The sequence below is a fragment of the Heterodontus francisci genome, chromosome 47, assembly GCF_036365525.1.
Source record: "Heterodontus francisci isolate sHetFra1 chromosome 47, sHetFra1.hap1, whole genome shotgun sequence".
Lineage (NCBI taxonomy): Eukaryota > Metazoa > Chordata > Chondrichthyes > Heterodontiformes > Heterodontidae > Heterodontus > Heterodontus francisci.
Window position 1 is genome coordinate 2,209,291 of NC_090417.1, and position 122,383 is coordinate 2,331,673.

Sequence of the window (122,383 nt, forward strand, 5' to 3'; positions counted from 1 at the left end):
TGCAGCCCCTCAGCATGGGCGGTGGCAGTCTGAGAGGCAGCAGCCAAGGGTTTGGCAGATTGGCAGTGGTCGGAGGACGAAAGCTGTCATCCTGAGAGAGGACAGCAACTTCGTACTCCAGGGAGTCTCTGTAATCTGTCGGAGGTCAGATTTCTGGACTGCTGTGACAACCTGAAAGCCTCTTTGGTCACTTCGAACACTGGTATCTGCAGCCATGAGGACAGCACTCTGAGTCTCCATGGCAGCACGTTGACCTTGCATGACTTCAGTCTGAGCTTCCACTGCAGCATTCAGACATTGGATGGCTTCTGCTTGTGCTGCAGTAGAAGCTGAGACATCGGCCCTCAATCACTGCATCATGGTTGTGCCTGCAAGTGTGCTAATGGAGTTGGTCACTACGTCCACGCTGGGCACGGTGGGTTCCAGGTTCAGCGCAAAGCCCTGTGCCACGTTGGTGCTAGACTCCTCCATGCTCTTTGACATTGCACCCAGGCTTTCTGGCAGGCCTGTCAATGTACCAAGCATCTTGTTGTGCATAGCCATTTGCTTACTTCTGTGCGCCACCCCTTGAAAGTTCTCTACAGCAGAACTGGTGTGCGACCTTTCCCTCTGGTCAGCTGGCACCTGCACTACCCTTGCCTCCTGTCTCACCACATGGAGATCCCACCTCTGTGCTGTGCTCGAAAGTGCATGCAGTGTCAGTGGCTGACCTGGTGGCTATGAGAGTGAAATCGAGTGACGGTGTTTCTTCATCATCATTGTCTTCTTGCTCTTCCTCCTTCTATTCCTCCACTGCTTGGCCAGGTGGCAGTTCTCGGGTATCTGAAAGGAGAAAGGCACAAGGGTGGGGTTGAGGGGGAAGGGACATTAACAACATCTGCAGCTTGTAATTCAGAAGAGATGGTGGGATGAGGGAGGAGTGGGGGTAGTAGGATGTGAGAAGGTGTATTCGCAAGCATGCCGTCATCTTCAATGCTTTCAGTCCTGCTGTGGGCCATGCCTGCAGGTATGACCCCTCCAAAGATGGCAAGGGTGGTGAGGGCATGCAGGCGGGCCTGTCCAAACCCACCCCACCACCCACCCGCCGGTTCGCTGCTGCTGCCTTCAGTTGGGCGTCACCTTGTCCTGCAAGAGGGAGGGAAGTGCGCCAGTGAATGTGGTGCAATATGTTTGGGTGATGTGCCCCTCATTGTCAATTGACCAATGTGCTTGCAAGTTAATGCTTTATTTTGAGTGCAGCCATATTGTGCACAGCAAGATCCCACAAATGTACTGAATGACTGAGCAGTGAATCTGTTCTTTATGGTGTTGATTAGAGGGGTGAACTTTGACCTAGAAAACTCCTGCTCTTTGACCAGTTACCGTGTAGTATAAACACCGTGCTGGAGTGTGTGATATGTAGTCGACTGCACAGTTAGTGTATTGTAAATAGCTTTCTGTCCAGTGGTAGGTGGTTTGTTAAATAATTAATACATTGTGTTTCTTCTACAGTATATTTGTGTGATTACTTCTGGTTACTGATCCTTCTGCCACTGAAAACTTGCTCCTTATTTACGCTATCAAAACATTCCGAGATTTTGAACACCTCTATTAGATATTGCCTTAATCTTCTCTGCTCTAGGAGAACAACCCCACCTTCTCTAGTCTCTCCACATAACTGTAGTCCTTCATCCCTGGTGCCATTTGAGTAAAGATCTCCTTTGCACTCTTTCCAAGGTGAATGTCTCAAAACTCCCAACCTGGCTCGATTACTGTATTGATGAGCAGCTAGAGAAGGCTGAGATTGCAGTGGACATGCCCTCATTCACTGCTAGGTCCTTTTCAACCTGTTGATATTCGCTGCCCTAACAGTTAAATAATTATTCCCGTGGCTGAATTGAGGGTGTCCACACCAGGGATCATCCTTCCTAAAGCGTGGTGCCCAGAATTGGACACAGTGCTCCAGCTGAGTCCAAAAGGGTGTGGGAAGGGTTGGATGGAGGGGGAACGGTGGGTGTGAAGAGGCTTGAGTTGGGGGTGTAGGTGAGGGAGTGGTTGGGTTGAGGGCTGGGCAGGAGGTGGGGTACAGGATTGGGATTCTCCCTCCTTTTTGGACAGTGCAGCGCTGTGACAGCTGAAGGCTCTGACCCTGATGGGCTCAGTGAACAGTCTAGTCCTGATCCCAGCTCAGTCTGTGCTGACTGGCCTGGCTGCTTCTCATTCCGTGCAGTTCCTCAGAGGCTTTCATAGTCTGTTTCCCCCAACAGCCAGTGAGGAAAATGATGAACACGCAGACACGAGGCCTTTGCTGAAGCTTTTATTGATCTGAATTTTAACGTGCAGCACAAGCGTTGCTCCGCTCTGTAATATTAGCTTGCATAGAAACACATAACACTAATTTTGCAACAGGCAGACAGATTCCCCCCCGAACACAGCTTGAATTTTTTTTTCATGCACAACAGAGCTGGTTAATGTGAAGTACTCAACAGACTGTTTGAAGCGAGACATTTTGCAAGTTTGTGAAAGCTGCCTGTCACTCTGCCGCCACAATACGGTGCACTGACTTTGACACTAAAGCATTGAACAGATTTCCCCGTCTTTACTGTACAGGCTGGAACTCCGCCGCACAGTCCCAGCCAGTAGGCAGCTTGGCTGCACTGAGGTCTTTGTGTTCGAGATTTAGGATGGGACCTGCGAATGGGTATTTAATTTTTGAAAAGAGGATATTCGGAAGTGATCGTTGAGCCTTGGTTTAATAATATTCAGGGAGGAGCTTCGGAATTAGGGTTGCGAACTCTGATTGGGCATTTTCCTTGTCACATGCTCTCCCGTTGCCTCGCCTCTCCCCCACCATTGGTCTATTCTCTCAGCACTCCGCCTTCCCAACGCGAATTGAGAAGCAAACCGACTGGATGATTCTCCACTTCAGTCAAGCAGCCTCTTCCCCATCACCCGTGTCTTTTTATAACTAACAAGAAAAAGTGTTCAAAGAACTTTTTTTTTCAAAAGCACCCTTTTTTTTTAATGTTCCAATGATTGATCTCCGGTTTTGATCACAGCAGTGCCCTGGAGAGCAGCCTTTGACAATCCTAGAGAGTTGGAAACCCTATTTGGAGCAGATACCACCTGACAGTTGGACAGCTTAAAAACTCCTGTCGTTCATTATTAAAATATTTCTGTGCCAAGCCAAGTAATTATCCAACCAACAACTTGGTCCCTTCACCGTGTTGAATTGAAGACTCATTGCACCGTCTGACTCTTTCCCTGGCATTTGAGCCCACTGAAATTCTTCTCTCCCTCAGTCTTCTCTCGCACTCGTCGCAGGCTTTTAAAAAGCATCATTGATTCCTGAGTTTCCTTATCATCTCACCTACTCTTCCCAACCTGGATCGCCGTTTCTGAATGATTATTATTTGTGGAGGAGATCATGTTTCAAAATTCCCATCCTTGTTTTCAAATCCCTCCATGGGCCTTCAACCCTCCCCATCTCTGTAACCTCCAGCCTTACAACCCTCCGAGATCTCTGCGCTCCTCCAATTCCAGCCTCTTCCGCCTCCTCCACTTAGTTCGCTCCACAATTGGCCGTGCCTTCAGCTGCTTGGGCCCTGAGCTCTGGAATTCCCTCCCTAACCCTCTCCGCCTTTCTAATTTGCTCTCCTTCTTTAAGATATCTCTTCGATTGAGACCTGTCTTAATGATAGAACGCTACAGCACAGAAGGAGACCATTTGGCCCATCGTAATGTCCCCTTCTTTGGTCCAGTGGTCATGTTTCAGGGTTGAGAATTAGGAACAGGCGGAGGCCATTCAGCCCCTCGAGCCTGCTGTGCCATTCAATGAGATCATGGCTGAGCTTCCCTCAACTCCATTTGCTCCATATCCCTCGATCTCTTGCGCAACAAAAATCTATGGACCCCAGTCTTGAAACCTCTAGTTGTTCCTGTGTATTCACAGCCTTTTGCAGCGTGAGATTTCCACATTTCTGTTTCACTTTTTGTGACAATTACTTCGAAACAGAACATCCATAAAAGGTGCTTCCAGTGTCTTTGATCAACATGAGGGAAAAGTGCCAGCAACGGAATAACCTTAAGCTGTTAGGGGAGGTGATAGAGTGTGTGTGTGGGGTGTGAGTGAGAAACACCAATTGTTATGTTTTTAAAAGCACACATGCATTCATATTTGGCTGCACACTCGCATATGCAGTTGCGCCAGTACAGACACAAATGCACACACATGCCTGTGCTGCATCAGAAACTGCTCACTGCAAACTGACCCCAGCTGCAGGCCGCTGCATGCTGCGCGAGTCCTGTCTGAAAAATAATGGCACTGCCCCTTTAAGAGAGAGATGGTCCCTTTAAGCAGACCAGAATGTTGCCAAAGAATTCCTAACTGGGGCGAAGAAGAATGTCAAGTTGCAAATCCTCCAGGATTGCCCTGGAGTCTCTATAAATTCAAGATTGCTCTCCTGGCATGCAAACCATGAGGAAAACCAGAGTGGCAGTTCATGAATTACGTGTGTTTGTTTTCATTTTCTTAGAATACTGTTATTATAAAAATATTGGAGCTGAGAAATAAGCTGTTCGACTGAGAGAGGCAGGAGGTCACCCGATGAATATGTCCAACCAGAGCTGGCGACGCCCCGAGGGAGATGAGAGTGAAAGTCCCATTGGCTGCCCATCAGGACCGGCTGGTGTAAGAGATGATTCAGATCTGGGCCCTGTTCACGGAGAGCAATGTATCAACCAGGGAGGGTGCTTGTTTCTTAAGACAGTCTCACTTGCACGTTTTTGTGGCTGGTGCTGTTCCTTGTGAACTGTGGGATTAAATCAGGTTCGTGGCGTGTTTGTCAGCCAAACCAGTGTGGCGGTGCTTGCTGCCATTGCTGAGGTACAATCAGGGGATGGTTGAAGGCTGGAGCAGTCTGGACATGACGGGACGTCTGCGATCACCGCCGAGAAGGCAGCCCCTCCAGTCCAGGTCCAATACATCTCAGTCTCCTGTTAAACTGGCATTGAAATGTTCCATATTACAATTAGAGATTGGTTGAGAAACAGGGAGGTTACTTTGTGCTTCAGGCGGGTAAAGTGTTCAGATGTGATTTCATTTGTGCTCACGTTTGATGTGTTAGTGGCTGAAAAGTACACTGTGAAAAGTACATACACAAAGAGCAGAAAGTAACGGGACACTGAAGCGAAAGAGTTCCCCCCGCCCCCCCCGATAGATAGGGGCTAGGTTCTGCTGTCGGTCGTGTGCTCTTTCCTGAACAGGCTTTCACCGTGCGAGAATCCAGGGGCACTTCAAGCGTTAATTGTGCTGCACAATCACTTTAAAACTAGTAATAAATAGACACAGCAGAGATGGGTCCTTGTATATCATGGGAGCATGTCCATTTGTGTTATATTAGCACCTTTTAGACAGAGAAATTTCAGGGCCCTCTCCATTACCCAATTGTCTCTGGGTGTTTGTTGGTGCTTTGACGTCTGTCATGTCCAATTGTCTAACTCCCATTTCCTCCTCTGGATGACAATGAACGAAAGTATATTTTGGGGGGAGCCCATCCTGTATTCTGAACCCCCTCCACACACCCTGTGCAGTATCTTGAAGGCTGCTTTTATTTTTTCACAGTGGATCTGATGCTGGCTTTTCCCCCACCCACCCCACCCCCCCCCCTCCCCACATTGTGCCCCCAACCGCCGCCTCCATTCTCTAACGCCCAACGCTGATGTTGCAGGTCTTGCAGCTCGGGTCTTTCTTGGCGTTGGCAGTGGAGAGACTCATGAGCTGGTGGCCACCAATCTCGCCGAGGGCGCCCTGCGCCAGGCTGAGCGGCTCGGTGTAGATCAATTCCAAGATGAGGTCCTGGGCATGGTGGAAGACCAGCTGCCCCTCGGGGCCCTCGGTGCAGGTCAGGAAGCGGTTGCAGGCGCTATCCAGCAAGGGGAGCCTCTCTCGGCAGAACAGGTCACCGGCAGAGCCCTTGGGCGCCAGCACCAGAATGACATAGTGGTAGGCCGTGTACATGCAGTAGAAGTCAGCAAAGTAGAGGTTGGTGCCGGGGTTGAAGAGCTGCTCGGCCTCCACCCGGAAGCGAAGCCGGCCGTAGGGGGAGTCCATCTGCGGCTCCCCGGTGTTGAACTCGGTGTTGCAGCTGAAGAAGATCCCGTGCAGTGTCCCGTTGACCGGCGAGCCGTGGCTGCCACTGCTGTCCTTTAGGTAGGGCTGCATGACCCCGTCATGGTGCGTCCTGCAACAGCAAGGGCTCAGGATGAGGCGACTACGTCCCCAGGTGCACATGCACAACCAAACAGCTACACAAAGAACGCGTACCGAGATCCAGAATGGATCCATCCACCCTCCCTCCTCTACACTGTCTCAGCCAAAACTCCAAGGGTAGGTACAGCACGGTTTAGATACAGAGTAAAGCTCCCTCTATGTTGCCCCATCAAACACTCCCAGGGCAGTTACATCATGGGGTTAGACACAGAGTAAAGCTCCATCTACACAGTCCCCATCAAAAAAAAACAGGGTTAGATACAGAGTAAAGCTCCATCTACATTGTCCCCATCAAAAAAAACGGGGTTAGATACAGACTAAAGCTCCCTCTTCACTGTCCCCATCAAAAAAAAACAGGGTTAGATACAGAGTAACGCTCCCTCTACACTGTCCCAATCAAAAAAAAACAGGGTTAGATACAGAGTAAAGCTCCCTCTACACTGTCCCCATCAAAAAAAAAACTGGGTTAGATACAGAGTAACGCACCCTCTACACTGTCCCCATCAAAGAAAAACAGAGTTAGATACAGAGTAAAGCTCCCGCTACACTTTCCCCATCAAAAAAAAACAGGGTTAGATACAGAGTAACGCTCCCTCTACACTGTCCCCATTAAAAAAAAAACAGGGTTAGATACAGAGTAAAGCTCCCTCTACACTGTCCCCATCAAAAAAAAACAGGGTTAGATACAGAGTAACGCTCCCTCTACACTGTCCCCATCAAAAAAAAACAGGGTTAGATACAGAGTAACGCTCCATCTACACTGTCCCCATCAAAAAAAAACAGGGTTAGATACCGAGTAAAGCTCCCTCTACACTGTCCCCATCAAAAAAAACAGGGTTAGTTACAGAGTAAAGCTCCCGCTACACTGTTCCCATCAAAAAAAAACAGGGTTAGATACAGAGTAAAGCTCCCTCTACACTGTCCCCATCAAAAAAAAAAACAGGGTTAGACACAGAGTAAAGCTCCCTCTTCACTGTCCCCATCAAAAAAAAACAGGGTTAGATACAGAGCAACGCTCCCTCTACACTGTCCCCATCAAAAAAAAACAGGGTTAGATACAGAGTAAAGCTCCCGCTACACTGTCCCCTTCAAAAAAAACCAGGGTTAGATACAGAGTAACGCTCCCTCTACACTGTCCCCATCAAAAAAAAACAGGGTTAGATACAGAGTAAAGCTCCCTCTACACTGTCCCCATCAAAAAAAAACAGGGTTAGATACAGAGTAACGCTCCCTCTACACTGTCCCCATCAAAAAAAAACAGGGTTAGATACAGAGTAAAGCTCCCTCTACACTGTCCCCATCAAAAAAAACAGGGTTAGTTACAGAGTAAAGCTCCCTCTTCACTGTCCCCATCAAAAAAAAACAGGGTTAGATACAGAGTAAAGCTCCATCTACATTGTCCCCATCAAAAAAAACGGGGTTAGATACAGAGCAACGCTCCCTCTACACTGTCCCCATCAAAAAAAAACAGGGTTAGATACAGAGTAAAGCTCCCGCTACACTGTCCCCTTCAAAAAAAACCAGGGTTAGATACAGAGTAACGCTCCCTCTACACTGTCCCCATCAAAAAAAAACAGGGTTAGATACAGAGTAAAGCTCCCTCTACACTGTCCCCATCAAAAAAAAACAGGGTTAGATACAGAGTAAAGCTCCCTCTACACTGTCCCCATCAAAAAAAACAGGGTTAGTTACAGAGTAAAGCTCCCTCTTCACTGTCCCCATCAAAAAAAAACAGGGTTAGATACAGAGTAAAGCTCCCTCTACACTGTCCCCATCAAAAAAAAACAGGGTTAGATACAGAGTAAAGCTCCCTCTACACTGTCCCCATCAAAAAAAACAGGGTTAGTTACAGAGTAAAGCTCCCTCTTCACTGTCCCCATCAAAAAAAAACAGGGTTAGATACAGAGTAAAGCTCCATCTACATTGTCCCCATCAAAAAAAACGGGGTTAGATACAGACTAAAGCTCCCTCTTCACTGTCCCCATCAAAAAAAAACAGGGTTAGATACAGAGTAAAGCTCCCTCTACACTGTTCCCATCAAAAAAAAACAGGGTTAGATACAGAGTAAAGCTCCCTCTACATTGTCCCATCAAACACTCCCAGGACAGGTACAGCACGGGGTTAGATACAGAGTAAAACTCTAGCAATGAGCATTCTTCGACATGCAAGCGACAGGCAGTTCGGAAGCTGACTCTATACTGCCCTTTCCTGGATTAGGATTTGATTGAGTTTACTTCAACATAACAACTTGCATTTATATATCACCTTTAACGTAGTAAAATGTCCCAAGATACTTCGCAGGAACATAATTAATCAGAATTTGACACTGAGCCATATAAGGAGGTATTAGGAAGATGTCGAAAAACTTGGTCGAAGAGGGAGGTTTTAAGAAGTAATTTAAAGGAGGAGAGAGGTAGAGAGACAGAAAGATTTAGGGAGGGAATTCCAAAACATTGGTCCGAGACAGCTGAAGGCACAGCCACCAATGGTGGAGCAATGGAAATCGGGATGCTTAAGAGGCCAGAATTAGATGTACAGTGACCTCGGAGGGTTGTGGGGCTGGAGTTGGTTGCAGAGATAGGGAGGGGCGAGGCGATGGAGGGATTTGAGTATGAGGATGAGAATTTTAGAATTGAGACATTGCTTAACCTGGAGCCAGCGTAGGTCAGCAAGCACGGGGTAATCGGTGAACAAGACTTAGTGTGAGTTAGGACATGGACAGCCACGTTTGGGTGACCTCAAGTTTACGGAGGGTGCAAATTGGGAGACTGGCCAGGAGAGTATTGGGATAGTCAGGTCTTGAGCAAGCAAAGACGTGAATGAGGGTTTCAGCAACAGATGGGTGGAGGCAGGCAATGTTAGAGAGATGGAAGGAGACAGTGGAGAGGCTCAGCTGTGCATCAAATAGGAATATGTAATAAATGTATTACCTTATGTGTTCGAAGTATTCCTTGTGCTGGTTCCGATAGAAGACAGGGAATCTCAGCATACGTCCAGCAATGACCTCTGCCTTTTCCAGTAACTGTTTCAAGTGGGCAGTGGAATAATCTGGGAAACACATTGACAGGCAGTCGCTACATCATTCGGATGCTGTATGTTCCCTTATTGCTGGCTGCCCGCTGCCTCATCTCTGTTATCTGCCTATATCCAAGGGGATCAGGTCCTGACTTATACCCAGACTTCACAGTCCTTACTGTTCAGTTCCTGATCGAGGGTTTGGGTACGACAGAGATGCAGCTTGCCCTGACTTCCTCCCCTCCACCTCAGGGATTCCTTGCAAATATTAACACACTTCCAGAGACGCCATGTAAGTATTCGCAGAGAGCTTCCAGGAGAGTGTTAATATTCACAGTATATTCCTGGGAGAGCGTTAATATTTACCAAATATCTCTCAGAGAGGGTCATTATTCATAGGAAATCTCTGGCAGCGTGTTAATATTCACAGGATATCTCTGGGAGAGCGTTAATATTTGCTGGATGTCTGGAACAGTGTTAATATTCACAAGACATTTCTGAGAGTGTTAATATTTACCGAATATCTCTCGTAGAGTGTTAGTATTCTCAGGATATCTCTGGGACAGCATTAATCTTCTCAGGATATCACTGAGCGAGTATAAACAGGTTCCACTCTGTCACTACAATAGGAAATGCAACATTAGGTAGGGAAAGGAACAGGTGACTTTGGACCTCTGGTTTCTAAAGCTCTCCACCACTGTGATTTTTCTTCATCTCATGCCTGCATCTGTTGTAGACTAATTGATGAGACTGATCACTAAGATCAGTAAATAACTCAATTATCGCTACCGCCATCAGGATGGCAGAAGACGAACGAGTTGGGACGCTGGACTTCTTTTGTTCAGCAATTCCTGAATGGGATTCGATCCTACCATCATAGGATGCCAGTCCGTGGGTGATTCCAGATGCTTACCTCCTGTGCAGAATTCCACCACCTCACTCCAGTCAGACACCAGGTATTCTCCATCGCTCTGCTTGACGGCAATCTGGACAGCGACACTGTACTCTGTGCGGGGGCTCAGGAACCAGTGTCCTCTCACTGTCATTGGGAGTGCCACAGCTTTCGCCACCAGCTTGGTAGGGACATCCTGAATAACCAAGAACATCAGAATGAGTTGCACTGATCTGGGTTGGATTAAGCCATGTGCGTAAAGCTTGCATTCTGTTTTGAATGACTGAGGAGATGTTGGCCTTTATCTCGAGGGGACTGGAATAGAAAGGGGTAGAAGTCATGTTTGTTCGGAGTCTTGGTTAGACCCCACCTAGTGTTTGAGGAGGAATGTCTTGTACTTGGAGTGCTGATCCACTATACTGATACTAGGGCTTAGAGGGATAAATTGTGAGGACAGGTTGCATAGGCTTGCATTCTCTTGAGTCTAGGAGATTGACGGGTGATCTAATCGAGCTGCTTATAATAATTAAAGGCATTGATAGGGAAGATAGAGAGAAATTATTTCCTCTGGTGAGGGGAGTCCAGAACAAGGGGGCAGGACCTTAAAATTGGAGCCAGACTGTTCAGGAGTGAAATCAGGAAGTACTTCTTCACACAAAGGGTCGTGGAAATCGGAAACTCTCTGCACCCACCACCCCCTCGCTCTCTAAAGACTTGTTGCTGGAGTTTTCAACAAAAAAAAAGGCTTACACAAATTCAATTGGCGTTCCTTACTTTCATCTTCAATGCTCCCCATGTATAAAATCCTGAATCCCATGTGTCATTGTCATGCACTCTCATCTTTGAAGATTGCACCGAGTCCCCAAGCTCACTCTGTCTTCTCCCTAGTTCAGGTCATATTTCTTTTCACTTGTGATCTCAGCAAATTGTGAAGCAATTTTATCTTGTTATATAGAATAACATTACCAGACACACCAGCCTGACCCAGCCTTGTTTAAATCAGGTGCAGGCGAAGATCCAGAAACTCTGTCACTGACCCGTGAAGGACTGTGTGCGTAGGTGTTGCAGATAGGAGACTTTGAATTGCAATTATGCTCAGCAGAGCATGTCTTACATTACAGCCCAGTTCCCCTTCCTGGAACTGCAGCTCCAGAGGGTAATGCTTTCTTCAGAGCTTCTCATTGTTGCTGTTTAAATGAGCACTCAGTTAGTTAACTCAGAGTGAGGAAGTGCTGGCTCTGCAGGAAAACAATGATAGACATGGGGGATAGTGTACATTTTTCAGTATGTGTTCAAAACAGCAAATGTTGACTGAAAGGCAAGGGAGCAAAATCACCAGGAATTTCAGCTGAAATTTCACGACTGTATCTGGCTCCCTCACACGATCACACTGCAGGTTTCCAATGGGAATGGAGGTTGATCACTTGACCGTAAAAGCAGTGAGAAACCCCAAGGGCCATTGATTTCTAGAACCGGTTGATCCAGTTGATTGATGCTAAGGACCCAAAAAATCTTGATTCTATGAAAGTGGAATCAGCTGATCGTGACTGTCATATACAGTACATAATTGATGTTTCTTCAGTATTTGTCTAGAGGATTCTTGCTCGGTGATTGCTCTGGATTTCAGTTGACCACTCTTGAACACCAAACAGCTGCTCTTTCCAGGTGGTGATTTTCACTGAATAGGGACAGAAGAGTCTCCAAGGTAACAAAGATGGGGTCATAAGCTGTAAGGCCAGTTGAACCCATGTTTCGCGCAGGACATCATTTTGGTAAAGGAGTTGAAGCCAACTCTAGGAACGATGGCCTGGAGGCTGACTGCCACTGATAATGCCTGCTAGCATGGCATTTTGGTGGCTGGCGCTTCAACTGACACCCTTTCCGAACAGAGCCCAACTGTTTGGGAGCAAACATGGCGTTGATGTCAACTTCAAGAGCTACTTAAAGGGAAACTCACCATTTCATGTTATGGATTTTTTTTTTTTCTTGTCGGTGCCTCTTATTTCAGGATTTCTGGCCAAGAGGATGGTGTGATGGTCAGTGACATAGGAGTGGTCAGGTGGGGAAGTGTAGAACAATGGTGATATGGGGCATGTGGTTTCAGCGGAACTGGAGTCGCAGTCGCTGGTCATGGACAGCCCATCTGGCGCTCACTCCCTTGTAAATCCAAAAAAAGTTCCAAACTTCTGCAATTATACTTAATACGGTACCTCCACTCAATCTGCAGGCATGTAAGAGAGCCAAATCACTTCACCTGAAAATAACATGATGATCCCTTTAAATAGCGCTAATCGGTGGGTGGTGTGGTGTGGGGTTCCTTGTGCAGCTGAGCGCATGTTCAGTGGCAAGTGTTTAAGAGAGGGCATAAACAAGACCTGCAAGGTCCAAAATGGCAGATCAGGTGCCAAATTAGCGTTAGACACTGATGTCACAATCTGCCCAATATGCATGCTTCCATCTGTGCTTTCGCCCTTACAGTCAGGGCGCACCACACCAGAAGTGGCAGGAAGCAGTTTGTCTCTTATTTTTCTAATTTCAGCTGAAGCAGTGCTACAGAGCTGAATTTTGCAGCGTTGGTCTCTCCTTTATCTGTCTGTCAGTCATTCTCTTCCTGTCTGTCTCCTTTTCTGTCTCTTTTTTTCCCCTGTCTCTCCTTTTTTCTCTCTCTCTCTCTCTCTCCCCCGCCCTCTCTGAATACCCATGATTGCAATTTTGGCAAACATTCATGAGCTCCTGGGTGTGAGGATATTCACTGTGAGGGAACTGCGAGCTGCTGGCTCTGTTGTTCTCCATAATACACAGTAATAAACTGAGGCTAGGTTCTGCCAGGAACTCAGCATTGGACGATGGTTGCCAAGGCAACGGTTGCGTGTTTTGCCATTTGCTGTTTAATTAGAATGCAGGTTGAGCCAAGAGAGGAAAGAAAAATGAGTTGTCAGAGATGAAAAGGCTTTGACATTCTTGAAAACTATAGCCTTCAATATTTTTCGCAAGCCAGGATATTAAAAAGATGCAGAGCACAGAGCTTTCAAATAAGAACAGTACAGGAAGTGTGACCCGCCAAACCTCTAGACCAGGGACAACAAGGGACGTGTGTACATTGTAACAGCACCACTCTTAGAGAAACCTCTATCAAACATCAATATACAGAAGTGAGATAATAGGCTGGAATCTAGTCAAGGGGTTTGGGTGGTTTATATACAGAATAACAGACACTTGGGAGTGAGTTACAGGCTGGAAGCTAATCGAGGGGTTTGCCTGGTTTATATACAGAATAACAGATACCTGGGAGTGAGTTACAGGCTGGAATCAAATCGAGGGGTTTGCCTTGTTTATATATAGAATAACGGTTACCTGGCAGTGAGTTACAGGCTGGAATCTAATCAAGGGGTTTGCCTTGTTTATATACAGAATAACAGATACCTGGGAGTGAGTTACAGACTGGAATCTAATCAAGGGGTTTGCCTTGTTTATATACAGAATAACAGATACCTGGGAGTGAGTTACAGACTGGAATCTAATCAAGGGGTTTGGGGGTTTATATATAGAATAACAGATACTTGGGAATGAGTTACAGGCTGGAATCTAATCAAGGGGTTTGGGGGTTTATATACAGAATAACAGATACCTGGGAGTGAGTTACAGGCTGGAATCTAATCGAGGGGTTTGGGTGGTTTATATATAGAATAACAGATACCTGGGAGTGAGTTACAGGCTGTAATCTAATCGAGGGGTTTGGGGGTTTATATATAGAATAACAGATACCTGGGAGTGAGTTACAGACTGGAATCTAATCGAGGGGTTTGCCTGGTTTATATACAGAATAACAGATACCTGGGTGTGAGTTACAGACTGGAATCTAATCGAGGGGTTTGGGAGTTTATATACAGAATAACAGATACCTGGGAGTGAGTTACAGGCTGGAATCTAATCGAGGGGTTTGGGGGTTTATATACAGAATAACAGGTACCTGGGAGTGAGTTACAGCTGGAATCTAATCGAGGGGTTTGGGTGGTTTATATATAGAATAACAGATACCTGGGAGTGAGTTACAGACTGGAATCTAATCGAGGGGTTTGCCTTGTTTATATACAGAATAACAGATACCTGGGAGTGAGTTACAGACTGGAATCTAATCAAGGGGTTTGCCTTGTTTATATACAGAATAACAGATACCTGGGAGTGAGTTACAGACTGGAATCTAATCAAGGGGTTTGGGGGTTTATATATAGAATAACAGATACTTGGGAATGAGTTACAGGCTGGAATCTAATCAAGGGGTTTGGGGGTTTATATACAGAATAACAGATACCTGGGAGTGAGTTACAGGCTGGAATCTAATCGAGGGGTTTGGGTGGTTTATATATAGAATAACAGATACCTGGGAGTGAGTTACAGGCTGGAATCTAATCAAGGGGTTTGGGTGGTTTATATACAGAATAACAGATACCTGGTAGTGAGTTACAGGCTGGAATCTAATCGAGGGGTTTGCCTGGTTTATATACAGAATAACAGATACCTGGGAGTGAGTTACAGACTGGAATCTAATCAAGGGGTTTGCCTTGTTTATATACAGAATAACAGATACCTGGGAGTGAGTTACAGACTGGAATCTAATCAAGGGGTTTGGGGGTTTATATATAGAATAACAGATACTTGGGAATGAGTTACAGGCTGGAATCTAATCAAGGGGTTTGGGGGTTTATATACAGAATAACAGATACCTGGGAGTGAGTTACAGGCTGGAATCTAATCGAGGGGTTTGGGTGGTTTATATATAGAATAACAGACACTTGGGAGTGAGTTACAGGCTGGAAGCTAATCGAGGGGTTTGCCTGGTTTATATACAGAATAACAGATACCTGGGAGTGAGTTACAGGCTGGAATCAAATCGAGGGGTTTGCCTTGTTTATATATAGAATAACGGTTACCTGGCAGTGAGTTACAGGCTGGAATCTAATCAAGGGGTTTGCCTTGTTTATATACAGAATAACAGATACCTGGGAGTGAGTTACAGACTGGAATCTAATCAAGGGGTTTGCCTTGTTTATATACAGAATAACAGATACCTGGGAGTGAGTTACAGACTGGAATCTAATCAAGGGGTTTGGGGGTTTATATATAGAATAACAGATACTTGGGAATGAGTTACAGGCTGGAATCTAATCAAGGGGTTTGGGGGTTTATATACAGAATAACAGATACCTGGGAGTGAGTTACAGGCTGGAATCTAATCGAGGGGTTTGGGTGGTTTATATATAGAATAACAGATACCTGGGAGTGAGTTACAGGCTGTAATCTAATCGAGGGGTTTGGGGGTTTATATATAGAATAACAGATACCTGGGAGTGAGTTACAGACTGGAATCTAATCGAGGGGTTTGCCTGGTTTATATACAGAATAACAGATACCTGGGTGTGAGTTACAGACTGGAATCTAATCGAGGGGTTTGGGAGTTTATATACAGAATAACAGATACCTGGGAGTGAGTTACAGGCTGGAATCTAATCGAGGGGTTTGGGGGTTTATATACAGAATAACAGGTACCTGGGAGTGAGTTACAGCTGGAATCTAATCGAGGGGTTTGGGTGGTTTATATATAGAATAACAGATACCTGGGAGTGAGTTACAGACTGGAATCTAATCGAGGGGTTTGCCTTGTTTATATACAGAATAACAGATACCTGGGAGTGAGTTACAGACTGGAATCTAATCAAGGGGTTTGCCTTGTTTATATACAGAATAACAGATACCTGGGAGTGAGTTACAGACTGGAATCTAATCAAGGGGTTTGGGGGTTTATATATAGAATAACAGATACTTGGGAATGAGTTACAGGCTGGAATCTAATCAAGGGGTTTGGGGGTTTATATACAGAATAACAGATACCTGGGAGTGAGTTACAGGCTGGAATCTAATCGAGGGGTTTGGGTGGTTTATATATAGAATAACAGATACCTGGGAGTGAGTTACAGGCTGGAATCTAATCAAGGGGTTTGGGTGGTTTATATACAGAATAACAGATACCTGGTAGTGAGTTACAGGCTGGAATCTAATCGAGGGGTTTGCCTGGTTTATATACAGAATAACAGATACCTGGGAGTGAGTTACAGACTGGAATCTAATCAAGGGGTTTGCCTTGTTTATATACAGAATAACAGATACCTGGGAGTGAGTTACAGACTGGAATCTAATCAAGGGGTTTGGGGGTTTATATATAGAATAACAGATACTTGGGAATGAGTTACAGGCTGGAATCTAATCAAGGGGTTTGGGGGTTTATATACAGAATAACAGATACCTGGGAGTGAGTTACAGGCTGGAATCTAATCGAGGGGTTTGGGTGGTTTATATATAGAATAACAGATACCTGGGAGTGAGTTACAGGCTGGAATCTAATCAAGGGGTTTGGGTGGTTTATATACAGAATAACAGATACCTGGTAGTGAGTTACAGGCTGGAATCTAATCGAGGGGTTTGCCTGGTTTATATACAGAATAACAGATACCTGGGAGTGAGTTACAGACTGGAATCTAATCGAGGGGTTTGTCTGGTTTATATATAGAATAACAGATACCTGGGAGTGAGTTACAGACTGGAATCTAATCGAGGGGTTTGCCTGGTTTATATACAGAATAACAGATACCTGGGAGTGAGTTACAGACTGGAATCTAATCGAGGGGTTTGGGAGTTTATATACAGAATAACAGATACCTGGGAGTGAGTTACAGGCTGGAATCTAATCGAGGGGTTTGGGGGTTTATATACAGAATAACAGGTACCTGGGAGTGAGTTACAGGCTGGAATCTAATCGAGGGGTTTGGGTGGTTTATATATAGAATAACAGATACCTGGGAGTGAGTTACAGGCTGGAATCTAATCGAGGGGTTTGCCTGGTTTATATACAGAATAACAGATACCTGGGAGTGAGTTACAGGCTGGAATCTAATCGAGGGGTTTGCCTGGTTTATATACAGAATAACAGATACCTGGGAGTGAGTGACAGACTGGAATCTAATCGAGGGGTTTGGGAGTTTATATACAGAATAACAGATACCTGGGAGTGAGTTACAGACTGGAATCTAATCGAGGGGTTTGCCTGGTTTATATACAGAATAACAGATACCTGGGAGTGAGTTACAGACTGGAATCTAATCGAGGGGTTTGGGAGTTTATATACAGAATAACAGATACCTGGGAGTGAGTTACAGGCTGGAATCTAATCGAGGGGTTTGGGGGTTTATATACAGAATAACAGATACCTGGGAGTGAGTTACAGACTGGAATCTAATCGAGGGGTATGGGGGTTTATATACAGAATAACAGATACCTGGGAGTGAGTTACAGGCTGGAATCTAATCGAGGGGTTTGCCTTGTTTATATACAGAATAACAGATACCTGGGAGTGAGTTACAGGCTGGAATCTAATCGAGGGGTTTGGGCGTTTATATACAGAATAACAGATACCTGGGAGTGAGTTACAGACTGGAATCTAATCGAGGGGTTTGGGCGTTTATATACAGAATAACAGATACCTGGGAGTGAGTTACAGACTGGAATCTAATCGAGGGGTTTGGGCGTTTATATACAGAATAACAGATACCTGGGAGTGAGTTACAGACTGGAATCTAATCGAGGGGTTTGGGCGTTTATATACAGAATAACAGATACCTGGGAGTGAGTTACAGACTGGAATCTAATCGAGGGGTTTGGGCGTTTATATACAGAATAACAGATACCTGGGAGTGAGTTACAGACTGGAATCTAATCGAGGGGTTTGGGCGTTTATATACAGAATAACAGATACCTGGGAGTGAGTTACAGGCTGGAATCTAATCGAGGGGGTTGTCTGGTTTATATACAGAATAACAGGTACCTGGGAGTGAGTTACAGGCTGGAATCTAATCGAGGGGTTTGCCTGGTTTATATACAGAATAACAGATACCTGGGAGTGAGTTACAGGCTGGAATCTAATCGAGGGGTTTGTCTGGTTTATATACAGAATAACAGATACCTGGGAGTGAGTTACAGACTGGAATCTAATCGAGGGGTTTGCCTGGTTTATATACAGAATAACAGATACCTGGGAGTGAGTTACAGGCTGGAATCTAATCGAGGGGTTTGCCTTGTTTATATACAGAATAACAGATACCTGGGAGTGAGTTACAGGCTGGAATCTAATCGAGGGGTTTGTCTGGTTTATATACAGAATAACAGATACCTGGGAGTGAGTTACAGACTGGAATCTAATCGAGGGGTTTGTCTGGTTTATATACAGAATAACAGATACCTGGGAGTGAGTTACAGGCTGGAATCAAATCGAGGGGTTTGTCTGGTTTATATACAGAATAACAGATACCTGGGAGTGAGTTACAGGCTGGAATCTAATCGAGGGGTTTGTCTGGTTTATATACAGAATAACAGATACCTGTGAGTGAGTTACAGGCTGGAATCTAATCGAGGGGTTTGTCTGGTTTATATACAGAATAACAGATACCTGGGAGTGAGTTACAGGCTGGAATCAAATCGAGGGGTTTGTCTGGTTTATATACAGAATAACAGATACCTGGGAGTGAGTTACAGACTGGAATCTAATCGAGGGGTTTGGGAGTTTATATACAGAATAACAGATACCTGGGAGTGAGTTACAGGCTGGAATCAAATCGAGGGGTTTGTCTGGTTTATATACAGAATAACAGATACCTGGGAGTGAGTTACAGGCTGGAATCTAATCGAGGGGTTTGTCTGGTTTATATACAGAATAACAGATACCTGTGAGTGAGTTACAGGCTGGAATCTAATCGAGGGGTTTGTCTGGTTTATATACAGAATAACAGATACCTGGGAGTGAGTTACAGACTGGAATCTAATCGAGGGGTTTGCCTGGTTTATATACAGAATAACAGGTACCTGGGAGTGAGTTACAGGCTGGAATCTAATCGAGGGGTTTGCCTTGTTTATATACAGAATAACAGATACCTGGGAGTGAGTTACAGGCTGGAATCTAATCGAGGGGTTTGGGCGTTTCTATACAGAATAACAGATACCTGGGAGTGAGTTACAGGCTGGAATCTAATCGAGGGGTTTGGGGGTTTATATACAGAATAACAGATACCTGGGAGTGAGTTACAGGCTGGAATCTAATCGAGGGGTTTGCCTGGTTTATATATAGAATAACAGATACCTGGGAGTGAGTTACAGACTGGAATCTAATCGAGGGGTTTGTCTGGTTTATATACAGAATAACAGATACCTGGGAGTGAGTTACAGACTGGAATCTAATCGAGGGGTTTGTCTGGTTTATATACAGAATAACAGATACCTGGGAGTGAGTTACAGGCTGGAATCTAATCGAGGGGTTTGGGAGTTTATATACAGAATAACAGATACCTGGGAGTGAGTTACAGACTGGAATCTAATCGAGGGGTTTGTCTGGTTTATATACAGAATAACAGATACCTGGGAGTGAGTTACAGACTGGAATCTAATCGAGGGGTTTGTCTGGTTTATATACAGAATAACAGATACCTGGGAGTGAGTTACAGACTGGAATCTAATCGACGGGTTTGGGCGTTTATATACAGAATAACAGATACCTGGGAGTGAGTTACAGACTGGAATCTAATCGAGGGGTTTGGGGGTTTATGTATAGAATAACAGATACCTGGGAGTGAGTTACAGGCTGGAATCTAATCGAGGGGTTTGTCTGGTTTATATACAGAATAACAGATACCTGGGAGTGAGTTACAGGCTGGAATCTAATCGAGGGGTTTGTCTGGTTTATATACAGAATAACAGATACCTGGGAGTGAGTTACAGGCTGGAATCTAATCGAGGGGTTTGCCTGGTTTATATATAGAATAACAGATACCTGGGAGTGAGTTACAGGCTGGAATCTAATCGAGGGGTTTGTCTGGTTTATATACAGAATAACAGATACCTGGGAGTGAGTTACAGACTGGAATCTAATCGAGGGGTTTGGGGGTTTATATACAGAATAACAGATACCTGGGAGTGAGTTACAGGCTGGAATCTAATCGAGGGGTTTGCCTGGTTTATATACAGAATAACAGATACCTGGGAGTGAGTTACAGACTGGAATCTAATCGAGGGGTTTGTCTGGTTTATATACAGAATAACAGATACCTGGGAGTGAGTTACAGGCTGGAATCTAATCGAGGGGTTTGTCTGGTTTATATACAGAATAACAGATACCTGGGAGTGTGTTACAGACTGGAATCTAATCGAGGGGTTTGTCTGGTTTATATACAGAATAACAGATACCTGGGAGTGAGTTACAGGCTGGAATCTAATCGAGGGGTTTGTCTGGTTTATATACAGAATAACAGATACCTGGGAGTGAGTTACAGGCTGGAATCTAATCGAGGGGTTTGTCTGGTTTATATACAGAATAACAGATACCTGGGAGTGAGTTACAGGCTGGAATCTAATCGAGGGGTTTGCCTTGTTTATATACAGAATAACAGATACCTGGGAGTGATTTACAGACTGGAATCTAATCGAGGGGTTTGCCTGGTTTATATACAGAATAACAGATACCTGGGAGTGAGTTACAGGATGGAATCTAATCGAGGGGTTTGGGGGTTTATATATAGAATAACAGATACCTGGGAGTGAGTTACAGACTGGAATCTAATCGAGGGGTTTGCCTTGTTTATATATAGAATAACAGATACCTGGGAGTGAGTTACAGGCTGGAATCTAATCGAGGGGTTTGCCTGGTTTATATACAGAATAACAGATACCTGGGAGTGAGTTACAGGCTGGAATCTAATCGAGGGGTTTGCCTTGTTTATATACAGAATAACAGATACCTGGGAGTGATTTACAGACTGGAATCTAATCGAGGGGTTTGCCTGGTTTATATACAGAATAACAGATACCTGGGAGTGAGTTACAGGATGGAATCTAATCGAGGGGTTTGCCTGGTTTATATACAGAATAACAGATACCTGGGAGTGAGTTACAGGCTGGAATCTAATCGAGGGGTTTGCCTTGTTTATATACAGAATAACAGATACCTGGGAGTGATTTACAGACTGGAATCTAATCGAGGGGTTTGCCTGGTTTATATACAGAATAACAGATACCTGGGAGTGAGTTACAGGCTGGAATCTAATCGAGGGGTTTGCCTGGTTTATATACAGAATAACAGATACCTGGGAGTGAGTTACAGACTGGAATCTAATCGAGGGGTTTGCCTGGTTTATATACAGAATAACAGATACCTGGGAGTGAGTTACAGGCTGGAATCTAATCGAGGGGTTTGCCTGGTTTATACATAGAATAACAGATACCTGGGAGTGAGTTACAGGCTGGAATCTAATCGAGGGGTTTGTCTGGTTTATATACAGAATAACAGATACCTGGGAGTGAGTTACAGACTGGAATCTAATCGAGGGGTTTGGGGGTTTATATACAGAATAACAGATACCTGGGAGTGAGTTACAGGCTGGAATCTAATCGAGGGGTTTGCCTGGTTTATATACAGAATAACAGATACCTGGGAGTGAGTTACAGGCTGGAATCTAATCGAGGGGTTTGTCTGGTTTATATACAGAATAACAGATACCTGGGAGTGAGTTACAGACTGGAATCTAATCGAGGGGTTTGGGGGTTTATATACAGAATAACAGATACCTGGGAGTGAGTTACAGGCTGGAATCTAATCGAGGGGTTTGCCTGGTTTATATACAGAATAACAGATACCTGGGAGTGAGTTACAGACTGGAATCTAATCGAGGGGTTTGTCTGGTTTATATACAGAATAACAGATACCTGGGAGTGAGTTACAGGCTGGAATCTAATCGAGGGGTTTGTCTGGTTTATATACAGAATAACAGATACCTGGGAGTGTGTTACAGACTGGAATCTAATCGAGGGGTTTGTCTGGTTTATATACAGAATAACAGATACCTGGGAGTGAGTTACAGGCTGGAATCTAATCGAGGGGTTTGTCTGGTTTATATACAGAATAACAGATACCTGGGAGTGAGTTACAGGCTGGAATCTAATCGAGGGGTTTGTCTGGTTTATATACAGAATAACAGATACCTGGGAGTGAGTTACAGGCTGGAATCTAATCGAGGGGTTTGCCTTGTTTATATACAGAATAACAGATACCTGGGAGTGATTTACAGACTGGAATCTAATCGAGGGGTTTGCCTGGTTTATATACAGAATAACAGATACCTGGGAGTGAGTTACAGGATGGAATCTAATCGAGGGGTTTGGGGGTTTATATATAGAATAACAGATACCTGGGAGTGAGTTACAGACTGGAATCTAATCGAGGGGTTTGCCTTGTTTATATATAGAATAACAGATACCTGGGAGTGAGTTACAGGCTGGAATCTAATCGAGGGGTTTGCCTGGTTTATATACAGAATAACAGATACCTGGGAGTGAGTTACAGGCTGGAATCTAATCGAGGGGTTTGCCTTGTTTATATACAGAATAACAGATACCTGGGAGTGATTTACAGACTGGAATCTAATCGAGGGGTTTGCCTGGTTTATATACAGAATAACAGATACCTGGGAGTGAGTTACAGGATGGAATCTAATCGAGGGGTTTGCCTGGTTTATATACAGAATAACAGATACCTGGGAGTGAGTTACAGGCTGGAATCTAATCGAGGGGTTTGTCTGGTTTATATACAGAATAACAGATACCTGGGAGTGAGTTACAGGCTGGAATCTAATCGAGGGGTTTGTCTGGTTTATATACAGAATAACAGATACCTGGGAGTGAGTTACAGGCTGGAATCTAATCGAGGGGTTTGCCTTGTTTATATACAGAATAACAGATACCTGGGAGTGATTTACAGACTGGAATCTAATCGAGGGGTTTGCCTGGTTTATATACAGAATAACAGATACCTGGGAGTGAGTTACAGGATGGAATCTAATCGAGGGGTTTGGGGGTTTATATATAGAATAACAGATACCTGGGAGTGAGTTACAGACTGGAATCTAATCGAGGGGTTTGCCTTGTTTATATATAGAATAACAGATACCTGGGAGTGAGTTACAGGCTGGAATCTAATCGAGGGGTTTGCCTGGTTTATATACAGAATAACAGATACCTGGGAGTGAGTTACAGGCTGGAATCTAATCGAGGGGTTTGCCTTGTTTATATACAGAATAACAGATACCTGGGAGTGATTTACAGACTGGAATCTAATCGAGGGGTTTGCCTGGTTTATATACAGAATAACAGATACCTGGGAGTGAGTTACAGGATGGAATCTAATCGAGGGGTTTGCCTGGTTTATATACAGAATAACAGATACCTGGGAGTGAGTTACAGGCTGGAATCTAATCGAGGGGTTTGCCTTGTTTATATACAGAATAACAGATACCTGGGAGTGATTTACAGACTGGAATCTAATCGAGGGGTTTGCCTGGTTTATATACAGAATAACAGATACCTGGGAGTGAGTTACAGGCTGGAATCTAATCGAGGGGTTTGCCTGGTTTATATACAGAATAACAGATACCTGGGAGTGAGTTACAGACTGGAATCTAATCGAGGGGTTTGCCTGGTTTATATACAGAATAACAGATACCTGGGAGTGAGTTACAGGCTGGAATCTAATCGAGGGGTTTGCCTGGTTTATATATAGAATAACAGATACCTGGGAGTGAGTTACAGGCTGGAATCTAATCGAGGGGTTTGTCTGGTTTATATACAGAATAACAGATACCTGGGAGTGAGTTACAGACTGGAATCTAATCGAGGGGTTTGGGGGTTTATATACAGAATAACAGATACCTGGGAGTGAGTTACAGGCTGGAATCTAATCGAGGGGTTTGCCTGGTTTATATACAGAATAACAGATACCTGGGAGTGAGTTACAGACTGGAATCTAATCGAGGGGTTTGTCTGGTTTATATACAGAATAACAGATACCTGGGAGTGAGTTACAGGCTGGAATCTAATCGAGGGGTTTGCCTGGTTTATATATAGAATAACAGATACCTGGGAGTGAGTTACAGGCTGGAATCTAATCGAGGGGTTTGTCTGGTTTATATACAGAATAACAGATACCTGGGAGTGAGTTACAGACTGGAATCTAATCGAGGGGTTTGGGGGTTTATATACAGAATAACAGATACCTGGGAGTGAGTTACAGGCTGGAATCTAATCGAGGGGTTTGCCTGGTTTATATACAGAATAACAGATACCTGGGAGTGAGTTACAGACTGGAATCTAATCGAGGGGTTTGTCTGGTTTATATACAGAATAACAGATACCTGGGAGTGAGTTACAGGCTGGAATCTAATCGAGGGGTTTGTCTGGTTTATATACAGAATAACAGATACCTGGGAGTGTGTTACAGACTGGAATCTAATCGAGGGGTTTGTCTGGTTTATATACAGAATAACAGATACCTGGGAGTGAGTTACAGGCTGGAATCTAATCGAGGGGTTTGTCTGGTTTATATACAGAATAACAGATACCTGGGAGTGAGTTACAGGCTGGAATCTAATCGAGGGGTTTGTCTGGTTTATATACAGAATAACAGATACCTGGGAGTGAGTTACAGGCTGGAATCTAATCGAGGGGTTTGCCTTGTTTATATACAGAATAACAGATACCTGGGAGTGATTTACAGACTGGAATCTAATCGAGGGGTTTGCCTGGTTTATATACAGAATAACAGATACCTGGGAGTGAGTTACAGGATGGAATCTAATCGAGGGGTTTGGGGGTTTATATATAGAATAACAGATACCTGGGAGTGAGTTACAGACTGGAATCTAATCGAGGGGTTTGCCTTGTTTATATATAGAATAACAGATACCTGGGAGTGAGTTACAGGCTGGAATCTAATCGAGGGGTTTGCCTGGTTTATATACAGAATAACAGATACCTGGGAGTGAGTTACAGGCTGGAATCTAATCGAGGGGTTTGCCTTGTTTATATACAGAATAACAGATACCTGGGAGTGATTTACAGACTGGAATCTAATCGAGGGGTTTGCCTGGTTTATATACAGAATAACAGATACCTGGGAGTGAGTTACAGGATGGAATCTAATCGAGGGGTTTGCCTGGTTTATATACAGAATAACAGATACCTGGGAGTGAGTTACAGGCTGGAATCTAATCGAGGGGTTTGCCTTGTTTATATACAGAATAACAGATACCTGGGAGTGATTTACAGACTGGAATCTAATCGAGGGGTTTGCCTGGTTTATATACAGAATAACAGATACCTGGGAGTGAGTTACAGGCTGGAATCTAATCGAGGGGTTTGCCTGGTTTATATACAGAATAACAGATACCTGGGAGTGAGTTACAGACTGGAATCTAATCGAGGGGTTTGCCTGGTTTATATACAGAATAACAGATACCTGGGAGTGAGTTACAGGCTGGAATCTAATCGAGGGGTTTGCCTGGTTTATATATAGAATAACAGATACCTGGGAGTGAGTTACAGGCTGGAATCTAATCGAGGGGTTTGTCTGGTTTATATACAGAATAACAGATACCTGGGAGTGAGTTACAGACTGGAATCTAATCGAGGGGTTTGGGGGTTTATATACAGAATAACAGATACCTGGGAGTGAGTTACAGGCTGGAATCTAATCGAGGGGTTTGCCTGGTTTATATACAGAATAACAGATACCTGGGAGTGAGTTACAGACTGGAATCTAATCGAGGGGTTTGTCTGGTTTATATACAGAATAACAGATACCTGGGAGTGAGTTACAGGCTGGAATCTAATCGAGGGGTTTGTCTGGTTTATATACAGAATAACAGATACCTGGGAGTGAGTTACAGACTGGAATCTAATCGAGGGGTTTGCCTGGTTTATATACAGAATAACAGATACCTGGGAGTGAGTTACAGACTGGAATCTAATCGAGGGGTTTGCCTGGTTTATATACAGAATAACAGATACCTGGGAGTGAGTTACAGGCTGGAATCTAATCGAGGGGTTTGTCTGGTTTATATACAGAATAACAGATACCTGGGAGTGAGTTACAGACTGGAATCTAATCGAGGGGTTTGCCTGGTTTATATACAGAATAACAGATACCTGGGAGTGAGTTACAGGCTGGAATCTAATCGAGGGGTTTGCCTGGTTTATGTACAGAATAACAGATACCTGGGAGTGAGTTACAGACTGGAATCTAATCGAGGGGTTTGGGGGTTTATATACAGAATAACAGATACCTGGGAGTGAGTTACAGGCTGGAATCAAATCGAGGGGTTTGCCTGGTTTATATATAGAATAACAGATACCTGGGAGTGAGTTACAGGCTGGAATCTAATCGAGGGGTTTGTCTGGTTTATATACAGAATAACAGATACCTGGGAGTGAGTTACAGACTGGAATCTAATCGAGGGGTTTGTCTGGTTTATATACAGAATAACAGATACCTGGGAGTGAGTTACAGACTGGAATCTAATCGAGGGGTTTGCCTGGTTTATATACAGAATAACAGATACCTGGGAGTGAGTTACAGGCTGGAATCTAATCGAGGGGTTTGCCTGGTTTATGTACAGAATAACAGATACCTGGGAGTGTGTTAAAGGATGGAATCTAATCGAGGGGTTTGGGGGTTTATATACAGAATAACAGATACCTGGGAGTGAGTTACAGGCTGGAATCTAATCGAGGGGTTTGCCTTGTTTATATACAGAATAACAGATACCTGGGAGTGAGTTACAGGCTGGAATCAAATCGAGGTGTTTGGGAGTTTATATACAGAATAACAGATACCTGGGAGTGAGTTACAGGCTGGAATCAAATCGAGGGGTTTGCCTGGTTTATGTACAGAATAACAGATACCTGGGAGTGAGTTAAAGGATGGAATCTAATCGAGGGGTTTGCCTGGTTTATATACAGAATAACAGATACCTGGGAGTGAGTTACAGACTGGAATCTAATCGAGGGGTTTGGGAGTTTATATACAGAATAACAGATACCTGGGAGTGAGTTACAGGCTGGAATCTAATCGAGGGGTTTGGGGGTTTATATACAGAATAACAGGTACCTGGGAGTGAGTTACAGGCTGGAATCTAATCGAGGGGTTTGGGTGGTTTATATATAGAATAACAGATACCTGGGAGTGAGTTACAGACTGGAATCTAATCGAGGGGTTTGGGAGTTTATATACAGAATAACAGATACCTGGGAGTGAGTTACAGGCTGGAATCTAATCGAGGGGTTTGGGGGTTTATATACAGAATAACAGGTACCTGGGAGTGAGTTACAGGCTGGAATCTAATCGAGGGGTTTGGGTGGTTTATATATAGAATAACAGATACCTGGGAGTGAGTTACAGACTGGAATCTAATCGAGGGGTTTGCCTGGTTTATATACAGAATAACAGATACCTGGGAGTGAGTTACAGACTGGAATCTAATCGAGGGGTTTGCCTGGTTTATATACAGAATAACAGATACCTGGGAGTGAGTTACAGACTGGAATCTAATCGAGGGGTTTGGGAGTTTATATACAGAATAACAGATACCTGGGAGTGAGTTACAGGCTGGAATCTAATCGAGGGGTTTGGGGGTTTATATACAGAATAACAGATACCTGGGAGTGAGTTACAGACTGGAATCTAATCGAGGGGTATGGGGGTTTATATATAGAATAACAGGTACCTGGGAGTGAGTTACAGACTGGAATCTAATCGAGGGGTTTGCCTTGTTTATATACAGAATAACAGATACCTGGGAGTGAGTTACAGGCTGGAATCTAATCGAGGGGTTTGGGCGTTTATATACAGAATAACAGATACCTGGGAGTGAGTTACAGACTGGAATCTAATCGAGGGGTTTGGGCGTTTATATACAGAATAACAGATACCTGGGAGTGAGTTACAGGCTGGAATCTAATCGAGGGGTTTGCCTTGTTTATATACAGAATAACAGATACCTGGGAGTGAGTTACAGGCTGGAATCAAATCGAGGTGTTTGGGAGTTTATATACAGAATAACAGATACCTGGGAGTGAGTTACAGGCTGGAATCAAATCGAGGGGTTTGCCTGGTTTATGTACAGAATAACAGATACCTGGGAGTGAGTTAAAGGATGGAATCTAATCGAGGGGTTTGCCTGGTTTATATACAGAATAACAGATACCTGGGAGTGAGTTACAGACTGGAATCTAATCGAGGGGTTTGGGAGTTTATATACAGAATAACAGATACCTGGGAGTGAGTTACAGGCTGGAATCTAATCGAGGGGTTTGGGGGTTTATATACAGAATAACAGGTACCTGGGAGTGAGTTACAGGCTGGAATCTAATCGAGGGGTTTGGGTGGTTTATATATAGAATAACAGATACCTGGGAGTGAGTTACAGACTGGAATCTAATCGAGGGGTTTGGGAGTTTATATACAGAATAACAGATACCTGGGAGTGAGTTACAGGCTGGAATCTAATCGAGGGGTTTGGGGGTTTATATACAGAATAACAGGTACCTGGGAGTGAGTTACAGGCTGGAATCTAATCGAGGGGTTTGGGTGGTTTATATATAGAATAACAGATACCTGGGAGTGAGTTACAGACTGGAATCTAATCGAGGGGTTTGCCTGGTTTATATACAGAATAACAGATACCTGGGAGTGAGTTACAGACTGGAATCTAATCGAGGGGTTTGCCTGGTTTATATACAGAATAACAGATACCTGGGAGTGAGTTACAGACTGGAATCTAATCGAGGGGTTTGGGAGTTTATATACAGAATAACAGATACCTGGGAGTGAGTTACAGGCTGGAATCTAATCGAGGGGTTTGGGGGTTTATATACAGAATAACAGATACCTGGGAGTGAGTTACAGACTGGAATCTAATCGAGGGGTATGGGGGTTTATATATAGAATAACAGGTACCTGGGAGTGAGTTACAGACTGGAATCTAATCGAGGGGTTTGCCTTGTTTATATACAGAATAACAGATACCTGGGAGTGAGTTACAGGCTGGAATCTAATCGAGGGGTTTGGGCGTTTATATACAGAATAACAGATACCTGGGAGTGAGTTACAGACTGGAATCTAATCGAGGGGTTTGGGCGTTTATATACAGAATAACAGATACCTGGGAGTGAGTTACAGACTGGAATCTAATCGAGGGGTTTGGGCGTTTATATACAGAATAACAGATACCTGGGAGTGAGTTACAGACTGGAATCTAATCGAGGGGTTTGGGCGTTTATATACAGAATAACAGATACCTGGGAGTGAGTTACAGGCTGGAATCTAATCGAGGGGTTTGTCTGGTTTATATACAGAATAACAGATACCTGGGAGTGAGTTACAGACTGGAATCTAATCGAGGGGTTTGGGCGTTTATATACAGAATAACAGATACCTGGGAGTGAGTTACAGACTGGAATCTAATCGAGGGGTTTGGGAGTTTATATACAGAATAACAGATACCTGGGAGTGAGTTACAGGCTGGAATCTAATCGAGGGGTTTGCCTTGTTTATATACAGAATAACAGATACCTGGGAGTGAGTTACAGGCTGGAATCTAATCGAGTGGTTTGGGCGTTTATATACAGAATAACAGATACCTGGGAGTGAGTTACAGACTGGAATCTAATCGAGGGGTTTGGGCGTTTATATACAGAATAACAGATACCTGGGAGTGAGTTACAGGCTGGAATCTAATCGAGGGGTTTGTCTGGTTTATATACAGAATAACAGATACCTGGGAGTGAGTTACAGACTGGAATCTAATCGAGGGGTTTGCCTTGTTTATATACAGAATAACAGATACCTGGGAGTGAGTTACAGGCTGGAATCTAATCGAGGGGTTTGCCTGGTTTATATACAGAATAACAGATACCTGGGAGTGATTTACAGGCTGGAATCTAATCGAGGGGTTTGTCTGGTTTATATACAGAATAACAGATACCTGGGAGTGAGTTACAGACTGGAATCTAATCGAGGGGTTTGCCTGGTTTATATACAGAATAACAGATACCTGGGAGTGAGTTACAGGCTGGAATCTAATCGAGGGGTGTGCCTGGTTTATGTACAGAATAACAGATACCTGGGAGTGAGTTACAGACTGGAATCTAATCGAGGGGTTTGGGGGTTTATATACAGAATAACAGATACCTGGGAGTGAGTTACAGGCTGGAATCAAATCGAGGGGTTTGCCTGGTTTATGTACAGAATAACAGATACCTGGGAGTGTGTTAAAGGATGGAATCTAATCGAGGGGTTTGCCTTGTTTATATACAGAATAACAGATACCTGGGAGTGAGTTACAGGCTGGAATCAAATCGAGGTGTTTGGGAGTTTATATACAGAATAACAGATACCTGGGAGTGAGTTACAGGCTGGAATCAAATCGAAGGGTTTGCCTGGTTTATGTACAGAATAACAGATACCTGGGAGTGAGTTAAAGGATGGAATCTAATCGAGGGGTTTGCCTGGTTTATGTACAGAATAACTGATACTTGGGAGTGAGTTACAGGATGGAATCTAATAGCTGGGTTTGCCTGGTTTATATGTAGAATAACAGGTACCTGGCAGTGAGTTACAGGCTGGAATCTAATCGAGGGGTTTGCCTGGTTTATAAAGAGAATAACAGATACCTGGGAGTGAGTTAAAGGCTGGAATCTAATCGAGGGGTTCAGGTGGTTTATATACAGAATAACAGATACCTGGGAGTGAGTTAAAGGCTGGAATCTAATCGAGGGGTTCAGGTGGTTTATATACAGAATAACAGATACCCGGGAGTGAGTTACGGGCTAGAATCTAATTGGCGGGTTTATATATGGAATAACAGATACCTTGGAGTGAGGTACAGGCTGGAATCTGGTCAAGGGGTTCAGGATGGGGATTTTATATATAGAATAACAGATACCTGGAAGTCAGTTAAAGGCTAGAATAGAATCTACTAACAGCTCATTCATCACCTGTGTGGAGCTGTTTCGAAAAAGAAATCCCATGTGAATTATGGATGATTATATAAGAAATCAATCTGTGTCAGTCAGACTCCCCCAGAGTGCAGATGATGGTCCCATTGCATGGGCTGAATAAGCTGCAAAGTGGGGGAATGCCAGCGTAATTAGACAGGAGCCGATGGCTTTAATTCCAAAACATTACACTAAGTAGTTTGTAATTGCATCAAAGTCCCTGCGGGCAGCTTCTGATTAACTGGGATTAAACGTTTTATAGCCCACACAATATGAACCCGAGCAAGAGGGAATGAGCCGCAAGAGCAGGAATCTCAGCGCTGCTCGAATCTCGGGAACCAACTTGTTTATATTCAGCAGTTGCAGCCTGAACTGGAGGAGACAGGGGCAAGCAATGCGGATAAATCTCCGTATCCCCACCCAGCTGTCTGTCCGCCTCAGGCTGCTGTACAATTCCCAGGAATGGGAATCTTGCACGACATGAGGCCGAGACTATAGTAACCCTATCTCTCCACTGGCCACGTGGCTGTCAGAGGGGCAGTAACAGTCTGCAGGTTTTTTTTTATTCGTTCATATGGGTGTCGCTGGCTAGGCCAGCATTTGTTGCCCATCCCAAATTGCCCTTGAGAAGGTGGTGGTGAGCTGCTTTTGAATCGCTGCAGTCCATGTGGGGTAAGGACACCAACAGTGCTGTTAGGAAGGGAGTTCAAGGATCTTGATCCAGCGGCAGTGAAGTGTTACGACCAGGTGAGAAAGAGGTCTCGGGTTCCCTTTCAGCCTTCACCTGGTCTTACTGTAACAGGGTTTAATTTTAAACACACCGTGTTTTTAGCTCCCCCTTGGTGAATCCTTGTTCACCGCTTTCCAATTATAAGGCAAAGAAACCAGCACATACCCAGACTTTATTAGGTTTAAAGAAGAAAGATCGAAATTTATTAAACTTAAACTCTAATTTAGTTAACGCCTATGGATGCACGACATGCACACGTGATTCATGCAAACAGATAGGGACAGAAAAGAGCAGAAGAAAAAATAAAGTGGAAAAGTTTGAGGCAGTCTCTGAAGAGGGTTTTTTGTTACGGTTCTTCGAGCTCACTAGAGTCCTTGATTGTAGGTAGATCTTGCTTTTCGTTGGGGCCCAGTATTCTTCTTAAAACTTGTTTGCTGTCGGAGACTTTTCTCTCTTGGGGTTCATGTGTCTTCAGTGGTTTTTGGAGTTCTGTGAGAAAGAGATGGGAGCAGACTGACAGGAGAGGAGGTCTGCTTGAGTCCAGGAGCGTTTTGCTTTCTGCAGGCTCTCAGTTCAAACTGCACAACCCAGAAAAAAACCCAGACTGCCAAGCAGGCTAGTCATGTGACCAACGGGTTCGACCACGTCTGTTTGTGGATTGTATTGGAGCGGGGAATACCTCCTTTGTTCCAAACACTGGCTGTTAATATGCAAAAATGTCTTTCCAGCCAGGGGCCTGGCAACCCCTTGTCGCAGGCCTTCCCTTCTTCCCAGCAACAATTTGAAATTTAATGTTCATGTGGTGAAATTAATGTGCCTCATTCGTGGCAAGTGGGGGCCTGCATGACAGAAGTCAGGATGGTGTGCGGCTTGGAGGGGAACTTGCAGATGGTGGTGTTCCCATGCAGCTGCTGCCCTTGTCCTTCTAGGTGGTAGAGGTCGTGGGTTTGGAAGGTGCTGTCTAAGGAGCCTTGGTGCTTTGCTGCAGTGCATCTTGTAGATGGTACACACTGCTGCCACTGTGCGTCAGTGGTGGAGGGAGTGAATGTTTGTGGATGGGGTGCAGCTCAAGCGGGCTTCTTTGTCCTGGATGGTGTCGAGCTTCTTGAGTGTTGTTGGAGCTGCACCCATCCAGGCAAGTGGAGAGTATTCCATCACACTCCTGACTTGTGCCTTGTAGATGGTGGACAGGCTTTGGGGAGTCAGGAGGTGAATTACTCGCTGCAGGATTTATAGCCTCTGACCTGCTGTTGTAGCCACAGTATTTATATGGCTACTCCAGTTCAGTTTCTGGTCAACTATACCGCCCCCCCCCCAGGATGTTGATAGTGGGGGAATTCAGCGATGGTAATGCCATTGAATGTCCAGGGGAGATGGTTAGATTCTCTCTTGTTGGAGATGGTCATTGCCTGGCACTTGTGTGGCACTAATGTTATTTGCCCTTATCAGCCCAAACCTGGATATTGTCCAGGTCTTGCTGCATTTCTACACAGACTGCTTCAGTATCTGAGGAGTCGCGAATGGTGCTGAACATTGTGCAATCATCAGCGAACATCCCCACTTCTGACTTTATGATGAAGGAAGGTCATTGATGAAGCAGCTGAAGATAGTTGGGCCTAGGACACAACCCTGCAGTGATGTCCTGGAGCTCAGATGATTGACCTCCAACAACCACAACCATCGTCCTTTGTGCTAGGTACCAGTGGAGAGTTTTCCCCGATTCCCATTGACTCCAGTTTTGCTCGGGCTCCTTGATGTCATACTCGATCAAATGCTGCCTTGATGTCAAGGGCAATCACTCTCACCTCACCTCTTGAGTTCAGCTCTTTTGTCCATGTTTGAACCAAGGCTGTAATGAGGCCAGGAGCTGAGTGGTGTTAATAACACACGCGGGAAGTGCGCCAGGGCACTCCGCACCTGTCTACGGTCTCTGTGAAATGGGAGCTTGCTTTTTCTCATCGTTTTGTTTCTGCACTTCTGCAGGTTTCTGCTTAAATCCTCTTGCTCTCCTGGGATGAGCGTGAATGGATGCTAAAAATTATGTGACGGAACTGGTGTTGTGGAGCCCGACCCAGCATGAGTCACCGCCTTCAGGGCAGCGGAACACTCGGCAGCGGGTGGGTGAGGTGGCAATCATAAGGTCCCCTCCCCACTACCTGGCTGAGTCATTGTAATGAGTAAAAGTCATTCTACCAATCCTTGAACCACCCTAGACTTGTAATAGAATGTCCACTCTCACCAGGGCAGTCTTCACTGCAACTAGGGTTTAGCAAAGATGTAGTGTTGGAACAAATGTGATTTGTACTCTCTCACTCTCACTCTCTATCTGTCTCTGTATGTCTCTGTCTCTCTCTCTCTCTCTCTTTCTCTTTCTCTCTCTCTCTATCCTCCTTTCTCTCTTTCACTTTTTCCCCCCTCTGCATCTCTCTTTGTGTGTGTGTGTGTCTCTCTCTCTCTCTCTATGTTTCTGTCTCTGTTTCTCTCGATCTCTGTCACTCTCTGCTTCTTTCCCCCTCTGTTTGTCTCTCTTTGTGTGTGTGTGTCTCTCTCTCTGCCTGTCTCTTTCTCCATGTCTCTGTCTCTCAATGTCGATGTCTCTGCTCCCTCAGTCTCTGTCATGCTCTCTCTGCCTGTCTCTTTATTTCTCTCTCTCTGTCTGTCCCTCTTATGCTTCTCTATGTCTCATTCTTTCTCACTGTCCCTCTCTGCCTCACTTTTTATTTCTCTCTGTTTGTCTCTGCTTCTCTCTTATGCTTCTCTCTGATTCTCTCTATCTTGTTCTCTCTGCCTCTCTTTGTTTCTCTCTCTGTCTGTCTCTCTGCTTCTCTTTTGCTTCTTTCTATCTCTCCCTCTCTCTGTCTTGTTCTCTCTCTGCCTCTCTGTTTTCTCTCTCTCGAACTTTCTCTCTCTCTCTCTTTCTCTTTCCCTCTGTCAGATGAGCTAATTCTGTCTCACTGAAGTCCTCTCTGGTATAGCTGTTGTTTTGGGAGTATTTTGAAACAAAGTTTCAATTGGAATTTGTTTCCTTGCATCAGTCAGAGATGGCTGTTAATATCTCTCAGCTGGCTTCTTGTCATCAATAAACTGTCAGCTGCAGCCACCTGGGTCAGTTAGAATCAATAACCTTATTCTTCTCGGATGTTGCCTTTGGTTACCTTGTATTCCATTAGTCAGGACAGTTTCTGTTTGGTTTTACCTTTTACTGTTGCTGATGTGGGAAATCAATCTTGCTCTCCTTAGCTCAGAAGGAATATCACAAGATCATAAGATAGTTGTGGATGAGAAAGGTCATTTAGCCATATGATCGGGGCTCTCTCTCAACACATTGAATTGGACTTTGCTGCAAGGAAACAATTTCCAACAGCAAGCTAAGCCAGCCAGGAACTGAAGCGCACCCTTTAATTTGAGGTATAACACACCCTGTGAGCTACCCATTTAGATAGGTGGTAATTATCTGTCAGACTGTTAGATTCAGGCTAAGACTAATAGTCGAGTTTATTTCCAGTTATGACAATTACATATAAGTGGATAGTGGAAAGCTGGGAATTGGATATCTTGGACTGTAGACTCATTATATCTCTGTCTCTGATGTTGCAGCAGGCTCAGTTAAAGATCACTTGACTGGATTGAGAATTGTGCCCAGTTTTGCAATACCCTGACAGGTAGTTATGCTCCAGTGCTGAAAAGGAAGGATTACACTCACCAAGGCTTCTTCAACAGCAGCTTCCAAACCCATGACCTTCACCACCAAGAAGAATGAACACAGCAGATGCATGGGAACACCGTCACCTCCAAGTCACATATCATTCCAACTTGGATATATATCGGCTGTTCCTGCATCGTTGCTGGGTCAAAATCCTGGAACTCCTTGCCTAACAACTCCTACCTACTGTGGGAGTACCTTCACCACACAGACTTCATCAGCATCTTCTCAAGGGGAAACTCGGAATGGGCAATAAATGCCAGCCCTGCTAATGATGCGCACATTCCCAGATTGAGTAAAACAAAAGGAAAATCTACCCTAGTGAAATTTGATTTGAACAGAGCAAGCAGACACGAGCCTATCAGATGTTCATTGGAATAAGAGCGATTTCAAGTCCCTTTGATTAACTTGAAAAGGCTGAACCCAAAGTTAAACATATTCAATAGCCCACAGAAAATAATTCGTTGTGCCATATATATCTATGTATTAAGCTGCCAACCTGGAACCCTGGAACAAGCTTACCCTGTGCTTGAATTTGTTGGAGTCCTTGTTTTCTTTCTTATTGAGGTCAACAAAGTAATGTGTGATGCGCTCCCTGTCCTTCACATCTGTGTCCCAGCAGATCTTGAAAGAGTCACAGGTAATGTTGGTAATTTTGATGTTGTGAGGTGTTGACAGCAGCTCCATTTTCAGTGCTGTTGGAGGAGAAAAGGAGAGCATTTCTTACACAGCAAGAGACAACTTCACCTTGAGCAACATTGCGGTGTGGCTGCTTGATCCTCGACACAGCTTGTGTGGTGGGGGGGGGGGGGTGCGCGGTGGTTGTGGGAAGTGAGATTTGCCAATAATTAACCATCAGCAACAACAACTTACATTTATATTGTGTCTTTAACACAGTAAAACACCCCAAGGTAATTTACCAAACAAAATTTGATACTAAGCCACCTGAAGAAATATTGGGACAGGGTTATTGGGCACCACAGTTATAGATGAGCTGAAGTTTATGAAGGGTGGAAGATGGGAAGCCAGCCAGGAGTGCATTGGAATAGTCAAGTCTAGAGGTAACAAAGGCATGGAAGAGTGTTTTAGCAGCAGATGAGCTGAGACAGGGGCAGAGTTGTGCAATGTTATGGAGGTGGGAATCGCAATATCTCAATACAGAAAGTGGGGCAGTGCCACAGAGCAATTGGGTGTGGATAGTACTCACAATCTCTTGTGATATCACCAGGAGGGATCAGTATTCAGACACAAAGGGACAGTTAGTGGACGAGTCATTACAAACCTCCTGCACAACTGTTAATAGAATATTAATAGTTCACAGCACAGAAAGAGGCCATTCAGCCCATCATGTTTTGCCAGCTCTTTACTGGAGCAATCTAAAACTAATCCCTCTGCCCCACACTCTTCCCCATCATCCTGTATCGTCCAAATTTATTTTTAAAAGATGCAATGGTCTCTTCCCTGGCCACTCCCTCTGGCAAAGCATTTTGCACTCACCAACTCTCAGCGTAAAGATGGTATGCTCAAGAGTTAGGAGATGGCATTTGCACCAAGGTGCCAGAGACTCAGTGGACAACATTGACTCATTTACTGCTCGGTACTCTCACCAAAGTAATAAAAAGGGGCACTCGTGTCTGCATAGCAGTTCAGTCGAGAGTTGTTGCTGATATGTGCTTTGTATTCTCAATTTGTCCCTGACAATCTGTGATCCTGCGAGACGCTGTTGAACAATGTTCATTGCTAGCCACCTCTCACATCAGAAAGGTTAGTGCTGCTTCAGTCTGTCATCTCTGACTGGGGAATCTGTTAATCTATTTAACTAACAAGCCACCCTCCTTTAACGCTGCTATCTGCTCCCACTAGATGTAGTCAATGCTTCCCTCCATTGTAAAACGTTTATTTATTTGCAGCTGCATTGGCTTTCTGTTCGATCACAGTGTCCAATACTGTAAGGAATGGCCTGCCTCTCCCAGGAGATAGAACCAACAGTCGAGAAAGCCCTCAACATGTGACACTTGTTTAAAATTCTTGCCCCCACCCCATACACAGAAATATCAAGTACAAATCGATGCAAGTATGGAACTAAGAAATGCATTCTACCTATCCGTCCTGCTCCTGCAGCCCGTGTGCAACCTCAGTCTGCCATGCACCCCTTTCATCCCCTGAAGTAATGGTCTGCAGGGATCTCCTTCCAAAATACTTCAGAATGCCCCTTCAATGTAAAATCCTGAATGGTCACCTTCCTGGTGTGACACTTGCACAATCCCAATTGTAATCAGAGATCCTGCCGAGTCTCAGACTGACTTGAAGTGTGCTCATGTAACATTGCTATTGATGTTTCTCAATATTGTACTAATGTTAGTCTTTGTTTGTTAAGTACGGAGTATGGTTCCATTTTCAAACGTTGAGCGCTGAACATTTGAACTGAGACTGACCCTACAGTGCTGGCCAGTTTTAATGTAAAGTAATCACTAACTCAGTGAAGGAGCTTAATGAAAGATTCTATACTGGTTCCTAAGTCTCATGGTAAGAATGACTGATAATGGATTCAAGGACAACAGTTATTCTTGTGAAGAGAAAGCATCTGGATGATTGCTATCTTTTTATTTGAAGTTCTGTAAAATTGGGGCATTAGCTGGCACTAGGTGGTACAGAATCAAATACACTCTCACAATTAAAGGTTTCACTTGGAAGTAGCAATTATATGTAACAAGAGTAAGATTATTAATGGATAATGAAGTAAGGGAGTTGCACTGATCTCGTTAGCCCAAAGATAAAAGAGCTTGTGGGTAAGGAAACCAGCTTACTAACTGAAGTTAATGTAAAAGTATATGTCCATTTAAATTCTCATGGTATGGAATTGTATTTTAATTTTTGGTATAATCTTGTAATGCAGAACTGGAGTGAAAGAAATTTATAAAAAGTGTCAGTTTGTCACGAGTATTTGGATTGGCCTGATACTGAGCTTGGAACTGTATTATGTTTGAGTTGGGTGTAGCTGTAAATGGTATCTTTTTAAGAGCATGTTGGAGTTTTTTGAGGATTTAACTAGCAGAATAGATAAGGAGGAACCAGTGGATGTGGTGTATTTGGATTTTCAGAAGGCTTTCGATAAGGTCCCACACAAAAGGTTCGTAAGCAAAATTAGAGCACGTGGGATTGAGGGTGATATACTGGTGTGGATTGAGTGGTCAACAGAGAGTAGGAATAAATGGGTCATTTTCAGGTCGGCTGTCAGTGATTAGTGGGGTACCACAAGGATCAGTGCTTGGGCCCCAGCTATTCACAATCTATATCAATGCTTTGGATGTGGGGACCAAAAGTAATATTTCCAAGTTTGCTGATGACACAAAACTAGGTGGAAATGTGAGTTGAGGAGAATGCAAAGAGGCTTCAAGGGGATTTAGACAGACTAAGTGAGTGGGCAAGAACATGGCAGATGGAATATCATGAGGAAAAATCTGAAGTTATCCACTTCAGTAGGAAAATTAGAAATGCTGAATATTTCTTAAATGGTGAGAGATTGGGAAGTGTTGATGACCAAAGGGACCTGGGTGTCCTTGTTCATGAGTCACTGAAAGCTAACATGTAGGTGCAGCAAGCAATTAGGAAGGCAAATGATATGTTGGCCTTTATTGCAAGAGGATTTGAGTACAGAGTAAAAAAGTCTTGCTGCAGTTGTATAGAGCCTTGGTGAGACTGCACCTCAGGTACTGTGTACAGTTTTTGTCACCTTACTTAAGGAAGAATATGCTTGAGTGCAACGAAGGTTCACCAGACTGATTCCTGGGATGGTGGGATTGTCCTATGAGGAGAGATTGAGACGACTGGGCCTTTATTCTCTGGAGTTTAGAAGAATGAGAGGTGATCTTATTCAAACATACAAAATTCTTACAGGGCTCGACATGGTCAATGCAGGAAGGATGTTTTCCCTGACTGGGGAGGTCGAGAAGCAGGAGACACAGTCTCCGAATAAAAGGTCAGTCATTCAGGACTGAGATGAGGAGGGATTTCTTGACTCAGAGGGTGGCGAATCTTTGGAATTCTCTACCCTAGACAGCTCAGTCATTGAGTATGTTCAAGACCGAGATTGATAGATTTCTAAATATTAAAGCTATCAAGGGATATGGGGATAGTGCAGGAAAATGGCATTGAGGTAGAAGATCAGCTAGTCAGCCAGATCTAGTTGAATGCTGGAGTAAGCTCGAGGTGCCAAATGGCCTACTCCTGCTCCTATTTCCGATGTGTTAGAGAAATCTCCAGGCCTGTTTGTGAAGAAGATACTGAGACTAGGATGCTTTGGTGGAGATTGTTTATTGCTTGTCACTGCCAGAGCTTACTTCTGCTCTCCAAACAACACCACCAGCCAATGCTGGCTGGCTCCTTTTTATATATACACACACACTCGAATACAATTAACTAATTAACACCCAACACCTGTTCACCCTATTATCTTGAACTACCAGATATTTATCATCCATTAATAGAACTTCAGACCCTACCACTATGTTCCTTTGTACCACAGTCCCCACCATTTGGGGGATAAAACTGCAGCATCATATGTCCACAAAGTAAAATGGTGGATTTTCTCCAGGTCTCCATCCCTACATCTTTGCAATTTGCCCTATTGCTCCATATTCTCCTTCGGACTTGATTTGCCTCTCCGATATATTGGAATAATTCAACAAGCATTGTGTGCCTTTGTTATAAAGTTAATCACTTCAAAGGTGACAATTTGTGAACTTTAAGACGACAAAGCCTCTCCCTCCCATTAATTTCATGGGGCTGTTGCAAGGACGGGGTGTGGGGTGTGGAGAGTGTTTTACAACTCGCGTGCTTTGGTGCCGTTCACGCATTTGTTGAAGCTTCTTGTGTATGAAACTGTTTAAATTTTCAAAAAGTGATGGCGCAGGCAGGTAGGGCCGTATCGTATGTGGGCCATGAGGTATGGGAAAGGATGAGACTCCTCAGCTATTGTGTTACGTAAGATCATAAGAAACAGGAGCAGGAGTAGACCATTCGGCCCATCGAGCCAGCTTCGCCATTCAATATGATCATGGCTGATCTTCTGCCTCAACACTTACCCGCCCACTCCCCATTTCCCTTGATTCCCTGAGAGACCAAAAATCTGCCTATCTCGGCCTTAAATAAACTCGAAGCTGGAGCATTCACAACCTTCTGGGGTAGAAAGATTCACAACCTTCTGAGTAAAGAAGTCTAAAATCATCGATCCCCTTATTCTAAGACTGTGCCCCCCCAAGTTCTAGACGATAGCATGTTTTTTACTTGTGATTTGATGTTTTATCTATTCCTCAAGATCAAGAAAGTTCTTGAAACATTGAGATCAAACATTTGTGGATTTATTTAGTGAACAAGCAAATGCAATACACTTCCCGCCACTTACATGGTCCCTGCTTAACACAGGCATCTGTCTATATCAGGCAAATAGCATTAACCATTACAGTCAATTACAGGCTGTATAGTTAACACCAGTGAGAAGCATCGATGATATATCCTTTGAAAGTTTTGCTTAACAAAAATCTAATGTCTCACTCTTGCTGGAACCAGTTGTACGCTTTCATCCACAGCCTCATAGGAAGAAAGCTTTACTATGTTTCCTGATTTCCCTCGTGAATGGCCTGTCTCCAATTTTAAGGTTATGTCCCCTTGTTCTTGAATTCGTCACCACAGAAATCGTTTCTATCTATCCTATCAAATTCTTTTAACATTTTAAACACCTCGATCAGATCAGTCTTCGGCACGCAAGGGAATACAAGCCTTATCTATCCTAGTCTCTCACTATTTCGAAAATACTGCCAATTTATCTATCTTGGGTGCAAGATGGATGACCTCACACTTGCCCACATTTGAACTCCATTTGCCCATTCACTTTGTCCATCTAAGTCCCTTTGCAACTTACTGTCCCTTCCAACTGAAAGTCACCCTGGCACCTGCAAAGCCAACATTCACCCACACTTCCTAAAGGGAACCCCGTGCCCTGCAGCAGTTGGCAGTTCTGGAGAAATGTGCTGTGTAATGAATATCTGCGGATGCTGCAATTTCCATCACTTTCACTGGTAATTCTTGGTAAAAGTGGAGCTTAAACGATAGCAATTACCTCCCCATTCTGAGTCAAGCATGAAATATCGACTCATCCAGCCGAGGTCAGGTTTCAGGGCCTCCTCTGCGATATCCTGCCGCTGCTTCCATTTTATTTGCAGCCCCTCGTTCCCGTACTGCACACTCAGACAGAGCACTGGGCTCCACATTAGGGTTTCGGCACGTGTAGAGAACCTGGACTTAATTGGGGGATTCTAGGCTCGCACCAATTACAAGCTGGGCCTGGCCTTTTTTTTAATTCATTTGCATGGGATGTGGGCATCGCTGGCAACATCAGCATTTGTTTCCCAACCCTAATTGCCCTTGAGAAGGTGGTGGTGAGTTGCCTTCTTGAACCGCTGCAGTCCATCTGGTGTCGGTACACCCACAGTGCTGTTAGGAAGGGAGTTCCAGGATTTTGATCCAGTGACAGTGAAGGAATGGTGATATAGTTCCAAGTCAGGATGGTGTGTGACTTGGAGGGGAACTTGCAGGTGTTGATGTTCCCATGCATCTACTGCCCTTGTTCTTCTAGGTGGTAGAAGTCGTGGGTTAGGAAGGTGCAGTCGAAGGAGCCTTGTGAGTTGCTGCAGTGCATCTTGTTTATGGTTCACACTGCTGCCACTGTGCACCAGTGGTGGAGGGAGTGACGTTTAAGGTGGTGTATGGAGTGCCGTTCAAGTGGGCTGCTTTGTCCTGGATGGTGTCGAGCTTCCTGAGTGCTTTTGGAGTTGCACCCATCCAGGCAAATGGAAAGTATTTCGCCACACTCCTGACTTGTGCCTTGTAGACGTTGGACAGGCTTTGGGGAGTCAGGAGGTAGGTTACTCACTTGAGAATTCCCAGCCTCTGACCTGCTCTTGTAGCCACAATATTTATGTGGCTGCTCCAGTTCAGTTTCTGGTCAGGATGTTGATGATGGGGGAATTCAGCAATGGTGATGCTGTTGAACGTCAAGGGGAAATGGTTAGATTCTCTCTTGTTGGAGATCGTCATTGCCTGGCACTTATGTGGGGCGAACATTACTTGCCACCTATCAGCTCAAGCCGGAATGTTGTCCAGGTCTTGCTGCAGACGGACATGGACTGCTTCAGTATTTGAGGAGTTGTGAATGGTACTGAACATTGTACAATCATCAGCGAACATCCCCACTTATGATGGAGGGAAGGTCATTGATGAAGCAGCTGAAGATGGTTGGGCCTGGGATACGACCCTGAGAAACTCGTGCAGCAATGTCCTGGGGGCTGAGATGATTGACCTCTAACAGCCACAACCATCTTCCTTTTTGCTACTTATGACTCCGACCAGCCTGACCATCAGCTCTGATTTGACTGCACCTCGACAGACACTGCACTGTTAAGCAGACGATCACCATCTTTGTGGAGGGTTGGTGGGTGGGAGTGAGGATGGGCAGGTGGGTGGGAGGGAGCAACAGGAGGGTAGTGAATGGGTCGGGGGTTGGTGGGAGGTCAGGAGGGTGGATTGAGGGACAGTGAATGGGAAGGGAGAGAGGGATGGAGGATGTGGGGGGGAGGGGGGTTTGGGAAAGTAGGGAGGTAGCAGATGGTGTGTTATTCCTGTCATGCGCCTGCACTGTTTTCGTGACCTCTTGATGTATTTTAAAGCAGATATATATTGCATCATTAGGTCAAGTGTTGAGAAAACTAATCTATTTCATTTTTTGTTGCTATGGCAACAATGCTTCTCGAAAAGGAAAGATCCTGATTATAAATGCACCTCTTACAAAGATCAGTACCAGTGAGGAAGGCAATTCAGCCCCTCGTTCATCTCCTTTTGAAAACGTGATACTGCTCCCTCCCCATCACAACATCTTACCGCTGTTTCTATTTTTATTCCGCGTGGTATTTTATAAATGTCCGAGGCCTCTCATTTGCCTCCTTTCGAGGCTGAAGCTCTTGAGTTTTTTTAGCCCTACCTCATAACTTCCCCTGGTGTGAGGGATCAATCTCATGATCCTTCTCTGTGCCACAAGCAGTGATTAGATGCTTCTCCCTCAATGTCTGTCTCCCAATGGACATGTCTGTGTGTGTATTCAATATATAATTCTCTCTCTCTCTGATTTGTGGTAAGCTATTTTCTGCCTGTGAAAATAAAGGGTCTGTATTTTACGAACATGAAATTGAGGACACAGAGCATCACCAGAGGAGGTGATCGCCTTCTATGCCAAGCAGAGTCCATTAAGTGCTCTCCCACATATACACACACACCCATGCTCACTCACTCACTCACTCAACTGCCTTCTAATTGTGGATTGCCCCAGGCTGTAACGTTGCTGCTCTGCTGGGTTGGATAATGCTGCCTGTCAGGCATTGGGAACACATACTTCAGCAGGGCTGTTGCAGACATGAACCCTCACTATGTTATCTGAGATAGGGCCTGCAGCACCTTTTACCTTTATCCTGTCGCACTCAGGGTTAGGGCGGGGGTGTGCGCAGGGGACAAGTTTCACTGTGTCCTGAGATCAAGGATTTTACAGAGTAAAGCCAACATGACTGCATCCCCGAAATCCCGGTATATCAGTGCACTCTCTCGGACGGAAGACCAACATTGATCTGTTCAAACTGTTGCCTGTGGTGATGGGTTCAGATATCAGAGGAGATATGAAAAAGCAAGAAAGGAAGTCAGGTTACAGAGGATTCTAACCATGAGACAAGTTACCAGAGAAGTTACCATGAGACAGACCGTGTAAATGGGGTAAAGAGACAATTACATGTGTTTCTTAAGAGAGGCAGGATTGAGGGGTATGAAGAGAAGGTGTGTACAGGAGGTGGTGGGGTATGTTGGGTCCCTGAGGAAAATGGTGGGTGGGTGGGATTGAAGGATATGGTGAGAAGATGAGTGGATGGATTGACGGATATGGGGAGAAGATGAGTGGGGGGATTGGGTGATATGGAGAGAAGATGAGGGCGGCGCAGTGGTTAGCACCGCAGCCTCACAGCTCCAGGGACCCGGGTTCGATTCCGGGTACTGCCTGTGTGGAGTTTGCAAGTTCTCCCTGTGTCTGCGTGGGTTTTCTCCGGGTGCTCCGGTTTCCTCCCACAAGCCAAAAAGACTTGCAGGTTGATAGGTAAATTGGCCATTATAAATTGTCACTAGTGTAGGTAGGTGGTAGGGAAGTGTAGGGACAGGTGGGGATGTTTGGTAGGAATATGGGATTAGTGTAGGATTAGTATAAATGGGTGGTTGATGTTCGGCACAGACTCGGTGGGCCGAAGGGCCTGTTTCAGTGCTGTATCTCTAAAAAAAAAGATGAGTGGGGGGATTGGGTGAATGGGGAGAAGATGAGTTGGGGGATATGGGGAGAAGGTGAGTGGGGGGTTTGGGGGATATAGGGAGAAGGTGGGTGGGAGATTGGGTGATATGGGGAGAAAGATGGTGGATGTATTGATGGATATGGGGGGCAGATGAGTGGGGGGGATTGGAGATATGGGGAGAAGGTGATTGGGGGATATAGGGAGAAGGTGGGTGGGAGATTGGGTGATATGGGGAGAAAGATGGTGGATGTATTGATGGATATGGGGGGCAGATGAGTGGGGGGGATTGGAGATATGGGGAGAAGGTGATTGGGGGATATAGGGAGAAGGTGGGTGGGAGATTGGGTGATATGGGGAGAAAGATGGTGGTTGGTTTGACGGATATGGGGGGATGATGAGTGGGGGGGATTGGAGATATGGGGAGAAGGTGGGTGGGGATTGGGGGATATGGGAAGAAGGGTGGGATTGGGGGATATGGGGGAAGGTGAGTGGGTGGGATTGAGGGATATGGGGCGAAGGTTTGAGGGATATGGGGAGAAGGTGGCTGGGTGTGATTCAGGGATAGGGGGAGAAGATGGGTTGGGATTGGGGAATATGGGGAGAGGTGGATGGGATTGATGGATATGGGGGGAAGGTGGGTCGGGATTGAGGAATATGGGGGAAGATGAGTGGGTGGGATTGAGGGATATGGGGAGAAGGTATGTGGGATTGAGGGATATGGGAAGAAGATATGGGATTGAGGGATGTGGGGAGAAGGTGGGTGGGTGTGATTCAGGGATAGGGGGAGAAGGTGGGTTGGGATTGGGGGATATGGGGAGAAGGGGGTGGGATTGATATGGGGAGAAGCTGGAAAGGGGGATTGAGGGATATGGGGAGAAGGTGAGTGGGATTGAGGGATATGGGAGAAGGTGGGTGGGGGTTGAGGGATATGGGGAGAAGGTATGTGGGATTGAGGGATATGGGAAGAAGATATGGGATTGAGGGATGTGGGGAGAAGGTGGGTGGGTGTGATTCAGGGATAGGGGGAGAAGGTGGGTTGGGATTGGGGGATATGGGGAGAAGGGGGTGGGATTGATATGGGGAGAAGCTGGAAAGGGGGATTGAGGGATATGGGGAGAAGGTGGGTGGGATTGAGGGATATGGGAGAAGGTGGGTGGGGGTTGAGGGATATGGGGAGAAGGTGGGTGGGGATTGGGTGATATGGGGAGAAGGTGGGTAGGTTCGAGGGATATGGGGGAAGGTGGGTGGCATCGAGGGATATGGGGAGAAGTTGGGTGGGTTCGAGGGATATGGGGGAAGGTGGGTGGGTTCGAGGGATATGGGGGAAGGTGGGTGGGGTCGAGGCATATGGGGGAAGGTGGGTGGGCTCGAAGCATATAATGGGGAAGGTGGGTGGGATCGAGAGATATGGGGGAAGGTGGGTGGGTTCGAGGGATATGGGGGAAGGTGGGAGGGATCGAGGGATATGGGGGAAGGTGGGTGGGGTCGAGGGATATGGGGGAAGGTGGGTGGGGGTCGAGGCATATGGGGGAAGGTGGGTGGGGTCGAAGCATATGGGGGAAGGTGGGTGGGGTCGAGGGATAGGGGGAGAAGGTGGGTGGGATCGAGGGATATGGGGGAAGGTGGGTGGGGTTGATGGATATGGGGGAAGGTGGGTGGGATCGAGGCATATGGGGGAAGGTAGGTGGGGTCGAGGCATATGGGGGAAGGTGGGTGGGGTCGAGGGATATGGGGAAGGTGGGTGGGATCGAGGCATATGGGGGAAGTTGGTGGGGTCGAGGCATATAACGGGGAAGGTGGGTGGGATCGAGGGATATGGGGGAAGGTGAGTGGGATCAAGGGACATGGGGGAAGGTGGGTGGGGTCGAGGGATATGGGGAGAAGGTGGGTGGGATCGAGGCATGGGGGGAAGGTGGGTGGGGTCGAGGGATATGGGGGAAGGTGGGTGGGGTCGAGGGATACGGGGAGAAGGTGGGTGGGATCGAGGGACATGGGGGAAGGTGGGTGGGATCGAGGAATATGGGGGAAGGTGGGTGGGGTTGAGGGATATGGGGAGAAGGTGGGTGGGGGTTGATAGATATGGGGAGAAGGTGGATGGGTTCGAGGCATATAGGGGAAGGTGGGTGGGATCGAGGGACATGGGGGAAGGTGAGTGGGATCGAGGCATTTGGGGGAAGGTGAGTGGGATCGAGGGACATGGGGAAAGGTGGGTGGGATCGAGGGACATGGGGGAAGGTGAGTGGGATCGAGGGATATGGGGAAAGGTGAGTGGGATCGAGGGACATGGGGGAAGGTGAGTGAGATCGAGGGACATGGGGAGAAGGTGGGTGGGGGTTGATAGATATGGAGAGAAGGTGGATAGGATCGAGGCATATAAGGGAAGGTGGGTGCGATCGAGGGACATGGGGGAAGGTGAGTGGGATCGAGGCACTTGGGGGAAGGTGGGTGGGATCGAGGCATATGGGGAAGGTGGGTGGGGTCGAGGGATATGGGGAGAAGGTGGGTGGGATCGAGGCATTTGGCGGAAGGTGAGTGGGATCGAGGGACATGGGGAAAGGTGGGTGGGATCGAGGGATATGGGGGAAGGTGAGTGGGGGTTGATAGATATGGGGAGAAGGTGGATGGGATCGAGGCATATAGGGGAAGGTGGGTGGGATCGAGGGATATGGGGGAAGGTGAGTGGGGGTTGATAGATATGGGGAGAAGGTGGATGGGATCGAGGCATATAGGGGAAGGTGGGTGGGATCGAGGGACATGGGAGAAGGTGAGTGGGATTGAGGCATTTGGGGGAAGGTGAGTGGGATCGAGGGACATGGGGAAAGGTGGGTGGGATTGAGGGATATGGGGGAAGGTGAGTGGGATCGAGGGAGATGGGGGAAGGTGAGTGGGATCGAGGGACATGGGGAAAGGTGGGTGGGGTCGAGGGATATGGGGAGAAGGTGGGTGGGGGTTGATAGATATGGGGAGAAGGTGGATGGGATCGAGGCATATAGGGGAAGGTGGGTGGGATCGAGGGATATGGGGGAAGGTGAGTGGGGGTTGATAGATATGGGGAGAAGGTGGATGGGATCGAGGCATATAGGGGAAGGTGGGTGGGATCGAGGGACATGGGAGAAGGTGAGTGGGATTGAGGCATTTGGGGGAAGGTGAGTGGGATCGAGGGACATGGGGGAAGGTGAGTGGGATCGAGGGACATGGGGAGAAGGTGGGTGGGGGTTGATAGATATGGGGAGAAGGTGGATGGGATCGAGGCATATAAGGGAAGGTGGGTGGGATCGAGGGACATGGGGGAAGGTGAGTGGGATCGAGGCATTTGGGGGAAGGTGGGTGGGATCGAGGCATATGGGGAAGGTGGGTGGGGTCGAGGGATATGGGGAGAAGGTGGTTGGGATCGAGGGATATGGGGGAAGGTGGGTGGGATCAAGGGACATGGGGGAAGGTGGGTGGGGTCGAGGGATATGGGGAGAAGGTGGGTGGGATCGAGGGACATGGGGGAAGGTGGGTGGGATCGAGGGATATGGGGGAAGGTGGGTGGGGTCGAGGGATATGGGGGAAGGTGGGTGGCATCGAGGGATATGGGGAGAAGTTGGGTGGGTTCGAGGGATATGGGGGAAGGTGGGTGGGTTCGAGGGATATGGGGGAAGGTGGGTGGGGTCGAGGGATATGGGGGAAGGTGGGTGGGGTCGAGGCATATGGGGGAAGGTGGGTGGGCTCGAAGCATATAATGGGGAAGGTGGGTGGGGTCGAGGGATATGGGGGAAGGTGGGTGGGGTCGAGGGATATGGGGAGAAGGTGGGTGGGATCGAGGGACATGGGGGAAGGTGGGTGGGATCGAGGGACATGGGGGAAGGTGGGTGGGGTCGAGGGATATGGGGGAAGGTGGGTGGGGTCGAGGGATATGGGGGAAGGTGAGTGGGATCGAGGGATATGGGGGAAGGTGAGTGGGGTCGAGGTATATGGGGAGAAGGTGGGTGGGATCGAGGCATATGGGGGAAGGTGGGTGGGGTCGAGGTATATGGGGAGAAGGTGGGTGGGATCGAGGCATATGGGGGAAGGTGGGTGGGGTCGAGGGATATGGGGAGAAGGTGGGTGGGGGTTGATAGATATGGGGAGAAGGTGGATGGGATCGAGGGACATGGGGGAAGGTGAGTGGGATCGAGGCATTTGGGGGAAGGTGGGTGGGATCGAGGCATATGGGGAAGGTGGGTGGGGTCGAGGGATATGGGGAGAAGGTGGGTGGGATCGAGGCATTTGGCGGAAGGTGAGTGGGATCGAGGGACATGGGGAAAGGTGGGTGGGATCGAGGGATATGGGGGAAGGTGAGTGGGGGTTGATAGATATGGGGAGAAGGTGGATGGGATCGAGGCATATAGGGGAAGGTGGGTGGGATCGAGGGACATGGGAGAAGGTGAGTGGGGGTTGATAGATATGGGGAGAAGGTGGATGGGATCGAGGCATATAGGGGAAGGTGGGTGGGATCGAGGGACATGGGAGAAGGTGAGTGGGATTGAGGCATTTGGGGGAAGGTGAGTGGGATCGAGGGACATGGGGGAAGGTGAGTGGGATCGAGGCATTTGGGGGAAGGTGGGTGGGATCGAGGCATATGGGGAAGGTGGGTGGGGTCGAGGGATATGGGGAGAAGGTGGTTGGGATCGAGGGATATGGGGGAAGGTGGGTGGGATCAAGGGACATGGGGGAAGGTGGGTGGGGTCGAGAGATATGGGGAGAAGGTGGATGGGATCGAGGGACATGGGGGAAGGTGGATGGGATCGAGGGACATGGGGGAAGGTGGGTGGGATCGAGGGATATGGGGGAAGGTGGGTGGGATCGAGGGATATGGGGGAAGGTGGGTGGCATCGAGGGATATGGGGAGAAGTTGGGTGGGTTCGAGGGATATGGGGGAAGGTGGGTGGGTTCGAGGGATATGGGGGAAGGTGGGTGGGGTCGAGGGATATGGGGGAAGGTGGGTGGGGTCGAGGCATATGGGGGAAGGTGGGTGGGCTCGAAGCATATAATGGGGAAGTTGGGTGGGGTCGAGGGATATGGGGGAAGGTGGGTGGGGTCGAGGGATATGGGGAGAAGGTGGGTGGGATCGAGGGACATGGGGGAAGGTGGGTGGGATCGAGGGACATGGGGGAAGGTGGGTGGGGTCGAGGGATATGGGGGAAGGTGGGTGGGGTCGAGGGATATGGGGGAAGGTGAGTGGGATCGAGGGATATGGGGGAAGGTGAGTGGGGTCGAGGTATATGGGGAGAAGGTGAGTGGGATCGAGGCATATGGGGGAAGGTGGGTGGGGTCGAGGGATATGGGGAGAAGGTGGGTGGGGATTGATAGATATGGGGAGAAGGTGGATGGGATCGAGGCATATAGGGGAAGGTGGGTGGGGGTTGATAGATATGGGGAGAAGGTGAGTGGGATCGAGGGATATGGGGGAAGGTGGGTGGGATCAAGGGATATGGGGAGAAGGTGGGTGGGATCGAGGGATATGGGGAGAAGGTGAGTGGGATCGAGGGGCATGGGGAGAAGGTGGGTGGGGGTTGATAGATATGGGGAGAAGGTGGGTGCGTTTAGCTTTCAAAAAGAGATGACCTTGGTTGCTTTTCCTGTTCCGACAATTTCTTAAAGAATGCAGAAACATGTTGAATTTTTGTTCGGTTTGAGGTATAAAAGATATTTATGGAGGTCAAGGTCCAGTTGGACAATGGCCTGGTTCGTTTGAATTCAGAAGATATGGGGAGAAAGTGGGTGCATTTAGCTTTCGAAAAGTCTGTCCTTACTCTTGATATTGTCATATGGGCTTAAAACGATGTAGTTTAGAAAAAAGGAATAAAACAACCTTTTATGCTAATAACAAATTTATATTCAAGCGCGTTTTGCCACTAAATGAAAGCATTTTAATAAATGACATTCCATCTATAATAATGATGAATGCAGCAGATTAAAGTGAGGAACATTCTGGAATATGTGCCAGCACGGTGTAATGGAAGCTGACAGCTGGAATAGTTAGTGCCATTTTATAGTCAATTCCTCACATTACAGTAACGTTAAAAGCTAGCTCGTGGATTTAATTGCAGCCACTTTATTATCAGGCTGTTAACTCTTTGCCATCCGCCCTGTGTTTATTGGGAGGATGAAGTCTCCTTGTTTGATCTGTTTGAGGCTAGTTACAATCCAACTAAAAACCGTGTGATCACAGCCCAAGCAGGACATTATTCACTGCTTTGGAGTCAAGGCTCCTCCTCCCCTCCCTTTGCCTCCTTTCTTAGCTTATGCCATATTAATTTTATAATCTGAGTCTTATTTTGATCACAACTGAACCTTGCTACTCCTTCCAGCACATCACTCACAATGGGCAGGACATCTGACTAGGGAGGGCAGACACGCGGAGCGACACTCGAAGGCCTTTTCTGTGTTCACTTGATGTGCAAACGCATGCACTTTGCCCAGAATGGTTACTGGGGAGCGATCAGGAGCAGGAAACTGCCAGATTGCACCCTCCCACCCCAATCTTAGGGGCACTGCTACCAAATATCAAAAAGCTTTGCACAAACCCAAGACGTTTCCTGGTCTACGTGATTCAGTATCACACCAGGAATTGCATGAACCCACTGAGCAAAAGAAACCTGTTTAGTCCGGGTAATAAATACCGTAGGCGAGGTTAAATTTCACATGCCAGTATGAACACATGCCCCTCGCTGCTATTCTCTGCCCTTAAGAAGGTGGTGGTGAGCCACCTTGAACCTCTGCAGTCCATGTGTTGAAGGTACAGTGCGGTTAGGAAGGAAGAAACACAGAACCATGCCTTACAGGAAGGAGGCCATGGAGGGATTTGAACATAAGGATGAGAATTTTAAATTTGAGGCTTTGTCGGGCCGTGAGCAAATGTAGGCCAGAAAGTACAAGATGCACTGCAACAACTCACCAAGGCTCCCTCGACAGCGCCTTCCAAACCCACGACCTCTCCCATCTAGATGGACAAGGGCAGCAGACGCACAGGAACACCACCACCTGCAAGTTCCCCTCCAAGCCACACACCATCCTGACTTGGAACTATATTGCCGTTATTCGCTGTCGCTGGGTCAAAATCCTGGAACTCCCTTCTGTTGGTGTAGCTACCCCGCATGGACTGCAGTGGTTCAAGAAGGCTGCTCACCACCACCTTCTCAAGGGTGATTTGGGATGGGCAATAAATGCTGGCCTAGCCAGCGACGCCCACACCCCGTGAATAGATAAAAGCAAAAAAGTAAGAAGAGTGTGTTTTAAGTTGAACATCTCGGTTATGTTGGGCCTTGTGTCTATTCTGTCTCTGAGGTCAGGTAGCTCCTTACCTCTGACACTACCTGCTCCCCTCGCGAGTTCTGCACCCGTTGTTAGGTGTAGTAGCTTAGCAGCGATGGTGGAAGGGACAGCATTGGAGGCAAAACCTAGCAATCATCAAAAAATAATTGGATTTTGAGAAGGATATTATATCAAGGAGGCAGCATCAATAGGCCATTCGAAGCAACTGGTCGATGCTGATGTTTATGTTCCACACGTGCCTCCTCCCTTATCTCTTCATCTCACCTGACCAGCTTATCCTGCTATTCCTTCCCCCCCCTCATTTTTCTATCCAGCCTCCCCTTAAATGCATCTATGCTATTCACCTCAACCATTGCCTGTGGTAGCGAGTTCCACATTTTTACCCGTCTCTGGATAACAAAGTTTCTCTTGAATTCCCTATTGAATTTATTAGCGACCAGCTTATATTCATAGCCCCTAGTTTTGGTTTCCCCCCCACAACAGGAAACGTCTTTACGTTCCCCCCCTATCAAACCCCTTCATAATCTTCAAGACTGCTGTCAGTTCACCTCTCAGCCAGAGAAAAGAGCCCAAGAGAATCTTTCTGAATGGATGAATGAAGGTGGGGCTGAATTGCTCTACACTCTATGTATAATAAGACTTTTCCTCCCCGTCATCTTTCTCCTTGTGCCTCCTGTATGGATGGCAGTCACCGATTAGTCCTCGCAGGGTCCTGACTCAACTTTGACCTCCGAGGAGTAGAGAGTTTGACCCCGTGTCCCTCCATTCTACGGTGCTGAGCTATCTTGAGCCATTCGTTTATCTCCTGGAGCTATCCATACCACTGCTGCCATTGTGCATGTTTTACGTGGCACCTACAACTCGTAGCCTGTTACACTGACCCTGTTGTTATGTGTGTTCATACGACAATAGTATTACACATTATGAATCAGAGTGTTGATAGTGGGGAGGAGGGGGCAGTTATTATGTTACCACAATCGCCCCTCAGTGAGAGGTTTTTCAATAGGAAGCTGTGTTCAATTGCTTTAGATAGATTGACATAATGAGTTGAGAACAAAGCATGTGGGATCCTGGGCTTTATAAATAGAGGCATAGAGTCCAATAGCAAGGAAGTAATGCAAAACCTTTATAAAACACTGCTTAGGCCTCAGCCAGAGTATTACAGACCACACTTTAGGAAGTATGCCAAGGCCTTAGAGAGGGAGCACTGGAGATTTACTAGAATGGTACCAGGGATTAAAGACTTCACTTATGTGGGGAGACAGGAGAAGCTGGGGTGTTCTCCTTGGAGCAGAGAAGGTTATGGGGAGATTAAATGGAGGTGCTAAAAATTGGGAAGGGATTTGATAGAGTCGATATGGAGAAGCTGTTTCCAGTGGCAAGATGGTCAGTAGTTAAAAGACACAGATTTATCATAATTGGCAAAAAAAAGCCAGGGGCAAAAGGAAAAGTTTTTGTTTTGCACAGTGAGCTGCTGTGATCTGGAATGCACGGGCCGAAAGGGCGGTGGAAGCAGATTCTATAGTAACTTTCAAAAGGGAATTGGATAAATCCTTGAGAAGGAAAGATTTGCAGGGCGAGGTGGATAAAGCAGGGGAGTGGGACTAATTCAAAGAGCCGGCACAGGAACGATGGGCTGAATGGGCTCCTCTGTGCTGTATGATTGTGTAATACCGAGAGTGCTACACTGTTGCAGAGACACCACCACCTGCCTACCTGTTTGGGCATGACTTATCTGAAGGTGGGGTTTCCAGTCTGTCACCGTCACACTCAGACGCCATTGGCTCAGCCAAGAATGCCAATCATTCTTCTTGTGAAGTTTGCCAGGATTGGTACTTGCTCTGAATGTTTCTCATCTCCTTGGATCAGCGTGAAATGATGTGGAACTACTTAGCAGGAGCATTTGTGTGTAGCATTTGTTCCTCCATTTCAGTGTACAGGCTGCTGCCAGGAGCTCAATTTAGGTACTGATTGTGTAAGATTGAGGGAGCCAGACAGCTTTCCATTTCAGAAGGAGCAGTTCTAGAAGACTGGAACAGAAAGGCTCATTGCCTCTCCACCCTTATAATCCTGACGCCTTACTGGATCTCTCAATCCCTCCTCTCTCCAAAGGCCTGACCTGCACCTCTTGAATCCACAAATACTAAGAGCATAAAGCTGGGAGCAAGGAAAGGCCATTCAGCCCATCAAGCCTGCTGCACCCATAGTCCGTGACTGATTATTCTGCCGTGGTCCCCCAGCCAGAAATAGAGAAAAGGAACAGAAAAATGGGGAGAGGATAAGGATGAGATAAGAACTCATTCAAGGCATTAGGCGATTCTCCGGGGGATTGGTAATGGATAGAGCTGTCATGATCAAGCATGTTTCTGTTATTGGTGAGGCCTTGGGTAAAACTGGCACTTTGGTACCTTGGACTTGTCCAGTGCTGACAACTGTCCTGGTGGATAGTGATGAAATCAGGTAGCACAGAGCTGAGATTTACTAGTTGCACTGAGGTTTGTTTGAACTGGCAATCTGCTTGACTGTGGATTCGCTAATATCGGTCCCCTGATGGCGTGTTGTGCAGTCTGGGTTTCTCATTGGTGCCACATTGAAGTAAAAGAGGAAACCAGTTCCCTGCTGAATTCAGTTCTTAAGAAAATCGAGTTTTAAAAGTGCTATGACTAGTCATTCCAGCTGTGAGGGATTCTGCAGGATATAATCTTTGGCCTGGGTCCAATATTGGATGGCAATCACTGGTAAAGCAGCCCCATTCAGTCAAAACTTTAGTCACTCAAAGGAACAAGAGAATTTCCTTTGTGTTCGGGGACATGTATATGGGAGCTTGTTGAGAACCATGTTTATAGTTGTAGAGTTTGTAGGTAGAATGTTGGTGTTCGTAGACTAGGAGAGGGGTTGTTCATTGGACAATAAAATTACTGAGTATACAACTTCATTTACTAAAAAGGCGCAATGGCAGTGAAGTGAGGAACAGCAAAATACAGTTATTTATAAAAGTATGAAGCATAGAGCACAAAAGCAAGAAGGTTATGATAAACCTGTATAAAACACTGGTTCAGCCTCAACTGGAGTATTGTGTCTAATTGTAAGCACTGCACTTTAGGAAGGATGTGAAGGTGTTAGAGAGGGTACAGAAAAGATTCACCAGTACGATTCCAGTGCTGAGGGACTTCAGTTACGTGGGTTGACTGGAGAAGCTGGGGCTGTTCTCCTGAGAGAAGAGAAAGTCGAGAGGAGGTTTGATTGAGGTGTTCAAAATCATGAGATGTCTGGACAGAGCAGATGGAAATTTTTCTTACTGGCAGGAGGATCGTGAACCAGAAGGCACCGATGTAAGTTGGATGGCAAAAGAACCAAAGGCAACATGAGAATACATGGTTTACGTAGCGAGTGGTTAGGATGTGGAATGCACTGCCTGAGAGTGTGGTGGAGGCAGATTCAATTGTGGCTTTGTAAAGCGAATTGGATAAATGCCTGAAGCTAAAAAAAATGTGCAGGGTTTCAGGGAGTGGGACTATCTGAATTGCTTTTGCAGAGAGGTGGCATGGACTCTGAGTCAAATGGCCTCCTTCGTGCTGTAACCATTCTATGATACTATGAAACGTTAAAGGGTTATGCTCTTGAATGTGAGGAGATTCAAGGAAAATCCAACTCGACTTATTACTGGAAAACTTTAAAACACCTCATGGATCATTCATTATCTCTTGTAACTATCAAAGGTTTAAAATTGCGACTGACCCCCTTTGGATTAATGTTGTTTTTCTTGGATTTAATGCATTGTTCCATTGAAGCTGCCCATTGAGTCTCAGCCATTCTGCTCACAACAACATTGGAATTGCTGGACAAGGTAAGACCAAGTCTTGTTGCACAATGCAACAACAGTGGCTGTTGACTAATTACCACTGTGTTACTTTATGCTAAATATCAAACCTAAATATAATTACAGCCCCAGCTCCTTAAACTGATAGGTGCAGCCAGTAGGGTAATGAGAAGGGAAGATCGCCAGTTTAATTGCGAGACCAGCGACTCGCGTGACGTCCCGAGGGTGTGGAATCTAATCCTGACATCCAGTACAGGTTGGGCAGAATTGGCATTTCCCCTTTGTCTTGATCTGAGGTGAGAGTGGGTGTTTGGATCTGCTTCGTGTCTCAGTTTTCCTGAAGAGTGGGTATTGGCGATACGTGAGGGAGAGAGGTGCAGTCGAATTGCATTGAAATGAGTGCTGCAGCGGTCTCTAACACTCAAATGAAGCGTTCATATACAGCTAGTGTATATTTTATATATATATATAAAGGGGCAGCACAGGTTGCCAAGCTCAAAACCAGATGGAGAGCAGGAGAAGGGAGAGCATCACAGAGCACAGGATGGAGAGGGTGTGTCAGTGGGTGGGATGGTGGATGAGAGAAGGTGGGTTACGGAGTGTCTTAAGTCAGGAGAGCTGAGGCCCAGCCCCAGGACAGTGGCCTTGGCTCCACGGGAGAGGAACCTGCCCCCTCAGGGTAACAGTACACCTGCTCCCCTCCGCACCCACCCCCATCAGTCAGTGCCCCTGTTAGTGCCAAGAGTCTGCCAGCTGAAGCCAGGCCTTCAAGGCCCAGAGCTGCTCAAGGTCATCAAGGTGCTCACAATAGAAGCTCAGCAGCCCCAAGCTGCAGCCACTGGGGAAACTATTTCCGAGGAGCCTGAGGATAGGGAAACAAGCACATTCTTTCAAAGAGGCAGGTATGATGGGCTGAATGTCCTCCTCCTGTGCTGTCTTATTCAATGATTCTAAAAGACAGGCAATGAGGTTGCACAGGGGTGAATTGCAGTAGTTTGTTCACTGTTCGATACAGACGGAATTGAGATTAGAAAGCTTGAGAACAAATGACACCCCGAGAGGCCCTACACCCAGCAGGCTGCCCTCCAACAGGGTAACTTCAGGAACACACCTGCCCTGCTCAGAGCCCACTGTTCACCAAGCTGTGACACTGGAAAGCTGCACTACTACAGGGCTAACAGCAGCCTCCAAAACCAACACTCGTTGGGAACGCCACTCCATTCCCCGGTGGGCAAGGGCCACCCAACCACTGTAAGTTGGCAGCCTGCCCCAAAGAACCACAGGATACTGGTGTGGGAAATGGGACAACAGCACAATACAAGGACATTTTTCATTTAGAATGTGGAATGCACAATCGGAAGAAGCTTTTGAGGCCAAGTCAATCAAAGCATTTAAAAGAAAGATTTGAAGAGGAAAATTATTAAAAACTGTGAGGAAGGAGCAAGAAAGCTGATTAATATAGATCGTTGCAGTGAGACCAGTAAAAAAAGACATCCTTCTGCACTCGAATTCCATGGATCTATGATATAGAATGGTTTGAGGCATATTGTTCAGGTAGAGTCGAGGGAGCTTTACTCTGTATCTACCCCATGCTGTACCTGCCCTGGGAGTGTTTGATGGGGACAGTGTAGAGGAATCTTATATCTAACCCTTGCTGTACCTTTCTTATTATTCAATCATGCATTGATGTCCTGGATCTGAGATGATTGGTTTCCAACAATCAACTCATCTTCCGTTGTGTTAGATATGACTCCAGTCACGGGAGACTTTTTCCACCCGATTCCCATTGACTTCAATTTTACTAGAGTTCCTCCATGCCACATTTGGTCAGATGCTGATGTTAAGTGCAGTCACTCACCTCTGGAATTCAGCCCTTTTGTCCATGTTTGGACCAAGGCTGTAATGGGGTCTGGAGCCGAGTGGCCCTGGTGAAACCCAAACTGAGCATCAGTAAGCAGGTTTTTGTCGACTAAGTGCTGCTTGATAGCACTGTTAGAAATATAGAAAATAGGAGTAGGAGTAGGCCATTCGGCCCTTCGAGCCTGCTCCACCATTCATTATGATCATGGCTGATCATCCAACTCAGTAACCTGTTGCCACTTTCTTCCCGTATCCTTTGATCCTTTTCGCCCCAAGAGCTATATCTAACTCCTTCTTGAAAACATACAATGTTTTGGCCTCAACTGCTTTCTGTGGTAGCGAATTCCACAGGCTCACCACTCTTTGGTGAAGAAATTTCTCCTCATCTCAGTCCTGAAAGGTTTACCCTGTATCCTTAGACTATGACCCCTGGTTCTGGACTCCCCCACCATCGGGAACATCCTTCCTGCATCTACCCTGTCAAGTCCTGTTAGAATTTTATCGGTTTCTATGAGAACCCCCCTCACTCTTCTGAACTCCAGCGAATATAATTCTAACCGACTCAATCTCTCCTCATACGTCAGTCCCACCATCCCAGGAATCAGTCTGGTAAACCTTCGTTGCACTCCCTCTCTAGCAAGAACATCCTTCCTCAGATAAAGAGACCAAAACGGCACACAATATTCCAGGTGTGGCCTCACCAAGGCCCTGTATAATTGCAGCAAGACCCTGCTCCTGTACTCGAATCCTTTCGCTATGAAGGCCAACATACCATTTGCCTTTTTTACCGCCTGTTGCACCTGCATGCTTACCTTCAGCGACTGGTGTACGAGTACACCCAAGTCTCTCTGCATATTCCCCTCTCTCAGTTTATAGCCATTCAGATAATAATCTGCCTTCCTGTTTTTGCTTCCAAAGTGGATAACCTCACATTTATCCACTGTTGATGATGCCTTCCATCACTTTGCTGATGATTGGGAGTAGACTGACAGGCCAGATTGGATTTGTCCTGCTTTTTGTGGACAGGACATAGCTGGGCAGTATTGCACTTTGTTGGATAGATGCCAGTGTTGTAGCTGTACTGGAAGAGCTTGGCTAGAGGTGTAGCTAGTTATGGAGTGCAATTCTTCAGCACTACAGCCGAGATGTTGTCAGGGCCCACAGCCTTTGCTGTATACAGTGTGATCAGCTGTTTCTTGATATTACATGGAGTGAATCAAATTGGCTGGAGCCTGGCACCCCTTTGTCTTTTGCATTGACGTGCTGGGCTCCACCATCATTGAGGATGGGGACATCGATGGAGCCGCCTCCTTCTGTTAGTTACTTAATTGTCCACCACCATTGACGAGTGCGTATGGCAGGACTGCGGAACTTTAAGCTGATCTGTTGGTTGTGGGCCCACTTAGTTCTGTCTATAGCATGGGAATGTTTGCTCTAACCCGTGTATCGAATCCTTGCTCTATGTGTCCTGACATTATTCACATTGATGGCACAAAAATTCACCGAGATAATGTCATTTTTAAACATCCACATACATTTATGAGATGTCGATCATTCTCCAATAAACACATTTACTCTGTCAGTGACTAACACTTCAATGTTCACCCACACATGACTCACTGCAGTGAGCTTTTATAAAAGAATAATTCATCCAGACTCATGTCAAATAGGTATCGTTTTGGGACTAACCTTTAGTGCCCATTAGAAACTGCCGATTAAAATGGCTATTGGTTATATAAAATCACAGGGACTAAGGATGGAGCTGACCGTTTCAAACCACTGCACAGATGAGGCAAAGAGAACACCATCTCTCTGATGTGAGCTTTGTTAATGACTGTGTTCTTAATGGTGTAGGCATCTGCTCTTTGACGCAATCTGATCTGGACAATCATTCCACTGAATTCACTAACGTTGGCCTCACCCCTCCCTATCTCTGTAACTCCTTCAGCCGTACACTCCCCTGAGATCTCTGCACTCCTCCAATTCTGGCCTCCTGCTCACCTCTGACTTCTATTGCTCCACCATTGGCGACCATACCTTCAGCTGCCTAGGCTCTAAGCTCTAGAATTCCCTGTCTAAACCTCTCTACCTCTCCCTTCTCCTTTAAGACACTGTTTAAACCCTAAGAACCTTAGACATAGGAGCAGGAGTCGGGCATACGACCCCTCGAGCCTGCTCCGCCATTCAATAAGATCACGGCTGAACTCTACATCAACTCTACCTTCCCGCACTATGCCCACTACCCTTCATTCCCTTCCCTGTCTATTGATCCCAATTTTGAATATACTCGTTGACTGCGCATCCGAAACCCTTTGGGGTCGAGAATTCCAAAGATTCACAAACATCTGAGGAAAGGAATTTCTCCTCATCTCAGTCCTAAATAATCAATCCTTTACCCTGAGGCTATGGTCCCTAGTGCTAGACGCTCCTGTGGGGCACATTAATAGGTTAACAGCAAGTTGTTGTTGTTGGAGGGACACGTTGGTGAAGAAAACATACTGTATAAAGACAGACCTATACCTCAGCAGACACGCATGCACCCTGGGACTTAGTTTTTCTTATTCTCACTCCATCAGCTCAAATAACGTAGTAAATGCATTCTCTCACCTGCAGCCTAGCTGAGCTGGATAGCAGACTCTTTTCCTGTAGGCGGAGGAGAGTGGGATGATGTTGCTGCTTTCTCGAGATGATCGCTGCTCTGTACAGGGCTGTTGCCCACAGCAGAGAGAGAGAGAGAGCGAGAGCAGAGTGAGATGTGTTCAGTAATCCAGTCATGTACAGATCTGCACAAACCCAGTGTTATCAGGAGGGCGCAGGCATGCTAGGTTTCACCACAGTGCAGCTGCAGGGCACACAGGGCTCTGACTCACCAGCCAATCCGCCAGGACCTGGCAAAGTAGCAGCTGATGGTACAATAGCAAGGCTTCCCCCGACTCCGAACACAGGCCCTCCATAAGAAGGCCGCGATTGAGTCAGCAGAAAGCTTTCTGACACTACTCCACAAAATGATGCAAGTGCACAGCAGGTCTGATAGAATCACACCGAAGGAGGCCATTTGGCCCACTCGTGCCCCTGCCAGCTCGTTGGAAAGAGCTACCCAATTGGCCGCACTCCCCCTGCTCTTTTCCCATTGCCCTGCAAAATGATTCTTTTTGGGGGAGATATACTCCAATTCCCCTGAGAGAAGTCAGCTTTGCAGTTGTTTGAAGGGTTCTGACAGACCTACTGTGCAATTCAAAAGTCTCTTGCTCTGATTCACGGGTCTCCAAAATCGCAGTTTGTCTTGTTTTTAATCTTTAAGTCGTTTCTAATTCCCTGTGTCACCTCGAGGGACAATGGGGAAACTTCAGATTTCTATGAAAGACTGCACATATTCATTAAAAGAACCAGATTGGAACTGATAACGGGAAACAAAATGTCTTTTTTAAGGTACCTTCTCTTCATTCTGACTTGAAAAGGTCGAGTGTTGCAAATGGAGAGGAAGTCACCAGACATAATTGGTTATAAAAGTTAACAGAAATTGGCTTATAAGGTCCATTAGAACCTTGTGACAATGCACTCATCATAGTTCGAATACTGGGCATAGTTCTGGCCTCCAGATGTTAAAAAATGGGTCTTGAGGCCCATGGAGAAGTTACAACACAGATTTACCAAGATGATATTGGAAAAGACTGAACAGGATAAGGCTCTTTTCTCAAGAAAAGAGAAGTCTAAGGGGTGACTTAATAGAGGCTTTTCTGGTTATGAAAGGGTTTATACGGTAGATATAGAGAAGACTGTTTCTATTTGTGACGAGCCCAAAACTATGGGTCATAAATATAAGATAGAGGCTAATACGTCAAACCAGGAATTCAGGATAAACTCCTTTATCCGCAGAATGATTAGAATGAGGAACGTACCACCACATGGCATAGTTGAGGGGAGCATGCCCTCAGTACTGTCCCTCCAACAGTGCGGCACTCCCTCAGTACTGTCCCTCTAACAGTGCGGCACTCCCTCAGTACTGTCCCTCCAACAGTGCGGCACTCCCTCAGTACTGTTCCTCTGACAGTGCAGCGCTCCCTTAGTACTGTTCCTCCATCAGTGCAGCACTCCCCCAGTCCTGTCCCTCCGACAGTGCAGCTCTCCCCCAGTACTGCCCCTCCGACAGTGCAGTGCTTCCTCAGTGCTGACCCTCTGATAGTACGGTGCTCCCTCAGTACTGACCCCTCCATCAGTGCAGCACTCCCCCAGTACTGTCCCTCCGACAGTGCAGCTCTCCCCCAGTACTGCCCCTCCGACAGTGCAGTGCTTCCTCAGTGCTGACCCTCTGATAGTACGGCACTCCCTCAGTACTGACCCCTCCAACAGTGCAGCGCTCCCTCAGTACTGCGATCCAACAGTGCAGCAATCCCTCAGTACTGTCCCTCCGACAGTGCAGCACTCCCTCAGTACTGCGCACTGACAGCGCAGCACTCCCTCCGTACTACTCTTGAGTGTCAGCCCAGATTTTGTGCTCAAATTTTGTGAGTGAGACTTGAGTGGACAACCTCCTGTCTCTGAGGCAGTGAGCCACAACGGATCCCTGACATAGAGCAAACCAAAATGAGCAAACAGTTCACACTGTGCATACATCCCATTGGGAAACTCTGAAGTGTCAACCATTGTTCTGTGGTTTACACTCTTGTTCCTGAGTTTGTGGGTCTAAGCTCCACTCCACAAAATCTCAGCTGACACTCCAGTGCAGTATGGGGGGAGTGCTGCACTGTCGGAAGTGCCGTCTTTCCGCTGCGATGTTAAACCAAGGGCCCTCTCGGGTAGATGTAAAAGATCCCATGATTGCTATGTTGAAGAAGAGCTGGGGAATTCTCCCCAGTGCCCTGAATAATATTTATCCCTCAACCAACATCGCTAAGACAGATGATCCAGTCATTGTCACCTTGCCGTTTGTGGGAGCTTGCTGTACGAAAATTGGCTGCTGTGTTTCTTACATTACAACAATGACTACGCTTCAAAAAGTACTTCATTCGCTGTAAAGAACTTTGGGATGCAGAGATGCTGAAAGGCGCGATATAAATGCAAGTTCCTTCTTTCTCCGTCCTGGTGACCACATTAACAATGGTACTCTCAGGCAGTGCGTCTTTCATTCAGATTTAGGCAGGAACCATCCATCACTATTCTCCACCCGAGAGACCAAATATAAGCGCACAATTAGATCGATGTCTTTGAACCACAGGCACATCATTCATTCACACAGCCCTGGCTAGTTTAATTCCATAGTAAACAGTGCTGACAGTTCCACTCATGCAACATGCCAGTATTAACCCACTTCTCCATCCATACTTCTCAATTGCTTCTCCTCTTTCTATTTTAACTCCCCATCCACCACCACCCCTGGTGCCAGGCAGTGAGTGAAGCCAGCTGGTTTGCTGCCAGACCCTCCCATTGATGCTGCTCCATGGCCAGGGCACTGGGTTGCTGTTCGAGGCGTGAAGTGAGTCTCTCTGATCAATCACTCGCTTTCTGTTCAGCTCTTCCCGGTTGATTGCTCCGTCAAGGTTGAGTCTCGATGGCCACTGTCATTCATTACAGCTTCACTGATTTATCTCCCCCTGTTTCCTTTACCCTCCTTTGTGACTCAGTTCTTTTTTGAATCGCAAGCACCTGGAAGCTCCTGGACAGGACCATTATTGCCGTTTGGAGGTGGCTGCAGCTCCCATCGAAGTCAATGGGCTGAGTTACTCTTCTCCCCAATCCCAAGTAACCTCAACCTGCAACACAGGTCTCCTGGGGTCTTTGGCGCTAAAACATAGCACACTAACTATCTTTCGACTGGGCACTTTACAGCCTTCTGGTCTCCGCATTGAGTTTGACAATTTTAGATCACAATCTCTGCCCCCATTTTATTTTGTGTTTCTTTGCTGGTTTGGTTTTCTTCCTCTCATTTCTTTGTTATTTCCTTTACTTTATGTTCAGATGGCAGCTATTGAGGATTACGCCATTCACACCTCCTCTAGACACACATTTTGTTTCTTTACTTGCCCCATTACAAACACATTGCGGCACAGTGGCGCAGTGGTTAGCACCGCAGCCTCACAGCTCCAGGGACCCGGGTTCGATTCCGGGTACTGCCTGTGTGGAGTTTGCAAGTTCTCCCTGTGTCTGCGTGGGTTTCCTCCGGGTGCTCCGGTTTCCTCCCACAAGCCAAAAAGACTTGCAGGTTGATAGGTAAATTGGCCATTATAAATTGTCACTAGTATAGGTAGGTGGTAGGGAAATATAGGGACAGGTGGGGATGTTTGGTAGGAATATGGGATTAGTGTAGGATTAGTATAAATGGGTGGTTGATGTTCGGCACAGACTCGGTGGGCCGAAGGGCCTGTTTCAGTGCTGTATCTCTAATCAAAACTCCCTTTGGTCTTGCACCATGAAACCTTTCGTCATTTCATCTCTCCTGCCCTCCACCCTATCACTGACATTCATTTTTGTGCATCTTCCCCCACCCCACATTTCTAACTTTTCCCAGTCCTGATGAAAGGTCACTGACCTGAAACGTTAACTCTGTTTCTCTCTCCACAGATGCTGAGTATTTCCAGTGTTTTCTGTTTTTGTTGTACGCTAACCAGCACTTGTTTAAAACTGTGGCCGAGGCAATAATTGGCGACAGGTTTAACTGGGACTCGAAGCTGTAGTTTTTCAGAGATGAATGTGACGTTATAACTGGGAGTGCCATTAATGTGAATTCTAAACCCTGTTCCCCCTTCTAAGGGCTGTTGTGGTTTTGAAGGGGCCACTCAAGTGCCATAAAGAGAGGCGAAATGTCTCATTGATGGCTACTTGTCAAGTTGTCCGTCGAGGCTGTCACCAGAGTCAGGTTTATGAAGGTCATTTTAGCTCCTTGAACATGTGCAAATGTTGCACAATTGTGCATGTCCTGGAGCTGACCCAGGGCCAGGGGGCTTCCTGAGGTTCTTGAGCAACCAGCAAAATGGAAGCCTCCCGTCAGAGTTTTCTCAAGGCGAGATGTCGGAGTGGGTCCAGGGTTCGACCAGCTTACTCCCTGCCTCCTGTACTGGGAGTTAACCCATTTGGCGTAACACATGATGCTGATTTCCTTAAGAATTTTTGGATATCGTAATTTGGGACGTGTGGCAAGTGTAGCGTGCTAGGGAATTTGGACTACGGTTCCCAGAGCTCCCCACCATTCAGGTGATTGCTTCACCTCGTGTCTGGGTCTGTTGTAGGCGAATTAATAGATATTGATTTCTATGATTAGTCAACAACCCCATTATCGTCGTATCTCGTGACTGCCAGGATGGTAGAAGGCAAACTAGATGAACCATGGTCTTTCTTCGTCCAGCAATTCCTCCCTTCATGCTGAAGTTCTAAGTGATGGATTAAGTGACTGGAGCTGAGACTCTCCGAGGGTGGAGAGTGTTTGAAAAGCAGTGGTTGTAGTGTATCACTGATCTGACACTGGGAAAGACAGAATGCACCTGCCAGCCTGGCTGGAATTGCCAGGAGAAAGCTCTGCTTCTTGGCCAGTATATTTTTAATCCTGTTGAGAGCGTGGGCAAGAGGCCCAGATTTCTCGAAGCATTAAGAGACTGTGGAGTAAATCATAAATGGCCCCGGAGGCTAACAAACCTAAGCAGCTCCACACAACACAGTTGTGTACCTAAACTGACAAATTCATATGTACACATTTGTTGAAGTACCTCCCTCCCCCTTTAGTTGTTCTCATTACACTCCTGCCAATCTATGATTGAGAGGGGCAGGGAAAAGATTCCCCATTCCCCCATCTCGCCAGCCCTCCGAGTGCGGTTGGAACTAACTTTTGGGAGGGGTGCGAGAATGGTGTGGGTTGAGTTGTTCTCTGATTTCCCTTCCTGCTCTGTGGAGACGGGACCGTGTCTGTGCTCAGTGATTGACATCATGGAGGCAGGTGGAAGATTGGGAGCTTGCCACAGAATGAACTCTGAGTGTGAGACAGAAACTGGGCTGTCACTTCGAGAGGCCAGGGAAAACAGCCGAGGAAGGGAAGATCTTAGAAAAGTGTTCTGAACGTGTTGAGAGAGAAACCCCAGCTAAGATCAGCTAACGCAGCAGAAGCATTAATGCTAAGAGATTAGAAAGTGCAGATGTACAAAGGGACCTTGGTGTCCTCATCAGTGAGTCACTGAAAGCTAACATGCAGGTGCAGCAGGCAGTTAAGAAGACTAATAGTATGCTAGCCTTTATCGCAAGAGGATTTGAGTACAGGAGTAGTGAAGTCTTGCTTCAATTGTATCGAACCTTGGTTAGACCGCACCTGGAGTACTGTGTGCAGTTTTGGTTCCCTTACCTTAGGAAGGATATTACCATAGAGGGAGTGCAACGAAAGTTCACCAGACTTGTTCCCGGGATGGCGGGACTGTCCTATAAAGAAAGAGTGGGGAAACTGGGCCTGTATTCTCGATAGAGTTTCGAAGAATGAGAGGTGATCTCATTGAAACCTACAAAATACTTAAAGGGATAGACAGGGTAGATGCAGGTAAGATGTTTCTCCTGGTTGGAGAGTCTATAACCAGGGGACATAATTTCAAAATAAGGGGGAAGCCACTTGGGACAGAGATGAGAAGTAATTTCTTTACTCAGAGGGTTGTGAATCTTTGGAATTCTCTACCCCAGAGGGCTGTGGAAGCTCAGTCCTTGAGTATGTTTAAAGCAGAGATTGACAAATTTCTAAATACAAACAACATAAGGGGATATGAGGATAGTGTGGGGAAAAAGGCATTGAAGTGGATGATCAGCCATGATCGTATTGAATGGCGGCGCAGGCTCGATGGGCTGAATGGCCTAGTCCTGCTCCTATGTTCCCAAGCATGGATTGAGCTGGGCCCTTGCCGGTCTGGAAGCATCTGTACTACAAGAGCCACTGACCTTTTTGAAGACAGGGATTAAAACTAACAGCAGAGACTGGTTGCTTCTGTGATGTGTGAGTTCCTGGCAGGAGACTCCCTGACGGAGAGTGTAAATTCACAGCAAGCTTGTAAGGAGTGAGAGAACAGTTCTGAGCCAGTATCCAGCCCCTGTGTTGCCCAACAAGGATGGTGTTTTTTTTAAATGACCCGTCCCTTGTTGCGCAAAGAGCAATGCATGAGGAACTATTTTGGGGGGGTCTGGAACAATACAAGGGGGAAACGCAGAGAGGGACGGAGCAGGAGTGGCAGCGAGGAGCGATGACCTGCACTTTTGATGTGATTCTGGTGGCATGAGAAAACTGAGTGCGTTCAGGGAACTTGCACTCTCCACCCAAACACATAAACTGCTTACAACAGGAGTGATGAAACGTAGCTCAGCTCTGGTGGAGACTGCTACATTTTTAATCTGCAGTAGCTGGACCCCTTGGGATCGTGCAGACTGTACATGGAGATAATTTGATCATTAATTTCACACGCACTTACGAGACTCATGATCATTTAATGTTCCTTTTCCGCGGATTGTTAAGTTCAGCAAGGTGAGAAGTGGTGTATAGATATAAATTGCATTTAGATAATGCCTTATCACATACTCTGTAGAACGGAGTCGCACATTCAATAAGGTCCAATGACTGTTGCAGACAGATGATTGGGCAGTTACCGTTGGGTATTGTTTGAGGGGGAATGTTGCCATGACATCAGGAGAACTCCCTACTCTTTAAATAGTGTCTTGGTGTCTTTAACATTCATAGCACCGGGCAGATGGGACTTGGTTTAATGTCTTATCTGAACGGTAGCACCAATGACAGTGCGTACTCCCTCAGTACATGTACTTAAATCCCGGAGCAGGGCTTGACCCGCCACCTACTGGCTCACAGGCAGGACCACTACCCGTGACGGAAACTGACAGTCGTGTTACCTTCTGTCAGCATCAAGCATTTTCAAATCATATCGAAGAGCAAAGGTGCCTCAAGCCCGAACCTCAATCTCGGAACAGTATCTCACCTGCACTAGTATGTTTTCCATTGTTCTTGCCCCTCCTAGTCAGATTACTAAATTATTGATAAAGTGCAACTCATTTTCTGCTTTCTGCTCACACACACTAGGTTGTGAACAGCTCAAATCATACAGAACTCTCAACTGTTGGAGAGGAGAAACTTTTGGCCACATCAAATACTGTTGTGCTTCACTCTCCTCTGCCAAACCAAACACTACTGCAGGAACATCATGGAGAGCAAAGATAACCCACAGCTTCTTACCTTCACTACCAACCCTCTCCTTAAACCCCCTCCCCTCCCCTCCCCATCCCTTCCGCTCCTCCCCCATCCCTCGCTCACTTCTCACAACAACAGTGAGCTGCTCCTTGTCCACTTGCCCCCTTTCCCATTGCTCACCATGCCAACCTTCCACAAGCTCCCCCCCCCACCCCCTTGCCCTCGCCCTGAAGCTGTATCTTTCTCTAGTTTCTCCCCTATCTCTCCTCATTCCCTCTCTGACTTCATCTGGGCCATGAGACTCACCCTCTCTCTTAACCCTATCCATAATAAAACTGTTGACCATCCAGATTCCCCTCCTGGCATCCATGCCAGCTGATATTGTCAACAGTTCCCTCTCCCCAGGTATTGTGCCCCTCCCTTTCAAACCAGTGCCAACTCAAAGAAGCCAGCCTCTACCCCCTCACTCCTTGCAAACTACCACTCCATCTTCAACCGCCCTTTCCTTGCTAAGATTCTTGAATGTGCTGTTGTCTCTCACATGATGGTCCATCTTTTACGCAACTGCATGTGTGAAGGTTTCTGTCCCTGCCACAATACTAAAACCAGCCTAATCACAGATGGCATCCTCTTTAACTGTGACTGTGGTACATTTTCCCTCTCTGGCCCCTGCAATTGCTCTGTTGACTTTGATGTAGTTGACCAGCCCATCCTGCAAAGCCTCCAGACTCTTGTCTGGGATTGCCCTCGCTTGGCTCCATTCTTGCCTGTCCTCACATGGAAGAAGGAAGCTCAGACAAAGCAAGAGATAGAGAAAGAGTGGGAAAGGAGTGAATCAGCTGCTGGGAATGTGGGGGAGCATGGATAAGGTGCCAGGGTTGTGGGAGGAAATTAATTATATTCTAGTGTTGCAGCAGTGAGTTTTGCAAAGATGAAAGGAAGCACGTGTAGGTGAGAGTGAGCAGGTGCCAAGCACTTGAGAATGCGAGGGAAGAGAATGCAGCAGCTGTAGTCCTGATCACAGTGAGCACAAAAACAACAAAAGAGAACACAACAACAGGGAAAGGGGAAACTAGAGAAGGCAAAAGGGTTCATGATAGTTCACCATGGCATACACTTGGAAAGGTGGCACTGCTAAGTGGCATTGCTCGCCACTGGTTGTAATAACATAACCCAACGATAAATGAGAAATACTCAACAAACCTTTCCCTCCCATGCACCAGGTACTATCTGTTCTATCATGACCTTTACCCCAACACACAAAATCCCCTGAGAGAACATTCTACTCATGTGTTCCTCTATCTCGCCCCACCCAATACTTCAGCGATAAAGCTTCAGAATACCACCCAGTATTTACACTTGTGTGTTAGATGGGGCTCAGTGGGCAGCACTCTCATCTCTGACTCCAAAGTCCCATTCCAGGATTTGAGCACCAAGACCTAGGCTGACACTAGAGTGGAGTACCAAGGGAGTGCAGCAGTGTCAGAGGGGCTGTCTTTTAAATGACTGAGGCCCTATCTGCCCTTGCAGGTGGACATAAAAAAATCCCACGACACTATTCTGAAGAAGAGTTATCCCCGGTGTCCTGGCCAATATTTCTTCCTCATTCAACATCACCAGATCATCTGGTCATAATCACAGTGCTGTTTGTGGGAGCTTGCTGTGTGCAAATTGACTGCTGTGTTTCCTGCATTACAACAGTGATTACCCTTCAAAAGTACTTCATTGGCTGTAAAGTGTCTTGGGGTATCTTCTGATCATGAGAGGTCTTACAGCAATGAAAGTTCTTTCTTTTATCCTACTGTATATCTCCTTCACCGGTTGCCTATTCTTGACCAGCTCGGGTTCAATCATGTTGTATAAGTCGTCTGACCATCTCTCTCTGTCTTGGTCCCTCTATCAATAGTGACAACACCTCAAAGATATTCCATTGGCTGTAAAGTGCTTTGGAACTTCCTGAGCTCATGAAAAGAGCGATATGAATATATTTCCTTTCCCTCTTTCTCTCTGCATGGCGTTCCTCTTTTCAACCATTAATGACCTTTTGAAGGCAGGAGCTTGAAGCTACCGGCCAAGTGTGACTTGCGGAACAATCGATCCAGAGTTACCATCACCTGTTCCAATTTCGAGATGAATGCTTTTCAAATTCATTCAACCTTGCTTATAACAGCATCACTTTGATGGATGTTGTCAGTGAGTGATTAGCATCTGCACCTAAGTCTTTTTCCAGCTTCCTTTGTGGACATGTTTCACGGCGTATCCACATTTCTGGAGCATTTGAGCTATGAGGACTGATGAAATAGGTTGGGATTCTTTTCTTTGGAACAGAGAAGGCTGAGGGAGATTTCACTGAAGTGTCTAAAACTATGAGGGGCCTAGATAGAATGAGTAGGAAGGACTTATTTCCCTTATCAGAGAGGTCAATAACCAGGGGGCATAGATTTCAAGTAATTGGTAGATGGATTCGGCGGGAGTTGAGGAGGACTTTTTTCACCCAGAGAGTGGTGGGGATCAAGAACTCACTGCCTGAAAGGGTGGTAGAGGCAAAAACCCTCACCGTATCTAAAAAATACTTGGATATGCACTTTAAGTGCCGTAACCTGCAGGGCTAGGGGCTAAGAGCCAAAAAGTGGGATTAGGCAGGATAGCTCTTTTTGGGCCAGCACAGACACAATGGGCTGAATGGCCATTTCTATGATTCAATTATTCTATGGTCTCCTTTCCCAATACCTATAACCTCGCACGAATCCACATTAAAAACCCAGTTGCCAGTACGTCGCCTAGGTTCCTCGACTTGTGCAGCTCCCAGACTAACAAGGCCTCAGTGTAACATGGCTTCGAACTGATTTGGCTGCCGTGTTTCCCGCATTGCAGCAGTGCCTACACTTCAAAAAGTAGGTCATTGACTGTAAAGCGCTTTGGGAAGTCCTGAGGTTGTGAATAGCGCTATACAAATGCAAGTACAGTCACCCTGGAAAATGTTTGAATGAGAACTTCCACTGATGTGAGCAGAGTGTGTGTTTTGTGACGGTAATGTTTGGAGGCAGTCCTAATTATTCTTATTATTTCATCTGAAAGAAATGTAATCGCCCACAGTTCATTCAGCAATGAAAGAAAGGATATATTGATCACTTGGCCCACACAATGTCAATTCACAGGGTCTGATCATTAGATTGTGATAATGTTTCATCAGAGTCACTTTCTGCAAAGGTTAAATCCTACACTGCTGATTAAATAATTACAGTGCCCTTGAAATAGGAGCAAGTGATCTGAGCAGAACTCTTGAAGTCAAAACCAAGGGCTTCACCACGGGCCACCCCACTCCCTGTAGACTTCAACAGCTTTAAATGACAGTACAAAACACCAAACACTTCTACTAACTCAGCAGCAGCCAGTAGAAATCAATCAGCAACAAACTTGAAAGCAGCCTGCAAAGTACCGAGCAGGCCTTGTTCTGGGTTCAATCAATACGTTATACCGCCCACTTGCACAATGACAAAATCTTACAGGGAACATTGCTCCCTGAGAGTGATTGATGATCCATTGGTGGAGCAGGGAGGGGCATTTCTGCTACTGAATGCATGTCCTGCTCTGCAAGGTTAAAGGAGGGCATTGAGGTTGAAAATGGCACCGCCAGGATCAAATCAGCATAACACACAGACTGACGGCACGATCTGCTACTCTGCATACGTCCGCCGTCTCCTAGCCCTGGCACTACTAGCTGACCCAAAGTGGCACCCGGCATAGCCCATACTGGAAGTGTGTGCATGGAGCACAGATGCCACTTTGGATGCGAAATGGCACCCATCGCGCCAAATATATGGGCGCTGGGGAGCCAACCTTTGCAGCCAAACAGTCGAATTGTGATTGGGTCTTTTTCTATGACTATTTCAGTCAAATTAAAATAATATTTTTTGACACAAAAGGCTGTTGCAACTCCACGAGCACAGAACGAGAAGGGATTTTGTTTTTTTGACCGTTTGATGTTTATGGTCATTTGCAAATTCTGAGGCTTGCTCTTGGACGGGCTAATAGCAGATGGTGCAGCTAAATGATTTGGAGGGGTGTGGTCAGGTGACTGGATAAATACTGCTCTTAACGCTGACTCATAATACTAAATTATTCTGCGACACCCTCGCAGGTTAGCTCACACTGAACTCTTCATTAAATCACTGCACTTCATTTGGAAAACAGCTGCACATATTGACCAATCTATGAAACATGACTGGTCTCACCCAGAACATCCTGGAGAAATACTTTTATCCTTGCTCTTCAAATAGTCTTGAGAGGGGCGTTCGCGCGGGCGTCCCACGTAAGCGTGAACTGGTCACAATGTCACCCAGTCTGACTGGCTAATGTGACGGCCATTTCCCAAATCTGGACCATTCAAATGCATTCACGCATCACTCATCAATAAGCTGCAAGAGGGGCCAAGCGGAAGCGTTGTTTAAAGGGCCAGGCATCCAACATGCACGGAAGGTAATTTTGAAGAACTGGTATTGCAATGTGTCTGAAAGTGCACTGGAGTGTTTTTGGAGGTGTGGTGGATTTGGCAGTAGGTAGAGGAGTAGGTGACTCATCCACACAAAGGCTGCAGCAGTTATGAGGGCTGCAGTTGCAGTGTCTCTGGATCTGCAGCACAGCAGGGAGATGGAACAGAGACTGGGGAGAGGGCAAGTTCCTTCATGGTCCTTGGCAGTGATGGGAGGTGGCTGGTAGGCCAGCCAATGCACCCTGCCTATTGGCGCTCTCCTGTATGCCTCCCAGCCGAGGTCCTCATCTGACTCCTCCATAGCCAAACCCGACTGCAACCTCAGCCTCCAGTGAGCTGGCACACAATCCCTGGCCTGCCTGCAGCCCACTCTTGCCCGTTGATTCACCACATGCTGATCCCAACTCTGCATTAGCCTTTAATGTATGTACAGTGCCAGTATCGGAGCTGGTGGCTGTGTGTTAGATCAAGTGACGGGACCTCTTCATCATTGCTGTGCTGTCGCTCTCTCTTCCTCCTCCTGGGGTGGGGCAGGCAGGAGTTCTGGGGTCTGAAAACAGAAAATCAGAAGGGGAAAGTTGGGGTGAAGGAAGCAGACTGGGATGGAAAGCTAGAGGTCCTTGGTGACACCATTTGCAGCTTGCACGTCATGCCAAATAGCGGGGATTTGAGAAGGGGCATAAGGCAGGAAGACACCATCATCCTGAATGTTCTCAGCGACGCCAGCTCTGATTCTGCCAGCCTCGTGATATGGAGAACCATCTCCTCCTTGGGGCTCAGGATCAAGATCAAGCATTCAGCTGCAAGAGGGGCCCAGAATGAGCATTGACCCCTGCCGATTCTGTTCTGCTTTTTCTATCCTGTGCCACCTTGCCCTACAAGAGAGAGGGAATAATCTCAGTGATTGGATGATGTGCCTGCCATTGCTGATTAGCTGGAGGTATGTGGAGGCTGCAAGAAGTAGGGGTGATGCTGGCAGAATTGGTATGTGTGTACAGATGAGGTGGCACATCTGGGTGTTATGCATGAGTTCCAAGTGCTAGGGAGTGCTGCAAGGGGGTGGTGGTGCATTGAGCAGCATGAGATGCTGATGGTGTGGTGGGTAGGAGATGTCATGTGAAGGTGAATGGACTGACCTTGACCGCCTGGGTGAGGTCATTAAATTTCTGGGTTGGTGGCGCTGCTGCCAGGTCTTCGGGTCCAGAATCCAGGAATTGGCCTCCCTGGCCACCTGCTCCCAATCCCTTCTGTGGGTGGTCCTTGAGGGCCTCCTGGCCTTCCATGGAGCCATGGCATCTCTCCTTCTTCCTGCCTCTACCACTAAGGCCTGCAGCGCCATACCCTGGAGCCCCGTCTCTGCCCTGGCATTCCATTTTCCATAGAATTGCAGCAATAGTATTCAGCAGCTGTCTTGTCTCATTCAGTGCAGCTTCCCTTTAAGAGGGACAGACTACTTTAAGAGCAGAAGGCTGGCTGCCCTGCATGCTATCAGCAAACGCTGCTCATCTCCCTGCTGAGCACAGAGGCAGCCAGCAGTGCAGCAGACGCTCGGCCCTATGCTGCAATTATGTAAATGAGGTGGCAGCACCAAGTTTGCCCTTCCCTACCTCTACCAAAACAAAAGTGGGCAGGTCACAAACTGTGTCTGAATAACAGTGCAAACCAATTTTTAGCTCAAGATGTTTAATGCATTACAGATAAAGCGAGATAAATAGTAGAGTAATTATCCCAACTTGCACCAACTCATGTTCACCCATCACTCCAGTGACCTACATTCATTCCTGGCCCGCCAACACCTCATTTTTAAAATTTTCATTCTTATTTTCAATTCTCTCGATGGCTTCATCCCTCTCTATCTCTGTAACCCCCTCCAGCCCTAACCCTCCAAGGTATCTGCGTTCCTCCAATTCAGGCCTCTTGGGCATCCCAATTTTCATCACTCCACTCTTGGTGGTCATGCCTTCAGCTGCCTTGGCCCTAAATTCTGGAATTCTCTCCCTAAACCTCTCTACCTCTCTCTGCTCCTTTAAGATGTTCCTTAAAACTTACCTCTGTAACCAAGCTTTTGGTCACCTTTTCTAATATCTCTTTATGTGGCTCAGCGTCAGATTTTGTTTGATGACGCTCCTGTGAAGCACCTTGGGATGTTTTTCTGTTAAAGTTGCTATATAAATGCAAGTTGCTGTCAAGTCAAATATTTACATAAAAATAAGAATGGATATTTTTTTAATGGAATTACTTTTGCCTATTATGTTTTGCCTTCTAAATCACATTTCTCCTGAAAATTACACGGTCTCCCTCTGTGTTCAATGCAATGGCAAAGATCCCATTTTTAAAATGAGCATATATTTAATTGATTATTTTCTGTCCTTTTTGACTCTGTCCAGGTACTGCATCAACCACTGACCTTACATTAAATACATGCTGCTGATCCCAACCATCCCCTGACGAGTCTCATGCAGATGTATGGAAAGCACTGGGAGCTGCCTGAGATAATGTGCTCCCCGTTAACATTGCTTAATGTGGCAGATTGTCAGAGGTATAATCGCAGAATTAGCAAACAATGAGCAGTGCTCCCCCCGAGCTTCACAATTAAACGTAGACACTAGAATTTAAATCTATAACAGACACTCAAAGCTCAGATATTTTCAAGATTTTGAAAGGTGTTGAAAGAGTAGATAGAGAGAAAAATTATTTCCTCTGGCGGGTGGGTCAATAACCAGAGGTCAGAGATTCAAAAGCATTGGTATAAGACCTAAAGGGGAAATGAGAGAAATATTTTCACTTGGAGTTGTCGGGATCTGGAATATTCAACCTGTAATGATGGTGGAAGCTTATTCCATAACTAATTTTAAAAGGGAGTTGGACAGGTACTTGAGAGATGAGGAAGTTGCAGGGTTAAAGACAAAAAGCGGGGATCTGGCTCTTTCAAAACAGCCAGCACAGATATGATGGGACAAATGGCCTCCTTCTACTCTGTAAGTTTCTGTATACACATCAGGTATCCTCAAAGCAGATAAATTTGCTGCGTTCCCATGGCAATCTTAGAGACATAATGATACCTAAAATGAGGTTGGACACATGTCATAAGAGATAGGGCACGCTCCGCAATTGTTTAATTTTGTGTTTCTGTGTTTCATTTGTTATCTACATGATGCTGATCAAATTTAAGGATGTTAGTGCAAGGGAATAGAAGACTTCTTACTTCATTGCTAAACAATTCATTGCTAAAAATAAATTTAATTTATCTGTGGGGGCATGAAGAATTAACAATATATATTTTTTCAAACACTCCAAGGCTATACAGCACATATTACATACAGAGTAAAGCTCCCTCTACGCTGTCCCATCAAACACTCCAAAGGCAGGTACAGCACAGGGGTTAGATACAGAGTAAAGCTCCCTCTACACTGTCCCCATCAAACACTCCCAGGGTAGGTACAGCATGGGGTAGATATAAAGTGAAGCTCCCTCAGTAAAGAAAAACACAATTAGATGCAGAATGAAGCTCCCTCTAATTTCACCCAAGTATGTGGTTCAGCCCTAACTTCAGTCTGCACCAGTCCTCCATTCTCCGCTCCCAACACGAGCTATCTGGTGGTCAGTCAGAATAAATATGCCGATTTCATGCTGGTTAAGAGGAAACTATGTTCTGCGTCTAGGCCAGTAAACAATGCGACGAGATTTCCACAAACCCATTTCACATAGGAGCCCAACAGTCGGCAGCCAGATGAGAATCTCATCCAGTTAACCTGTCCTGGAATGGTCTTTATTTTAACTGTGTAATTCGCTTCTAACTTAGTGTTTCCTGAAAATCATTGACGCCAAACATCTTTCAATGAGGAAGAATGAGCAGATTATTCCAATTTTGCCACCACTTCTATGTTTTACATAGTATGCTTTACAAGCTTAAATGAAGTGACACTGTGAGACCTGTCATCTGCAAACTACTGTTGAAGTGAAAATAAACAAAACGTCAACCATCTCGAAGGCCAGGGGCAGCAGGCGCATGAGAATACCACCAGCTCCAAGTACAACTCCAAGTCATACACCTTTCTGGTTTGGAAATATATTACCGTTCCTTTATTGTCGCTGGGTGAAAATCCTGGAACTCCCTCCCTAACAGCACTGTGGGTGCAGCTGCACCACATGGACTGCAGCAGTTTAAGAAGGCAGCTCACCACCAACTTCTCGAGGACAATAAATGCTGGCCTGGCCAGCGATGCTCACATCATGAATGAATAAACCAATAACTCCAGAGACTTTAGCACATAACCTGGGCTGAAGCACCAGCGCAGTAGTGAGGAAGCTCTGCAAGGGCAGAGGTGCTGTCTTTCAGGTAAAAGATCCCACAGCAGTATTTGAAGAACGATAGGGGAGTTTTCCCCGGTGACCTGGCCAACATTTATCCTTTGACCGACACCTAAAAATAGAGATTATCTGGCCGTTGCAGTTGGTGGGAGCTTGCTGGGTGCAAATTGGCAGCCTACATTATAACACTGACAACACTTCAGTATTACTTAATTGGCTGTAAAGTGCTTTGGGTTGTCCTGAGGTCCTGAAAGTTGTTACATAAATGCAAATCTTTCTTTCTCTGTTCAATGCTCAGCCGCACTCCCGCAATATCAAATTGTTGTTACTGACTGACTGGAGAGTGATATTGGGCATGGCCTGGGAACATATTTTATGCTCATCCACCTGAGTAGAGAATGCTCCGAGCTCTGTAGAGACTGCAAGCGTGAGTGCCTTTGGTGTGATTATGGCTTCTTGCCTGTGTCAATTTCAGTTAGATGTTGCAGACTTTGAAAGCTCTTCAAAGTCCGCATCCTCTCCATCGCTGCTGACTTACATCTCCGCAACATGGGCTTCATTCCTCCTTCATCACCCACTGCTGCTGAAAACATTCTCGGTGCTTTGTCTCCTCGAAACACAATATATCCAACATGCTCTTGGTTGAACTTCCCTCCTCCAACCTCTACACACCTCAACTATTTCAAAAGTCAGGTGTATCCTGTCCTGCCTCTCCACAGCTCCCATCCTTCCAGTCCCTCAATGCACTGCACTTAAGATCCTCTATTCACCTTCAAATCTGTCCATGACCTCACCCCAAACCATCTCTGCAACCTCATCCAGCCTTCCCTTATTTTTGATTCTGCATGGGATGTAAGTGTCGCTGGCCAGGCCAGCATTATTGCCCATCCCTAATTACCCTTGAGAAGATGGTGGTGAGCTGCCTTCTTGAACCGCTGCAGTCCATGTGGTGTAGGTACACCAACAGTGCTGTTCGGAAGGGGGTTCCAGGATTTTGAAATAGCAACAGTGAAGGAAAGACGATGTAGTTCCAAGTTCCAAGTCAGGATGGTGTGTGGCTTAGAAGGGAACTTGCAGGTGGTGGTGTTCCCATGCATCTGCTGCCCTCGTCCTTCTAGATGGTAGCGGTCACAGGTTTTGGAAGGTGCTGTCGAAGGATGCTTGATGAGTTGCTGCCGTGCATCTTGTAGATGGTACACACTGCTACCACTGTGCACTTGTGGTGAAGGGAGTGAATGTTGAAGGTGGCGGATGGGGCGCCAATCAAGCGGGCTGCTTTGTCCTGGGTGGTGTTGGCTTGAGTGTTGTTGGAGCTGCACTCGTGCAGGCAAATGGAGAGTATTCCATCACACTCCTGACTGGTGCCTTGTAGATGATGGCAATTCCCAGCTTCTGACCTGCTCTTGTAGCCACAGTATTTATGCGGCTGGTCCAGTTCAGTTTCTGGTCAATGGTCACCCCCAGGATGTTGATGGTGAGGGTTTTAGCAATGGTAATGCCATTGAATGTCAAGGGGAGATGGTTAGATTCTCTCTTGTTGGAGATGGCCATTGCCTGGCACTTTTGTGGCACGAATGTTACTTGCCATTTATCAGCCCAAGTCTGGATATTGTCCAGGTCTTGCTGATCCTGGACATGGGTGGCTTCAGTATCTGAGGACTCGCGAATGGTGGTGAACACTGTGCAAATCATCAGTGAACACCGCTGCTTCTGACCTTATGGTGGAGTGTAGGTCATTGAAGAAGTAGCTGAAGATGATTGGGCCTAGGACATTGCCCTGAGGAACTCCTTTAGCGACATCCCCCACATTCCCCCACTCTTCACAAACCAACTCTGCCCCTTTAGTGTTTCGTCCCCTTCCTTTGACCCATCTTTGGAACCTTCAGCTGCCTTGACCGTACTCTTTGGGACTTCATCCCTAAATCTCTCTTCCTCTCTACTGCTCTTTCCTTCTTTAAAAACCCTTCTTAAAATGTGGCATTTTGATCAGTCTCTAAGACACTATCCTAACTTATGGGTGTTGCTGTCTGCTTCGTTATTCTTTTTATCTCTTCTCTCCGCTCTGAGAAACCTTGGGGTATTTTCTATGTTAAAGGCACCATAACAATGGATGTTCTTGTTCTGTCTCCAGCCCAGTTCTCCAATGCCCAGATAGAAAACAGTCCAGAAAAAAACAGTTTATTTTTGTCAGGATGAATGCTGTTAGTGACTTCCACATCCCACACTGGGGTTCCCATAGTAACAGAAAAACCATGACAGTCAGAAAAGTACTCTGGTCCTTTCCAATAACATTTGCCATGAGAATAGAACGTGGGTAGTGTGGAGAGAGGCAGTGGTGAGTGAAAGGGCAAAGTCAGACTCAAATTTCAATTTATGCTGACGACCATCTGATTCAACATGTTCCAGAGAGTGGGAAGTGAGGTGAATGTCCTGTACAGTGCTTCATTCAACCATTTTATTATCACAAACAGAGATCTGCTTTAATCTGACTGCGGATGAATCTAAGCTGAAAAAAAGGGGCAAACTTCACCCATATCGGTGTGTTAAACCGTTCAACTGGTAGAGCTTGTGTAACCCAAAATGTGTGCCTGTATGAATGTTAGTGTGTGTCTGTACCAGAGTGTGTTAGTGTGTGTATCAGAGTGTTTTAATGCATGTGTTAGAATGTATGTGTTAAGTGTGTGTACCTGTGTGTGTGTTAATGTCTGTTTCAGAGTGGTACCTTGTTTGTTTATCAGAGTATGGTAACATGTATGTGTTAACGTGCCATGTTAACACGTGTATGCATGTGCGTGTGTGTGTGGATGACTGACGCAGCAACTAGGCAACTAGTGTCGATCCGAGAGCATTCTTACAGTCACGTGTCATTCTTTTCAATATGAAATATTCTACCAGCTACAAATATGGTAGCCTCTATCTCAATCTCCTATCTGCCAATCTTCCTGAAGATTTGCCCCTTCCCTCTTTGTTTCGATGGGGGTCCGGGGTGGGGGGCGCGATGGTGGGTAGAACAGTTCCACAGGGAATTTTGTCTCATCCTAGTGACCTCTCTATGAACTTGAGCCCAGTCAGCCGAAGGCAGATTATTCCACTTTTGGCAGCGTCACCCAACATCCACAATATGTGTGCTTTCCAGTAGAGTCACTGGAGTGTGATCAGGTATGGCTGACTCGACCCTTCTCACTCCCTACCATAGGCGTTGCTGAGGCTAACTGTGGTGCCCATGCTGCGAGGCCAGCTCTGATCGGCTAACTCTGTTCGAGATGGTTTACCAATACACAGACCGACGCCTTGACCCACTAAACTATTGAGGGGATGCTGCTGCAAGATTAACAGCCCAGGGCACTAATGGAAGTGAAGGTGAGAACATATGACGCAGACTGTGAAACTGGACACTCCCATGGCTGCACACTTAGCAGATCCCACAACTGGAGAGATGAATGGGGCAGGGCCTTTGGCCGCTGCAAGGGACTACTTAACTTAAGAAGCTAACCTATGTCAGGCAGACTGGGATGCCCGTCCCTTCTCCCTGCTGTGTGTAATGTTCCCCAGAAGGAAGGGTTTGGACAGTCTCCATCTGGTAAGTAATTGGCACTGTCCATCGAATTGAGAGAGGCTGGTGGAGAGATTAGAAACATGGCACCAAGGCACAGAGGGGAAACCATCTACTGAGGTTGGGGTTTGTTGGAGCAGAGCTTTCTGCTCTCTCTTGATAATTCTTTCAGATTCACACTCGAATGGAGCCAGGCTGAGTGGGGGACGGGTCACACTGGGCGAGTGTGGATCCCAGGGTACTGAGAGCCCTCCGGGCTGCGCTGACCATGGTGCTGAATTGGTAAAACCACCCTCTCTCCAGTCAGCACCAGGAGCTGAACACATACATGGGGCAAAGGACGGTGCCTATCGCCTTGTCGCACATCTGTTTATCTTGCTGTATTTGTATGCTGTGTATGGGATTTCCCCATTTCCATGCACTTCCCGGTTTAACATGAATCGCTCGCTGTCTGGACAGAAGTATTCTCCGTGTGTCTGTCTGTATTGCAGATGGACCTTCCCCTTCCCCTCCCCAATACCCCGCAAGTCTCCCCCTCCGCCTAAAGAAACTGGGCGGAAGACACTGAGTGTCACATTACATAACAACCCTGCCCCCCCCACCCCCCCCCCGCCAGACAGCCTCCCGACCCTGGAATGAATGCAACCTAAAGGAGATTCGAGAGTGCGACCTACCTGGAACTGTGGCTTCTCAAGTCCTCGGGCGGAAGAGATGGACCAGATCTGGGAGATTTTCAGCGTAGCGTCTGACGTTAAGTTGCAAATCGGGATGGAATTTTGGGGAGGAGGTTGTGTGTGAGGGGCGGGGGGTGGGGTGGGGGGGGTTTGCAATGGTTGAGTTTATTCCAGCTGCATCTTCTCCCTTCGCCTCAGACGCTGGTCTGTTCTCGGTGGAGCTGCCTCCCAGCAACAGCTGATCTTACGTCAAATGGCTGCATAATCGACACTCGTTCTGTCTCTGGAGAATCTTTAACAGTCCAGGTACACACCCCCATTAAAAGCGACACTCCATTCCCAGCCTCTGCATATTTATGTATATTGCAGGCTGCGTGCACTAAACAAAGAGTTAATTCATTAGAGCTGCTTTCACAGACAGTTGCGGAAAAAGTGACAATACTAAAAGGTGTAAGGAATGATTTCATTTATAAATCGTTTTGCTGCATGCATGTAGAATGGACACAGCGCAGAAGGAGGCCATTCGGCCCGTCGTGTCCGTGCCGGCTCTCTGGAACAGCAACTCACCTAGTCCTCCCTCCATTTCCTCGGGGCCCTGCAAATTTTCTGCTTCAGATAATTATCCAACTCTCTTTTGAAAGCTCGATTGAATCTGCCTCCACCATACTCTCAGGCAGTACATTTCAGACCCTGCCACACGCTGGGGTTAAAAAGGCTTTTCCTTATGCCGCCCCTAGTTCATTTGCCAATCACTTTACATCAGTGCCCTCTACCCCTAAGGCAATGGGTACAGTTTCTGTCTGGACCTCTCATGATTTTGAACACCTCTATAAAATCTCCTCTCAACCTTCTCTAAGGCTACCAGTCCCAGTTTCTCCAACCTATCATGTAACTGAAGTCTCTCAACCCAGGAACCATTCTCTTAAATCTTTTTTGCACCTTCTCCAATGCCTTCGCATCCTTCCTAAAGTGCGGAGCCCGGAATTGGACATAATACTCCAGGTGAGGCCAAATCAGTGTCTAATTTCCTTGCTTTTGTGCTCCATGCCTCTATTTATAAAGCCCAGGACCCCGAATGCCTTATTAACCACTTTCACAACCTTCCCTGCCACCTTCAATGATAGAGGTCTTTAAAGATTAGGAAGTGCATTGATATGTCTGACTTGGAGAAACTGTTTTCACTTGCGGCTGAGATCATGAAGGGGGATGGGAGGGGTGCAGCATGAATGTAAGATAGCTACTAGCAGATCAAATAAAGAGTTTAGGAGGAGTTTCTCTATGCAGGGAGTGTTGAGAATGTGGAACTCGCTGCCACATGACGTGGTGAAGCAGAGTTAAATGAGGCATTGAAGAGGAGGCTTGATGTTTACATGAGAGAGAATGGACTGGAGGAATATGAGGCAAGGTGGGAAGAAGTAACTATAGTGGGAGGAGGTTTAGATGGAGTTAAAACGCCTGCATAGACCAGTTGAGCCAAACGGTCTGTTTCTGTGCTGCAGATTCGATGTGTTGCTGTGGGCAACCACTATGTAACATGGACAAGTACTATTTCAGCAGTGACGCCAGGCTCACAAGAAGGAATCTATTTTCCCTGAAAATTGCATATTTAGGGCAACCAGTAGATCTCCTTCACATGCCACCTCCCGCTCCCCCACCTAAAATCTAATACATTGGGACCCACTAAAGTCACTCCATTGAAAACTCAGCCCTTGCACATTCCTCCACCATGAGGGAAATCAGGTACAAGAAAAGGGGAGAAAGGACGCTGCCTAATACTTAACAAGGGCTTGTAATGAAGCAAGGCTAACACCACTCTTAAAGAGACATTGTACCGAAATGAAAAAATAGGAATAAACCTTTGGGCTTCTCCAAGTCATATTCCAGGACAGTGATTGACAGGTGTGTTTTTAATTTGTTTTTTGTCAGCCTCCCCACCCTCCTGAAAGTGTTGATTCATTGCTGAGTACAGTTCCATGGCCACACCTAGTATTCGAGTATCTCATCCGTTGTCATTCTTTATAATTCAGCTCACTCCATGACCACTGAATCCCGATCATGTCCTTCCTTCTGCCCAAATATGCACTCTCAAGCAGCGATAACAATGAGGATTGGGATTGCAGGCTGACTTTTCCTCTCCTCAATTACAGAGCCCAAAGCACACATTCTCCTTCCAGAATAATAAAAGAAAATCGACAAGGCTAATGGAATGTTAACTTTTATGATGAAAAGGCTAGATTGTAAAAGGGAGGACTTTTTGTTCTGGGTATACAAAGCTGTGGTGAGAATCCATCTCCAGTACTGTTTACAGTTCTGAGCAGTGCATCAGATTCACCAGAATGTTACCGGGGCTCCGAGGGTTAAATTATGAGGAGAAAGATTACATAAACTAGGCTTTTATTCCCAGGAATATAGATGGTTTAAGGGGTGATTTGATTGAGGTTTTTAGAATTGTGCAAGGAATTGATCGAGTAGGTAGAGAGAAACTTTTCCGCTGGTGGGGTTGTCTAGGAGACATAACCATAAAATCAAAGCCAGGCCATTCAAGAGAGAAGTTAGGAAACAATTCTTCTCACAAAGGGTGGTAGAAGTGTGGAACTCTTACAAAAAGAAGTAGTTCAATCAATAAATATAATTTTGAGATCGCTAGATTTTGGGTAGACAATGATATTGAGCAAAGGCAGACGATTGGAGTTAAATACATACCAGCCATGATCTCACTGAATGGCAGAACAGGCTCAAGGGGCTGAATGGCCTCATCCTATTCCTATTTTCCTCCCTTGGAGATCAACTGACTCAACATAGAATTGGAACCTGGGAGGTTCCCAATCTGAATTGCTCAATAGTACATAGAATGGCGCAGTGACTATGTGAGGAGCAGCAGTGATCATCTTACCAAAGACTGATGGTTGCAAGCTGTTTTGAGTGACAGCAGTGCTGACAGATCAAATGCCAATCTTTATTACGCATGCCTGGGTTACACTCACTGACTGGTTTATAGTTAAATGTTCCTGCCCTACAATTACAAGTTGCTCATGCATTCATCTCCACCCCCCCTCATTTAGAGTATATTTCGTTGCATTATTATATTAGTTTCCAGCTTCCACTGGTGCCTCTGCTTATTTTAGCATTCTGCCTCGCTCTCTGAGAATGTGCCCCTCTTTGAAACAGATGGTCGTCTCTCTCTTTATTTGTATTTCTTCCTTTTTCCTCTATTAGTCACAAATTATGAATCATTTGGAGTGCATGTCATGTGAAAAAGTGACATGATTGAAAGCATCACAAAAGCCCGGAATGTGAAGGGGAGTCGACTATTTAGAGGACAGGCGCTGTTTAGCAAACTCACCATTGGGAGCTGCTGGAAAAGGGCACAGCCTACTGTTTTGGGACATAAGTGCGGGAGGAGCTACACTCAGAAGGAGAGATTGTGTTGTCTCCAGCTGGACTCCATGGTCAGTGAGCAGGCGATCTGGCTGAATTTCCTAGCCAGAAAAGATTATCCTCCCTTCCTCGCATAGTCAAATAGCCCACAGATTCCAACATTAAGAGTGGCCACTTGGGCGAGGAGCCAAAGATTACCTTCTGTACAGGGAACTATACCTCAGCAACACTCAAAGCCTCTGGGAGAATATTGCAAAGAAACAAAGATACAGACATGATGGTCCAAATGGACTCCATCCGTGCTGTAAATTGTCTATGCTTTTAATGAAAAGCAATTTTTGATGGCATGGTAAGAACGTTCTAAAGATGTGTTCAGAACCTCAGTAAAAATGTTAATATGTGGAATGTGGTAACTTTTAGGGAAGGTTCCCATTGTGCGTTAAGTGTAACAAAATGATAAGCCTCTTCTTTATAAATGGGTAAACGTTTTTGTTGCACAGAACATGTGACAGTAAAACAAAATACCATTAGTGGTGTAGTTTGAACATTGGTTCAGGCCTGAATTGTGTTGCCAAGAGCATCTTAGTTTTTTTTTTCATTATTCATGGAATATTCATGGCAAGGCCAGCATTTTATTGCTGTAATTACCCTTGACTAATTCACTTGCTGGGCCATTTCAGAGGGCAGTTAAAGAGTCAACCCTGTTACTGTAGGCCTGGACTCATTCATACATGGCCAGACCAGGTAGGGATGGCAGATTTCCTTCCCTCAAGGAATTAGTGAACCAGATGTGTTTTTATGACAATCCAATTATTAACATGGTCACCATTACTAATACAAGCTTTTTATTCCAGATTTATTTAATTTACTAAATTGAAAGTTCCCCAGCTGCCAGAGTGGGATTGGAGTTCATATCTCTAGATAACTCGTACAGTAGTAACCACTATGTTACTGTGCCCTCTGACCAGCTTGATTTCAGTCCAGCCTAACCTGACCTACTTTGATCTTGCTTCTTTCATATGCTCCGTGCAGATGGATCTGTAAATTTGACTCATTTAAGTATGATTTTGTGCATTTATCAGATTTGATCTCTCACATTGATATTGGCAGTTCTGGATGTTCTGTGATTGTCGCCAGTTAGGAATTGTTGCTGACGTGTGATATATTTTTCATTACTTGCTCTGATTTGCATGTCATAAGTTTAATTTCATTATAAAAATATTAATATTTAAAGTTAACACTGCCCTACATTCCACCGGTGACTACATTTCAAAAAGCATTGGCTGCAAAGTGCTTTGAGACATCCAGAGATTGTGAAAGGCACTGTCGAAATTCTTTCTTTCAGAGATCTGAGGTATGTGGGAGTCTCACCTCGAAGCACTTGAACTCTCCGTATCTGTGAAACTGAAGTGTGATTCTAATAACAAACACAGTGTTACAGCCACATGGTGAGGGGTGTGGGTGGTTCGCACTGTTCAACTCCCATCTGACCCCAGCAAGTGTTTTTGTTTTAGGGTTTAACCCCTCTGTTTTTGCGACAGGTTTTCTTGTAGGTTTCAAACAGAAGATTCATTGATTCAGCGATATGCTTTATCCTGAAATTGTCACAACCGCATCCACACACAAGAGACAGAGAGGAAAAGGGGTATGTAGTTGTTAAGTGAGATAGGATTTCGGGGCTCACGTTAAACCTGTTGAATTCTCTTGGAGGTCTCGTTCTCGTTGGTTGCAGGCCTGAGGTGTTTGTAGATTTCTCTCTTGGTTGAAAGTTCAGTTTGAAGACAGAGGATCACTTTCAATTCACTGCTGCACAAGTTGGAAATGTACAATTTACAGCAGGGAACCCTCCTTCTTGGCTTGTTGGATCTTTTCCCAGTTCTTAGCTGGACAAGCTTTTGGTGATGCTTCTTTCTGGGTTCTCCCTCTCTCTCTCTCTCTCTCTTCAGGGAGCTACCTTTAAAGCTAAAAGTTTATCACATCTTGCCTCTGCTGGGAGACAGTGATTTTCTTCCCTGTGGTGACCGATAATGGCCCAGGATGCAGCTGCTTCACACCTTCTTTGTTTCAGAAGAACCCATTCAATACAAAAATGTCTCTTGATGGGTTCAGGATGGATGTAATTGATACCCCTTGGTTTTGAATGTATTCTTTTGTCTTTGCCAGAAAGTTTGAATATACAAAGCCAGGTCTTTTACTCTTTGGCGGCCTTGTATCAGGACATAGTGTGCACTTCTAAAAAGAAAAGTCCATTTTTTATAACCCTTCAGGGTGAATTCTGTCATTTCAATTGCTGCACTTTCGCGTGAGCATGACAACAGGTACACCAGCCATCCTTGACTGTCAGGTCGCACCGATGCATTTGTGCACTCCTTGGCTGCAGTAGCTGAACCCTCTAATGATCCTAGATATAGAGCTAACATCAGACCATCACGGATGGATAACCACTGAAGACAGATAAGCAATTCACCCACTTCCCATGTCCCAGGGATCTCCTGATAGATTACTGGGCATTCAATGCCTCTCACAGCAGCATGTCAAGTATAAAATATATACATTACCCTATTTAACTATCTAGCCATGGGGGGAACTGGTGGTTTGGTTGGTCAGACACTGGTCTTTAGATCCAGCCTACACCGATGAGATTACATTCTTTTCTGCTTGTTGCCTCGTAAGAGTTTGGGCATTCTCAGGGCAACTGCTAATTGGTATAGTCCACAGGTACAGTTGAAACTGCGACTCAGCAATGATGGTGGAGCAGTAGAAACTTGTACTTCTGTAATGCTGTTCAGGGAATGTAATTAATACAGCGTGGGCAGTGAATGGAACACTAGCATGCCGTACCAAATCTCTTGCCTTCGTTGGGATACTCGCACACAAAGCTGTACATTATTTATAATCTTGTGCTTTCCTTTTTGAAATTGTGCATGCTTTAATCATGCTGGTAATTCACAGCTTATTGGAAAGGAAGGGACAGCACTTGCAAATGATGCAGCCAGGTGGAATGGAAAGTGAAAAGGAAAAAGACAGAGTTGAGAGAAGCACAGAAAAAACCATTGCCATCAACTATCTCCTGCCAGTTGGGATGGATGCAACTCACCACTTCTGACCATTATGTTTCGGTTGAGTCCCTGTGTTTTTTTTCTGCTGCCTGATGAAAATCTCACTCCTTGGATCTGTCTGATGTTGACTGCTCGAGACAATACACACACATTGATTCTGGAGTTGGCCAACAGTGGACTGGAACAGAAACAGGAATGCACCAGGAGCTTCAGATTTACAGGTTGTGGCAGTCACTGAGTAAATGAGAAACACTCACCAAACAGGTCCAGTGATTAAGGGGCCATGTTAAGAGAAAGTTGTCAGGAGCTGAAGATGGATTGTGGCAGCCAGTGGTGCCAATGTACAAGACCAAGAAAACAATCTTATTGATGAATATAACATGATTCAAAAAGTGATAGCGAAGGGTAACCGATTGGATCAGGCAATGATGAAACTATAGCCAGTGATACATTATGTAGCTATTTGCTGTCAGTCTGGTCTAGAAGTCCAGAAATATTTCAGTGTGTGATGTTAGCTGAAGATATTACATGCACGGTCTAGGCTCACCGGTGAAAAATAGCCACTTGGAAGATGTACTGGAGAGCACCCAGTGTATATGAAACTCTCTCCAAGCAAAGAACTAATGCCTCCATAAGGGAAGCTTGGCGGAAAAGAAGAGGTTAACATTTATATGACAGGTCTGTGAATCACTCCACATAAGGAACAAATTCAATGCAGTCATCAGCATTTCATTAAAATGTGAAGTTGCTGGGTGAAAATTTCACACAGTGCTCACTTGTAGAATGATGCAGCACCGAAGGAGGCCATTCGGCCCATCTTGCCTGTGAAACCTTGAAGTGTGGAAAGAATGCAGTGATACAACTTTCAGTTCTGCCCTTCCAAACTTGGGCTGTAGTTGGCGAGAGTATGTGAGCTGGGATGAAGTACTGGAGGGGACTGGCAGTCTACTGGCAAAGGGGCTGCCGAATGTATAACCTTGGGGGAGCGACAAAGACAACCATCACATGCAGTCAGGTCTGGTGCAGCCGATGGTCAGTCACAGTGCCTAACCTTTCCCCAACCACACTAACATGACACAAACTGCAAATGACATTACACCTGGAATCAACAAATCTCCCAAACAAATACCACCTCATATTTGTTAACAGTATCCAGATATGAAAGCCCTCCTACAGTAGCACTTGCATTGGAAGTAGTTAATTACTATGATAATTTGGTGTCCACACATTATGTGCATTTGTTTATAAAGGTGCATTGACTCTACAATTATTCACAATCTGTTCTTTTTGGCTGGATGCTGGTAATTTAAATTAAATAAATATAAATAATTTCTGGTCTTAGGAACAAAATCATTGCAGGATAATAGTCAGAGGAATTCGTCCTCACTTGCCATTGTCCTCATGCTATCTGTGTGTGTGAGTGTGTATGGAAAGCCTGTTGCTACTGAAAATCTCTGGGAGCCTCCATTACAATGTACTTAAACTGTGAAACACATTTCTTGAATCCCACTCGAAGTCTTGCTCAGAACTCCAGGTGTAAAAACTAACTATAGCTGCAAAAGCAGACTAAAGAAATCACTTACATAATAATAATAATAATATTAATTATTAAAGAAATCACTTTTTCACTCTACCATTACCATTAAGCCAGGAGACCAACCCCGGTTCAATGAAGAATGCAGGAGGGTATGCCAGGAGCAGCACCAGGCATACCTCAAAATGAGGTGTCAACCTGGTGAAACTACAACCCAGGATTCATTGCGTGCCAAACTGTGTAAGCAGCATGCGATAGACAGAGCTAAGTGATCCCATAACCAACAGATCAGATCTAAGCTCTGCAGTCCTGCCACATCCAGTCGTGAATGGAGGTGGGCAATTAAACAACTAACTGGAGGAGGTGGCTTCACAAATATTCCCATCCTCAATGATGTGGGAGCCCAGTACATCTGTGCAAAAGATAAGGCTGAAGCATTTGCAACAATCTTCAGCCAGAAGCGCCGAGTTGATGATCCATCTCGGCCTCCTCCTGAAGTCCCCAGCATCACAGGTGCCAGTTTTCAGCCAATTCGATTCACTCCGCGTGATATCAAGAAATGACTGAAGTTACTGGATACTGCAAAGGCTATGGGCACTGACAATATTCTGGCAATAGTACTGAAGACCTGTGCTCCAGAATTAGCCAGGCCCCTAGCCAAGCTGTTCCAGTACAGCTACAGCACTGGCATCTACCCGGCAATGTGGAAAATTGCCCAAGTATGTCCTGTACACAAAAAGCAGAACAAGTCCAACCCGGCCATTTACTGCCCCATCAGTCTACTCTCAATCATCAGTAAAGTGATGGAAGGTGTCATCAACAGTGCTATCAAGAGGCACTGACGCTCAGTTTGGGTTCCGCCAGGGCCACTCAGCTCCTGACCTCATTACAGCCTTGGTTCAAACATGGACAAAACAGCTGAACTCAAGAGGTGAGGTGAGAGTGACTGCCCTTAGAACCATAGAAAAGGTACAGCACAGAAGGAGGCCATTCAGCCCATCATGTCCGCGCCGGCCTAATCAACTAGCTTCCCAAACTAATCCCACCTTCTAGCACCTGGTCCATAGCCCTGCAGGTTACAGGTACATGTTCAGGTACCTTTTAAAAGAATTGAGGGTCTCTGCCTCCACCACCATTCCTGGCAGTGAATTCCAGACACCCACCACCCTCTGGGTGAAAATGTTTCCCCTCATGTCTCTCCAATCCTTTTACCAAATCACCTTAAATCTGTGTCCCCTTGTAACTGACCTCCCTGCCAGGGGAAACAGGTCCTTCCTGTCTACTCTATCTAGGTCCCTTATAATGTTGTACAGCCTCCTCAGTTCCAGGGAAAACAACCCTAGCCGATCTAATCTTTCCTCATAGCTGCAACTTTCAAGCCCTGGCAACATTCTTGTAAATCTCTTCTGTACTCTCTCCAGAGCAATTATATCCTTTCTGTAATGTGGTGACCAGAACTGTACGCAGTACACCAGCTGCGGCCTAACCAGCCTTTCATACAGTTCCAGCATCACATCCCTGCTTTTGTATTCTATACCTTGGTCAATAAAGGAAAGCATTCCATATGCCTTCTTCACCACTCTATCTACCTGTCCTGCCATCTTCAGGGACCTGTGGACATGCACTCCAAGATCTCTCACTTCTTCTACACCTCTCAATATCCTCCTGTTTATTGTGTATTCCCTCACTTTATTTACCCTCGCCAAATGCATTACCTCACACTTCTCTGGATTGAATTCCATTTGTCACTTTTCCACTCAATTGATATCATTCTGGAGTCCACGGCTTCCTCCTCACTATTCACTACACGGCCAATTTTTGTGTCATCAGCAAATTTCCCAATCATGCCTCCCACATTTCAGTCCAAATCATTAATATATACCACAACCAGCAAGGGACCCAACACTGAGCCCCGTGGAATGCCATTCAAAGCAGCTTTCCATTTGCAAAAACATCTGTAGACCACTACCCTTTGTTTCCTGTCCCTGAGCCGATTCTGGATCCAACCTGCCACCTTCCCCTGTATCCAATGGGCTTTCATTTCACTGCTTCTTCTCCATTTTTAGCGGTCTTGGGCAAGAGATTCCCATGAATTGTTGGAGATGTCACATTTTTTCCGGGAGGCTTTAAGGACATCCTGGTAGTGTTTCCTGTACCCTCCTGGTAACCTCTTGCAGTGACGGAGCTTGGAGTAGAAAGCTTATTTTGGGAGTCTTGTGTCAGGCATGCGGACAATGTGTTCCTCCCAACGTAACTGACTAGCCATGATCAGTGTCTCAATACTGGAGGTGCTAGCCTGAGAGTGGAGACTGATATCGGAGCGCCTGTCCTGCCGTTGAATTTGCAGAATCTTGCAGAGGCACCGCTGGTGATAGCTCTCCAGGGCTCTGAGATATCTGCTGTCCAGTGTCCCATGTTTCTGATGTATACGGGAGGACAGGTAACACTGCGGCCATGTAGACTATGAGCTTGGTGCCAGGTTTGAGGTCTTTGTCATCAAATTCTCTTTTCCTCAGACGACCGAAGGCTGGGCTGGCACACTGGAGACGATGCTGAGTTTCATCGTCGATGTCTGCCCTTGATGAGAGGAGGCTCCCAAGGTATAAGAACATAAGAATGTAAGAAATAGGAGCAGGAGTAGGCCATTCAGCCCTCAAGCCTGCCCCGCTATTCAATATGATCATGGCTGATCTGCCCCAGACCTCAACTCCTCTTTCATGCCAGCTCCTCATAGCCCTCAACTCCCCGATATTTCAAAAATCTATCTCCCTCCTCTTTAAATACTTTCAGTGATCTAGCCTCCACAACTCTCGGGGGTAGAGAATTCCAGAAATTCACTACCCTCTGAGAGAAGAAATTCCTTTGCATCTCAGTTTTAAATGAGTGTCCCCTTATTCTGTAACTCTGTCACCAAGTTCGAGATTCCCCCACTAGTGGAAACATCTTCTCAACATCTACCCTGTCAAGCTCCCTCAGAATCTTGTACGTTTCAATAAGATCACCCCTAAACCCTCTAAACTCTAATGAATAAAGGCCTACCCTGTTTTGCCGTTCTTGATAAGTCAACCCCTTCATCCCAGGAATCAGCCCAGTGAATCTCTTTTGAACTGCTTCCAAAGCCAGTATATTCTTTGAGATGGCTTGGCCATGTGTGCCGCATGGAAGATGGCAGGATCCCCAAGGACACATTGTACAGCGAGCTCGTCACTGGTACCAGACCCACCGGCCGTCCATGGCTCCGCTTTAAAGACGTCTGCAAACGCGACATGAAGTCCTGTGGCATTGATCACAATTCGTGGGAGTCAGCTGCCAGCAATCGTCAGAGCTGGCTGTCAACCATAAAGGCGGGGCTAAAGCGTGGCGAGTTGAAGAGACTTAGCAGTTGGCAGGAAAAAAGACAGAAGCGCAAGGAGAGAGCCAACTGTGTAACAGCCCCGACAACCAATTTTATCTGCAGCACCTGTGCAAGAGTCTGTCACTCTAGAATTGGCCTTTATAGCCACTCCAGGCGCTGCTCCACAAACCACTGACCACCTCCAGGCGCTTACCCATTGTCTCTCGAGACAAGGAGGTCAAAGAAGAAGAAGAAGATTGCAACCAATATATTAAGTAATGGATTGATCAATGAAAGAATAGAACAGAATGGTGGCAGCTAAGTCTGAAGGGGCTTTTGATTGTTTAATGTGTTCATAATAAATCTCACCCAACTTTACAAATAATCATATTAATAAAACTCACTCCTCTTCATTGACAGATACGATTGCAGTGGTGGCTGAATTATTAACACCCAGGGAAAGATAAGAATCTGAGTGATGGTTGTGCGGCTGCATTTAACCTGTAAAGAGAACTGCAACTAAAAGTGTGACAGGTATCAATATTAAGTCACATTGTTAAAGTAACATGGCTGAGTCCTGTTGCAGTGAGAACAGGCCCCCTTGATCAAATTGGCAACACTCTCCTTACTTCTTATCCGCTGTCAGGCGCCATATTAGTGCAGGGCAACAACGGCCTCTGCGCATGTGCACATGATGTGACAAAGTTTTGCCCCGCATTAAGATGGCGACTGATAACGGCCGGGACCGAGTTTGAAGGTGGCGTGCCGAGAGAGACCGACAGAGAGGCGGGAATAATTCGCCAGGGTGGGACCCGAGGATAACGTGAGTTCGCTACAGTGGGCCAAGGAGCAGGCCGGAGGATCAGCGCCTGTCTCCAGGTAACTGCGGCCCAGCGCGACTGGGGGGTTGTGTAGCCCGAGGGGTTCAGGCCTGGCAAGGAACTGGTCTTATCGTTAACCCTGAAACATCCCCCATGCGAATAACACTGTGTTAAACAAAACATTAAGCCCCAGCTCCTCGGTCTAGGGTAGGCTTTTTCCAGCTCTGCAGTTTTTCATGTTCCTAAGGTGCAGGTGTCTGGGCGGAGGGCATTCACCCCAGTATCACCCTCCCCCTTCGTTTACCCCCAATAACACCCCCTTTCAGTTACCCCCCCCGTCTCACCCCCTTTCACTTACCCCCCCGTCTCACCCCCTTTCACTTACCCCCCCGTCTCACCCCCTTTCACTTACCCCCCCGTCTCACCCCCTTTCACTTACCCCCCCGTCTCACCCCCTTTCAATTACCCCCCCGTCTCACCCCCTTTCAATTACCCCCCCGTCTCACCCCCTTTCAATTACCCCCCCGTCTCACCCCCTTTCAATTACCCCCCCGTCTCACCCCCTTTCAATTACCCCCCCGTCTCACCCCCTTTCAATTACCCCCCCGTCTCACCCCCTTTCAATTACCCCCCCGTCTCACCCCCTTTCAATTACCCCCCCGTCTCACCCCCTTTCAATTACCCCCCCGTCTCACCCCCTTTCAATTACCCCCCCGTCTCACCCCCCTTTCAATTACCCCCCCGTCTCGCCCCCTTTCAATTACCCCCCCGTCTCGCCCCCTTTCAATTACCCCCCCGTCTCGCCCCCTTTCAATTACCCCCCCGTCTCGCCCCCTTTCAATTACCCCCCCCGTCTCACCCCCTTTCAATTACCCCCCCGTCTCACCCCCTTTCAATTACCCCCCCGTCTCACCCCCTTTCAATTACCCCCCCGTCTCACCCCCTTTCAATTACCCCCCCGTCTCACCCCCTTTCAATTACCCCCCCGTCTCACCCCCTTTCAATTACCCCCCCGTCTAACCCCCCTTTCAATTACCCCCCCGTCTCGCCCCCTTTCAATTACCCCCCCGTCTCGCCCCCTTTCAATTACCCCCCGTCTCGCCCCCTTTCAATTACCCCCCGTCTCGCCCCCTTTCAATTACCCCCCCGTCTCGCCCCCTTTCAATTACCCCCCCGTCTCGCCCCCTTTCAGTTACCCCCCCCGTCTCGCCCCCTTTCAGTTACCCCCCCGTCTCGCCCCCTTTCAGTTACCCCCCCCGTCTCGCCCCCTTTCAGTTACCCCCCCGTCTCGCCCCCTTTCAGTTACCCCCCCGTCTCGCCCCCTTTCAGTTACCCCCCCGTCTCACCCCCTTTCAGTTACCCCCCCGTCTCACCCCCTTTCAGTTACCCCCCCGTCTCACCCCCTTTCAGTTACCCCCCCGTCTCACCCCCTTTCAGTTACCCCCCCGTCTCACCCCCTTTCAGTTACCCCCCCGTCTCACCCCCTTTCAGTTACCCCCCCGTCTCACCCCCTTTCAGTTACCCCCCCGTCTCACCCCCTTTCAGTTACCCCCCCCGTCTCACCCCCTTTCAGTTACCCCCCCCGTCTCACCCCCTTTCAGTTACCCCCCCCCGTCTCACCCCCTTTCAGTTACCCCCCCCCGTCTCACCCCCTTTCAGTTACCCCCCCCCGTCTCACCCCCTTTCAGTTACCCCCCCCCGTCTCACCCCCTTTCAGTTACCCCCCCCCCGTCTCACCCCCTTTCAGTTACCCCCCCCCCGTCTCACCCCCTTTCAGTTACCCCCCCCCGTCTCACCCCCTTTCAGTTACCCCCCCCGTCTCACCCCCTTTCAGTTACCCCCCCCCGTCTCATCCTCTCCCCCCCGTCTCACCCTCTCCCCCCCGTCTCTTCCTCTCCCCCCCGTCTCTTCCTCTCCCCCCCGTCTCACCCTCTCCCCCCCGTCTCACCCTCTCCCCCCCGTCTCACCCTCTCCCCCCCGTCTCACCCTCTCCCCCCCGTCTCACCCTCTCCCCCCCGTCTCACCCTCTCCCCCCCGTCTCTTCCTCTCCCCCCCGTCTCTTCCTCTCCCCCCCGTCTCTTCCTCTCCCCCCCGTCTCTTCCTCTCCCCCCCGTCTCTTCCTCTCCCCCCCGTCTCTTCCTCTCCCCCCCGTCTCTTCCTCTCCCCCCCGTCTCTTCCTCTCCCCCCCGTCTCTTCCTCTCCCCCCCGTCTCTTCCTCTCCCCCCCGTCTCTTCCTCTCCCCCCCGTCTCTTCCTCTCCCCCCCGTCTCTTCCTCTCCCCCCCGTCTCTTCCTCTCCCCCCCGTCTCTTCCTCTCCCCCCCGTCTCTTCCTCTCCCCCCCGTCTCTTCCTCTCCCCCCCGTCTCTTCCTCTCCCCCCCGTCTCTTCCTCTCCCCCCCGTCTCTTCCTCTCCCCCCCGTCTCTTCCTCTCCCCCCCGTCTCTTCCTCTCCCCCCCGTCTCTTCCTCTCCCCCCCGTCTCTTCCTCTCCCCCCCGTCTCTTCCTCTCCCCCCCGTCTCTTCCTCTCCCCCCCGTCTCTTCCTCTCCCCCCCGTCTCTTCCTCTCCCCCCCGTCTCTTCCTCTCCCCCCCGTCTCTTCCTCTCCCCCCCGTCTCTTCCTCTCCCCCCCGTCTCTTCCTCTCCCCCCCGTCTCTTCCTCTCCCCCCCGTCTCTTCCTCTCCCCCCCGTCTCTTCCTCTCCCCCCCGTCTCTTCCTCTCCCCCCCGTCTCTTCCTCTCCCCCCCGTCTCTTCCTCTCCCCCCCGTCTCTTCCTCTCCCCCCCGTCTCTTCCTCTCCCCCCCGTCTCTTCCTCTCCCCCCCGTCTCTTCCTCTCCCCCCCGTCTCTTCCTCTCCCCCCCGTCTCTTCCTCTCCCCCCCGTCTCTTCCTCTCCCCCCCGTCTCTTCCTCTCCCCCCCGTCTCTTCCTCTCCCCCCCGTCTCTTCCTCTCCCCCCCGTCTCTTCCTCTCCCCCCCGTCTCTTCCTCTCCCCCCCGTCTCTTCCTCTCCCCCCCGTCTCTTCCTCTCCCCCCCGTCTCTTCCTCTCCCCCCCGTCTCTTCCTCTCCCCCCCGTCTCTTCCTCTCCCCCCCGTCTCTTCCTCTCCCCCCCGTCTCTTCCTCTCCCCCCCGTCTCTTCCTCTCCCCCCCGTCTCTTCCTCTCCCCCCCGTCTCTTCCTCTCCCCCCCGTCTCTTCCTCTCCCCCCCGTCTCTTCCTCTCCCCCCCGTCTCTTCCTCTCCCCCCCGTCTCTTCCTCTCCCCCCCGTCTCTTCCTCTCCCCCCCGTCTCTTCCTCTCCCCCCCGTCTCTTCCTCTCCCCCCCGTCTCTTCCTCTCCCCCCCGTCTCTTCCTCTCCCCCCCGTCTCTTCCTCTCCCCCCCGTCTCTTCCTCTCCCCCCCGTCTCTTCCTCTCCCCCCCGTCTCTTCCTCTCCCCCCCGTCTCTTCCTCTCCCCCCCGTCTCTTCCTCTCCCCCCCGTCTCTTCCTCTCCCCCCCGTCTCTTCCTCTCCCCCCCGTCTCTTCCTCTCCCCCCCGTCTCTTCCTCTCCCCCCCGTCTCTTCCTCTCCCCCCCGTCTCTTCCTCTCCCCCCCGTCTCTTCCTCTCCCCCCCGTCTCTTCCTCTCCCCCCCGTCTCTTCCTCTCCCCCCCGTCTCTTCCTCTCCCCCCCGTCTCTTCCTCTCCCCCCCGTCTCTTCCTCTCCCCCCCGTCTCTTCCTCTCCCCCCCGTCTCTTCCTCTCCCCCCCGTCTCTTCCTCTCCCCCCCGTCTCTTCCTCTCCCCCCCGTCTCTTCCTCTCCCCCCCGTCTCTTCCTCTCCCCCCCGTCTCTTCCTCTCCCCCCCGTCTCTTCCTCTCCCCCCCGTCTCTTCCTCTCCCCCCCGTCTCTTCCTCTCCCCCCCGTCTCTTCCTCTCCCCCCCGTCTCTTCCTCTCCCCCCCGTCTCTTCCTCTCCCCCCCGTCTCTTCCTCTCCCCCCCGTCTCTTCCTCTCCCCCCCGTCTCTTCCTCTCCCCCCCGTCTCTTCCTCTCCCCCCCGTCTCTTCCTCTCCCCCCCGTCTCTTCCTCTCCCCCCCGTCTCTTCCTCTCCCCCCCGTCTCTTCCTCTCCCCCCCGTCTCTTCCTCTCCCCCCCGTCTCTTCCTCTCCCCCCCGTCTCTTCCTCTCCCCCCCGTCTCTTCCTCTCCCCCCCGTCTCTTCCTCTCCCCCCCGTCTCTTCCTCTCCCCCCCGTCTCTTCCTCTCCCCCCCGTCTCTTCCTCTCCCCCCCGTCTCTTCCTCTCCCCCCCGTCTCTTCCTCTCCCCCCCGTCTCTTCCTCTCCCCCCCGTCTCTTCCTCTCCCCCCCGTCTCTTCCTCTCCCCCCCGTCTCTTCCTCTCCCCCCCGTCTCTTCCTCTCCCCCCCGTCTCTTCCTCTCCCCCCCGTCTCTTCCTCTCCCCCCCGTCTCTTCCTCTCCCCCCCGTCTCTTCCTCTCCCCCCCGTCTCTTCCTCTCCCCCCCGTCTCTTCCTCTCCCCCCCGTCTCTTCCTCTCCCCCCCGTCTCTTCCTCTCCCCCCCGTCTCTTCCTCTCCCCCCCGTCTCTTCCTCTCCCCCCCGTCTCTTCCTCTCCCCCCCGTCTCTTCCTCTCCCCCCCGTCTCTTCCTCTCCCCCCCGTCTCTTCCTCTCCCCCCCGTCTCTTCCTCTCCCCCCCGTCTCTTCCTCTCCCCCCCGTCTCTTCCTCTCCCCCCCGTCTCTTCCTCTCCCCCCCGTCTCTTCCTCTCCCCCCCGTCTCTTCCTCTCCCCCCCGTCTCTTCCTCTCCCCCCCGTCTCTTCCTCTCCCCCCCGTCTCTTCCTCTCCCCCCCGTCTCTTCCTCTCCCCCCCCCCCCCCTCTTCCTCTCCCCCCCCCCCTCTTCCTCTCCCCCCCCGTCTCTTCCTCTCCCCCCCGTCTCTTCCTCTCCCCCCCCGTCTCTTCCTCTCCCCCCCCGTCTCTTCCTCTCCCCCCCCGTCTCTTCCTCTCCCCCCCCGTCTCTTCCTCTCCCCCCCGTCTCTTCCTCTCCCCCCCCCCCCCCTCTTCCTCTCCCCCCCCCCCCCCTCTTCCTCTCCCCCCCGTCTCTTCCTCTCCCCCCCCCCGTCTCTTCCTCTCCCCCCCCCCGTCTCTTCCTCTCCCCCCCCCCCCTCTTCCTCTCCCCCCCCCCCCTCTTCCTCTCCCCCCCCCTCTTCCTCTCCCCCCCCCCCCTCTTCCTCTCCCCCCCCCCCTCTTCCTCTCCCCCCCCCCCCTCTTCCTCTCCCCCCCCTCTTCCTCTCCCCCCCCTCTTCCTCTCCCCCCCCTCTTCCTCTCCCCCCCCCCTCTTCCTCTCCCCCCCCCTCTTCCTCTCCCCCCCCCCCTCTTCCTCTCCCCCCCCCCCCTCTTCCTCTCCCCCCCCCCCCCTCTTCCTCTCCCCCCCCCCCCTCTTCCTCTCCCCCCCCCCCTCTTCCTCTCCCCCCCCCCCCTCTTCCTCTTCCCCCCCCCCCCTCTTCCTCTTCCCCCCCCCCCTCTTCCTCTTCCCCCCCCCCCCTCTTCCTCTTCCCCCCCCCCCCTCTTCCTCTCCCCCCCGTCTCTTCCTCTCCCCCCGTCTCTTCCTCTCCCCCCCCCCCCTTCCTCTCCCCCCCCCCCTTCCTCTCCCCCCCCCCTCTTCCTCTTCCCCCCCCCTCTTCCTCTTCCCCCCCCCTCTTCCTCTCCCCCCCGTCTCTTCCTCTTCCCCCCCGTCTCTTCCTCTTCCCCCCCGTCTCTTCCTCTTCCCCCCCGTCTCTTCCTCTCCCCCCCCCCCTCTTCCTCTCCCCCCCCCCCCCTCTTCCTCTCCCCCCCCCCCTCTTCCTCTCCCCCCCCCCTCTTCCTCTCCCCCCCCCCCTCTTCCTCTCCCCCCCCCCCTCTTCCTCTCCCCCCCCCCTCTTCCTCTCCCCCCCCCCCCCTTCCTCTCCCCCCCCCCCCCTTCCTCTCCCCCCCCCCCCTCTTCCTCTCCCCCCCCCCCTCTTCCTCTCCCCCCCCCCCTCTTCCTCTCCCCCCCCCCCTCTTCCTCTCCCCCCCCCCCCTTCCTCTCCCCCCCCCCCCCTCTTCCTCTCCCCCCCCCCCCCTCTTCCTCTCCCCCCCCCCCCTCTTCCTCTCTCCCCCCCCCCCTCTTCCTCTCCCCCCCCCCCCCTCTTCCTCTCCCCCCCCCCCCCTCTTCCTCTCCCCCCCCCCCCCTCTTCCTCTCCCCCCCCCCCCCCTCTTCCTCTCCCCCCCCCCCCCTCTTCCTCTCCCCCCCCCCCCTCTTCCTCTCCCCCCCCCCCCCTTCCTCTCCCCCCCCCCCCTCTTCCTCTCCCCCCCCCCCCCCTCTTCCTCTCCCCCCCCCCCTCTTCCTCCTCTCCCCCCCCTCCCCCTCTCTCTCTCCCGTGTCCTGCCTTCGTTTGTAACAAGCTGAGTTTTTACGGGTGTCTCTGGCCATATGAAGAAAGACAGACAATAATAGGTGCTCTGGTTCACCCAGCCTGTGTGTCTCAATTGCATTAGTTTGTGCCTCACAGTTTCTTAACTCCCCATCCCATTGGAAACCATGTGATCTCCTGGGAGAGGTGCAAAGATAGGTTTAAACCCAGGCCATTTTGGGAAAATTTAAATCTGGGAAATTCCCCTTTGACCCTCTTTGGGTGATCAAAGCGAGTCTTGGAGATCACTCTGCTCCTGATAATTCTCAGTAGTTCCTACCTTTTTAACCAGGGGATCTCTGCCACAGCCACAAACAGGTCCAGCTCTCACTTGAAGGAATTCAGCAAATTGGTGTTCACTGCTGGGGCCTGCAGCCTGTTGCAGAGATCCACTGTTCTCTGGGGAGAAACCACCCCGATATCTTCCGAAATCTAGCCTTGTTCAACTTCAGCATGTGGCCCCCTGGTCCTCTCTAACCTATTTAATTAGAACAAACTCTCTACACAAGCACAATCCATTCCCTTCACCATCTTATAAACCTTGATCAAATCATCCCAAAGTCTATGCTTTTCCAAAATGTAGAGTCCCTGATCTTGGATCTGCCTGCCGGACAATTCTAAAATGGAGAGTAGGTATTACAAGGTCAAAGCAGATAGAATCTGTCTTCCATCCTGCTGGAATCCCCGAAACAGTCCTGCTGGTGTCCAGGAGGCTATGAACTATCACCCGATGTGAACTGATATGGTGACTTTCGAAAAACACCCCAGGTGCTTCTGAAAGGGATGCAAGAAACACAGTCTGCTGACCCAATGTCCTGAAGTTTCCAGATTGGTCAGTACAAACAGGGATCAGCTTTGCGCTGTCAACTGCAATCTACGTTTGCTGGTAGCCTTTTTTGAAGCATGTAATTCAGGGTGCATGTACACCGCGCTGTTCGGATCATTGCTTTCTGCTTCACAGCAGGTGTAGATCCAGACCGAATGCCTGACCTGACTTGAAGATTAGACTCCACGAAAGAGGTAGTTGAGCACCCGCTAAATGCACGGAACGGTTTGCCGTCGAACCGCAGCCAGTTTTAAAATATGGTTGATACTGAAATCATCGCAGGCAAGGCTGACCTTTGTTGCCCATCCCTAGTTGCCTTTGAAAGATGGTTGTGGGCCACCTATTTGCAGTCCGTATGTTGAAGGTGTTCCTGCAGTGCTGTCAGGTAGGAAGTCCCAGGATTTTGTCCCGGTGTCGAAGAACAGCGATATATTTCCAAGTTGGGAACGTGTGTGTCTTGGAGATGGTGGTATTCACATGCACCTATTTCTTGGCAAGTTGCTGCAGTGCATCTTTTAGATGGTACACAGCGCAGCCACAGACTGCCGGTGTTGGAGGGAGTGGATGCTTAAGCTGTCGGCTGGGCTGCAAATTAACCAGGTTGCTTCCTTCTGGATGGCATCATCATTTTGAGTGTTGCAGGTTTTGAATGTATCGAATCAAGCGCAGGAGCTCTGTGCCTGTGTGAAATCAAACTTGCATGGACTCATGTCCTGGGCAGGGTGTGAAGTTCCAGTGAGGCGACATAACTTGAGAGACTGGTTTGTCAGGCTGGAAGCTACCTGCTAGCTACTGGCCTGTGTCTGGAAGCTGGAGTATAACTCGAGCAAAAGAGAAGGGTGCTCTGCAGAATGCACAGGATAGAATGAAATGGTGAAGGCCTTTTGGCCCATATAAACTCATTGTTTAAGAATACCAACAGTACGCTCTCCCCAATATAACATCCAGCTTTTTTTTAAATGAAATGATTCCTTGGCCTCAATCACCTCTACTCTGTACTTCTACAGAGAGCTTGCATGGACTTAACGGGCTGAACAGCCCCCTTTTATGCCCTAATGTCTCTGACATGTGCTGGTACCCGTCTCTGGTTATTGATCACCTGTTCGATTCTGTCCATAACAGAAGCTACAACATGGGTGTTTTGTGTCACTGGGGGAGTTTTAAGCAAGTTTGGTTCTTTGACCAGCTTCAAATAACCTTCTTTTCAAAACCCTGTGCTGAGGTTGCCACATTTGTCATGATATGCATGTCCCTTAGGAGAGGTGATTTATTAGTGTGAAAGGCTGTGATTTTGGAGTGTCCCATACTATCCTGACTTAGCCTGTTCAGTTTCCTGATTGACATGGTTTTTGCAACTGTACTAACTTGCTCCTTTATTGTGCAGATTGCTCAGCTGCGATGTCTGAGAGAGATGCCAGTGGAGACTCTGGCAACCCCAGCGGGGTCCGGCCTGCCATCACGGTGGGCAGGGGTCTGCCAGGACGACGGAGTTCTGCCCCTGTTACTCCAGGTCGCCTGCCTTCTATTCGTTCACGGGATCTAACGCTGGGAGGAATGAAAAAGGTCAGTGGCATTGATTGAGTGTTTGGGTCAAGAGCAGGTCTGCTGGTTTTACTGGTGTCAACGTGAAATAAAAACCGGATGACAAAGCAGGTCAATCTGCATTTGTAAAGAGAGAAGAGGTTTTCTTTTTGGATGTTACCTGTTTTACTCTTACGGATGCTGACTGATCTATTATGTATTTGCAGTATTGTCTGTTCTTATTTCTGGTTTCCAGCACTTGCAGCTAGTTTCTATTATTGGACATCAGTGCTGCTCACTGGGCTGAGACTAAATATGCACCAAGGGTTTGCTGAGAGCTGGGCTGTGACTGATGAAATGTAGTACTGCTGAGTATTTATGTCGTGCTGTACTGCAACATCCCAAAAGCCTCTTGGTGGAGACTTGCGAAATTTTCCCCTCTTTTATAAAATGCCTGTACGTTTTTAGAAATGTCAGCCTTTGGCACAGCAGGTAATTCTCCCATCTCGAAGTCAGAAGGTGGTAGATTCAAGCCCCAATCCGGAGACTCGATCCCTGACACTCCAGTGCAGTACTGCTGTCCCTCAGCAGTACTGAGGGAGTGCCGCACTGTCGAAGGGGCCCAAACTGAGGGAGTGCCGCACTGTCGGAGGGGCCCAAACTGAGGGAGTGCCGCACTGTCGGAGGGGCCCAAACTGAGGGAGTGCCGCACTGTCGGAGAGGCCGTTCTGAGGGAGTGCTGCACCATTGGAGGTACCATCTTTTGGATAACTTGTTAAACCGAGGCCTGTATCTGCCCTCATGGGTGGATATAGAAGATTCCAGAGTGCTATTTTGAAGATAATCAGGGACAATTTTTATCCCTCACTCAACATTGTTGAAACAGATGATTTGGTCATTTATTTCAATGCCGTTTGTGGGAGCTGTGCACAAATTAGTTGCGGCGTTTTCTACATTGCAACAGTGACTAACACTCCTTTTAAAGCTTCAAATTTAAACATGTATCTACAATGAAAGAAATTATTTATATAGTTCCTTATCATGTTGTCAAAACGTCTGCTTTGCATTCGGAAGTGAGTCGACGTATGTTTGCTAAATCTGTGTGGTTAATTGGCCCAGATGTCTTTTGAATGCTGTTTCTCTCACCTTGGAATCATCAGCAAGTTTTCTAATGAGCAAAGATGATGGGAGTCAAATGGTAATGTACTGTAGACACAGCACCTGTTTAGCAAGCTACACTGTGCCGGTTTGTCCCTTCTTCCATTCTGGCATTGGGCATTCACGTCTTTGTGAAATTTCAAAGGTTCATTGTCATTGATGACGGTCCTTTCTCTGGCCCATCAAATCTTCGATTTTGATTTATGTAAAGGAATGGTGCACTTGAATTTCAGCTGGCAAGGAAATTGCTGACAACTGTGACTCTGCCAGTAACAATCTGCCATGTGAAATTTATACAAATATAAGCTTCTTGGAGTTGACACACTACATGGTGCTCCTCCGTACTCCATCTGGACTGCCATTTAAAAATTGGCATGGTTGATAGAATTGGGACTGCTGCAACCTGGCCGGATCGAAGCAGTGTGGGGTACAGTGGCACCCTGTACTTCAACTGGACGTCGGCTGCTGGGCTAATTGTCTGCTTATTGCCCTTACATTTAAGAAATATTATAACATTTTAAATATTTTCTCTGTGCACAAATCATTGAAGGTGGCAGGGCCGGTTGAGAAAGTGGTTCATAAGGCATAACGGATCCTGAGCTTTATAGATAGAGGCATAGAGTACAAAAGCAAGGAAGCTATGGTGAACCTTTATAAAACTCTGGTTCGGCTTCAACTAGAGTATCATGTCCAATTCTGGGCACTGCGCTTTAGGAAGGATGTAAGGTGTAAGGCAACATGAGGAAGAACTTATTTTATGCAGCGAGTGATGAGGATCTGGAATGCAGTACCTGAGAGTGTGGTGGAGGCAGATTTCAAATGGGAATTTGATCAGGACCTGAAGAGAGAATTTGCAGGGCTATGGGGAACGGGCAGGGGAGTGGGGCTAGCTAAATTATTCTTGCAGAGAGCTGGCATGAATACAATGGGATGAATGGCTTTCTGTGCTGTACCATTTTTTGATTTTATGAAAATATACATTTCCCCAATGATGTAGTGGGTAAATCCTCCACCTGCTAAGACCAGAAAGTCTGAATTTTAACCCTGAGTCTGTCCAAAGCTGGCTGTGCCAGTGGTCCATGACTCAGTCCTCATGCACGTGGAAGGGGGTCTAACCACTCAGAGTTTCCACTTCTAATTTCAATCCACTCTTGGCTGTGGAAGTCTTTTGGGGACAGGATTGTGTCAGCTGTCATGAGTAGCCTGACAGTTCTGGTTGCCAATGAGCTTCGCAATGGAATGCCTTATTTTTTTGTGCTGGATAACAAGGACAATTGGGTCTGGGATTTAGCTTGAACAAGGAATTAACCATTCATCGAAGGATTGGGGAGGGGTTTGGTCTATTGCACTTCCTTACAATCAGCACGAATGAGTAGGAGTTTGGTTCAACAAGGGTTTCCACCATATTAAGACTAAAGAAGCCCTCTTTAACTCTAAAAGTCACTGCAGTGAACAGAGAATAACAACCCTAAATAAAGAAATGGAACATTAATTGCTGATGTGAGCTGTGTGTAATAATTGATGTCCTCTCTTACAGAAAACTTTCACTCCCAACATCATCAGCAGGAAGGTTAAGGAAGAGTGAGTATACTTTTGCTGCGAGGAATTTGTGATGCAGTTTTGGTATTCCGTTTAGTAGTAGAGTCATAGAGAAATACGGCACCGAAACAGGCCCAACGAGTCCATGCCGACCATCAACCACCCATTTATATTTCTCCGACATTAATCCCATTTTCCCTCTCACATCCCCACCTTCCCTCAATTCTCCTACCACCTGCCTACACTAGGGGTAATTTTTTTTACAAAGGCCAATTTACCTATCAACCCGTAAGTCTTTGGCATGTGGGAGGAAACTGGAGCACCCGGAGGAAACCCATGTTGTCACAGGGAGGACTTGCAAACTCCACACAGGCCGTACCCAGAACTGAACCCGGGTTGCTGGAGCTGTGAGGCTGCGGTGCTAGCCACTGTGCCATCCATAAATTAATTAATAGCAATTACAAGGTGTCAGCTGGTGAGTTATTTGACTAGAATTGGGAAAATAAGTGCCGAGCGACAACTGTGGATTAGTGTACATGGCCTCCACCTGCTGAGTACCTGCTCATGCACGTCACTGGGGAGTTATGATCAGAGGCTGAAAGCTTCTTAAAGGGATGGAGGATGAATCATCCCCTGTACATCCATTACGAGGGGATAGGTACCCACTTGTGTGCCTGACTTGCCTGGGAAACCAGTGGCTGCTCTTGCCACGTAGAATCTGTGACGGTTTCAGTACCATTCCTAATTACCAAGTGGAAATTGAAGGAACTAGAGGAAAATCATTCCTGATACAATCAAGAATGAATGAATACCGAGCAGCAATCAGCTGCCAGGTTTGATCAATTATTGGGGTTTAGTCGATTACAGTGCCACAAACTGAACAATTTTCACCATTAAAAAGTGGGATTTGGGTTTCTTACCACCCGCATTAAACCTTATTAGTGATAGTAATTTGTGAAGTAAAGAATTTTTATGCTGTGAAAATGTGGATTATCGGTTTAGGAGGACTAAGAATATAAATGTAATATAGTGGATAGTATAGTAATGAGTGGCAATTGCCAATGATTTTCACTTTTTGAAATGATTTGAAAGACATGTCTGTTGGAGATCGGAGAGAGTGCAGTTCAGGCTCCTGATTCACAGGATGAATAGCAATGAGCTACTGACTGCATCTGTACAAGCAGACTGGAGAATTTCTTGTGTGTTCTTAAATGTATTCGTACCTAACTCAGCCTTCTGTCTTTCTATTGTACGTGTATAAATATGACATTTTGGCACTTCATTCAATATAATAACTTGTGTTCTGGTTCAGTGTAATGCGGGGTGAAGTACTGGTGGGAATAGGGCTGACACTGGAGGTGGGAGTAGTTTGAGGGGATGAGTTAAGAGTCAGAACAGGAGGGGTGTTAGCTTAAGTAAAATTTCTCCGATAATGTATTTCTACACCACAGTAAATAAGTCCAGTGAGAACATGGGTATTTGGAAGCTGAAATTAATGTCTGAGTGAGATTATGTCTCATCTGTATATGTGTTGGATCCTTTTAGCTTGCATAGTTTCTGCGTTTACTCCTCTGCTGCACCAGTACTGTGTTGGTATCACATGAAAGAAATACGCACACATCCCAGATCCACAAGACAGTGGGTTGCTAAAGGTGATCGATCACATTTTGACAACCTACTCACTGACGTCACCTTTCGAGTTAAAGATGTGCTTTTAATTTCGAGTTGCTGACGAACAGAGCTTATTTGCGCCCTTTTCAAAATAATTATCTTTTCTCGCAGACCAAAGGAGGAAGATGCGTCTCAGAGAAAAGAGAAGAAAGAACGAGACAGGGATCGCCAGAGGGATGCACGGGGAAGGGGTAGAGGCAGACCCGAAACAATTCAATCGCACTCTATCTTTGAGCAGGGGCCTGCTGAAATGATGAAGAAAAGAGGTGAGAGACAGGGAAGGAAATCTATGCGGAGCCTTACATTCCCATGGCTTTCCTACTTGGGTTCATTGAATCTTGCAGCACAAAATGAGGCCATTTGGCCCATCAAGTCTGTGCTGCCTCTCCCAAAGAGCAATCCATTTTGTTCCACACCCTTACTCTTTCTCCATATCCCTGCAATTTTTTTTCTCCTTCCAAGTATTTATCCAATTTTCTTTTGAAAGCTGTTTTCACAGGGCAGTGCATCTCTAAACCTAACCACTCGTTCTATGAAAAGGTTTTTCTTGCCACCTCTGGCTATTTTGCCAATCACCTTTAACCTGTGCTCTCTGGTTATTGGCCCTTCAGCCATTGGAAACAGTTTCTCTTTATTTACTCTATCTAAACTCTTCACACCTTTCTACTTCTGCACCACAGCATACTGTATGTACGCTGTAATGCAGTCCAGAGATTGGCTGTTAGTTCTTATCTATTTAAATGTATTCTGCATGGGACTCTGCGAGATCTTGGAACATGTCCAAGCATCTTCTATATCCTTTGCGTGGAATCCTAAGAGTGTGGCATCAAATTGAGCAGCCCTTGTAGACACAATAAAAATGGAGGTTGGTACCATATGGATTGTGGCACCAGAATATGACTGGGAAGATTTGGGTGTTGGGCACCATTGAAAGTCGCAAGTATTTAATGACTCATTTGGTGACTTGACTCGGGAAGGGATGTGATTTTCATTTTATTTTCATGGCAGACTGGTTTAAAAAATAAAAGTCCGTGGGATCCAGGGAAATGTACCAAGCTGGATACAAAATTGGCTTTCTGGCAGGAAACAAAGGGTAATTGTTGATGGCTGTTTTTGTGACTGGAAGGCTGTTTCCAGTGGCATTCCTCAGGGCTCAGTACTAAGTCCCCTGCTTTTTGTGCTATCTGTTAACGATTTAGACGTTAATATAGGGGGAATGATCAAGAAGTTTGCAGATGACAAAAAATTGGCAGTATAGTAGATAGCGAGAGGATAGCTGTAGACTGCAGGAAGATATCAATGGGCTGGTCAGGTGGGCAGAAAAGTGGCAAATGGTATTCAACCCGGACAAGTGTGAGGTGATGCATTTTGGGAATTCAGACAAGAGAAAGGAATACATCATTAATGGGAAAATATTGAGAACTGCAGAGGACATGAGGGACCTTGGAGTGAATGTCCACAGATCCCTGAAGGTAGCAGGAAAGGTCAAAAATTAGTTAAGAAGGCATATGGAATCCTTTCCTCTATTAGCCGAAGTACAGAATATAAGAGCAGGGAGGTGATGCTGGAACTGTATAACTCATTGGTTAGGCCACAGCTTGAGTACTGTGTGCAGTTCTGGTCACCTCATTACAGAAAGGATGTAATTGCACTAGAGAGGGTACAGAGGAGATTTCTGAGGATGTTGCCAGGACTGGAAAAATGCAGCTATGAGGAAAGATTGGATAGGCTGGGGTCGTTCTCCTTGGAACGGAGGAGGCTAAGGGGAGATTTGATAGAAATGTATATAATTGTGAGGGGCCTGGATAGAGTGGATGTGAAGGGCCTATTTACATTAGCAGAGAAGTCAGTGACCAGGGGCATCGATTTAAAGTGATTGGTAGAAAGATTAGAGGGGAGATGAGGAAAAGTGTTTTCACCCAGAGGGTGATGGGGTCTGGATTTCACTGCCTGAAAGGGTAGTGGAGGCTTAAACCCTCAAATCATTTAAAAGGTGTCTGGATATGCACCTCAAATGCTGCAACCTGCAGGGCGATTAGGCTGGGTGGCTCCTTTTTGGGCCGGCGCGCACACTGTGGGCCAAGTGGCTGCCTTCTGTTCAGTAAACTCTGTATGATTCTATATTTTTTTTTTTTGGTGATTCTGGATTGTTTTTTTGAGTCTGCTGCCAAAAGGCCATATGGGCTTTTTCCAAGCCTCTGCTGCTGTGTGAGTCAGGAGCTGCCACGAGGCAAAAAAGGGGCCACGCATTTGTGCCTCCTTCATCCATGGGATGATGGTGCCCCAACTCTGACCCTGCATCTCCCTGGCTGAGGTGCTCCGATATGGAACGTAACAGAGTGCAGAAGCATTGGCCTCTCACTCGACAGTATTCGCCCCGTTACCTTTTTGCTCGTCTTTGAAATATCCCATTCAGAGTTGCGATTTTTGCCCTCCTAGCGCTCCAAGTTGCGCTGTTTTGTTGATTTGTACTGAAATCAACGTTTGTGGGCTGTTTTCGGGTCAAGGTTCCATCATTGATCAAGGTTTGCAAGAACAGTTTGGACCTACATTCGTCAGTAGGAGAGCAGGGTTCCAGAAATAGCCGGTATCCGCACTATGGAGCGGAAGCACGTGCCCAGTAATGCTGTACAGTACTGCTGTGGGAAACCAGGAAGGGAAGAGATAGGGCATATCAGGGAAGTGTCACCCAGTGTTTTGTGTTTTCTTGTGGCTTTGGGTGGCGTTTAGGGAGGTCTGGAAACAGCTAATGGTCAGCATTCGTGGCCAGAGATAGCAAGGTGATACCAAAGGAAGCTTGCCACCATTGCCACTACTCAACCCCATCCTCTCACGAACTGCACGTGCTCAGGACAGTTAAATTGTTGCAGGGTGTTAACTGTATCTGCTTGTTCATAGTTATCAATTGTCCAGCTGTTGCAGTGTTACTTTTTATATATCTGGCATTCACCTGTGCTTCACAGCTGGTTGGGATGCTTCCACGGACATGAAGGAGTTTGGAACATCCCCAATTATAAACATAAAGAAAGAAAAACGAGAGTCGGAGGAGGAAACCAAACAGATTCTTCGCATGCTGGACCGAGACGATGTAAGCAGTGGCTTAGGGATTCTTGTGATGTTTTCTAGTGGCCTAGCTTGGGGCTGTGGAAAAGTCTTTTAACTTGGACATCAATGTGGGACATTGGGGTGGGAGGGTTGGAAGGTGAATTTAAAGGAAAAAGTAAACGTCTTCTCGGAGCAGTTACCAGGATTGCTTCCAGGACTGTGCTGATCTAATTAATTTCATCCTCAGCAGTGAGTTGCCTGAGTTTGAGAGTCGTGGTTGCTATCTAGTGATCTCTCTCCCCAGATGTGAGTGTGTGGACATCAGTGGAGGGTTGGGGTTAAGCTCAGCTGTCATGCCTCATTGTTAGACTACCTCGCTGACACTTACCATTGAGGCCCCACACTTAGACAGGACACAGCCCAGGGTTTGGTGTTGGAACCACTACTCTTAATTTACATCAATGACTTGGATTCAGGAACTCGGTGCAAATGTGAAATAGAGATCAGCACAGAGCAGAGGGTGGCGTCTGGAACCATCTGCTCCATTATACATTGTGAATTCCTTTTCTACCTGAGCCATTCACAGCTCATTTATTCGTATTTTTGTCCACACAAATGAAACTGAGTGTCTTTCTTTGTGTGTGTGTGTGTGTAGTTTATTGATGATCCTGGTCTGAAAAATGATGCCCGGAATATGCCTGTCCAGCTGCCACTTGCACAGTCAGGCTGGCTTTTCAAGGAGGAGATGGAGGATGAGGAGATGAAACCTGTGCTACCAGCCAAGGATGAAAAGATGGAGGTGGATCTCTCGTCTGTGAAAGGTGAGTGTGAAGGTTCAGGCTGCCATTGGTGCAGAAGCAGGTTAATGGGTGAGAGTGAAGCCATTTGGAGGCCAGAAGTGACTGGCATAGTTTGTCAGGCACCGTTCGTAAAACATCCATCAGTTTGATATAGTGCCGGAGATTGACTAAATGATTGAACTTATTGTTGATCCACCTACTCTGGTTGTACGCTGCATTAAATGGAAGCAGTTGTACTGAATGTGAGGTGGTGGTTGTATCAATTCAGTGATGTGGTGGGAGGAAGGAGTCATGCAGAATGGAAAGGAAGGGGGTGAGTTGTTAAGTAGTTTTACCGCCAGAATTAGCGAGCATGCTGAGTCACTGCAGTTCCCCATGTTGGGATGCACACTTAAGATGGATGGAGTCAGGCTCAACTGTGATGTAAACCTCCCACAAGTAGAAAGGAAGACCTGCATTTCTGTTATGCCTTTCAAAACCTTAGGACGTCCCATGGAGTCATGGAGGCATTTATGGCACAGAAAGAGGTGATTCAGCCCACGAGTCCGTGCCAGCTCTCTTCGGAGATATGCAGTCAGTCCCACTCCTCTGCTTGATCCCTGTAACTTTATTTCCTTCAAGTAGCCAAGCAATTTCCTTTTGGAAATCATTATCTCCGCTTCCAACACCCTTTTGGGCACCGGGTTCCATATTGTTACCACTTGCTGAGTAAAAAAAAAAAATGTCTTCCTCACCTTCCCCCTGCATCTCTTGCTCAAAATCTTCAACCTGTGTCCCCTAGTCATTGTACCATTAATTAATGGGAACAGTATTTCCTCATCCAACTTATCTTTGCCTGTCATAATCTTGTACACCTCTATCAAATCTCACCTCAATTCCTTTGCTCAAAGGAGAACAACCCCAGATTTTACAAGCTAACCTTTTAACTAAAATCCCCCATTCCTGGAACCGTTCTGGTAATCTCCTGTGCACACTCTCAAGGACCCTTACATCTTTTTTCAAGTGTGGTGACCAGACTGGACACAATACTCTAGTGGGAGCCTAACCAGAGTTTTCAAAGGTTCAGCATAACTTCCCTGTTTTTGTACTCAATGCCTCTATTTATGAAGCCCAAGATCCTATATGCTTTACCAACCACTCTCTCATTATGTCCTGCCATCTTCAAAGATCAGTGCACATGCACCCCCAGGTCTCTCTGTTCCTGCACACTCTCTAGAACTGTGCCATTAAGTATATATTGCCTCTCCTTATTCCTTCTGCCAAAATGCATGACCTCACATTTGTCAGTATTAAATTACATCTGCTACCTGTCTGCCCATTCTGCTAGCCTATCTATGTCCTGTTGCAGTTGGTTCATATCATCCTCACTGTTCGTCACATCTCCAAATTTGGTGTCATTGGCAAATTTTTAAATTCTACCTTGTATTCCAAGATCCAAGTCATTTATATATAGTGGAAAAAAAAAAGCAGTGGTCCCAGCACAGATCCTTGGGAAACACCACTGTCTGCCATCCTTCAGTCTGAAAAGCAACCATTTACAATGTTCTGATGAGGGGTCACTGACCTGAGGCATTGACTCTGTTTCTGTCTCCACAAATGCTGCCAGACCTGCTGAGTATTTCCAGCATTTCTTGTTTTTATTTCAGATTTCCAGCATCTGCAGTATTTTGCTTTCATTTACAATGACTCGCTGTTTTCTGTCCTTCAGCCAATTTTTTATCCAATTGGACACGGACCCTCTGATTCCAAGTGCCTGAATTTTGTTAACCAGCCTTTTATGTGGTACTTTATCAAACACTTTCTTAAAATCCATATAGACAATATTTACTGCATTTCCTTCATCAACAAAGAACAGTACAGCACAGTAACAGGCCATTCGGCCCTCCAAGCCTGCGCCGATCTTGATGCCTATCTAAACTAAAACCTCCTTCGCTTCTGGGGTCCCTATCCCTCTATTCCCATCCTATTCATGTATTTGTCAAGATGTCTCTTAAACGTCGCTATCATACCTGCTTCCACCACCTCCCCCGGCAGCAAGTTCCAGGCACTCACCACCCTCTGTGTAAAAAAAACTTGCCTCGCACATCCCCTTTAAACTTTGCCCCTCGCACCTTAAACCTATGTCCCCTAGTAACTGACTCTTCCACCCTGGGAAAAAGCTTCTGACTATCCATTCTGTCCATGGCGCTCATAACTTTGTAAACATCTATCGGGTCGCCCCTCCACCTCCGTCGTACCAGTGGAAACAATCCGAGTTTATCCAACCTCTCCTCATAGCTAATGCCCTCCAGACCAGGCAACATCCTGGTAAACCTCTTCTGTACCCTCTCCAAAGCCTCCACATTCTTCTGGTAGTGTGGCGACCAGAATTGTACGCAATATTCCAAGTGTGGCCTAACTAAGGTTCTGTACGTCTGCAGCATGACTTGCCAATTTTTATACTCTTTGTCCCGACCGATGAAGGCAAGCATGCCGTATGCCTTCTCGACTAGCTCAGCCAGCTGCGTTGCCACTTTCAGTGATCTGTGGACCTGTACGCCCAGATCTCTCTGTCTGTCAATACTCCTAAGGGTTCTGCCATTTACTGTATACTTCCCATCTGCATTAGACCTTCCAAAATGCATTACCTCACATTTGTCCGGATTAAACGCCATCTGCTATTTCTCCGCCCAAGTCTCCAACCGATCTATATCCTGCTGTATCCTCTGACAATCCTCATCACTATCCGCAACTCTACCAACCTTTGTGTCGTCCGCAAACTTACTAATTACAGCCTTCTGTGTTACATCATCAAAAAATCCCAAAGCGCTTTACAGCCAATCAAGTGCTTTTAAAGTCAAAGCAAAATACTGCAGATGCTGGAAATCTGAAATAAAAACAAGAAATGCTGCAACTACTCAGCAGGTCTGGCAGCATCTGCAGAGAGAGAAGCAGAGTTAATGTTTCAGGTCAGTGACCCTTCATCAGAACTGGCGTTCTGAACTGACCCGAAACGTTAACTGTGCTTCTCTCTCCACAACTGCTTTTAAAGAGTAGTCACTGTTGTAGTGTTGGAAATGCAGCAACCAATTTGCACATAGCAAGGTTCCATAAGCAGTAATGTAATGATGACCAGATAATCTACTTCGGTGATTTTGGTGGCGGGATAAATATTGATCAGGAGACTGGGGAGAGTTCCCCTGCCCGTCTTTGAATAATGCCGAGGAATCTTTTAAGGCCGGCTGAGGGGCCTTGGTTTAATGTCTAATCCTGAAAGACTGCATCTCCGATAGTGTGGCGCTCCCTCAGTACTGCACTGGAATGTCAGTCGAGACAATATGCTCAAGTCTCTGGTGTGGGGCTTTAACCCACAACCTTCTGACTCAGAAGTGAGTGCTACCACGTGGTGGAATACACTGGCAATATTTACTGTCGAAACCTGTTCTCGATAAATGGACACTTGGATGAGCTGTTGAAGAGTCACTGGCACTGTTTAGGAGAAGAGGATGAAAATTGGAAGAAATGATTTTTTTTCTATCTTTCTATATATCGTTGTAATCACAGAGATGAGGTCTGTCATGTGTATTTATCTGTGTTGCATCTAGTTACTCAGGTTTGTTGCTATATTTTCAGTTAAGAATGAACCTGGAGATGAAGGTGCCGGCAAAGAGTTTCAGGCCTTGCAGAAACCAAGTGTAGTGAAGAAGACTCCGACCGTGCCAAAGGAGGTTTCGGTAGCTGAGCTGCTTCAGGAGCTCAGCGTGTGCACAGATGACGAGCTGCTGTTTCTGCAGCTCCCTGACACGTTGCCTGGGCAGGCTCCCACCCGTGATGAGAAGCCAGTAAAAGCAGAGATTCAGACTGATGATGGCCAATCCATGTTACTGAAGCAGGAGAAGGCTCAGGTTTGTATTGGGGAGTCATCAGTTATAAGGAGGCATCACTCTGGTTAGCTCCAGCTGACAACCATTTCAAAAAAATGGGCATGCAACCTTGTACTGAGGATCGGAATTATACCAATTGCAGTTCTGTTGTATTGAGATACCCAAGGTGAGTTCAGGGCTGGAATCTAATTGAGGCGTTTGGGGTGTTTACATATAGAATAACAGATACCCGGGAGTGAGATACATGCTGGAATCTAATTGAGGGGTCAGGGTGCTTTACCTGCGTAACCTGAGAGTGAGTTACAAGCTGGTTTATATAAAAGGGATAAGGGATACCAGGGAGTGAATGAATCTGTGGCATTGTACCTATTAAAGGCACTTTCCATTACTTTGTAATCTAGTGAGTTGTATCCTCTCCCATCACATAATTATTCCCGGAACAGAAATACAACTGACATCTCCATGGGCCGGTGCCAATTAGAGCTGTCTTGGCCTGTGCAGATGTTTATGTCTGTACAGTTAATTGAGCAGTTCTGTTACCAGTCAGTGTTTGTGTCCTGCAGGAACTGAAGCAAGCTGAGAATTCCTGCTCGCTGATGGATTTAACTGAAGGTCAGATTGGGAAACTGCTGATCAGAAAGTCAGGGAGAGTGCAGCTGGTCCTGGGGCAAGTCACCCTGGATGTTACCATGGGAACAACCTGTTCGTTTCTCCAGGTATGTTCTACACGTTTTCTGAAGCGGGAAAGCTGTTTACCCTGACGGCTGGCTTTTCTGGGAGGACTTTGTTCCAATAACTTGTTGGAGCCTCTGATTGTTGTGGCAGTAGATTTGTTACAAAACGAATAATTTAATCCTTCACTGTATTTTGAACAATATGTCACCTCCTCATAACGTTGATTTGCAGGGGAAATTTCTTTTATTCCCTTAGATTTTTATACATTTGATGGGAACTTGTTGATAAATGCACAGCATGGAGTGGCATTGAGCTGGAGACCTTCAGGGTCTGGGTTTCAATCCCTGATCTGAGCTGGAGACCTGTGTGATTCAATAGTCTGCCAATACTCACTGCCTGGGGTCGCATGGGAAAAATAGCTACTTGGGCTTTGGGTGGACAACTGCTGTAAAACGGTCCCTCAGTCGCAGCACTGTCACCTCTGAGGCAGAAGGTCCAGGGTTCAAGTCCTACTGCAGAAACTTGAGCACATTAGCCAGGTTGACATTTCCATGTAGTACTGAGGAAGCACCGCATTGTCGCGGGTGCTGTCTTTCGGATGAGACGTTAAACTGAGTCTCTATGTGCCCTCTCGGGTGGATGGAGAAGATCCCATGGCACGATTTGAAGGACAGTAGGGGAGTTCTCCCCGGTGTTCTGGCCAACTGACATAATTACATGAAAACAGCTTATCTGGTCATTATCACATTGCTGATCGTGCACAAATTGGTTGCCGTACTTCCTACATTATAAAACTGACTACACTTGAGAAGTGCTTCATTGGCGGTGAACTGTTTTGGGACAGCTCTAAAGTCATGAAAGGCAATGTAGAAATGCAGGGTCGTTTCTCTTTGTCCCCCATGATGATAACTCTATAACAGTGAAACATCTATCCTGACTCTTCCACTTAATTGATTTCTGTTGCCTTTCTCTTTAAGGAACTGGTTTCTATTGGAATTGGAGAGAACAGGACAGGAGAAATGACAGTGCTGGGACACATCAAACACAAGTTGGTCTGTTCTCCTGACTTTGAAACACTCCTTGAGCAAAGGCAGTAGCTGGAATCTGAGGCGCAAATGTTAACGACATCACGGTGCAGGAGAAGCGAAGAAGTAGGTGACTGTGTGAGCTCTGCTTGTTCTCTCTGAGCTGGGGAATGCAGGAGGGTTTAGCAGAGTGATGAAAGGCCAGTTCTCAAAGAAAACTAGAGAGTGAAACTTTCTCTTTAGGGTTATGTTGTGCCAAGAATGAGGGTTTGTTCTGGTCCGGTTTCCCTGCAGACACTCTGGCTGCCAGTGAGGTGATTGATGCCTGCTGTCACTGCAGGCATGTTCATGTAAGTGATACTAAACTGTGATAGCAGGTGTACATGAATCAGCTGTAATGTCAGAGCGAAAGACAGTGTGAGCTGGTGCCAGGAGCCTTGCTGGGGTGAAACCAGCTTATGACGAGTGGAGTTTCTGTGATCCTAGAGTTTGAACTCGAGTTTACATTCAAGCTTTGTTTTAGTTTCAGTCTGTACCATCAGAGACAGAAGAATAAATGCTCTGTTTGATTGCTCGTTCTCACTGTGCTTTTGGTCTTGTTGAGATGTTCACTGGACTGTGTGTCAGGAGTTTGGGTGGGAAAGGGGAGAAGTGCTTAGATTGTGCCTGACACCATATCACACCCGCCAGGTACATTGCTCTGATGTGCTATGTTACCCTTGCTGCTGAATATTTTGGGATTATTGTGGGAACTACTTAAATAAACATTGAAACGTGTTTTCAACCAAAGATGTAACTTGTTCTGCATAAATGGAATATACTTCAGTATTATACCTTTTATAGTTTTGGGACCTATTTGTAGAGTGTCATTTTTTTAATTGATCAGGAAGTGGCAATATTTGGAAAAAGAAATCAAAGTTAATACAGTTTGAAGTGGTGCTCTGCATTTTACCTATAGTGCTCATAATTCATTGTGATACTTACACACCCGCTCAGTGACAGAATTGTGTCCCTCAGTACTTCACGTTAGCTTATACAGCAAAAAGTGCTCTCCAGAGAGGGCACAGTTTCTAACTGTATTGCTGGGTGTTTTTTTTTTTTGTTGCAGTTCTGAAGGTTTTGCACACTCAACTTTACACTGTATTGAAATCTCAGTTCGGTACTATTGCATCTTCAATGCACAGCAGCAGTCTGTGTCTCCCACACTTTCTGTCTAACAGGTCTTGTGTCGAGCAATGTGACAGGAGGGAGCAGACAACACCATTTAGAGCTAAATTACTCTGTCCATCATAAAGTGATTACATAAGTCAGAGATCCACTTGACAAATGTACAGCAAGATTGAATATTGATATTGGCTGGGACTGTACAGGAGCTGAACTGGTTAATGCAGTGTTTCACTCTGGTGTGTTCTTGACACAATGTATGTTAAAATCATACAGGGCATTTTGGAAAAGCCTACTGTGACATTCCCAATGCTGTTATATTTGGATTGTAATTAGTTTTGAATCTTTAAGTTTTTAAACTTCTCAATTTTTTTCAGCACATTACTCTGATTTGGTCTTCAGTAGTTTGTGGGGATATGGAACCACAAACTGGGCTTGGAAAACTGTCTTGTCACAACTGCTTGTTTTGTAGCGAAGTTGAATATACCCAACTTAACTTGTCAGTCACCAAAAACATACTGAAATGGGTGGAAATGATTCCTGAGCAGAAACATGCACCTTTCAATACAAGTGGATGCTAGTTATCTGGGTTGGGAACAGTTGCAGCAGGGATCAGCTGTAGCAGAACTAAGACACTGTGCAGTTCAGATCCTGGTGGGTGTGAGCACAAAGCAGAAAAATTCCCCTAATCCAGCAGCAATTAATAATCTTGCAAAGGCCACAGTGTGAAATGGTAAAATGTCAGTCGTGTTCTGAGACTTATTGTCAATAGAAAGCAGAAAAAGCTTCACACTATCTAACTGATCTCTACCTGACTGTCTTATGCTGGCACTGGGTGCCTGAGAGGGAGGGGTTCCAGTGTCTCCACTGACATCCCTCACCTTGATGAACACAAAAGCAGAGAAAGATTGGAGATGAGGAGTCATGATTCTGATTTTAAACTGGAACTAACGCTGTATTTTTGCTGAAGTTCATTACAGTTAGAAAGCACTTTGTCGGTAACTGGGCAATAATATTCAAAGTGGGGATAATTTTCTAACTAAAATGGATCTTCTGCCAGTCGTTATCCAACTATCAAATGCACCACCTTTCTCTTGAGGGACAAAGCAGTCTGCAAACTAGGACAACTGAGGTAAAGTTTTGAGAACATTACTGCATTGGTGCCTACCCAGAAACTTGGGTTGCTATCCTCTGTCTTGGAGTAGTTTGATAGGTTTGCAAAGTACTGTATAAGAAATTGATGAACTCCTCTGCTGCCATGGACTTAAGCTATGATTCGCTTCTCTCTTGCTTCCTCCCAGAAGACGCAGGTATATTGTCTGTAGAATTTTAGTTTCCCTGTTATTCCGTGATGTCAATGCAGCTAACCAGGGGGCAGTATGCCTTCATTTTGACTGACATTGCCAACATGTGTCTTACATTTTGTTGTTTTGTCATCTCTGTCTGTAAAACCTGGGAAAGAAATCTTGAGTGGTGAACCAGAATGTTTTCTCGGTTAGCCATTTTTGTCAGGCCTTTCCCAGTGTGAGCTGGGAATGCATGAAGTACAGAATCACAGAGCACAGAAGGAGGCCATTCGGCTCATCGTGCCTGTGCCGGCTTTTTGGAGGAGCTATCCAATTAGTCCCACTCCCCTGCTCTTTTCCCATAGCCTCTCAAATGTTTCCTTTTCAAATATTTATCCAATTCCCTTTTGAAAGTTACGTAGAATCTGCTTCTACCCTTTCAGGCAACTATCTTAAATCTGTGTCCTCTGGTTACTGACCCTTCTGCAAGTGGAAACACTTTGTCCTTATTCATCAAAATCTCATAATTTTGAGCATGTCTATTAAATCTCCCTTTGACCTTTTAAAATAAATCTGCTGTGTACCCACTCCAAAGCCTTGACATGCTTTCTGAAGGTTGGTAATCAGAATTGGACACACTACGACAGCTGAGATCCAACCAGTGATTTATAAAGGTTTAGCACAATTTTATACACTATGCCCTTTTTGAAAAAGCCAAGGTTCCCATATGCTTTTCTAGCAGTTTGATCAACGTTTCCTGTCGTCTTCGAAGATTTGTGAGGTTAATATTGCCTCTCCTGATCCCTCCTTGCAAAATCCAAAGCCAAAGTTTTGGAAGTGCACTGGAAAACTGAGAAACAGATTGTCAAGAATTGTGCTTGAATGTGCTATAACAACTTTTATAAATAGCATCTTGACAAATCTTGGTGGCACAGCCTATTCTAAGTAATCACTCAGCAAGTTAAACACTTAAGGTGAGAAGTTAATTCACCAAAGTGGTTAAAATGCTTTATTAAGAAAGATTTGGTTGCTGTCTCTGGGTGAAATTTGGCAGTGGATTTTCTGTTAAGTACTGAATGCTGAATATTAAAGCTCAGCCAGCCAAGATCATGCTGAGTTAGGATGATGTTTTCTGATTGGCTGTATACCAACTTGACTTGCAGCCCTGGTTAAGTTATTGACTGTTTTGTGGAAAAGCAGCCAGCTGGGCAGAGATCCACCATTTGAAGATTAATCGATCGGCTCACTTTTGGACTTGCAGACGATCCTGAGCTGTGATTTGCTTTTTTTCCATTGATGTCGTTTGACTGTTGGTTCATATTGACTGGTCAGAGTTGTAATATGAAGTTTATATTTTCTTTGCATAATTAGAGGAGAATTGGATCCTTTTTGTGCCTCGTTTACACTGCGTGTTGTAACTGGCTATTTGCATATTTACTTTAGTGCATTCCTATTGTGTATTCTAGATGTTTCTTGTAGATATAGCTGGGCATTTGTTTGTCTTTTGAGGAGCTTCAGACACTTTTTCACCCTTCGAAAGAGAAACAATCAGCTATCGAACATTTTTACGTTTATTGGAGAAACACCGTTAGCTTTCCTGTTCCATTCAGTATTGTAAACTCATAACCTCTACAGTTTAAGGGCATAAATGTGTAGATTTCAAAAAAATATTTTTCTCTGATTTTTATTTGAATGGGTGCAATGCCTACCCAGGTAGTAAAATTGCCAGTAGGGGTCTCACTCAGCAGTCGAGACACTTGCGAGAAGTGGATCGGTAGGGATTTGGATTTGGCTTGAATAATTCAGTTGCATCCACAGAATTGTCCAGAAGTAGTCACAGTAAGTTAAATGCCTTTTTTCCTAACAGCCAGACTTTCTAATGTAGTTAGCCATCTGAAATGCCTTTTTATTAAGTGTTCCTCCATGGACACCTCTCTTACCCATTATCATGATGAAGACTTTGTTTGATCTAGCAATGGCTATGCTGTGGCACGGATGATTGCCATCCTTTCTTTTTGTCCTGATGTCCATGGTGTAATCCCCGTTCACATGGAAGTTATCCCGAATGACAAAGCACTTCTTGCCACCAATGGTGAGTCCCTTGAGTAAGAAGGTCTTCCGGTCACTGCTCATGATGGTTTTGATTTCCTTTGGGCTCATTTGCTCAAACAGCCCTTCCTCTTTGGCAGCCAGCAACCTGGGACAGGAGCATGCAAATACTGCTGCATCTTGGCATAACCCATCTGCAAGCAAACTTCTCACATATTCTTCCCAGCCCAACATTCTGATCTATGAAGCTGAGGCCAGTGAGGTCAGGTTTTAACCAAGAACAAGGGTCAAAGTTCAGTAGCTCTCTTCAGTTTCCAGATTGAATTTCTTGCTTGGAAGTTGCTCAGAATGGTTCTGCTGGAGTGGACAACAAACACACTTACAGAAGAAAGTAGTAAGGGGTAAGAGGATTACCATGCACACAGAATAAAGTTAGCAAAGAAAATGTAACTTGAGTATCCAAGTTGATTTAAACTCTAGGTGTCACAAACACAGTGAGCAGTGACAACTAAGGTTACTGTGACATCACAATATATATTTGAGCCATTTAATGTTTACCACTTTGCCAGACAAAATATGACGAAACATGCTACCTTCTACATGATGTGAGTCACTGGTCTGCCAAGTCACATTTAAAATTCGCATCCTTGTTATCAAATTGCTCCATTGATCACCCTTCTCTCTCTCTGTAATCTCCTCCAGAACACAACCCTCAAAGATCTCTGTGCTTCTCGCATATCTCCGATTTTCATCACTCTTCATTGGTGGCCGTGGCTTCAACTGCCTCGGTACTAAACTTGGGCGTTCCCTTTCTGAACCCCTCGTACTTTCTTGTCTCCTTGAAGGTGCTCCTTAAAACCTAGCGCTCCTAATAACTCCTCCTGTGGCTTGGTGGCAAACTTTGTTTGATAGTGTTTCTGCGAAGTACCTTGGGATGTAGTCATGTTAATTCACTATATAAGTACAAGCTGCTGTTTTTGTTGAAGTCTCAGCTAGTCAGTGGGGATCATGTGCCCGTCGTCTGAATCACAATATGCTGGAATCTCCTGTTGTCAAATTATTCTCCTCCATTCTGAACTGGATGAGGTAGGGAGGGCTACAAAGCTGTGGTGTTCATTGTACAGCTAGCACTGTTCTGTAGTGTAAGGTATGCCCGTTGTTGCTTCTGCTGCAATCTTCTGTACTCTAATCAACCAAAGTTGGTCTGCAGCTTGCTGGGAGATTGGGGAGTAAAGGATAGGCTGGGCTCTGAGATTACAGATTGTAGTGGGATATAATTCTGCTGTTGCTAGTAACACAGCCTTGTGATTGCCTAGCTTTGAGCTGCTACATCTTTCCGTAGTGTTTCCCAGTTACCACAATGGTAGTATTGCATTACACAGTAGAGCATGCCCTCACTGTGAAAACAAGACTGTTTTCACAATGATTGAGAAATGCTATCCTGAACAAACATGCCTGTGACGGGTAGATTGATTCCATGTGTTGGTTTCCTCAGCAGCTGATGCAATCTTAGTCTTTCAGGATTCAGCCAACTTGGTCTCACGGAGGAGGTGGTGAGCAGTGGAAGGTTTGTGTGAGATATGGGAAAGCATTATTCTGGGGCAGCAGTGGACTGCTCTTCTGATTTTTACCTTGTTTCTCATTGCTATGGCAGATCTGAATCTACCCTAAGTTGAACAGAGAGAGGAAGGGTGTTGATGTTGGGTATAGATACACAGATCTTTAACAGGAGGCTAACAGATGTGGAAAACGTTGTTCTCAGTCACTCCTTTTTTGTTATTGCTAATCGACTGAGCATTTCTGCATAGATGATTAAGTGGATTTTAATAGTGTCCTGATGTACTACACAGAGCTCTGGGGACCACACATAATGTTTAATTCTCGTTCCCAATCAACTTGATGAGACTAACAAATTTCGGTGTTCAGTTGTATCCATCAGTGAGGCAACATTGCTAAGAGCAGTCTTTCCCCCCCAGTCTCTCACACTTCAAATGCACAAAGTTAGAATATGGAATGCATTAGCACAAGGATTTATTGAAGCTGAGTCAGGCACGACATTAGATAAAACATTTAAAAGAAAATATTGAAATGTGTAGGAAGAGCAAGAAAATTAGAGCGTTATCTTACGAGGAACGGTTGCGTCTGTATTCATTGGCGTTTAGAAGGTTGAGAGGTGATCTATTGAAACATACATCCTGAGG

At 46.8% G+C, this 122,383-nt stretch overlaps 2 protein-coding genes and 1 pseudogene across 4 annotated transcripts; 1 reads left to right on the forward strand and 2 right to left on the reverse strand.

The window, feature by feature from the left end:
• Nucleotides 1-2,310: 2,310 nt before the first annotated feature.
• On the reverse strand, nucleotides 2,311-81,235 carry LOC137357040 (phytanoyl-CoA hydroxylase-interacting protein-like). Of its 3 annotated transcripts, XM_068022988.1 has the most exons (6): nucleotides 81,046-81,235; nucleotides 60,470-60,570; nucleotides 36,032-36,204; nucleotides 10,179-10,353; nucleotides 9,181-9,298; nucleotides 2,311-6,221 (listed from the first exon to the last, which is right to left on the reverse strand). In XM_068022988.1, the coding sequence occupies exons 3-6, from the start codon at nucleotides 36,194-36,196 to the stop codon at nucleotides 5,684-5,686; spliced, it is 996 nt and encodes a 331-aa protein (XP_067879089.1). In that variant the 5' UTR covers nucleotides 36,197-36,204; nucleotides 60,470-60,570; nucleotides 81,046-81,235; the 3' UTR covers nucleotides 2,311-5,683. The 3 variants fall into 3 exon arrangements, with proteins under 3 accessions (XP_067879089.1, XP_067879088.1, XP_067879091.1); XM_068022987.1 differs by lacking the exon at nucleotides 60,470-60,570; XM_068022990.1 differs by lacking the exons at nucleotides 36,032-36,204; nucleotides 60,470-60,570; nucleotides 81,046-81,235 and adding an exon at nucleotides 10,932-11,133.
• An 11,823-nt stretch (nucleotides 81,236-93,058) lies between these two features.
• polr3d (polymerase (RNA) III (DNA directed) polypeptide D) lies at nucleotides 93,059-120,736 on the forward strand. Its single transcript, XM_068023119.1, has 9 exons — nucleotides 93,059-93,229; nucleotides 101,771-101,949; nucleotides 104,603-104,646; nucleotides 106,387-106,541; nucleotides 109,239-109,363; nucleotides 109,976-110,141; nucleotides 113,733-114,004; nucleotides 114,547-114,699; nucleotides 115,636-120,736. Exons 2-9 carry the CDS (start codon nucleotides 101,785-101,787, stop codon nucleotides 115,753-115,755), a joined length of 1,200 nt encoding a protein of 399 aa, XP_067879220.1. The 5' UTR covers nucleotides 93,059-93,229; nucleotides 101,771-101,784; the 3' UTR covers nucleotides 115,756-120,736.
• Nucleotides 118,189-120,416, reverse strand: LOC137357068 (profilin-2 pseudogene; annotated as a pseudogene).
• Nucleotides 120,737-122,383: the final 1,647 nt, after the last annotated feature.

Coding starts and splice junctions, on each gene's coding strand:
- LOC137357040 (XM_068022987.1), bottom strand. CDS start 36,196: ATGGAGCTGCTGTCAACACCTCACAACATCAAAATTACCAACATTACC. Junction 10,354..36,031: donor CCAACAAATTCAAGCACAGG/GTAAGCTTGTTC, acceptor TTGGTTATTCAG/GATGTCCCTACCAAGCTGGT. Junction 6,222..9,180: donor GAATACTTCGAACACATAAG/GTAATACATTTA, acceptor TTGCTGTTGCAG/GACGCACCATGACGGGGTCA.
- polr3d (XM_068023119.1), top strand. CDS start 101,785: ATGTCTGAGAGAGATGCCAGTGGAGACTCTGGCAACCCCAGCGGGGTC. Junction 114,005..114,546: donor TGAAGCAGGAGAAGGCTCAG/GTTTGTATTGGG, acceptor TGTGTCCTGCAG/GAACTGAAGCAAGCTGAGAA. Junction 114,700..115,635: donor CAACCTGTTCGTTTCTCCAG/GTATGTTCTACA, acceptor TTTCTCTTTAAG/GAACTGGTTTCTATTGGAAT.